The sequence below is a fragment of the Eschscholzia californica genome, unplaced genomic scaffold (assembly GCF_041429995.1).
Source record: "Eschscholzia californica isolate CP2 unplaced genomic scaffold, dmEscCali1.0.p SCAF_1, whole genome shotgun sequence".
NCBI classification, from domain to species: Eukaryota; Viridiplantae; Streptophyta; class Magnoliopsida; order Ranunculales; family Papaveraceae; genus Eschscholzia; species Eschscholzia californica.
Genome location: NW_028238198.1, coordinates 15815847 through 15955204, shown reverse-complemented (window position 1 = coordinate 15955204; position 139358 = coordinate 15815847). Strand labels below are relative to the sequence as shown.

The 139358-nt window shown below is 36.5% G+C and overlaps 15 protein-coding genes, 3 non-coding genes and 2 pseudogenes across 45 annotated transcripts; 12 read left to right on the top strand and 8 right to left on the bottom strand.

Annotated features, from left to right (window-relative positions):
- Nucleotides 1-267: 267 nt before the first annotated feature.
- On the top strand, nt 268-5767 carry LOC147564525 (Regulator of chromosome condensation (RCC1) family protein). Of its 3 annotated transcripts, none has more exons than XR_015227570.1 (12): nt 277-668; nt 1056-1129; nt 1580-1664; nt 1767-1898; nt 1989-2213; nt 2330-2569; nt 2763-2806; nt 3754-3936; nt 4085-4175; nt 4650-4693; nt 4792-4964; nt 5323-5767. XR_015227570.1 is itself a non-coding variant. In XM_086647570.1 (11 exons), the coding sequence occupies exons 1-11, from the start codon at nt 455-457 to the stop codon at nt 4912-4914; spliced, it is 1455 nt and encodes a 484-aa protein (XP_086503696.1). In that variant the 5' UTR covers nt 268-454; the 3' UTR covers nt 4915-5313. The 3 variants fall into 3 exon arrangements, 1 of the variants encoding a protein (XP_086503696.1); XR_015227566.1 differs by lacking the exon at nt 5323-5767 and adding an exon at nt 5064-5313; XM_086647570.1 differs by lacking the exon at nt 5323-5767 and having other exon boundaries at nt 268-668; nt 4792-5313.
- Nucleotides 5768-17927: 12160 nt separating this feature from the next.
- Nucleotides 17928-20384, top strand: LOC147564524 (putative mannose-1-phosphate guanylyltransferase 1). 3 transcript variants are annotated; one of them, XM_086647649.1, is made up of 5 exons: nt 17928-18107; nt 18681-18800; nt 18912-18974; nt 19074-19313; nt 19413-20384. In XM_086647649.1, the coding sequence occupies exons 1-5, from the start codon at nt 18075-18077 to the stop codon at nt 20082-20084; spliced, it is 1128 nt and encodes a 375-aa protein (XP_086503775.1). In that variant the 5' UTR covers nt 17928-18074; the 3' UTR covers nt 20085-20384. The 3 variants fall into 3 exon arrangements, with proteins under 3 accessions (XP_086503775.1, XP_086503785.1, XP_086503793.1); XM_086647659.1 differs by having other exon boundaries at nt 17928-18319; XM_086647667.1 differs by lacking the exon at nt 17928-18107 and adding an exon at nt 18365-18524.
- A 3293-nt stretch (nt 20385-23677) lies between these two features.
- On the top strand, nt 23678-30880 carry LOC147564523 (DEAD-box ATP-dependent RNA helicase 45-like). Of its 15 annotated transcripts, none has more exons than XR_015227576.1 (6): nt 23678-24932; nt 25894-26934; nt 27102-29734; nt 29855-29915; nt 30024-30083; nt 30186-30880. XR_015227576.1 is itself a non-coding variant. In XM_086647598.1 (3 exons), the coding sequence occupies exons 2-3, from the start codon at nt 25919-25921 to the stop codon at nt 29653-29655; spliced, it is 3570 nt and encodes a 1189-aa protein (XP_086503724.1). In that variant the 5' UTR covers nt 23678-24932; nt 25894-25918; the 3' UTR covers nt 29656-29936. The 15 variants fall into 15 exon arrangements, 2 of the variants coding, with proteins under 2 accessions (XP_086503724.1, XP_086503744.1); XR_015227577.1 differs by having other exon boundaries at nt 30024-30086; XR_015227582.1 differs by having other exon boundaries at nt 29855-29924.
- A 1075-nt stretch (nt 30881-31955) lies between these two features.
- TRNAK-UUU (transfer RNA lysine (anticodon UUU)) lies at nt 31956-32026 on the bottom strand. The gene has a single exon. It is a non-coding gene; the product is annotated as a tRNA-Lys (tRNA).
- Nucleotides 32027-37246: 5220 nt separating this feature from the next.
- On the bottom strand, nt 37247-40910 carry LOC147564521 (rop guanine nucleotide exchange factor 7-like). Its single transcript, XM_086647559.1, has 7 exons — nt 40064-40910; nt 39852-39968; nt 39608-39762; nt 38868-38942; nt 38483-38773; nt 38032-38391; nt 37247-37945 (listed from the first exon to the last, which is right to left on the bottom strand). The coding sequence occupies exons 1-7, from the start codon at nt 40362-40364 to the stop codon at nt 37583-37585; spliced, it is 1662 nt and encodes a 553-aa protein (XP_086503685.1). The 5' UTR covers nt 40365-40910; the 3' UTR covers nt 37247-37582.
- Nucleotides 40911-42247: 1337 nt separating this feature from the next.
- On the top strand, nt 42248-51124 carry ENOC (cytosolic enolase). The gene is made up of 13 exons (XM_086647545.1): nt 42248-42715; nt 42803-42957; nt 43060-43234; nt 44422-44493; nt 44600-44716; nt 45500-45580; nt 46822-46898; nt 47153-47256; nt 47532-47630; nt 47743-47828; nt 49391-49477; nt 50241-50438; nt 50842-51124. The coding sequence occupies exons 1-13, from the start codon at nt 42611-42613 to the stop codon at nt 50908-50910; spliced, it is 1425 nt and encodes a 474-aa protein (XP_086503671.1). The 5' UTR covers nt 42248-42610; the 3' UTR covers nt 50911-51124.
- Nucleotides 51125-58981: 7857 nt separating this feature from the next.
- Nucleotides 58982-66154, bottom strand: LOC147564519 (histidinol dehydrogenase, chloroplastic-like). 4 transcript variants are annotated; one of them, XM_086647510.1, is made up of 16 exons: nt 66007-66154; nt 65705-65850; nt 65295-65416; nt 65150-65202; nt 64951-65023; nt 63604-63705; nt 63316-63417; nt 63121-63192; nt 62973-63035; nt 62830-62871; nt 61783-61842; nt 61513-61623; nt 60732-60902; nt 60041-60131; nt 59670-59954; nt 58982-59300 (listed from the first exon to the last, which is right to left on the bottom strand). In XM_086647510.1, the coding sequence occupies exons 2-15, from the start codon at nt 65841-65843 to the stop codon at nt 59680-59682; spliced, it is 1476 nt and encodes a 491-aa protein (XP_086503636.1). In that variant the 5' UTR covers nt 65844-65850; nt 66007-66154; the 3' UTR covers nt 58982-59300; nt 59670-59679. The 4 variants fall into 4 exon arrangements, with proteins under 4 accessions (XP_086503636.1, XP_086503644.1, XP_086503653.1 ...); XM_086647518.1 differs by having other exon boundaries at nt 59680-59954; nt 66007-66140; XM_086647527.1 differs by having other exon boundaries at nt 65705-65846; nt 66007-66101.
- Nucleotides 65966-67263, top strand: LOC147564518 (RHOMBOID-like protein 13 pseudogene; annotated as a pseudogene).
- Nucleotides 67264-68685: 1422 nt separating this feature from the next.
- On the top strand, nt 68686-70539 carry LOC147564517 (RHOMBOID-like protein 13 pseudogene; annotated as a pseudogene).
- On the top strand, nt 69205-79451 carry LOC147564516 (nuclear transcription factor Y subunit A-7-like). Of its 6 annotated transcripts, XM_086647491.1 has the most exons (7): nt 73036-73238; nt 74410-74445; nt 74566-74697; nt 75884-76026; nt 77301-77366; nt 77461-77676; nt 78810-79451. In XM_086647491.1, the coding sequence occupies exons 3-7, from the start codon at nt 74661-74663 to the stop codon at nt 78987-78989; spliced, it is 642 nt and encodes a 213-aa protein (XP_086503617.1). In that variant the 5' UTR covers nt 73036-73238; nt 74410-74445; nt 74566-74660; the 3' UTR covers nt 78990-79451. The 6 variants fall into 6 exon arrangements, with proteins under 6 accessions (XP_086503624.1, XP_086503602.1, XP_086503617.1 ...); XM_086647498.1 differs by lacking the exons at nt 73036-73238; nt 74410-74445 and adding an exon at nt 69205-69362; XM_086647476.1 differs by lacking the exons at nt 73036-73238; nt 74410-74445 and adding an exon at nt 69228-69362 and having other exon boundaries at nt 74502-74697.
- Nucleotides 79452-79971: 520 nt separating this feature from the next.
- On the bottom strand, nt 79972-81082 carry LOC147564515 (NDR1/HIN1-like protein 13). Its single transcript, XM_086647449.1, has one exon. The coding sequence runs from the start codon at nt 81044-81046 to the stop codon at nt 80264-80266; it is 783 nt and encodes a 260-aa protein (XP_086503575.1). The 5' UTR covers nt 81047-81082; the 3' UTR covers nt 79972-80263.
- A 2346-nt stretch (nt 81083-83428) lies between these two features.
- On the top strand, nt 83429-88451 carry LOC147564514 (NAD(P)-linked oxidoreductase superfamily protein). Its single transcript, XM_086647436.1, has 10 exons — nt 83429-84266; nt 85283-85374; nt 85466-85506; nt 85946-86110; nt 86206-86228; nt 86339-86410; nt 86919-87086; nt 87268-87350; nt 87452-87514; nt 88115-88451. The coding sequence occupies exons 1-10, from the start codon at nt 84050-84052 to the stop codon at nt 88298-88300; spliced, it is 1110 nt and encodes a 369-aa protein (XP_086503562.1). The 5' UTR covers nt 83429-84049; the 3' UTR covers nt 88301-88451.
- Nucleotides 88452-89690: 1239 nt separating this feature from the next.
- On the top strand, nt 89691-93506 carry LOC147564513 (S-adenosyl-L-methionine-dependent methyltransferases superfamily protein). The gene is made up of 6 exons (XM_086647425.1): nt 89691-89915; nt 90135-90198; nt 91135-91327; nt 92044-92117; nt 92555-92710; nt 93149-93506. The coding sequence occupies exons 1-6, from the start codon at nt 89744-89746 to the stop codon at nt 93270-93272; spliced, it is 783 nt and encodes a 260-aa protein (XP_086503551.1). The 5' UTR covers nt 89691-89743; the 3' UTR covers nt 93273-93506.
- Nucleotides 93507-97292: 3786 nt separating this feature from the next.
- On the top strand, nt 97293-102388 carry GHR1 (Leucine-rich receptor-like protein kinase family protein). Its single transcript, XM_086647413.1, has 3 exons — nt 97293-98476; nt 98908-100452; nt 101657-102388. Exons 1-3 carry the CDS (start codon nt 97360-97362, stop codon nt 102235-102237), a joined length of 3243 nt encoding a protein of 1080 aa, XP_086503539.1. The 5' UTR covers nt 97293-97359; the 3' UTR covers nt 102238-102388.
- Nucleotides 102389-106972: 4584 nt separating this feature from the next.
- Nucleotides 106973-109570, top strand: LOC147564511 (protein kinase PINOID-like). Its single transcript, XM_086647360.1, has 2 exons — nt 106973-108185; nt 108592-109570. Exons 1-2 carry the CDS (start codon nt 107587-107589, stop codon nt 109364-109366), a joined length of 1374 nt encoding a protein of 457 aa, XP_086503486.1. The 5' UTR covers nt 106973-107586; the 3' UTR covers nt 109367-109570.
- A 2802-nt stretch (nt 109571-112372) lies between these two features.
- TRNAL-CAA (transfer RNA leucine (anticodon CAA)) lies at nt 112373-112456 on the bottom strand. Its single transcript has one exon. It is a non-coding gene; the product is annotated as a tRNA-Leu (tRNA).
- A 584-nt stretch (nt 112457-113040) lies between these two features.
- On the bottom strand, nt 113041-113114 carry TRNAE-UUC (transfer RNA glutamic acid (anticodon UUC)). The gene has a single exon. It is a non-coding gene; the product is annotated as a tRNA-Glu (tRNA).
- Nucleotides 113115-113640: 526 nt separating this feature from the next.
- On the bottom strand, nt 113641-119284 carry LOC147564508 (F-box protein SKIP19-like). Of its 2 annotated transcripts, none has more exons than XM_086647374.1 (3): nt 118913-119284; nt 117187-117610; nt 113641-114440 (listed from the first exon to the last, which is right to left on the bottom strand). In XM_086647374.1, exons 2-3 carry the CDS (start codon nt 117561-117563, stop codon nt 113834-113836), a joined length of 984 nt encoding a protein of 327 aa, XP_086503500.1. In that variant the 5' UTR covers nt 117564-117610; nt 118913-119284; the 3' UTR covers nt 113641-113833. The 2 variants fall into 2 exon arrangements, with proteins under 2 accessions (XP_086503500.1, XP_086503508.1); XM_086647382.1 differs by lacking the exon at nt 118913-119284 and adding an exon at nt 117902-118273.
- A 1202-nt stretch (nt 119285-120486) lies between these two features.
- Nucleotides 120487-122877, top strand: LOC147564507 (F-box protein SKIP19-like). Its single transcript, XM_086647394.1, has 3 exons — nt 120487-120693; nt 120817-121183; nt 121960-122877. The coding sequence occupies exons 1-3, from the start codon at nt 120651-120653 to the stop codon at nt 122477-122479; spliced, it is 930 nt and encodes a 309-aa protein (XP_086503520.1). The 5' UTR covers nt 120487-120650; the 3' UTR covers nt 122480-122877.
- Nucleotides 122878-122918: 41 nt separating this feature from the next.
- Nucleotides 122919-125365, bottom strand: LOC147564506 (BAG family molecular chaperone regulator 3-like). The gene is made up of 4 exons (XM_086647404.1): nt 124872-125365; nt 124228-124484; nt 123613-123762; nt 122919-123213 (listed from the first exon to the last, which is right to left on the bottom strand). Exons 1-4 carry the CDS (start codon nt 125110-125112, stop codon nt 123073-123075), a joined length of 789 nt encoding a protein of 262 aa, XP_086503530.1. The 5' UTR covers nt 125113-125365; the 3' UTR covers nt 122919-123072.
- Between the last annotated feature and the right edge of the window lie 13993 nt (nt 125366-139358).

Sequence of the window (139358 nt, the reverse complement as noted above, 5' to 3'; positions counted from 1 at the left end):
GGTCGATTTAGGAAGTCCCGTCTCATGACCCAGGTTTCATTCTCACACGTGTTCATAAGTAATCATTAGAATTTAATTACTTCCTTACGTGGCACTCAACGAACGGTGACACGCCGACTCCTCACCCATAAACATCAGAGTTTCCAGAAGGTTCTGGGAAACTCCTGGCTAGTATTGGTTCATGAATCTTCCGGCCAAGAATAAACCACGTGTCCTGAGGCATCCCGTTGGCATCCTACGTGGCGAATGCTATACGCTTGAATTGATACGCTCCTTTTGTGACGAAACAGAATTAGGGCACTCTTTCTCTCTCTCTCTTTCTCTCTCTCTAAACCAATCCACCCCAAACACCAGTTTTACTAAGAAAGTAAAAGAGTCAACTTCTTCTTAATTCTTCTCTTTATTCAGTTAATTAATTTCTCTCTCTCTCTCTCTCTCTCTCTAAAAAACCTCCATGAATGGCGATGAAGTAAATGCTGAAGCTGTGAAAATGGAGGAATCAAAAGAACCTTTGGTTTTCATGTGGGGTTACTTACCTGGAGCTTTGCCTCATAGTTCACCACTCCTTTCTCCTGCTCCCGTTCGTCTTCCGAACTCTTCTGGTGCCGGAGGAGATTCATGGAATGATGTTTGTGGTGGTGGATGTGGATTCGCTTTAGCCATTTCTGGTAATCCTTCGATCTTATCACATGGATACTTGTTTTCACATTTTTGTTTTCCATTTTCCCCTAATATAAGATTGATTGCTAGCCCTGTCACTAATCGATTAAAAAAAAATCTTTTTTTTTTTTTTTACTTAAAATTGCTCTTTATATTTTCTGATGATTGGGTTCAGTTTGGGCATCTTTAAAAGATGAATTTCAACTTCAAAAACATGTTATTCCGGAATCCGGATCATAACAACTTATGATAAATTGGGTTGTTATTAATCTTGATAGATTCAGTTGATTCAAGTTCTTCTTGAAGGCTAATGGGGTTTATGTTGAATTTGTTTACAGTCAGCCATTTAGGGCATTTATCTTTGTTTTACTTATCTATTGTTCTTGTAACATCAGAGTCAGGAAAGTTAATTACATGGGGTTCAACAGATGATATGGGTCAAAGCTATGTCACTTCAGGGAAGCATGGGGTACTTACTTTTATTCCTCTGTTTTCATATAATTCATGTTTTATTTCATGTTCTTGTTCTTAAATTTGTGATCATCCCAACTCAAAACCAATTGGTAGCTAATGGAGAGGGTCTTGAAATTAGATTATTTGTTACTAGATCGGTCTTTTCTCATGTGAGACTATTCAAACACGCCTTCAAACGTGTGGTATTCTTGGAGCCCAATGTGTCCTATTCTTTTCTTTCTCGGTGATGTGGATTACGGATGGCTTTTATACCTATCAGGTGTGAGCCTACCTCTGATACCGTGTTATATTTGTGGTCATCCAACTCAACACCAATTGATATTGAGCGGAGAGGACCTAAACATTATATTATTGGTTACTAGATCAACCTTATCTCAATTCTCATGTTAGACTATTCTCACACTTCTTACCCTTTAATCACCCTCTCCCTATTGTGTTCATTTAGGAAATTCCAGAGCCGTTCCCTCTTCCAACTGAAGCTTCCATAGTGAAGGCAGCAGCTGGCTGGGCACATTGTGTTTCCGTGACAGGTATAATGTTGATTTTAATTCGTTCTTTACATCTCTTACCTCTATCTGTGCAGACTGTACTGAGGTTTTAGTTCAATCTCAATCTTTTTTCCCTAAACACAGAGAACGGGGAAGTATACACTTGGGGTTGGAAAGAGTGTGTTCCCACTGGGAAAGTCATTGGCGATAAATCCACTGTCGGGAGCCAGGAAAAGGATGTAACTGAAAGGCAAACCTCACTGATGACTGAACAAGGTGAAATTCAGTTACGTGCCAATTCGTAAGGTCGTACACATTAGCTATGCCTTAATCTTTTGTGGACTAATGTGATTAACTCCTCTATAGTGAGCCCTAGGTCGCAGGTTTCAAGATCATCATCTGCTTGTGACAGTAGGGCAGGTGGAATAGAGAGCACAAAGCGAAGAAGAATATCATCGGCCAAGCAATCAAATGAAGGCTCAGCATCTGGAGATGAAACTCTCTCTGCATTACCATGTCTCGTAACACTGAGTCCAGGAGTAAGGATTGCCTCAGTTGCGGCTGGTGGGCGCCATTCTTTAGCACTGTCAGGTCAATATTTTGAATAGAGACTACTCTATAACGTAGTTCTATTAATTGTTGACTAAGAGTTGAAGATCAATCATGATGGGCATCACTGATGCAACGTATGTTTTGCGAAGTTTCAGATATTGGACAAGTGTGGGGTTGGGGCTATGGAGGTGAAGGGCAACTAGGTTTGGGGTCTCGGATCCGTATGGTCTCTTCTCCTCATCCTATACCTTGCATTGAGTCCCATGCTTTTGACAAAGGGGGTTCTTCAGTAATTCCTCTCGGAAGCATGACCGCAGATGGGCAGGTTTATAGAGCTCCTGGAACTTACGTCACAAGTATTGCTTGTGGAGGTCGGCATAGTGCAGCAATAACAGGTAAGAATTCAAATATTCAATTATATCAGTTGTATTTCATGTTTTGTACTGGTTAATATACTCTGCAAGTTCCCATTTATTTGATAAGGTTTTTTTCTAGATTTTATTTCCAAACTCTGCCGCTCCTTTGAGTTTATACAAACTCTAAGTCATATTACCATTATAATCGTTGCCTCCTTTTACAATCCCACAGACGCTGGAGCGCTACTTACGTTCGGCTGGGGCCTATATGGACAAGTGAGTTTCTTTGACGTAGTACCCCTGTATCCATTGCATTTTTGCCGTTCAATTGATGGGTGAGCCAGTTTGGTATGAGTCGTTCTCTCTGCACAGGATTTTATTGGGGTTGTCTAGTTGGGTATCACTTGGTCTTATGTCTTTTAGACAAACAAACATACTCCAAACTAGAGATCTCGAATAGATGTCCTATGTGGAGATAAGTGCAAAAAATTACATAGAGCAATAGATGACAGCAAATTTAACTGGGAAAGATGTACATACAACAGAAGTAGATAGCTGATAGACGTGCTCTCTGGGAACGCCAGTACTCCGTAACAACATAAGCCACAAAAGATATTTTTAGAGAAAATAAGTTATATCATGTAATTGATTGGTCATTTTTACCACCGTAATGGTGAGAAATGATCAGATAGTCATTTACAGTATCTCATAATGTTAAACTAATTTGAGGTTTAACCAATAGTGGCGCAAAGACCTGATGAGGCACTGTGTTTGGCATCACATATCTGTTAAGTGAAGAAAGGAGATAGCAGGAACATATGCCTATAAACATGTCGACTATCTACGTTCTGGGACTCCAGCTTTTGTTTATTTTATTTTCAATTATTTGAATCAAGGTACCTTAAGCACGGTTTTGCTGTTAAAATGGTCATTGCATTCTACATTCTAAATTTCTGTATCCATCAAGTGTATCCGTTGAATTGTCTCATGTTCTTTTCGAACCATTAACTATATCTAGAATCAATATGTAGGACTCTAGGAAAAAATGGTGGAGACTAAAGCACAATGAATTCAAGATGAGGTTAACTGTGTCAGGGACTGCTCACCTTATGTTCCTCACTCCGCCTTAGTTCTCTCTCTCTCTTTATTTTGATTGTACCAGTTCACTATTCTTTCTCAAGGTGCATACAGTTGTTTGTCTTACTGAGGCTCTTTGGATCCAGTGTGGACAAGGAAGCACGGATGATGAGCTGAGCCCAAGTTGTGTCTCATCTCTACTGGGTATCCAAATACAAGGAGTGGCTGCTGGACTATGGCACACAGTGTGTGTTTCCGTGGGAGGCGATGTCTATGCATTTGGAGGGAATCAATTTGGGCAGTTGGGAACTGGTACTGATACAGCTGAGGTATGTTCCTGGACAATCCCACGTCACATGTAAGATACATAGTTTCCAAAGGGTACGCTTGCGAGCATCAGTACATTCAAGATTGCTAATGTACCTAGGCATCTCTTATATGAACGATAAGCTAGCTTTCCCAAACTACTTGCTGCAGACGCTACCAAGGCTTCTGGATGCCCCAAGTATTGAAAATGAGCGTGCAAAACTCGTTTCTTGTGGTGCTCGTCACAGTGCGGTAATCACAGGTAATTTTGAATTCTTTGATTGATATAGTGGGTCCTTCGGCTGAAGAGTAATTATCCGATTCTAGCCATGTATGTCGTCATACTTGAATATACGTATGTTCGCGTAATTCTGAGTATGGCTTAAGAACACTGAGGTAGCTGTCCTAGAGATGTCAAAAGATTAAAACATTTTCTTTTTAAGAAAAAACAGAAATATATTAATGAGCCAACGATCAAAGAATGCTCTAAGTAAAAGACCCCACTCTTCGAAAGTGAAGCTCTAAATAAGTTCAGGGTGTAGGGTACTATTCTTTATTAAACGACATGCCTCGACTGAAACTAACACGGTAGCTGCGGGAGTGTGGCAGACAGTACATGTTTCTTGTAACTCAAACCATTTTCTAGAATGGGATTTCAGTAGAATATGGGAACATCTGGGAGTCTTTTTTTAAAACTTGTAGTGGTCTGACAGCTTTTTGTTTGTGTTTCTTGAAGAAGAGGGGAAGGTCTTCTGCTGGGGATGGAACAAGTATGGTCAGGTATCGCTTCTCAACTATTTCTTTGATAAATCAAATTATTCGCTAGTTACTAACCCGAAAGTAGTGAGATGAGAAAACCTCTGGGGTTGAATGAACAGCTTGGCTTGGGCGACGTGATAGATCGCAATATTCCATCTCAAGTTCCATTTGATGGTTGTACCCCAAAAAATGTTGCTTGCGGTTGGTGGCACACATTAGCACTGGCGGAATCACCTATTTGAGTGGCCGCCGGCCTGGAAGAAGTTGTGTATTGGTTATGCAGTTTTGTTAGGTTAGTTTGCTAACTCAATTTATTGGTTAAGCATGTGTTATATATGTACAAGTTCTACCGATTCACATTTATGATAGATGGAGTCGTACATGCTTTCAGGTGGACCATGACTAGTCATTAGTCCATATCTGTTGTCATTGTTTCAGGGTGGGGGTGTGGGGATGGATTAATTGTTTGAGGTTGTTGTATAAACAAACACAATAATGGGTGTCTATATCTTTTTAATCGGTGGAAACCAAAACGGTCTCGTGTTTTCCTCTGTAATTGGATTATTAAAGTAGGTATATGTACATATAATGCGCGTGTGCCATGATTTAGTAAGATAAAGAAAGTTGAATCCTTCTCCAAATATGTGCAGAGAGTCAGTAAAATCTACTTAGAGAGAAGGTCACTAGAATTTCTAGGAATCACTGCCCTCCACGAACCAACCTGGAGGTTATCGAAGCCAAGGATGATGATATCATGCCACCATCCATTCAACAGGGCGAGAGTAATCCGACATGGGAAAAAGATATCTTAATAACCAGGAATGTATTCTTTAGGTTTCAGCTACTTATTGTCCCCAAACTTAACACTATCTAGACCCTTGGAAGAACTGTTTGTTTCATGGGGCATGCTTCTAATTTCATGCTTCTTCGTGCAGCTAATTATTCAAAATGTTATTCTTTACCATACATGAGCAAAATTATGTTTTATTATAGGTTTATATGTCATTTTGACCGGTTTTTAACTAGATGTCGTAAGCAGTTGTCAATCTGATGGTTATTTTAACGAAATGCTATTCGTATTCCTTTCTTAGAAAATACAATCGAGTGACGTAGTTTGTGAATGTTGATTGTGGACCTACTCATACTTGCTCCAGAATCTTGAGTGTGGATTTATTATTAAATTCGAGTAGTTGGGGGAGTTGGAGCAGCCTCTTATTTAATATTTATTAGAAAGATACCAAAATGAAAAAAAAGGCATGAAAATTAGCATATAATCACGTTGATAATTATTGGAGCAGCCTCTTATTAGAAAAAAAAAATATTTATTAGAAAAAGATGCAAAACCAAAAATATGAAAAACACCAGAATTAGTATACAATCATGTAGATAATTATTGGAGCAACCCAATATAAGGAGCATTTTATAACTTATTGGTGTTAAGTGCTTTTATAATCTAGTACAAGAGCTGTTTTAATGCTATTATAATGTGGCCCTAATTGCTCCCAACTTGCTTATCTTTTATCTCTTGGTTGGGACATTGCCATCTAATTCCTTACATAGTTTAATTCTTATTTATGATATTTATTTTTGGATATAACAAAGTTTTCGAAAATAATAATTGAAGAAAGAGCAGACACGTGAAATTCGGTTTGGTTGAGTATCCACTCTATGGAGACTGGAGAGAGCAGTGTGTTTGAATCTTAAAGATGTTAACAGAAAACAATACCCGAGCAAGTACCAGAAAGAAATAACGTGCCACTAAGTATAATAGAGTTTTCCTGCACTTATGGAGCCGTAAGCCCATGTCCTAATTTAGTCCAGGTCGGACGAAATACAGAAATAATAACCAGTCATCGTGTCGATCCTTTTTGGCCTAACATGACCAATCCATGTGAGACAATAACTCTGAATTGGCTAAGTATAGGTTCTAGAACTTTTGTTTTTCTTGGTTTGAAACATCAAAAATCAGAAAAGTTCTTTGAGTTAATTCCTATTTGGCCTCCTATTTCGTGACCAGCTTCAAATATGGCCTTCAAATTTCTGTAAATTCAAATATGACTCCCTATTTTTAAGTCAATGCCCTAACTACCCTTCTTTTAAATCCTTTTTCAAAATTAAAAATAAAAATAAAATCTTAATTCCACATTAGTTCCCTCTCCACCACACATCTCTCTCCATGTCAACTCTCTCTCTCTCTCTCTCCACATCACCTCTCTTTCCAGCTCACCTCTCTCTCTCTCTCCAACTCACCTTCATCTTCTCCGATTAAAGTCGTCGGCGGGCGACCTCCAAAAAAAAAAAAAAATTTCTCTCATCTCTTTCTAAAAACTCCGGCGATGGGAGTTTTTTGGAGGTCACCGGCGGGAAATTTTTCGACCGGCGACTTTAATCGGAGAAGATGAAGGTGAGTTGGAGAGAGAGAGGTGAGTTGGAAAGAGAGGTGATGTGGAGAGAGAGAGAGAGAGTTGACATGGAGAGAGATGTGTGGTGGAGAGGAAATGAGGTGGAATTAAGATTTTATTTTTATTTTTAATTTTGAAAAAGGATTTAAAGGAAGGGTAGTTAGGACAATTACATCAAAAAAGGGGGCCATATTTGAAGTTGATCACAAAGTAGGGAGCCAAATAGGAATTAACTCAAATTCTTTTGACTCGGTTATCTCGGTTAAAACGTTGGTGCCCTACCTTACTACCTTCATCTAACAGTCGGTATTTTACTTTTCCTCAGTAAAATAACGATATGCAAGCTGAAAAGCTAACATGGAAATTAGTCCCAAAAGGACTCCTCTTTTTTTGAGAAGTCGACAAAGATCTACCGTCTACGTTAGTCGTTACAAGAAATTGATACATCATAAAGATGTGATGAGCACGATAACCGCTTAAGTTAAACAATAATGTCTAACAAGACATTGATACATCATGAAGATGTGATGAGCACGATAACCGCTTAAGTTAAACAATAATGTCTAACAAGACATTGATACATCATGAAGATGTGATGAGCACGATAACCGCTTAAGTTAAACAATAATGAAAGAGGCTCAAAGTTCGACAACATGAAAGAGGTTTAAAGTCCAACTAGTTTATTACAGTATATTATTTATTTTATATATTGCTTAAATTACATCAGATAAATCTTGATGACAAACTGCTTTCACTGAGACTCAATCCCGCGACCTTATGGGCTCAAGAGGAGTGTTCAACTGCTGCACCGAATGGTAGTAGATCCGAAAAGGATACTTTAACAGCATGGATATGGCTGAGGATTTGTGGATTTAGGAAGATTCAAGACATTATAATGGTAGATAAAAAATAGTTGTAGATGAATCCAAGTGGATTCAAAAAAAGTGGTTGTGGGAGAAAATTTACTTCAAGATTTCTTCCGTATGGAAAATCCAATGTAAGATATGTGAAGGGTCATTCATGGACAACAATATAAATATTTATCCTAACTTAGACTATAGGTATCTATTATATAAAATAGACTGGTGAGTGCTCTGGGACAAACAAGGGACAAACGTAGAGATAAACATAGGGATAAATCTAGTCGTCTGTCTCAAATCAGTGCAAATGTCAACCTTTAGATCCTATCAATTACGATTAATGTTAAAAGATCATTAGTCTTTAAATCTCAGTCTATGATCAAAGCTTTAAATTACAAATTTTCATTTTTGCAAAAGGATTCAGTTTGGAGTGAGTTAGGGTTCTCATAATAAATGAGAATAATTAGTCATTTGTTTCTATTTCCATGTTTGACCATTTAACTGAACACTTAAAATGACATTCTACAGTGAAAGTATCAGTTGTTGCCCTAACATCATGAATTCTACATGACCAACAATTATAACCCTATCCCCTTCATAACCTCTGCCTAATATCTCCCATTACTTTGTGATTTGATCAAAATTGATTATAACCGTTTTTTTATTTAATAAAGTATTGATTAGTTTATTGGTCTATTGTTTGGGTAATAGGATTTGAGGGATTCAAGGGACTCCAGGTTGGTGCTGAATTTGCTTATAATCTCTCATTTCATTAAGTTAGTAAACAAATCATATTTTCTGTAAAAAGAATGTATCGCATTTAAATTGGTGAATTGCAACTATTGGCAGCCAAACATGGATACATTTAGGACCTTATACTTCATTTTTATCATGTTTGATATTATTTGCACGATTTGTTTTCTCATTAGGTTGGAAAGAATCACTTTCTGCTATCATCAGAGGAGGCGAGTGGGGAACCGTTCTACAGAAATATGAGACACGATAACAAGTTGTTTATTTGTTTTAGTGCTTAATATGTTATTCCTGCAATAATGGGAATCTGTTCATAGTATTTAACTTTAGCGGGTTTATAGCACTCTCTGATTCGGGTCATGATATTCATGTTACATTTTAATTGATCACTTTATATGTCATTTGGTTTTAAATAACTTCATTTTCTGTTTGCGATTTTTTTGTATATTTCAGAAACTTCATGTAGTGTCTGCCTCAATTGTTGGATGAAAATCTTCAAGTAATGCAGACGTTGAATTTTTCAGGTACATCAATTATTTTGCTTTGTTCTGAGTCAAAATAGATTAAGACGTGTAAAGTTAGTTCTATTGTGGTATTCATTTTCCTTCTTTAATCCTGATATCTGAGATTTATTTTGCGTAGAGAATTACCAGATCTATGTCTTTTTCTGGCTCATTCTCTACTATTATTTGTTTATGGTGTATCTTAAATTTTACAGAACTAAGTTGTGAGTTTAATTTTTATTTTGTGTTTTTTTACATCATGGAGTATTTGGAAGACATGATATACTTAAATCCAAACAACCAATAAGATTTTAAATTTTCATTCATGACTAACTATTACGATGCTAGGTTGTGGACTTGTGGCTGTCTAGCCACTGGTGTCACTCTGTTTGGGTTCTTTTGTACCATTTTCACTGGTTTATGTTAAAGTTTGATGTATACTCTTAGTCTAACTTATGTACTCTAATTTGGTTGATTAGGGAGTATTCTGTGACAAGGGAAAGATTATCTTTACTGCAACAGCTAGAACTCTAATTTGGTTGAGACGAAGAAGCACTCTATGTGAGAGAGAAATAACTTGGGTTCTATCAATTAAGTGATCATCAACGCGCATCAGTTCTTGAATTTCATCTCAGATATTTTATAGGGAAGTCATTAGAACAAGAAGCAGTATCTGGCGTGACGAAGGTTGGGTCCCCACTATTAAGACGACGGTGAAGCGAACATCGATTCCTAACCCGCCATGCCACGCCAACCCGACATTTGACGTTAGGAACGAAACACGACCCCCCGTGGCCTGTGGCATTCCTAACCCGACACGTCACGCCAACCCGTTAGAAACAGGTACTTAATTTACAAAATATTGTTGTCATTTTGTTGAAAGTAGTTATTAATTAATAAAATAACAATAAATTATAAAGTTTAAACAAAGATTACAACGTATGACTTCAAAAATATTTAGTGTTTTCATTTGTTACTGTTTTTATTTACAAATAAATAAATCATAAATGGGCCGACAACAACTGGCACATTAACCACGACTCGACACAACAACGACTGAAACCGCCACGGAAACGACACGGCAACAGCTGGGTCGTTGCCATGGAGCATTTTTGTATCAAACCTTGTGCTTTGAGCACGACACGACTCAAAGTCGTGCCTGGCGTGGCTGTGGCGTGTTAGGCATGCCACGACTCCCAAACGGATTGTGCCGCCACGACACGACTCGTTGACCACCACTAGGTGGACGTGGATGTGACGGTTGTATGGTGACGGTGACCTACCGAAAAGACGTATAAAATACATAAAATGTGCTTTAATATTTTTAAGATGTTTTACGTGTATATATATATATATATATATATATGTAAATAAAATTATCTATATTGGTAAATAAGATCGAAATATTTCGAAATTTAGGTACAAATCTGATACTTGACTGCCCAATACCCGAGAAACCCAAAAAACTTGATGGACTTGGACGAATTTTGGACACTAAGATTTTTAAAATAAGACGTATGATTAAGCTCGATAACCCGATTGTACAGAAAGTTTCAAATCCCGATCACCCTGACCCGATGAATTGTGTAAGCCCGACCGACCTGACCCAGATCAATTCCCACTCCTACCCCAAGATTGTTGCGTCTCTAACAAAATGTAAGTAATGTTGATCTTTTGTAACAAAAAAAAAGTAAGGTTGTCGCGTCTGCTGCGTAGTAAGACTATTACCCCCACCACCACCAAATCAAGAGTCAACTCATCTTTACTTACATTTCGTCAATTCCAGACTCAACTCATCTTTACTTTCATTTTACCAATTCCAGACTCAACTGATCTTTACGTTCATTTCACCAATTTCAGACTCAACTTCTCTTTACATTCATTTCATATTCACCAAACTTTTCAATATGAGCAATGCACCAGATGGAGGTGTTCATCAAGTAATTTTTTATTTTAGTTTTTTTATATGTTTATGAGCACCAAATGGGGACCCTAACCCACTATTTATAGACTTTTAATTCCAATTTGGCTCCTCATCAAATTAGAAATCACTAATGGTCTCAACACGTTTATTCCATGATACTTTGATACCTTCTCGTCAAAACAATCCATATTAGACCACATTACGACTTGATTATTTACTTAGATAACATTACACATGTCTTTACTTATGTGAACCCACATCACGTTAGGAATGAAAACACGACTCGTCGCGGCCCGTGGCATTCCTAACCCGACAAGCCACGCTAACTCATTGGAAACGGGTACTTAATTTACAAAATATTACTGTCTTTTTTGTTGAAAGTAGTTATTAATTAATAAAATTAATAGTTAATAAAATTATTAATTAATAAAATAACCGTAGATACTTAAGTTTAAACAAAGATCACAACGTTTGACTTGAAAAATATTTACTGCTTCTTTTTGTTACTGTTTTTGTTTACAAATAAATAAATAAATCGCAAATGGGCTGGCAACAACTGACACATTAGCCACGACTCGATACAACAACAGTCGAAACCGTCACGGCAACGGCTCCTAAACAGGTCGTGCCGCCACGACACGACCCGTTGACCACCACTAGGTGGACGTGGATGTGACGGTTGTATGGTGATGGTGACCTAGCTAAAAAAGATATAAAATAGATAAAATCTGCTTTAATATTTTTAAGATGTTTTACGTGTTCCCTTTGACAAGACACTCTTGAGAGAACTCAATTAAATTTTGGTTTTGAAGGAAATTTTGGTAGGAATGGAATAAAATTATCTATATCGGTAAATAAGATTGAAATATTTCGAAATTTTGATAAAAATCCGATACTCGATTGCCTGATTCCCGAGAAACCCGAAAAGTTTGACGGACTTGGACGAATTTTGGACACTACGAGTTTTAAAATAACACACGTGATGAAGCTCGAGAACCCGAATAGAGTTTCAAATCCCGACCGCCCGACCCGATGAATTGTGTAAGCCCGGCCAGCCCGACCAACCCGACCCTGATCAATTCCTATTCCTACCCCAAGATTGTCGCGTCTCTAACAAAATGTAAGCAATGTTTATCCTTTGCAACAAAAAAAGTAAGGTTCTCGCGTTTGCATGGGTAGTAAGCTGACGTGTTTGCATGCATAGCACACTGCCAAGTATGCATGTATAGTACACCGACAAGTATGCATGCTAAACAATAAGTAAGATTCTCACTTTCAATTGTGCATATTTCATAACGCGCGTGCATCAATTGTCATTTCTTTTTAAATTTAGTTACACTATTAACCCCCCCCCCCCCCTCCACCCCTCCTCACAAATTTTAGACTCAACTCATCTTTACGTTTATTTCACCAATTCCAGACTCAACTTCTCTTTACGTTCATTTCATATTCATGAATCATTTCAATATGAGCAACGCACCAGATGGAGGTGTTCATTAGGTAATTTTTTGTTTTAGTTTTTTATATGTTTATGAATAGCAAAACTAATTGAGTTTATGTACGTATATTTTTACCATGCAATCATTGAGCAATTAGGTCGATTTACTGGAACTGGAGGTAGCATGAACATGTGGAACCCGAAGGTATACTCTTTGGATTTTTTTCGTTAAGTTAGGTGTCGGTTAGTAGTGAAAGAGGCCAAGACAAGAATGTAATTGAAATCGGATGGCACATAAGTTATTTTATCTTAAATAATTACCTTTTGAAATGTGAGTAGTAATAGGGACACCATTCTTTCTAATCCATAGTTTTTTAAAGGGGAACCCAGGTGTGAAACCAATTTCCTTCTCCACTTCTATCTCATAGCTTAAGTTCAACTTTCTAACAATTACTATTTTCTAATATCTCAATATAAGAAAGATATTTTAACACCTAAAATGAGGCTCTAATATCACTTCTTAGTAAATTTATCCGTAAATCATAATCTAATCATACTTCTGAGAGGATTATGATTACAAATAACATAAATGAACATATATACGTAAATTCAATTATAATTCAAAGAGATTATAGAACATAAGTGGAAGCGTACCTTTTGATCCATAGTCTTCATTATGTAATTGAGTTGATTAGGTTGATATGATCTTCCATTTGGTTTTTCTTTCATTGGAATTTCTCTTTGTGATGAAGGGATATTACACAAATTAGAGAGACTGAGAAGCAATCCAATGGGGACCAAAACCCCCTATTTATAGACTTTTAGTTTTAATTTGGCTCCTCATCAAATTAGAAATCCCTAATGGCCTCTACACGTTTATTCCATGACACTTTGATACCTTCTCGTCAAGTGAATCCATATTAGACCACATTTCGACTTGATTATTTATTTAGATAACATATGTGAACCCACATATGTTACAACCTGCCAGGGACGAAACTACAGCTAGGCCGTAGTGACCTCCACTATAATCTACAATAACCATGGTTCACAAAAAATAACTTATTAATACATATAATACTGAATAAATAACATCAATTGTTTGCAGCTTCTTTGTAAGACTTTGTTGTTATAACCCAAGTGACCTGTGTTCGACCCCACGTGATAGCATGTTTTCATATTTTATATGTTTCAAACTTCTCTAGGTGTGTTTGGAAAGGACATACAATTTATTTTCTCTAACATTTTAATCAAGGTTATCGATTAGTCTACATTGGCCCCTTATCGATTAGTCTACATTGGCCCCCCTTGATCTTTGATCCTGATTCCGTCCCTGGAACCTGCAACAGTATATATGGTTATCGTACCACGACTTTGTACATATATTGAGATGTTTGAATATCGTGAAACGACATGTAACATTTTAGGCTCATAAGGCTTCATTGTAATTCTTTTTTACTGAATAAAATTCAATAAAAGTTTCAGAAAAGATGGCTTCACACCAAGAACAGGTTCTTGGAATCACTCCAAGTGGCTTCACACCAAAGTTAAGGAATCACTCTAAACTCTAAAGTGAATTCCTAATCCAATCAGTAAGTGAGACCCTTGAAGATGTCCTCATCACTTGAACCTTTTGTTATTTCTTTAATAGAGTTAAAATATCATATAAAAGTCTTATTTATAGATTTAATTGATTGCTACATATTTTTTTTTCTACAATTGAATATTTGTATGTATATCTTCATCTATATAGGGGAAATCACACGCGATTATTTGTCGCATCCACGATAAGTGAGATGCTTAAAAGAATTACTAATTAATTTGATCATTATTCATAGTATACTAATGAATGATAAATTGTATATTAACAACTATAAAATCAAATGATTGTAGTTCTTCTCACTGTAGTTTTTCCATCTTCCTCTCAGAAATTAAATACAGTTTGATTAGTGTAAGTTACAAAGTCTTGTTGTCTTCATCGACTTTTCTCTCTCGCCCACTTGACGCTCTCTCGATGCTTCCTCCTTTACTCTCCCTCTTCCAACCATTACTTCTCCATACATGCATCCCCACTACCTCTCCTTGATTACTCCATCATTAATGAGATAACTTCAGTTACTCTGTCTCTTCAAATTCTTTCCAACACCTGCCCAATTTAAAACCTCACGTAATTGAGCATACCGTTACAACAAAACTCACTTATTATCTCTTTTCAATACAATAACCAATTTAGTGGTAGATAGTGATTCATCCGTAGCAAAGTTAACTTTCAAGAGTTGTTCTTGTTACTAGACATGTTATCTTATCTTCTACCGGTTCACAATTTGTTGGTTTTTTGTATCCATGTTCAAATGTTAATTAGAAATTGTTGCTTTTACATTCATGTAGTTTGGTTAGTATTGTAGTTTTTAGTGGTTATGTAGATTATTAGAAAGTTTAATATTATGTATTTTTACCATTACAACATCTACAAGTTCACCATTTTATACTCTTTTGGTATTCAATTCAAATTTTTATGGTTTAAAGTTTAATTATGGTTCTTATGATTTAGATACAGTAGTTTTGTAGATCTGATCATCGTAATATGAGCTCCAGGTGTTTGATCAAAATCTTGAACCAATTGATACATTGTATCTCCAAGGCTACTTTCTATTTCTTCAGTACGTTTAATATTTTTGTCATTAAAGCTTTTTGGGTATTATCTCAATTTGAAAATTTTCGGTCAAAATTACATATTCGGGTTATTTGATTTAGACGTGTGCTGTTGTGACCTTAATTCACTTTTGTTTTCAGTTGTTGATGGAAGAGATGGAATCATCCGAAATAGAATTTTAGATGTTAATAGAGTCAATCTAATTGTTTTTTGTTTATTTGGCAGCTAGAGCTTATGTTGTTTATCATTATCGAGCTTAGCTTGATGAGCAATGAAATGCTCAAGTACCGGCTATCTTTATTAACTTCAACATAAATCTACACAGTTACATGTATTCCCTATAAATTTATATTTTGGAGTCTGACTATCTAATGTTACTATAAATACTCTGAAAATCAACTACGACGAGTTTCTACCTTTTTATTCTTTCATTCATCGGATTGTATTTCTAGTTCAATTATTTGGTATGTTTATGAAGGCACTGGTCCAGACTTATGGTTAATATGCATAAAGAGACAAGAATAGAGAAAACATTTACAATGTGTAGGAAACCCATTATATGAAGTTTTTCTTTAGCGAATGACAAACCAACTTTATTTCTTTCGGGTAAATATTCATAAATCATTTCTTGTCACTAAATTTCGGAAGTTTTTAATGTCAACCTTTTTAGGGATTTATCTGTTTGGATTTATTTAATTTTTTTTGAATTAGAAGGGATTTTTATTTTTGTCTTCCGATGTAGAAAAGCTAAAGAAATTGTAATGAATTAGAAAAATATGACGCACAACTTATTTCCTCCAACATCCGACGGTTTATTGTTTAAACATCCCATGATTAGCAGGTTGAGGTCTCACTCTAAATTTAATCTACTCTTTTTTACCAAATTTCAGGGTCGGCCCTAATCCAAAGCCACCAAAGCGGTGGCTTTGGGCCTCCAATCGTATAGGGCCTCCGGTTGAATTGTTTAAGGCTATTTTATTACTTATATTCAATGTTTAGCACTAAAGTTAAATTAGTAGATTTGTTATACACTTGTTCGCAACCCAATAGACCAAGGTTCGAGCTCCCACAAGTCTATTTTTTTTATAATTTTTATAAAACATAAAAGAACTTGAGGGCCCCAGAATTGTAAGTGGCTTTGGGCCTGGTAGGGCCGGCCCTGCCAACTTTTTCAAATTATAATTTCTTTGTACGTTAAATTTTGGGAATTTAAAAACAGTTAAAGAATTAAATTCGGAGAAGTTGATGAAGAACATCCAATAATGATTTTGTTGCAAACTTGGCAGATTCATGTTTTTCATCTTTGCATTAAAATAACTCAGTCGGTTATCCAGGGGATAAGTCTGACCGTCCATTTTATTTTGGGTTATTTCCCAAATGGCCCCCAACTTTGTGATCGGCTTCCTGCCTGGCCCCCTAGATTAGCAAAAATACTCATATGGCCCCCTTTTTCCGTTATCTTTAACTGTCCGTTACTCTCACTCCTCCGCCTCATTTCCTCTCTCTGCCAAGTCACCTAAAACGCCACATCATCATCTTCTCCGGCAGGGGTCGTCGGCTGGTCAAATTTTCGGTCGGCGACCTTCAAACATTAAAAAAAAAAAAAAAAAAGTTTTTTTCTCTCTCTTCTCTCTCTCTCAATTTTTTTTTTCTTTCCCCTCTAGATCTAGAGAGAGAGAGGGGAAAGAAAAAAAAGTTAGAGAGAGAGAGGAGAGAGAAAAAAAACTTTAATTTTTTTTTTTTTTAATGTTTGAAGGCCGCCGGCCGAAAATTCGGCCAGCCGGCGACCCCTGCCGGAGAAGATGATGATGTGGCGTTTTAAGTGACTTGGCAGAGAGAGGAAATGAGGTGGAGGAGTGAGAGTAACGGACAATTAAAGATAACGGATAAAGGGGGTCATATGGATATTTTTACTAATTTAGGGGGTCAGGCAGGAAGCTGGTCACAAAGTTGGGGGGCCATTTGGGAAATAACCTCTTTTATTTTAGAGATTTGGTTGGGAACACATCCGACGGGTGAGATATAAAATCTTTTTATGTAAATAAACTAAAAAAAAAAGGAGTGAATTCCTATTTGGCCCCCCTACTTTGTGACCAGTTTCTTTTATGACCCCTTTTTTTTTGTAGATTCAAATATGACCCCCTTTTTTGATGTAAATGTCCTAACTACCCTTCCTTTGAATATTTTTTCAAAATAAAATTAAAAATAAAACATTAATTACACCTCATTTCCCTCTCTACCACACATGTTCTCTCTACGTCACCTTTCTCTCTCTCTCTCTCTACCTCACCTCTTTTCCCAACTCACCCCTCTCTCTCTCCAACTCACCATTACCTTCTCCAACGAAAGTCGCCGGTCAAAAAATTTTCCGACCGGCGACCTTCAAAAAAAAAAAATCTTTCATCTCTCTCTCTCTCTAAACATTCCGGCGAAGGGGGTTTCCCTTCGCCGGAGTCGGTCTGTTCTTGAACAACTCAGCTTACGAGTTGGATGATTGTGTCAGCACCTCACTTTTGAAAGTTCAAGATTGACGTCGTTGATTACATTTTCATCGATTTCCGTCAATCATTACTTGGGTTGAATCGAATCTTGTTGGGTCATTTTTGCTCACATTATTACAGGTACAAGGTAGCAATTTTTTTTTGTTGTTGAAACTAGTAAAAAAATAATAATAATAATTTTGGAAGTAGTAAAGATAAATCCATATCTTCCTATGGATGGTGAGATAGATAGAAAGTCAACGACCCACTTTCTTGAAGTTAGAATCCCCAACTCGATTCCAAGGTAAAGCCTTGCTCCACGGGGATGTGAATGAAAAATTGATACCTTAAACAAAAATCCATCCCCCACTTGGAATTTAGAATTCCAAATGGAATCTGGATCGGAATCGAATCAAAGCAAGGTAATACTACTAATAATAGGCCCACCCAGACCCCAGACCCCAGACCCCAGACCCCAGACCCAGAGGGATGGTAATAGCGAATAGGGGTATATATATAGTATATACACACTAGATAGTAGCTCAACCGATCTTAATTCCCGGTATAAACTCCGAGCGGAAACCGGCACCTTCCTCTCTCTCTCTCTATTTTACTTATCCCGTCTATATTTCCGGTAAGATTCTTCATTTTTATGATTTTGATTCAATTCCTATAATTTGATATTTAGTTTTAATAGATCTGCGGCTTTCTCATCCGGTCTTGAACATGAATACATATTCTGTTCTAGTTTTAGATCTTCAATTTTCACCAAAAATGCCCAAACCCAATTTAGCTGACGTTGGGTTTTCTTTCTTTGACTCAATTTTGCCCTTTTTTTGGTAGATCCCCACCCTTTGTTTTTTGATCTTTTATCTAGTTCTTCCTCTAAATCTCGTTACTATAACTGAACAGGACAAATGAATAATTTGATATGATAGATTTGATTTTATCTTTTCTGTGTTTGATTTAGTAAATTTTGATTTTTGAATGTACAGAATAGAAAGATGAAGGCACTCATTCTTGTTGGTGGGTTTGGAACACGTTTGAGACCATTGACACTTACTGTCCCTAAGCCTCTTGTTGATTTTGCTAACAAACCCATGATTCTTCATCAGGTTTTTACTTTTTATTTTCTTTTGTTGTTTGGATTCTGTTTCATTATTGTTGTTCAAATTTGGGTTCTGTTTATCTATTCTTAAGGATTCATTATTTCAAGCTTGTAACAGATCGAAGCTCTTAGAGATATTGGTGTGACTGAAGTGGTTTTAGCCATTAACTATCAACCAGAGGTAAAATGAAGAGCCCTCTTACACCCCCAATTTGTCGTCATTGAAGCTAATTCGATTTCGTTCGTCTTGTTGAAAAATCATGTATGTATGCTGTTGCAGGTTATGTTGAACTTCTTGAAGGGTTTTGAGTCCAAGCTCGGGATTAAGATCGTTTGCTCGCAAGAAACTGAACCTCTCGGGACAGCAGGGCCTCTAGCTCTAGCAAGGGATAAGTTGATTGACGGTTCCGGTGAGCCATTTTTTGTCCTCAATAGCGATGTTATCAGCGACTACCCACTCAAAGAAATGATCGAGTTTCACAAGTCTCATGGCGGTGAAGCTTCCCTCATGGTTACCAAGGTAATGTTCCTACCAATTTTATATACTTAAATTCTTCTGTACGAGGGAAAAAAAGATGCCGGGAGTTTTCCATCTCAATTTTTGGTTATTATTGTATAGGTGGATGAGCCTTCAAAGTATGGTGTGGTGGTTATGGAAGAATCAACAGGAAAGGTTGAAAAATTCGTAGAAAAACCTCAAATCTTTGTGGGTAACAAGATTAATGCTGGGATTTACTTGTTGAACCCATCAGTTCTTGATAGGATAGAGTTGAGGCCAACCTCGATCGAGAAAGAAGTCTTCCCTAAGATTGCAGCAGAGCAGAAGCTGTTTGCGATGGTATTGCCAGGATTTTGGATGGATGTTGGACAACCAAAGGATTACATCTCAGGGCTTAGACTATATTTGGGTTCCCAACGGAAGAGAGCACCGTCTAAACTGGCCTCGGGAGCTCACATAGTTGGAAACGTTCTGGTAGACGAGAGTGCTGTGATTGGAGATGGGTGTTTGATTGGGCCAGACGTGGCGATAGGCCCTGGCTGTGTAGTTGAATCAGGGGTTAGACTCTCGAGGTGTACAGTGATGCAAGGTGCTCGGATTAAGAAACATTCTTGCATATCCAACAGTATCATCGGGTGGCACTCCACAGTAGGGCAATGGGCTCGTATTGAGAACATGACGATCTTGGGAGAAGACGTTCATGTTTGTGATGAGATATACACAAATGGTGGAGTAGTCTTACCCCACAAAGAAATCAAGACTAGCATTCTGAAACCAGAGATAGTAATGTGACAATAGATTCACTGAAGGAAGTAGAAAAATAAGTCTCAGTGTTTCGAGTTATGTTTGTAGAGCAATAACATTGCTTTACCTTTTCATCTCTCTTCTATCACGATTGCTCTTATTTCGTTTTCTTTGTATTATTTGAGGCTCGGATATGCGTCTAGGGCAAGCTCCACAGAAGTGCGATAAGTTCTATTTCAAAATTTTAAATTGTTGTCTATTTTTACTTGGTGGCAGTGTGAAGTTATGATCTTTCAATGTATATCATTCAGTATATGTAATAAAATATTCAAGTACATTGAAAAAAAAGGTTTCTCTTCTTATTTTAATCTGACTCGTCTGAATCTGAAGTCACTCACTGCAATGAAAACTTGGGGCAGATATAATTGATTTGTACGACAAGAACCCCTCTCACTCTCTTCTTCATAATGGGGTGGGTGGATAATGTAGGTTTTCAATGAGAATTGGATGATCCAGAGAAGAACAACCAAGCAGAAATGGGCCACCCATGTGTGTATTGATAAAGAAAAACAGGAAGAAATGGATAAGTAAGAAGTACTTTTCATGAAGTACTGACCAGCTAGCCAACCAGCTCTGTCCAAAATCCAACTCAGATTCTGAAATAACATGTGAAAATGAAAGGAAACCCCACTGAGATATTAAAGGTTGATAAAGAAGCATGACGAATGACGAAGAACAAGCAATCCAAGATAAGTAATAAAGAAAGTAAACAATCATATTGAACCCAAGAGATTTACGTAGTTCGGTTGGTGAGACCTACTCCGTGGTGAACAATGGCGAGATGATTTCCACTATGATTGAAGAACAAGTTACAAAAAGATGTAAAGATATCTCCAAGATTTCAGTTTATATAGCCCATTGGAAACCCTAATGTCACCACTTCACCGCCTCTCTCTTTCAAATTCCAGTATATACATAGATACTAACGTTCTAACATAAGCCCTGCCTCGGAGATCAGTCTTGCTTCTAAGATAAGTATTGGTAGACGGATTGGTCCAAAAATTCATGCCACAAACCCCAGTTTAGCGGGTCGCAAACCGAATTAGATACATTTTCACGAATAACATGTCTAGCCTCATACAATCTCATTATTATACTAATGACATAATATAGGAAGGACTGTCTTCAATTTGCTTTTCTTTGATCAGCAACCTGTATTCTTTCTTTCTTGTTGTACTAGATTGCCAATTTTAGCTTCCACCATGGAATCTACTAATCAATTACATAAACATGTTAAAAAGGTCATGTAGGTCGTTCCTTTCATAGCATAATTTTCTTTTCTTTTTTAGGCCAAAAAGAAAGAAAAAAAAAATGTGTCTAACTTGTAGTAGGCAACAAGGCCAATGAAGGATGATTGAGATTGATAAAACAAGTTTCTTATCAGTTTTGAAGCTTTGTCCCTGAAATTTTACTGGCCATGTGAGAAACGTGCATACTGCATATCAGGGAACAGGGGCGGAGCCAGGATCCGAACCTAGGCCTGGCTAGCCTAAAAACCACGGGTTATATCAGATATACCAAAATGACCTATTTAGTTATTCGGAACTCCGTTACAAACATCGATACGTCTCAAAAAAAATTGATATGTGATAGTAGATCTTAAAAAATTTCAACACATTAAAAAGCTTCATCAATTCTAAATTCAAGTAGATGACGAAGTGGTCGTTATTCGATATAGCCACAATGCATTGCTTCACAACCTCACTTCATAATCTAGAATATAGAGAAAAGAGGTCAAGATCTCTATTTGGTAAACCACATTTGATTATTAGGTCTAGAATCTAAGAGGTGAAAGTTGTAGAGAGAGATGGATGTCTAAGAAGTGAAGTTGTAGAGAGATGATTCAAGAGGTGAGATTGTAGAGAGAGATGATGAAATTGTACAGAGAGGGAGATAATTAAAGAGGTGAAGTGACAGAGATCAATTTGCAGAGATGATAGAGAAAATGAGAAATAGATGGAAGGATTCAAGCAGAAAATGTATTGAAAAAAGCAGAAAAAAACACCTCTCACAGACTCGAACTAGTAACCACAGAGGTGGACTAATAAGGGTTGAACCAACTGAGCTACTTAATTTCTCTGTCATAACCTCCTCCTATAAATACAAATCCCAAATTCTAACCCTGACTACAGCCAGGTTTAGCCCCCACATAGCTCCGCCCTTGTCAGGGAAATCACATTCTATTACTTTTTGGTTGTTAATTATACACGTTTCTTTCTTTCTTTCTTGTTATTCTTTTTTATCATATCATGTGGGTTGGGGCTGGCCGGATTGACCCACTTTGTTTGTGTGTTTGCTTTGTCTTTCTCTTAAATATAAATTAGGTGATAGGCATCTTTCTCCAATCAACCATGTTATTAATTTTTGTTTATATATGAACTCCATCAAACTACACATTTAAAATAATGTTTAAGTTATTCATAATTTAATAGGCCCCTTAATTAAGATATAAAAATGAAGTACCAAACTACAATATTCATTTTCATCAAAAAAAAAAACTACAATATTCAGAGCCACAAAAATTTGAAACCTCCTGCCTTGGTGGTGAGGTAGTCTGTCCTTGCAGAATTCCATGTCTCCATACAAAATTGTCACCCCGGCCGAAGAACATGCAGCTTGACAATGCGACTCAGACCTGCATTTCATATTCTTATTAATATACTTCTATACCATGAATCTATTTCTTGAATCTCCTCGTATTTTGAGGGCTCCACATACATGAATGTCATGTTTTGGACTTCTATTAAATATTCACGATTAAGGAGTTCTAAACTCATCGACCAGGGATTGCTATCTCAAACAGTCCTTGATTATAATTTAGACCTAAAATTATTTATTAATGTATAAAAATGTTCAATTTAACCATTTACTCCGTAAATAGGATTTGACCTAGTAGAATTTAGACGTGATTAATTTCTTACGGACACGACAAGTCTTTGTTGGCAAACGCCGGTAAATTACATTTTATTGTGATATACACCAAAGGAAGAAGTTGAAGACAATCAAGGTTAACTTTTTTTTTATCAGGAAGAAGAAGAAACAAATAACAAAGAATTGTTACAAGAAAATTTGAAAGGGAGCAAACAAAAATTATAGGTTGTATAGAAATACGGGAAGTAATTATTTTAGAGAGAGGGTAACCTATTATTGTTTTGAGTCGATTTACATGAAAATTAATTTATATCACTCATTGGATGTAATTTTTATCAAGATCCCACTAAAAAGCGGATGAGACTCGTCTCTCCCGTAACCGACTGACCTATTTGATTACAAAAGACTAGGTTTCTGAGCTACTTTACAAGGTCGAGTCACTGAGAGACTATTTCTGAGGACCCTGACTGCAGCGGAGATAGATTTTGGGGAAAATTACTGAAACCCCCACTTTTTCATAATGCACATTACTGAAACCCCACCTTTTATTTATAATTACTGAAACCCCCACCTTTTTGGAATTTCTGTTAGATTTAACTTTTAATTTTTCAATACTACTTTCTTGCCCTCTTACTAAAACCCCCGCCTTTTAGTAATACACTTACTGAAACCCGCCACCTTTTCAAATTCATCCATCTCCAATTTTAATTAGAGTACTCTTACCAACTCCATTAATGATGAATTTCCCATTTTCTAAGGTTAGTTCTCTTCTGGGTGGGTGGTTTTGTTTTCTTATTATATTGAATTGGGTACTTGAAAGATAGAAAAATTATTAAGATTTTTGGAATTGTGGGTTTTCTTTGATCTGGTTAAAGATTAAGCTATGTCGGAAATTCACATAGACAAACAACATAATGGCACCTATGAAGTAAAATTGAGATTGGGTGAACTTGAGATTTAACTGCTAGATGAAGTAAAATTGAGATTGGGTTAAAGAATGGAACCTATGATTACTATGATGAAGATGATAGTTGGACTCAATTTACTACTACTACTATTACTAGATGATGATATTTGGTGAAGAAGAAGAAGAACTCAAGTGGGAAAACAGAGGATACTGAAAATTGCAGAGTACCAACCTTAGTGAGAAGAAGAATCCACCATTAGAGCTTGACAAGTCTGAAAATTGAACTACTTAAGTACTTAACTAGGGTTTCACATCCTCATATATGAATTAATACCACATGTTCATGTTTTAAACTAGGGTTTCACGTCCTTATTCTGAATTAAAACCAATTAATATTCTAACTGTTCGATTTAGGGTTTCAGTTTATTTGGGATTTGGGAAGATTACCAAAAAAATTCTCAGGAGTGAACTTACCAAGGTGATAGTTGAAGAGGAGATTTACCGTCGGTTGTCGTCGGTGATTGAAGAGGAGAGTTGTCGTCGGTGATAGTCTTACCTCTGAAACTCCCACCTTTCAAACTCGTTTTTTGCTGGGTGAGATGGAGAAGAAAGAGTGGGTTATTTGCGCCCCCCGTTTTTGTTCGAAGACACCCAATTTTTTAATTTCAGAAAGGTGGGGGCTTGTTTAACCGACGGCCATTTTAGTCACTCAACATTACTAACCGCGTGGTGCCGTTAAATCTAACGGAAAATTCCAAAAAGGTGGGGTTTGAGTAATTATAAATAAAAGGTGGGGGTTTCAGTAATTGTCCCTCGATTTTGTAATTCATTGAAGTAATGCTGGTAGTCCAGTAATTTCGTATGTGTTTGTTTGAGGTCTCTCTAGGGAAAGTAGCAGATGAAGTGAGAGAAGCTGTGGGGAAGAAATTAGAAGGAATTTTTAGGGTTCCATTGAAGAAAAGGGTTGTAGAAAATTTCTCTCTATCGCATTCTCGTCGATTCTCCGTCCTGTATCGTTTCTCCTGTCCGGCCACGACTATACCTAAATCGGGAGTAATGTATTAACATTTCTTTCTAGTTCCTTCTTCTTCTCGGTTCTTCTTATAGATTAAGACATCGATTAAATTAGGGTAAAAAGAATCATTTAAATCGTTGTCATTGTGGATGTTTAGCGTTATTAGTCTCTCCATTTGTATTGTTATTGTTCTTTGCGAACTGTATTCATTGTTTACCATGTAAACCTGTTAAGATTTATGCTCGCAAAAACTGTTCGATGAAATTACTGAACGAAAGATTCAAAGATTAGGGAAGGTATTTGGGAGATCACTCTGTGTACTTTTTCACTAAGAATTTGAATACTTGCATAAAATTTGCCCTATTCTTTGCATTCTAAGCTGTACCTTTGATCCACACCTATGACATGAATGATCCATCGTGTGTACGAGACCATGGAATTGAAATGCACAACTTCCGCATTCTTATCTAATATGTTCTTATCTTTTTAAGTTTTTGGAATCATCCATCATGAAATTTTAATATAGTAGTGTAACAAAAATTTACAATAATTACTAAAAAGTTGTGTCTAGCGAGTACATACATGTGGAAGTACAAGTTTGCTGATAAAAACTTTAGTCTAGTCATATATGATTCGAAATCCTGGCTTCACCCCTGTATAGAACTAATAGGTCACTTTGCCAAATTATGTACCTCTTTGCACTGATGCTTTCTGCTAGTCGTTAGGCGAAGTTATATCATTAGGAGCAGATAAACTAACATGACGCTGGCAAAACTATATATCTATTATGCAGCCACCCTGCCCTGCTACACACCCAGTTCATGCTTTATTCCCAATTTGAGGCTATTTTCCGTACCTAACATAGCTCACTAGATATTCATTTCGAGATAGGTCGGCTATCCTTTGGAGATATATTATTGTTCTGTACTTCTGTCTGTAGATTGCTTCAGATTCTTCAAGATTGCTTTGCATCTAACTTCAATCTCTTTTTATTTTGCTTGCAGTTTTATTGTGTGAAGTAAGAGTGCAATGACTGAAGAGAATAAAAATAAATCCAAGGTTCGATCAGATAGGAAGGAAGAGACGAGGAGGGGAGGACGAGAAAGAGAGAAAGATAGAGATAAGGATAGAAGCGGAGAGCGACGCACGGACAAGGATAAGGCTCGGGATCCTGGTGATTCTCAAAAGAAAGACAGGGAAAGAGAGTCTCGACGCTCAGAAAGAGAGAGAAGTGTCGAAGAAAAACAAAGGGAGAAACATAGAGATAGAGATTCTAAACACAAGGATAGAGAGAAGGACCACACACGAAGTCGGGATGAGGATAGGAACAGGTTGAAAGAGAAGCCTAAAGACCGTGATACGGAGAGAGATCGTGAAGATAGAGAAAGTGAAAAAGAAAAAGAAAAAGAAAGGATGGATAAGGAGAGAGAAAGGGAAAGAGAGAGGGAAAGGGAAAGAGAAAAAGAGAAGGAACGAGCACGAGAGAGAGAAGAAAGAGAAAGGGAGAGAATCAGGGAAAAGGAAAGAGAAAAAGAGAAAGAACGAGCACGAGAGAGAGAAGAAAGAGAAAGGGAGAGAATCAGGGAAAAAGAGAAGCGTAGAGAACCGGAAAGAGATGACGATAGAGATGCTGAAGGTTTGAAGGACCATGACAGAAAGCGGCGACGGAGAGAAGATACTTACAGGGAGAGAGAACGGGATCGAGAGAGGGGCAGGTCTGATAGGCACAGGGACGACAATGATGACTCAAGAAGGACAAAGACTGAGGAAGTTCTTGAAACCAAAGAAAATCGATCAAGAGAAGAAGACTTGGAGGAAGAGCAAAGGAAACTTGACGAAGAAATGGATAAGAGGAGGAGGAGAGTTCAGGAGTGGCAGGAATTAAAAAGAAAGAAAGAAGAATCCGAAAGAGAAAAGCAGGGGGAAGAAACACATGATGAACTCAAGTCTGGTAAGAATTGGACTTTAGAAGGAGAGTCTGATGATGAAGAAGGTGGAGATATAATGCTGGAAGACTCTAAGGATGTTCCTGCGGCAGCCATCAGGTACTATACTTTTCCTTTTGGATATCTTGATTTTTCTTACCTCTTAGGTTTTTGGCAGTGTTTCAACTCTTTTTGTGATGTTTTCATTTCTTTAGTTCTTTTAGCGCTTGCACTTGTAACGCTTTGTTAATTATTTTTCTTCTGCTTTCTGTGATCTGATCTTATAGGTCAGTGGATGTTAAACATGGCGAGGAAAAAGAAGGTTTGGGGAGTGCGATCGAAGGAGGAGATGAAATGATGATAGATTCTAAGGATGAGACTGCTGCACCTGTTACAGATGGTGTGCAAGATGCAAACGAAGAGGAAATTGACCCGCTGGATGCTTTCATGAATTCCATGGTATTACCAGAAGTTGAGAAACTAAACAATGGGGATAGTTCTCTGAAGTCTATTGATAAAAAATCTGATTTGAAGAATCTGAACCAGAAAGATAGTCTAGTTAATCGTGATCAGATAAGGAAGGTTGGGAACAAATCTATGGGAAGAATCATTCAGGGCGAGGATTCTGATTCTGATTATAGTGATCTCGGAGATGATGATAATGCTACAGTAGAAGATGAGGACGATGATGAGTTTATAAAAAGGGTGAAGAAGACGAAAGTGGAGAAACTTTCGTTGGTTGACCACTCAAAGATACATTATCCTCCTTTTAGGAAGAATTTCTATATTGAAGTAAAAGAGATATTAAGGATGACAACTGAAGAGGTTATAACTTACAGAAAAGAACTTGAATTGAAGTTGCACGGGAAGGACGTGCCGAAACCGATCAAGACATGGATCCAAACTGGTTTGACAAGTAAAATCCTGGATACCATTAAAAAACTTGGTTATGAAAAGCCTATGCCAATTCAAGCTCAGGCACTACCTATAATCATGAGCGGTCGAGATTGCATAGGTGTAGCCAAAACAGGGTCAGGTAAAACTCTTGCTTTTGTTTTGCCAATGTTGAGGCATATTAAAGATCAGCCACCAGTGGTTCCTGGAGACGGACCGATTGGGCTTATAATGGCTCCTACTAGAGAACTTGTCCAGCAGATCCACAGTGATATCAGGAGGTTTGCGAGGGTGATGGGTGTTAACTCTGTTCCTGTTTACGGAGGCTCTGGGGTTGCACAACAAATCAGTGAACTGAAACGTGGTGCCGAGATAGTGGTGTGTACTCCAGGTAGGATGATAGATATACTTTGTACAAGTAGTGGAAAAATTACAAATCTCCGCAGAGTTACTTATCTAGTTATGGATGAAGCTGATAGAATGTTTGACATGGGTTTCGAACCCCAGATTACTCGCATTGTTCAAAATACAAGACCTGATCGACAAACGGTGCTTTTCTCTGCAACTTTTCCCCGTCAGGTTGAAATACTGGCGCGTAAAGTACTGACGAAGCCTGTCGAGATACAAATTGGAGGGAGAAGTGTTGTTAACAAGGATATAAGCCAGTTGGTTGAGATGAGACCAGAGAACGAAAGGTTCTTAAGGTTGTTAGAGCTGCTCGGAGAATGGTACGAGAAAGGAAAGATTTTGATTTTTGTTCACTCTCAGGAGAAGTGTGATTCTTTGTTTAAGGACTTGCTGAAGGCTGGTTACCCTTGCCTCTCACTTCATGGAGCAAAGGATCAGACAGACCGTGAGTCCACCATTTCCGATTTCAAGAGCAATGTCTGTAATCTATTGGTAGCGACAAGTATCGCTGCTAGGGGCTTAGATGTGAAGGAGCTTGAATTAGTGATCAACTATGATGTCCCCAATCACTATGAAGACTATGTCCACCGTGTTGGTAGGACAGGTCGAGCAGGTCGAAAAGGCTGTGCAATCACATTCATCTCAGAGGAAGATGATAGATATGCTCCAGATCTTGTGAAGGCCTTGGAATTATCTGAGCAAGCTGTTCCGGAAGATCTAAAGGCTCTTGCTGATGGATTCGCGGCAAAAGTGAATCAGGGAGTCGAACGTGCCCATGGGACTGGTTATGGTGGAAGTGGTTTTAAGTTCAACGAAGAGGAAGATGAAATGAGAAATGCTGCAAAGAAAGCTCAAGCAAGAGAATATGGGTTTGAGGAAGACAAATCAGATTCAGAGGATGAGGATGAAGGGATACGCAAGGCAGGGGGAACTGATCTCTCACAGCAGGCCGCCCTTGCACATGTTGCTGCCCTAGCGGCGGTATCCAAGGCTTCAGTGACTGCCCCTGTTGTATCAGCACCAGGCCAGTTTCTACCCAATGGGGGGATGCCATCTGTAGCTCTCCCAAGTGTTTTGGGTGGTATGCCCTTAATACCAGGTACATCTACAGTACTGCCAGGGGCTACCCTCTCAGTCGCTCCCAACGACGGGGCAGCTCGGGCTGCAGCACTGGCAGCTGCCATGAACTTGCAGCACAACCTAGCAAAGATACAAGCTGATGCCATGCCTGAACACTACGAAGCAGAGTTCGAGATTAACGATTTCCCTCAGAATGCTCGCTGGAAGGTGACCCACAAAGAAACATTAGGTCCGATCTCTGAATGGACTGGGGCTGCAATTACTACAAGGGGGCAATATTATCCACCAGGAAAGATTGCAGGGCCTGGAGAGAGGAAGCTGTACCTGTTCATTGAGGGACCAACAGAAACATCAGTGAAGAAAGCAAAAACAGAGGTGAAACGTGTTTTGGAGGACATCACGAAGCAGGCGTTGTCACTCCCTGGTGCGTCCCAACCAGGGAAGTACTCTGTTCTTTGAATTGGGAGGAGAAAATGGTTGAAAGAGATGAACAATCTAAACATTTGTCTCGAGCAGCAATTTTATTCCTTTGCTATAGGTAGGTTTCGTTCTAGAGAACATTGGATATATATAGTGTTATATCTTTCATAATTTCCAAATTGTAGCTTATTTGATATGCCTTCATGTGTCAAGTTTTCTTTTTCTTCCTTCTGGACAGCTTGGGAAGTTCATATTACAGGCAGGAGTGACATCTTAGTCGACCTTACAGTAACTTCGTTGTTAGTGAAGTATAGTTTTTTTTTTGTTTGGGCTCTCTTTCTTATTGTTGTTCTAATTTGGGTTCTTTTTATCTATTCTTGAGAATTCATTATTACGACTTGTGACAGATTGAAGCTCTCAGAGATATTGGTGTGACTGAATTGGTTTTGGCCATTAACTATCAAATGGTGGTAAAATGGAGGGCCCTCCTCTTACATCCCCAATTTAGATGTCGTTGAAGCTAATCTGATTTTGTTCATCTTGTTGAACATTCATGTATGATGTTGCAGGTTATGTTGAACTTCTTAAAGGATTTTGAGTCAAAGCTCGGGATTAAGATCGTTTGCTCGCAAGAAACTGAGCCTCTCGCGACAGCAGGGCCTCTAGCTCCAGCAAGGGACAAGTTGATTGAGGGTTCTAGGTGAGCCATTTTTTGTCCACAACAGCGATGTCATTAGCGACTACGCACTTAGAGGAATGATCTACTACGTACTTTTCCATCTCAATTTTTGGTTATTCGCCTCATTCCTCATCATGTCTGGAGCCGGTGCATCTTACCTATTTGGAATCTACTCAAAAGGCATCAAAATATCACTTGGGTATGATCAAGAAACTCTGAAGTCTCAACTTAGTTTCTTCAAATACTCTGATGCTGTTGGAATTCTCTGTAGTCTTGCTGAAATAACTCCGTCTTGGTTTATCTTCTCGCCGGAGCCACCATGGATTTCCTCGGGTCCTTCATGGTTTCGCTATCAGTTTCAGGCCATATTCAAAAACCCAAGCTCTTCCAAATGTTTATGTACTACGTACATTGCCATTGGTGCTAATTCTCAAAATTTTGCTATTACTGGTCCATTAGTCACCGGTGTTAAAAATACGAGTGGTCTTATAAAAGGATTTACAGGATTAACTATGAAGTGGAGCTATAATGACTCAACTTTACTTCACTGTTTTTGGTAATGATTCTAAATCTTTTATTCTTCTTGTTGGTTGGCTTCTTGCTGTTATTTCAACCTCTTCGTTTATAATCGTTAAATAACTGAACGAGCGAATGATCTTCTTGAAGTATTTGGTCATATCAACGTTTTAGCTCTATTTGTAATGGTCATAACCATAACTCAAAAACAAAAAACTTCTCTCATGTAGGTTGTGTTATTACTGCAAGTCTTCTTGATCTTTCTTCTATTAGTTGTTGCCATTAATGAAGGGCTTCATCTTTGGAATCAAAAGAAAATACTCATAATTCTTCGACGATTACCCAAGTTTGAGATCAAGTGATAAATTCTCAATTGCCCACTACCCAAGTTGTAAAAGAAGATCAAGAAATCAAATTTCTACCTAATGTTTCTTGCTTTACGGGTATTTTAAAAGCATTGATATGTTAATGATTTTCATTGCTACTTTTAATGGACTTGGTACTGGGATCGATAATTTAGTGGGGTTAAACATCAGGCAGATCTCTCTCTCTTCAGTGTTGATTGTGCTGGTGTAGACAATGGTTCGGGGCTAACAGTGTCAGATCGGAACGACCTTTCTGGTTGCCACGTTTGCCTGTCATGAGCAAGGAGGATGAAAGCTTTGTCGTAGACAATGGTTCGGGACTAACAATGTCAGATCGAAACCTTTCCAGTGGCCACTTTTACCTGTCAAGCAAGCAGGACGAAAGCTTCGCCGTACGTGGCCTGAATGGCCATGTTGAAGGGATTGGGTCTTTCCAAAAAAAAACCCAGACCTTTCCACAAATATAACATCGACCGTTTCGGGGCAGGCCATTCGTCACGGAGATGGGCGTTCCCGCATGCCAAGCCTTGCCCTTCCTTGCCTATCCTTCTTGCTGCCTTGCCTTACATTACAATGAATCCCTTCTGAACCTCAAGTCTAGAGATCAATAAAAAATAGAAATGCTGGTTTTTGTGGTGGCTCGTTTGCTTCTTTCTCCATCTCCCTGTAGTTCCATTGTCAATGTGATGTTGTTTGCCGTTTCCACCTTCTCTCTCTTTCTCTGATTGAGCAAGAAAAAGATCAAAACAAAGAAAAAGTAAGAAAAAACATATAGACCTCGCCGTCTGTGGGAATCGAACCCACGACCACACGGTTAAAAGCCGTGCGCTCTACCAGCTGAGCTAACGGCTGGTTGTTTTCATTAGGCAATTCACTTTAAATATCATTAAATATTCCTAACACTAAAGGGCATCAGCATATAGAATGAGAAAAAGAAAAAGGTAAATGAGAGAAGAATTTTTACAAAAATAGCAAAGAATATAACCCTAGTATAGGAATTTTTAGAGCCCTCTTCTAGTGTTGTTTGCACCTCTCTTAAAATAGACTCTTCCCACTTTTTTTTGTTCTGAAAATCCTCACATCGGGATCGGGGGCTCCGTAGAAACAATCAATCATCCGAAACCTCATTTTCTTGTGGTGCACTTGCACAACGCAGATTACTAACTGGTGGGTTCTAGTCCTAGTCTGGCGCACAAATTGATGCATGGATTGCTAAGCCTCAAAGGTTCAATTTTCATGTATATACTATTTTAGGATTACTGAGATAAATAGTAGTCTCTACCCTTTAACTTTATAGGCTGAGTACGGCTGTTTGGGTTTCATAAACAAATACTCGTCCACAAATGCAATAATATGGATACCAAGACAATGTCTCTGTACCTTTTCTGAACTACGCATACAAACGCTGAAGCCTACATTGTAACACGCGCATCTTTGTGTGATGATTCCATTTTAAGTATCACCGACTTGGCGATATGAAACCTAATTGTTACTACTAAGAGCATCTCCAATGCAATACTCAATCTTAGAAACTCTCAGTGCCACATATGATTTTTAGAGTTTTTTCTTAAAAAGTCTCTCCAATGCAACACACTATTTGGATCTCTAAGATGATGTGTCGAGGGTGGAATAGAGATATCTCAAGAGGACACTCTAGAAATAGAGTGTCCTCTTGAGATATCTTTAATTGTCCAACTCATCAATATTTGATTTTCAACCAATAGAAATCGAGTCTTCTATATTTTCTAAATAACTAATTATTGATTTACAAAAATAACTATGTCACATAAGTAAATAAGACTAGTTTAGAGTTTTGCATTGGAGACACGAAAAAATTGAGGATCTCTATTGTCGCCACCTATGAGTGAGAATCTCAATTGAAACTTGACACATAGGATGAATAGAGATTTTTTTAAGTTTTGCATTGGAGATGCTCTAAAGAAAGGAAATGGATGAAATTATCCCTTACTCAATAGATATGTCTTTAGGAAAGGATAGATGTGTGTTGGCCAAACATAACCTGTTGTTTTAGAGTTTAAAATTGGGGAGATTAGGAGAACCTAAACAAGTAACAGACAAGAGAGGTATCTAAGCATGTGATGCTCTTAATTGCTAGTTTGATGGTCTAATACTTGATTAAAAATAACTCAAATCCATCATCCAAAGTAAAGACATAATTTCAATTATCGATGTCATTTATTTTTTTTGTTAATGAATCGATGTCATTTAAGGAATGGAAACTACTTGTCCTCCGTCCGCAATGAATATAATTAAACATTTGATTGTAAAATTTTTCACGTACTTATTTATATTATTAATAAAAAAAACACATAAGACGACAAAAACTAAATTGGAGTAAGGTGATGTAACAGGTGTATATCGTACTTGATTTAATAATTTATGTGTAGAAAGTCTTCTTAAGCAATGCGGGACTAAGTGTCTTTCTGATGAAACTTTCGTTTCTATCGTGTATGGTTAGAGGGTACTAGTCTATGATATGAAGTAGTAGCGGTGCTATCTGGCGAGAGGTCCTGGCCGAGCTTGGCACAACCAAGTCAAAACCGCCCATGGAACACCAACATGGACGTCACCTCCGCGATCGGGCCAAACTCAGGGCCAAAAAATTGGGCCAAGTAGCATATTGCATAAAGTAAAGAATGACAGTAGATGATCAGCTAGGGCCCTAGGGAGTAGGGGCTGTGGACAGCTAAACAGATTGACTTCCAAACTAGTATTATAAATTCACAAACACTCAGATCATGTCCCCTACAAAGTTGTAACTCCTTCTGCAACTTTCTTTATTCTAATGTTTTTCACGTGTGCCTACTCTCTTCCCTCCCCCAGTCAATACAAATCTACCTTCCAACAATGGGGAACCTTCCATTGAACTCCCCCATCCCTTCCCAAGACAACTCCTATATCTATATATATATATATAGACCAACCTTCATATCCCAATCTCTAAACTTCACAAACATTTTATTTTGATAACTTATCAGAGTCTGAGATGGCCAAGTTCTTTCTAGTTTCTTCGATTTTGACTCAACTTCTTGTTGTTCTAGCTATGACTAAGTACCAAAATGCTGAGACTTTGTCAAGTTCTTGTGGTTTATCTTGTAAGGGTAATTCTGTTTCAGGACCAGTCTTGAGTTTATCTACCCCGCCACCATCAACGGCATTGAGTTCTTCTAGTACTGACAAAATGATAAGAGGTTCTAAAGTAGACATAACTCCTCTCATCAATGTGGATCATGGAAATGAGGGTGGAGCTACTACTGGTGCAGAAGTTGCAGTGAAGAGTAATGATTTAATTGCAGAAGCTCCAAAAATGGTTTTGGATGGAAGAAAGATGGGTCTTCACCACCATAATCATAAAAACGATAAGTCGGTGGCGGCAGGTGGAGTCATACTGGGGGGACTTGCTACCACATTCCTCATTTCCGTGGGTTGTTACATCCGGGCTACCAGAAAGAAAACTAATAGTCCTGAAACAACAAAAACGACAACGGCAGAGGAGATTCAAAAATAAAACTAAAAACACGTCACGTTTTAAAATAGACTAGCTTGTAATTAAACATATATTGTAACAAAGAACCTTCTTCTCAATGTTAAGGACCTTCTTCTTTACTCAGGCACATAGTTTGGAAACGTTAATATGCACTGCCAGAATTATGAGAGCATAACTTACTCTTGCTAAGCAAATCGTATGGGCTTTAGGAATACGCCTTCGTCCGTGACAAATTTAGGTAGGGGCCAAATGAGAAGCTTCCAATCTTTGAAATGGAGGGGAGGGTAAGGATTAAGGAACGCGTATTGTATATCGAGCACCTAATATAGACCATCACTTCCAAAACATAAAAATAAGATGTAATACCTCATTGAAATGGAGCTTACATTATAAGTGAGCTACCTTTTTCAAGTGATACACATCTCTCCTCATTATTTTCGACGTCCTATAAGGGAAGCAACAAACTTGATAAAACCCAACAAATTCATTAAGATACAAAACTCTGTTTCTTCATAAGATTAGAAGAAAGTACAAAGGACCATGCTTAATTATGCGAGATGCCTCATTCCAACTAGTAAAATAAAAACGATATTAGGGGGATTAGCACTTATTGCTTGCAAAAGTAACTTTTCATTTGAAATGAACTTCGTTCCTCGTTTCCCATTACTATAAGAATGATTTATCAATCATCTTGTGCTCCATGTTTCAGTTTCCATTTTTCTCTTTCGTGGTAACAGTTAACTACTGACTTGTGAGATGCTGAAATCATGGTTGCTGTTGAAACCAACATAACTGATCCAGATAATCTGTCAAGACCTTCTTGACTCTAAAGCATAGACATATTTCAATTATCAATGTCATTTAAGGAGTGGAAACTACTTGTCGTGCGTCCGCAATGGATTTAATCAAACATTTGATTGTTAAATATTATACGTACTAATTTATATTATTAATTAAAAAACACACAAGACGACAAAAGCGAAAAGGGAAATATAGAGTAAGGTGATGTAACAGGTGTATATTGTACTTGATTTAATAAGCTATACGTACTAATTTTTTTGAAACTTTCGTTTCTATCATAAGGTTAGAGGGATACTCTATGATATGAAGTAGCAACAATGCTGTTTCGCAAGAGATCTCGGCCAGAGCTTGGCACGACCAAGTCAAAACCGCACATGGAACACCAACATAGACATGTCACCTCATCGATTGGGCCAAACGAATTGGGCCAAGTAGCATTTTCCATAAAGATATAAAGTAAAGAATGACAGTAGATGAGCTAGGGTTGTGGACAGCTAAACAGATTGACTTCCAGAATCCAGACTAGTATTATAAATTCACAAACACTCAGATCATGTCCCCTACAATGTTGTTAACTCCTGCAACTTTCTTTAGTCTAATGTTTTCACGTGTGCCTACTCTCTTCCCTCCCCTAGTCAATACAAATCTACTCTCTTACATCACAAAACAATGCATAAACTATCACCTACCTTCCAACAATGGGGAACCTTCCATTGAACTCCCCCCACCCCTTCCCAAGACAACTCCTATATATATATATATATATATATATAGACCAACCTTCATATCCCAATCTCTAAACTTCACAAACATTTTATTTTGATAACTTTCAGAGTCTGAGATGGCCAAGTTCTTTCTAGTTTCTTCGATTTTGACTCAACTTCTTGTTGTTCTAGCTATGGCTAAGTACCAAAATGCTGAGACTTTGCCAAGTTCTTGTGGTTTATCTTGTAAGCATTATTCTGTTCCGGAACCTTCGGCATTGAGTTCTTCTAGTACTGACGAAACGATAAGAGGTTCTAAAGCAGATATAACTCCTCTCACCAATGGAGATCATGGAAATGAGGGTGGAGCTACTACTGGTGCAGAAGTTGCAGTGAAGAGTAATGGTTTAATTGCAGACGCTCCAAAAATGGTTTTGGATGGAAGGAAGATGGGTCGTCACCACCATAATCATAAAAACAATAAGTCCGTGGCGGCAGGTGGAGTCATACTGGGGGGACTTGCTACCACATTCCTTGTTTCCGTTGGTTGTTACATCCGGGCTACCAGAAAGAAAAGTAATAGTCCTGAAACACCAAAAACGACAACGACGGAGGAGGTTCAAAAATAAAACTAAAAACACCCCACGTTTTTCAAATAGACTAGCTTGTAATTAAACAAATATTGTAACAAAGGACCTTCTTCTTAATGTTAAGGACCTTCTTTACTCAGACAGATCGTTTAAAAACTTTTATATGCACTGCCATAATAAGGAGAGCATAACTTACTCTTGCTAAGCAAATCGTATGGGCTTCAGGAATACGCGACAAATTTAGGTAGAGCCCAAGTGAGAAGCTTCCAATCTTTGAAATGGGGGGAGGGGTAAGGAACGCGTATTTTATATATCAAGCACTGTCACATAGACGATCACTTCCAAAACATAAAAATAAGATGTAATACCTCATCGGAATGGAGCTTACATTATAAGTGAGCTACCTTTTTCAAGTTAAACACACATGTCCTCATTATTTTGACTTCCTACAAGGAAAGCTCACAAACTTGATAAAACCCAACAAATTCATTAAGATACAACATCTGTTTCTTCACAAGATAAGAAGAAAGTACAAAGACCGTGCTTAATTATGCGAGACGCCTCATTGCAACTAGTAAAATAAAACAATATTAGGGGGGATTAGCACTTATCGCTTGCAAAGTAACTTCTCAATTGAAATGGACTTCGTTCCTCGTTTCCCTCTACTATAAGAATGACTAGTCAGTCATCTTGTGCTCCAAGTTTTTGTTTTTATGTTCTCTTTCGTGGTAACAGTTAACTACTGACTTGTGAGATGCTGAATTTGTGGTTGCTGTTGTAACCAACATAATTGATCCAGTGTATTATTTGGTTTTAGTTTCAACACCAAGATAATCTGTCAAGACCTTCTTCACTCCAAACCCACGAACATGGTGTGTCTTGTTCCCATTCGAGACTCCTCTTTTTGCAGGACTAGCTGTCGGGGCTGGTGAGAAGTTTGGAGTTGTAAAAGCGGTAGCATAAGGAGTGCCTGAGACAGGCACAGATGAGTATGAAAGTGAAACCCTCTTGTGAGCAATCACACTTATTGCCGGAACTATTGGCAGCTGATCCGAATGCTTGGTACAATCATCTACATACAACAAATCATCAATTCGTGCAACAATATTGAACGACAGGCTTTCTAGAACTCTTGAGTAGCTCTCTAGAATGGATTTCCCAACATCCTGCAAGAGACCAATTTCATATATTCAATGAAGAAAAAGCTTGTGGATTTGAACTTCAACTACAAAAGAGGGTTTTGGGATGGAACCTTATTAAATTGGATCTTGCTCATATCCAGGGTTGTTTGTGATAGACCGGGGAACCGCTGCTTCAAGCAGAGCAAGAGGCTTTCAGCTCTATCTCCAAGCATTTCCCTCCTATCTGCATCAACCATCATGTCCTTGATAATCATCCCCCATGATGATTTTGGAGTGAAGTGGTTTGTGTTGGTTGCAAGTTTGATATTCGTTCTCCGTCGCCACACATAAATCGAGGATTCAACGCGGTTAGCAATCTCTAAGGCCTCGTGTTCAGAGGATAGATCAAGGCAATCGAGAAGGCATTCGGGAGAGAACTTATCTGACGTGATATAACGGTATATAACATCCCCTAAGCTGGTCCTTCCATTCTAATACAAATCAAATCAAACACGTCGATATTGAGGTTTTGATATTCTTCAAGATATATAGTGGAGTATTTATTTTATGAGATTCTTATACCTTTGGCAAAGCTTCCAAGTATGATTCAGGCACTTCCATTTCGGCTAAAGCAGTGTCGTTAATAGCCATGGCAGCTTTAAGGATTTGGTTGGTGCACTCGCGTTTGTGCTCTAATTGCTTCCTTGAATTTTCCTGGAGACCACCAGCTGGGACACAAGGTGCAGGCAGCCACCACTTCTCTTCTTGACGCTGCATAAGTCTACGGGAAGAAATTGAACCATCAGCATGTGGAGTTGAGATTCCTTTGTCGACATACCAAAACTCCGTATTGCTAAAACTATCTAGTATCTCCTGTTTGCGTGAAAAGAATTTGTAACCACTCAGATACATAGCTTGCTAAAGAAAAAAATTATAGCAAATAACTATACTAGAAGGTGAATCTTACAAGAAGCATGTTGTCCAGTTTACGTAGAGCTGGTAGATTGGTATAAATGTCGGACCTCGGTCTACAAGTCATGACCTGATACAATTCGAGGTGTAAGTACTAACCCGTAATGACGAAGAACAAGCAAACCAAGAAAGGCTATAATGGAAGTAAACAATCACACAAACACAAAAGATTACGTGGTTCGGTTTATGAGACCTACTTTACAGCGAACAATGGCACGATAATTTTCACTATGAATGAATAACACGATTAAAGAGATTACTTAAAGGTTTTAGTATGTGTAACCCACTAAAACTCTAGCACTCAACCGCCTATAACTCTCTCCCTAAAACCGACTTCAGCATACCACTTTACATTGATAGCAACCCCTTAAAAATTAGACAAACATAAGTAAATGGATCGGGCTAAAATTGAAACGCTTTTTTGGGTTGCAAACCGGGTTGGTCATCGACTAATAATCAAGACACTTTCGACATAACCAGTGGTTGTTTAGTACTCCAATATAAAGGAGATATGGTGCTTATAATTGTTTGGGTCTAATTGTTTGAATGGGGCTTATATACGTGAGACAATTAGTTGAGAACAGGCTTAGGAAGTATAAAATCCCGAATCAGACCGCATTTTGGTATAACTCGAATTCTTCAAAACATCGAGAAAAATGTAAAGAAATTGAAAACGATTAAAAAAATTGAAAATGGTATCTAGCTAATTAGATAACTAGAAGAAGAGTTAGATACCTCGAGTTTGGTTCCATCAGGAAATGTTTGCCAAGAGGGTATAAATTCGACAATGTGGTCACTAACACAAAGCAGCAATTCCATTTCTCTTCGCCACATTGATTTTTTCGCTTGTGGTACGGGCTCTAATCTCCAAAGCTGCCCAAAGAGGGTGGCTGATTTTGGATAAAAAAATAAAAAATTAGAAACAGAAAAACAAGTGTTGGAAGCAAATAAAAATTTAACCTACATTATTAAAGCATACCGCATAAATTTGTAATGGCATTGGAAATAGCTAAGGCAGGACAAACCCCTTTCCCACAACCAGACATATCTTCCCCAAGCAACAATTTGGAGAATCTCTCCTTCATCATCTCATACTCTACACCAAAAGAAGATAGAAGAAAAAAAATTCACATAAGAGATTGTTTTTCAGCGGAAAGTAAAAGAAACAACAGAAAGAAGAGCACAACATACCAGAAATCTTAGACCTTTGTTTCTCAAGTTTTATGTCAATGTTAGAGTTGGGTTTATCTTCTTCATCTCCTCTTCCATTTCGAATAGATACAATTGAGTGATTTGGGGTATCAGACTTGGAAAAATGTGAAACAATCGTCTTTGGAGGAGAAGATGACTCTTCAGAACTTGTACTACTACTACTACTAGTAGTGCTGTTAGTGTGACAATTCTCTTCATTCACAGTGGAAGTGGAAGTTCTGGATAAGCTCGAAGAACTACTCGTCCGACAACACTCCCCTTCTTTAACCAAATTCCCCATCCCCAAACAGAGGAAAATACAAATCAGAACAAGCTTCCAAGATTTTTTTTTTTACCAAAAACAGCTTCCACTAGATTTGAGAACCAAAAAGAGAAAATGGGGGTGAAAGGTAGTAGTAGTAATGTTGTTTTTCAGTGAATTGAACTCTAAAGTGATGAATTAGTAATGGAAGAAAGGGCCTAAGATCCTGTTTTGTTGGGGAGGGAACTCCATTTCCAAAGGAGGGTAGATTTCATTTTTGTGGGTTTTTTGGAGGTTAAAAGATGATGAGGGGTTTGGAATTGATTAATTGATGGGTCTTGATGATGAATACTACTACTGGTAGGAGGAGCTTCCTCTAAGCAAACACGATATCTCTCTGATGACATAAATGATCTATCTCTTAGAGAGAGAGAGAGAGCCTATTTCCGTTGAGTTGTTCTTTCTGATTTGAAAGTTTAAGATTTCTAACGGACAACTCTCTTTCTGTCTGTGTCAGTCTTTTTTCGTTTGAATTTTCAATACAGAAACAGTGACTGTCTGTTTGTGTAACAAACAATATTCGGCAGGTCCGTTTGAATTAATAATACTAAAGGGGAGTCGTATTTGGGACGGATGACCTTACTTTCACAAGTATCTTTGCAAACTAATGTCTCACTTCACAAAGTAAGGTCATTTTCTAATGGGTCTACAGGTATATAAGGCCCAAAATAATGTTCAAAAAGAGTTTAGAGTCCAATCTTTCAATAAAATAGGTTTTTAATCCTTTTACTACTTCGGACATAATAACCCTTATTAAATACAAAAGATTTTCGTCCATATCCCCTTTAGATTTTCCGCTACTTTTTTAATTGTTGTCGGATCGAGTTTGATACGCCTTATTTTTAGCATGATTTTGGACATTTATTGGGAATAACGGATTTTTTCTTGTTTTAATTTACTCTCATCTTTTTAGATTTGGAAACCAAATCGATCCTCCCTCTTTCCGAACCGATTCAAATTTTTCTGGGATCAATTTGGCGTGATTTGGGGGTTAATATACATAACGTATATATCACTTTCTCTCACTTAACTTTCAGGTTTAGAAAGAGTATATTTTCTCTCTCATCAAAATGATCCTAACGAAAAACTATCGAAACCCTAGTAATCGAAGCGCCATAACCCCTGTAATTTTTCATACACTTATGTTATATACAAATACATCATTTTGTGTTATAAATTATGTATAATTTTGGTTGTATCACTATTATTTCACTGTACTGAATTATACGTTGTTCTTACCCAACATATATTTGCATGTTTATTTTCATTCTTCCAATCCCTAGACCCTGCATCTATTATACATAACCAAACATCCCTTACAAATTATGAAACATGTTCACAAATTATGTATTATTTAGGAACATTTCAGCAACATTTATTTTCGTTTTTACTCATACATAACCACACATCTAATACAAATTATGAAACAAATTCATAAATTATATGTTATTTATGAAACAAGTTCATAAATTATGTGTTATTATGACGAGGAAACCATCATTTGTCATGTATACAACGTAATTTATCCAATGGTTCACATTATTTATACCAGCACTTAATGTTTTTTTTACACAGGTACACTACTATATCTTCTCAACTATCTGAGTCATTCAATAAACAACAGTTACACGCTTTAAATCATTCTTGACAAATTTGAAGTCATGTTCAGTGTTTATACTATACTGTTGAGGACGAATCGAAATGCTTTAGCACAAATAGGAAACAACTGACCAACTTTAGAAAAGATTTTATCTCAACCATCAGATTTTAGTTTTATCTTCTTCCCTACGTTAGATGATTCTGTAGGAAATTCCATCAGTAACAGCTAAACTACAAAAAGAAAAACACATACATTTGTCAACAACACGTATAATTATTTAGGGACCCAAACTGAATTTGAATATCTTTCCTCTTTTTATCTTACCCGTCCCTTCAAACAACCACGCAAGACGTCTTGTCGACGTGGTATGCCAGATCATCATACGGACAGGTAGCCTGAAATTTTATACTCCGTATTTTATTTTCAGGCGTGTTGTGTTTTCAGTTTTCACAGACCTTCTGGTTTCTTTCTCTTCTTCTTAAAAGTTAAAACTTCTGAATAGGACGGAAAATCATCTAATTAGAAGATCTGAAGCTTCATACTCCTATGCGGCAACAATAAAGAGATAACTAGGGCAAAATTTGAGACTTGTGGAAAGGTTTTGATATCTGAATACCAAAGAGAAATGTCTGTGCAAGAATATCTTGATAAGCACTTGCTTTCTCGTAAAATCGAAGATGCTGTCAATGCTGCTGTTAGGGCAAAAGTTCCAGATCCCGTTCTCTTCATTGTAAGATGATTTCTCATTTCTAGGTTTTGGTTTTACTTTTCTCTTCCTCTCTACGATGATCTTATTTTTTTTCCTCTTGAAAAAAAGGCCAATCATATGAAGAAAGGTGTTCGTTGTGTAATCACCAAGGTTAAAGCTAGACAGATCCTCGATAGTCGAGGTATTCCAACTGTTGAAGTCGATCTCTATACCAATAAAGGAATGTTCAGAGCTGCTTCTCCTAGCGGAGCTTCTTCTGGAATGTATGTATATATAGATATATTTAGGGTTTCTATTCTTTTATTTGTTTTTGAGATATCAAATGACTTTCTAGGGTTTTTATTAGTTCACTTGTAATCGTTTAGGTTTGAGGCTGTTGAATTACGAGATGGTGACAATGGGAAATATCTTGGGAAAGGTGTTTCAAGAGCTGTTAAGATTATTAATGAGAAAATTTCTGAAGCCCTAGTTGGTATGGATCCAACATTGCAGTCACAAATTGATCAGGCTATGATAGACTTGGACAAAACTGAAAATAAGGTAAGAGGTATCTCTATTTATTAACTAGCAAAATGTAATTGGTAATTTTTCAAATGAATGTTGAATTTGACGTTTAGAGTAGTGGGGCGTTGTAACTGGAAAGCGATGCCTTAACACTTAATTACTTGAAACAGGCTTTCGTTTTACCAGTTCATAGAACAAATAGAGGGATGATTTGTAGTGACATATTCTCTCCCTCATCAATGCCATCTTGTGAAAATATCAGCTCAGTAATTTATTGGCTAATTTGACCGAGCTGAGCAATTGAGGTTCCCTCAAAATTTATATTCTCTCTAGATTTTCTTCCATACATTGAGATTGTGAGGTCAGCCAGGGATACTCGGGACTCGCAAGCCGCCTTGTTGAGCCTGTCTGTTAAGTCGAGTTGGGTCTTGGCCTTTGCAAAAGTACAACTGCTCAAGCACAATAGGCTGACATGGTCACACCTTGGCATCAACCTTGGTGGTTGTCATAGGAATCATATGGGGGTATACCCAGCCTATCCCCTCATACACTTTTCTTCAATTCACAACCAAGATTCACAGGAAGTCGAATGCATAAGCCGTTAGGATAAGTGTCAGTTTCGACCAAGCGGAATTCCTGGTCTTTGGTAGATCTTTTCGGAATCAACAGATTATTATTTGACATTTCCTATAATAGGCCAATAGAATAGGGTATAATTGATATCACTGCATTGTCAACACCTGCTTGCCCAAGTGGTTCAAAGTGTTGACAGAAACTCCAAAACCCTGGAGGTCCCAGGTGCGATTCCTACGGAGAGTGGAATCCATGGTTTATTGAACTTGGGTTATTCAGGGTGTAAATAATGTAATAATTTGTCGGGCTTTAGGCCTTTTCACTAATGTTGAACTTAGGCAGTTATCGTGCTTATCACATCTTCCTGATGTATCAATGCCTTGTGACGATCAACGTAGATCGTAGTCGATTTCTCAAAAAAAAAAAAAAAAAATTATATCACTGCATTACTTTACCTTTGAAGCTAGCAAAAGGGTTTTGGCCTTTTCCTATAGTTAGTAAGTCAAGCCGCTTCAGTGCGTGATTAGTCTGCGGCCGTCTAGCTTTTTCTTTAGTAGAGAAAATATTGATTTGTAATCTATTAAAATTTGTGGTCAACTGTGACAGTTACGTATGAAGCATTGTAAGTCACTTTTACTAATTCTTTGCAGAGCGAACTTGGAGCCAATGCCATACTGGCTGTTTCAATCGCTGCTTGCAAAGCTGGTGCTGCTGAAAAAGAGGTATGATTTATCTATTGTGTTTCTAATTCATTTATCATCTCTATTCTTATGAAAAGAAAATGTTCTTTCATATTCTAAAGACTAGCTCCCATCTGGTTTAGTGCAGGTTCCTCTTTACAAGCACATTGCTGATCTATCTGGTAAAACCAGCATGGTGCTTCCTGTCCCTGCATTCACCCTCATAAGTGGCGGAAAACACGCCAGCAATAAGTTGTCCATCCAAGTACGCCCTATTTAAATTCAGGTTACTAAACTTTGTTCTCGGTTATTATTCTATAAAATGAATCACACTTTAATGTAAACCTGTAGGCAGAAGTAGAGGTTTCCCATTGTTCAAGATAAGAAAATAAGATTGAACGACGCAATAGTTCTTCACTGTACGATCAACTCTGTAGTAAAAACAAAAACTAACTCTAACTTGAACCTAAAGCATAAACTAATAATAAACTAATAATAGAAGTAAAGTAATCTAAGACAAGTACGCCGACCACTATGTATAGGTGAATAGGGCTCACCAAATAGGTTTTCTTATTTGAGTGAAGTTCCAACTTTTAGTCCTAATGAACTTTATAAGCAATTGTTTTAATTAGGTGAACAGAGAATACCTTTTTTATTTATCTTCAATTGTATTTATTCTCTTTATTATTTACTTTATTGGTTTTATTAGTTTTTAATTGCTTGTTGATTTAGGATAAGTTTTATGTACTGATTAAATTGGGATTCTTTTTAGTAGAAGTTCCTCTTTTGTTATAAATCCCGTAGTTGTTGTAAATGCTTTAAGAGGAATTTAGAACTTAAAAGGGCAATAACTTGTTATTTGGCTGGGTTAAAGGTAGTAGGTTTAGGGTGATGGAGTTACCTACATAAGGAGCTCCAAAGACCAATTAGATTCATTGAACATATATTTTGGTTAAGTTTGTTGTGAGATTTACGAGTTTGACTTTGACTTTTTTATTTATCATTCGATGTTCTAAAACCAATTAATTGGCCACTGAATTCAAACCAGGAAATTATGATTCTCCCTATCGGGGCCAACTCCTTTGAAGAGGCACTACAGATAGGCTCTGAGACTTATCATCACTTAAAGGTATTTTCCTTCCAGATATTACACTTTTATTATATATTCTGTCATATCATTTTCATAGTTAATTGTGATAGAGAACCTAGTGCTCGTTTCATAGATTTCATGGTAGGCACAACCTAAGCAGAAGTAATCTATATGTTTCGTCCATGAGTTGGAAGTAATGCGGACACAACTAAGAATTTTAGTGTTGCTATCAAAATGACCAATTTCATCTTCTAATTTTATGCATCAACCAAATAACACAAATTAGGGTTTCATCTTCTAAAACAAAGATATAATTTTTGGTTTGGTTCCCATTTGACCCCCTACTTTATGACAAACTTCATTAGGAACACACTCCCTGTTTGGCCCACTATTTGGGCTGATTCCCGTTTGACTCCCTACTTTATGACAAACTTTCTGTTTGGCCCACTATATTCTGTCAATTGAGTTTGGCCCCTTTAGTATCGGTTCCATTCCTAAACCGTTAAAGAGTCAATTTGACTCTTCCGAAATTGTCCATGTACTTTATTATTATTATTATTTTTCTGCCTCTTTTATCTCTCTCTCTCTCCTATCTATCTCTCTATTGTTGAGAGAGAGAGAGAGAGAGAGAGAGAGAATAATGTACTATATGTTTGTTTATGGATGGAACTGTTATTGAAGAGGGCCAAACTAGAATTTGTAAAAACATGGGCCAAACAGGAAGCTGGCAAAAGTTTAGGGGCCAAATAGGAATAACCCATCCTTTTTTATTTCGTTTTCTTGTGCTTCTTTTGCATATTATGGATAACACCCTATTATGAGTGACACTTCGTTTGGTTGTTTTCGTTTTGACATCTTTTTCACAAAATCAAACTATTTCGTTCTTTCTTAAGAATGAAAATACAGAAACCATATCATATCTTAACAACAATATGTATCAAATCCAGTTGATAGTCCAATTAGAACAAGCAAAGATTGGTCAAAACTCCCCAGTCCAAAATTTCTTGTGTCATAAAGGATCCAATAACTTTTTTAGGCTTTAGCTCCCGAGTAAGGTTTACACAAGCATATTTTCCACTCAGTTGTCACGGGTTCGTATACGTTTCTGCATAGGTTTGCACCGGTTTGCGCCTGCAGCCGAAGTGTATAAACTGACATACTGGCATGTTGTTTTGATCAAGACCAACAAAAATTTTGGTCTTCGGCCTAATTTCCTACTAGAACAATTAATATGCTGCACTTCATGCGGGGCGATTCTAAGTTAATAACAACTGGAGCAGGCTATTATTTCTGAAAGATTTGGAGCAAACGGATGCAATATCGGTGTAGATGGTGGTTTTGCTCCAAATATCTCCAGGCAAGTTTTCTTCTGGTACTGTTTTTCTAGGAAGTGTTAATCCTGGATCCATGGTTCCAATTTTACTAAGAACTATTACTTGCATTATTGCACAACAAAGATTGAGAAACCAATTTTGCATCCATAGTGGTTTATGCATACTCCAATGCCCGAACTCTTTGTGCTTAGAGTAAGCTCTGGTCATAAGTCTGTTTTCCTTGACTGTTGTATGGCCTTCTCTGTTTCTTTAGTTGATAACAACGTTCTGGTTACAGTGTTACTGAAGGCTTGGATCTTGTTAAAGAGGCAATCGACAGAACAGGATACAGGGAGAGAGTGAAGATAGCAATGGATGTTGCTGCTACTGATTTCTGCATAGGTGACAACCAAAAACTTTCCGTTGAATAAATAATGCAGCTGTAGATAGAGGCATTTATTAACATATTGTCTTCGAACTCAACTAACGGACATTTGCTGAATTTATAAGTTGAATCAGCACTGCTGGTTGTAACTTGTAACCAAGATAACTATGTATCCAAATGACACATTTGTCATTATTTATTATTTCATAATAATTGCATGTTTCAGCTAGGGATGTTTTGTGTATTTACCAGCTTACTGATAGTTGACGCTTGTCTGACCTTCCTGATTTAGGAACAAAGTATGATTTGGACTACAAATCACCAAACAAGTCAGGGCAGAATTTCAAGACTGCAGAAGATATGATTGAGATGTACACACAACTCTGTAAAGGTACTGCTTGTCAGTTCTTACTCACGTTGAATGTTTTTTTCTGTTCATTTATTTGTCAAGTAGATCGTGTCCTCATATTTTTTTAGTCTTTCTTTTGGTTGTCATTTGCCAGATTACCCAATTGTGTCTATTGGGGATCCGTTCGACAAAGATGATTGGGAACATACAAAGCTATTTACCAGCGCTGGGGTTTGCCAGGTCAGTTCTCCTTCTGCCGATGAGAATTAATACGAATTAGTGTGGCACAAACACCTTGCGAGGGGCCCGGCGCCCGTTTAAAGTGGTTCATTTAGTTAGTCTCCCTAGGTGAAGCATAATTGATCCACTTTCGTATACGATATTGAATATTATAATTTAATATAAACAATCAAAATAACTCGCATGTGCTTTGCGTAGTGGTAAAAGAATATTGTTTTTGACCGATGTCTGGTGCTCGACCGTACCTCTTAAAGGGGTCTTTTCTATGCTCTTCTCTAAAGGAGATGGTTACAATTGGGATTCGGGGTGCTACTCCTTGGGATAGACAGATACCTTGACTTGAGGCATGAACTTGAGAACGAACTTGATAGGTTGGGATGTATAAGGTATATGTTGTTTGATTGGGATTTTGGATGGCTTTTCTCCTCCAGAGGACTCTTCGATAGATAGTCTGCAAAAAGGGAATGTAGTGGTAAGGAATACTTATATTCTACTGAGAAACAACCTTAAAAACGTGATAAATGTCTTGGAAAGGCACAAAAAAAGGAAAAGGTATGCAGCAACTTAGGTCGTTACTGACTTAAAGTAATTAAAATACACGAGAATAAGCCCACATATAGGCTGTTATGATTAGCCATGATGGGCGTGTCGATATTCCAATTCGAGAGTCGTAATCGTATTAAAACTCTATCATAAGACTCCTAACTTATCTGCTATCTTGTATAGCAACTTTACCCCCAATCCAAGTGGGTGAATAATATTATAATAAGGTCAGTAATAATAAGATGACTCTGAACCATTGTATTCTTTGTAAATGTGAGGAGTTGGCAGAACATCTTTTGCTTCATTACCGTTTACTTGGATGATTTTGAGCTTCTTTTTGTTCTCATGTGGTGCTCCTTGGGTGACCCCCTAGAGATTTCGTGGGTCTTCTTTTGGTGAAAAGGTATATTCACTAGATCGTAGGAAGCTTCAGAATAATCCCTCTTGGTATGCGTTGGGAAGTGTGGACAGATAGCAAGGAAGTATTTTCGAAGGGGGGTGGGGGAGCCAGAGAGGTTAAACTGAGTGCTCTCAGCATCGCTTAGGGACTTCACTGTAAACTGCGGGCTCTGATATCAGCTTTCTGGTGTTGTGGTTCTCTCAATTTAGTGCAGTTGTAACGTATGGGGCCTTTTTCTGGTTTCTTTCGGCCTTTGACCCATTGTATCTTTTTGGTCTTCATTTTCTTTACAGTATGCTCATTATTTCTATCCGAAAGAAAACGTTTTACCTTATTTGTAAGTGTTCCTCTGTATGCGACTATGGTAAATTATTAGATTCCTGTTAACAAGATAAGCAATCAGGTTGAGGTTTCCTCAAAAGAATTTTATTTTGTTTCTATAACCGTCTGTGTAAACTACAAACCCTTGTAAACAGAACACACACGGAAAAGTTATATTTTCCTACCGAAGACCGACATTTACCAAACCTAGGCATCAACTTGTCACTTTTTTAATGCATTTTTGTATAACGAAATTATGTGTGGAGTTAAAGATATCTTAAGAGAATTTATCTTCCAGGTTGTTGGAGATGACTTGCTGATGTCAAATCCAAAACGCATTGAGAAAGCAGTAGATGACTTCACTTGCAACGCGTTCCTTCTGAAGGTATTGCATTCGGAATTATCCTCAAATTAACGTATAAATAAAGGAGTCAAATGGGGCAGGTGATCTTGGCCTGTTACCATTTGGATCCTCAGTTTCTCCTATTCCAAGGCCATATTAAATACATTGACTTTTTTGTCAAATATTATATTACCCAAACGGGCCAAACCTTAGTTACTTTTTAACATTGAAAATGGTCAGCAAACAGCGGACAACATTAGTTATCTTTTTATTTTTCAGTTATACCTTCTCTAAATAATAAGGGAGAAAGAAATAGGGAAGAAAATAAGGGATAATTTATTTATTAATTAATTGGGGGAGAAAAATGTAAAGAAAACTTTAAATAATTAAGATGCTAATTAGCGTCTAGCGAGTAGAAAGAATTTAGAGACAGTAACAAATTTAGAGAGAAAACAGTTGTTGTCTTTGTTGAGGGTATTATGGAAAAAGAATGAAAAAAAGGAAGTTTGATATGGAACTTAGTGTACAAACTCATGACATAGGTTCCATGTGCAAAGACTGGACCGTGGTTTAACCATGAATTTTCTCACGAGTGTATCTATTTGCAGAAAATATCTTTCATTCCCTTCTAGAATTCCAACAGCTAATTTCAACCTCAAATTGTAGGTTCTAAAATTATATTATCCATGTCATGAAATGGGAAATTTAATATGTATTTCTCTTCTTGTAAAAGTGAAGCTCTTAATCAAGAATTATATTACCATTGTCTTGTTTAACTTATCAAGTTAATGGTGGGTGGGCACAGGTGAATCAGATCGGAACTGTCACAGAGGCCATTGAAGCTGTGAAGTTGGCGAAGGATGCAAACTGGGGGGTTGTAACTTCTCATAGATGTGGGGAGACTGAAGATTCCTTCATAGCCGACTTAGCCGTTGGTTTATCCACTGGACAGATAAAAGCAGGTCCACCTTGCCAAGGAGAGCGGCTTGCAAAATATAACCAGGTTCACCTTCTTCTTTTATTATTTTGTCATTCATTCCACATGCACCTGGTACACCATTCATTATCTGTTCTTTTTCCGTGCACGCCATTTTATTTTTATCGCCCCCTTATATTTTTTCGTGCACGCCATTTTATTTATTGTGGAAAATTTGTTTACACTATCATGTTGGACTGTAAGTATGTCTGGAAGGATCTTCCTAGCCACTTCCATCCACATAAGAAAAGGATCATCCGTACAAGAAACTTCCTGAAAGATGATCACGTCTTTCTGTAACTTATTACCCAAGGGGAACTTCCTGAAAGATGATCTTTTGCTACGAAATCACTTGAAATAATCATGTTGAATTCCTTTTCCCCTTCTTTTGTTGTTGTAATTCATCCTATACATGATGTGTATTTGGCAGTTGCTTCGAATTGAGGAAGAGCTGGCTGATCATGCCGTTTATGCTGGTGAAAATTGGAGATTGCAGTAATGCATATTTTCTCGAATATATTGGTTTGATTTATTGTTTCTTCTGAGTTCGGGTTTTGTATGATTGTTCTGTTAAATAGAATATTAGTTTTTTTGTTGAAAAAATAGAAAATTAGTTGAGGATCATTTCTTGTGAAAAATTACTGGTCCCTCCACTGAGCTTGGTCAGTTCATGCGTTTCCAAAAGTCTATATTTCAAAATTTTCATCTCAAAATATCTTATTCTTTTTTAACTTCAAAATTCAAAGGAGCAAAGTCTAAACAATTCTTTTTTGGACATTCGCCTAATAATGAACATCTTAGGGAACATGCATCTCCATTTTTTTATTTTTACTTTGAAGGCTATATAACAAGCATATTTTTAGGAGATGTTGAACCTAATCACAACAAAATAACCATTTCTTTTTGTAGAACTTTAGTGTATAGTAGAAGAATTCCCCAAAACTAAACCAACATAACCCATTCCTTTTTGAGTTTCATAGCTTATACTGTAATAAAAACCTTTTTGACAAGGAACCCATGGTGGCCACGCGTGCAAATCGAGCTTCTTTAATTGGACAACTAGTAGAGGAGGTGCTTCCAAGAGTTGAGATAACAGAAATGTTTGTGTCCATCAGACAATGGTTATACTCCCAGTTTCAAATAAAACACAAACCAAAATGGTGTATGTATAACAAATTCTTTGTCACAGTTGGCCATGTCAATTCCTATGCTTTTTTTTTTTTGATGAAGGAAAATGTCAATTCCTATGTTGGTCTTAATTATGAAAACACACTGATATCTTCGTGGCTTCGACTTTCTGTCAAATATTTTTGGAGACTTCTAAGCAAACTACAAGCACAAGATTCGTGCACACTCCGATTTAGTTGGACCCTACTAACCTTAGATAGTACTGAATGAGTGATTTACTTATATTTATTTCCACTAATAATTCCCTATCCATTACATTTCCAAGTCATTTTCTCATCTTATCCTTCATTTCTATATATTTGTAACTATTTCCACTCACAGGAACATTTACAAGAAATATTTCTATTTCCAATGCCAACCAAAACACTGAGTGAAACCAAAATTATTACCTCTCATTTCATAATTGAAAGCAAAACTGATTTTATTATGAAGTTAATCCCTTATTTATACATTACTGGTTTAAGAGAGAGAGAGAGAGAATGGTTAGTTGCTAACCAACTGTCTAAACAACTTATTTGGCCAAGTAACTAACTAATCACACATGTGTGAGTCTCACGTACCAGAGGTGCCTATAAGGAAGGATGTCCATTCTGCTCGAGCCAATATATGACAGTTAATTCAGTTACCGTTCTTCTATCTTACAGCCCCCCTCAAACACATGTTGGGAAGTTGCTGAAAACATGAGTTTGTCTCGTATATACTCCAGGTTTGAGAGAAGAAGGCCCTTGGTGAGAACATCAGCTAAGTTCTCTTCTGACTTAACAAACTTGACCACCAATGTCTTCTTAAGGATCAAATCCCTGAGGAAATGAAAATCAATTTCAACATGCTTTGTCCTAGCATGGAGAACAGGATTAGATGCTAGATAGGTAGCTCCCATGTTATCACAGAACAATGTAATAGGTAGCCGAAGTTGAATGTGCAGTTCCTTCAAAATATAAGAGGTCCAAAGTAATTCAGAAGTAGCCAATGACAGTGCCCTGTACTCTGCTTCAGTGGAGGTCCTGGAAACTATATTTTGCTTCTTTGAGGACCAGCACACAAGTGTTTTGCCAAGAAAAACACAATACCCACTTGTAGATCTTCTGGAGTCAGGACAACTCCCCCAATCAGAATCTGAAAAAGCATAAAGAGAGGATAAATCTCCTGAATTTATGGTGACTCCTGCTCCAAGTGTGCCTTTCAAATACCTAAGAACCTTCTTCAATAGGACTAGATGAGTTGTTCTTGGAGAGTGCATGAACTGTGCTAGATAATTGACAGCATAGGTAATATCTGGTCTGGTCATAGTGGCATATTGAAGTCCTCCCACCATACTTCTATAAAACAATGGATTTTCAATCAGATCTCCATCCAATTTAGAGACTCTTTTCCCATGTGAGACAGGAATGAGACTTGGTTTACAATCTAGGAGTTCAGCTTTATGAAGCAACTCAGTGATGTACTTTGTCTGAGTAAGTTGGAGTGAGGTGTGGCATTGCTGAACTTCAATACCTAAGAAGTAGTGCAGAGAACCGAGTTGTTTCATGGCAAATTCCCTACCCAAATCTGAAACCAATGTACTCATCAAGGCAGTACTAGAACCAATGAGGATAATGTCATCCACATATAGAAGAAAGACAAGAGTTTGATCTGCTGCATGATATACAAACATGGATGTATCTGAGGAACTCTTGATGAAGCCCCAATTGAGAAGATAAGTAGTGATCTTGGTGAACCAGGCCCTTGGGGCCTGCTTAAGGCCATAAAGGGACTTGTGCAAGTGGCATACCCAATCAGGATGGGTGGAATCTTCAAAACCAGGGGGTTGTCTCTTATAGACAGTCTCAGTAAGCTCTCCATGGAGAAAGGCATTTGACACATCAAGTTGTTGAATAGACCACTGATGTGTAATTGCCATTGTCAATGCTATTCTCACTGTTTGAATCTTGACAACAGGGCTGAAAGTCTCTTGGTAATCAATGCCCTCTTGCTGTGTATATCCCAAAGCAACCAATCTAGCCTTGTACCTTTCTAGGGAGCCATCTGATTTGTATTTGACTTTAAAAACCCATTTGCTGCCCAAAACATGCATAGAAGGTAGTCTTGGAGTGAGAGACCAAGTGTTATTGTGAATCAAGGCTTGATGTTCTGATTTCATGGCCTGATGCCAATGAGGACATGTAATAGCATCTTTATAGGACCTTGGTTCAAGTACAGGAGGCATGGCAGCTATATAAGATACAGGAAGAGCATGTGGGACAGTATAATGAGCTACATGGTCTGGGATACCCTTGGGTTTGGTAATTCCACTCTTAAGTCTGGTTTGCATTGGATGTGTGTTGTGGCTAATGTGTGAATCAGAAGGGTGTGATGTGGAAGAAGATGGTAATGGATCTGGAGATGATTCAAGAATAGATGGAGAATCATGAGAGTCTAAAGGAATGGTTATCTCTTGATCACTCTGGGAATAGTCAGTGTGAAAATTGGGTGTAGATGGGTTAGAGAAGTATTCAAGACTAGGCAGAGGGTGAATTTTATAAGGTACAGGAAGGTTTGAGGAGAAGTGGAAAGGTTGAGCATAGGTGTCTCAGCAAATGGAAAACAATTCTCATAAAAAATCACATGTCTAGAGACATGTTCCTTGTTAGAATTGAAATCAAGGCATTTATAACCCTTGTGAATGGGACTGTAGCCTATGAATACACACTTGACAGACTTGGGACTTAGCTTATCAATTCTTATATCTCCCAAATAAGGATAGCATGCTGACCCAAACACCTTAAGCATAGAGTAATTAGGAGTTGTGTTAAATAAAACTTCATAAGGAGTTTGAAAAAAGTACCTTACTAGGTGTCCTATTGATAAGGTAGGCAGCAGTATCAAAAGCATGGAACCAGAAATCCTTAGGCATTGAGGCCTGAAATAGTAGTGTGTTACCCACTTAGGTGATTTGTCTATTTTTTCTTTCAGCCTTCCCATTTTGTTGAGGAGTATAGGGACAGGTGATGGGCCTAAAAGGTTGCCCTAAAAGGTCTCCACCCGCAAGTATACGGGCGTCAAGTAATAAGTCCGGTAAGACCGGTTCGTTCCTCAGAGACTAAGTTAAACTAATTCTAACCTTAAAACTATTGAGATTCAAAATTGGTTTTGATGGTGATAAAATAGAATTATAATATAAAACTCAAGAAAAATAAATAAATAAATAAATATTTCGATATTCAGAGAAAGGGAACCTAGGGTTTTCGAATCCGTTTTCCTAACAATTCTAAGGACAAATTTATTTTGGTCTAATTTGATAGTTCTTTGTATAACTCAGGTTTTTAGTCCATGAACGGTCTAAATAAACCCGGAAAATATTATCGTTAAAACAAAAATAACTGTAATAAATTTATTATTAGAATAGTCATTTAAACTTCGTCTAAAACCCTAGATATAAAGGATTTAGCTACTCATGCTAGAAACGATAAATATTTGAAGTAATGGAAGAAAAATAAGAAAGAAACTTACTTTTCTGCGCTTCGAAAACCAAACAGACCCTTAAGGAATGGATTTCCTTCTGTTTTTCCTGGAAATCTGCCAAACGCACCCTCTGGGAAAACGATTTTCTCGTCTTCCCGGAAATATTTTCCTCTCTGGAAAATTATTTTCTCATCTTCTTCAACTCTGTTTTCTCACTCCAACCTCCTGTTTCTCTCACTTTAATCTCTCTATCTTTGTTATTTCTTGCTTTCTCACTAAACAGGAAACACGAAAATAAAGAGAATCCAAAATCAAATTAATTTGAAAAAAAAAACTGAATTTCTGTTCTTTTCTCTCTCTACAATAATTCTCCTCTTAATCTCTCTGTATCTCTCTCTATCTCTCACTAATAGAAAGAGTATAAACAGGAAAGAAAAACAGAAAAACCTCTCTCTCTCTTCTGTTCTATCTCTCTCTTAAACCCGAGCTTAATCTCTCTGTTTCTCTCTCTCTCTAACTTTTCTCCTTTTCTCTTCTGTTCTCTGAAAACCCGATCATCCTTCTCTGTTTTTCTCCTCTATAAAACTGATGATCTTCAATGGCCGAACTCTTCTGTTTTTATAGGAAAACCAACCGAAAAATCCTCTCACTCTGTTTTGATTCGAATTCAAGCCAATATCTCGGTTCTCTCTCTAGTATCCTCCATTTTATCTGCTTCCATATCTCTCGGTTATCTCTCTCTATCTCTTAAGAGATTTTATCTCATTCCCACAATCTCTCTTTCTTTCCTTTATTTCATGTTTTTAGAGAGAGAAGAGAAAGTCTCTCTGTTTGTTACCAAAAATAAACGAGTAGAGAGAGAGAGAAAGATGAAATACGTGTGCTGTTAGGCCCAATCGATTTTCACGTGCTGGCGCTGACATGGCAGTTAAGATGGGCCTCTACAGTGTCTTGCGGCACTTTCAAAATGCTGCAACCTCCTTTAGGATGAAAACATGTGTCACCTGACTGGTAATAACTGTTAGATCCTCTCGGGCTACGGTAATATCCTGCTCCGCATTACCCCGAGTAAACGCTGAAATCAAATCCCGAGCACAGTCCCGCACAGCCCAACTGTGTACCGAAATTTTCATCTTACGTCAGATTGCACGCCACGCGTACTTAAGTGATTTGGTCAACCACATTTGACTCCATCTTTGACTTTGGCTAATTTGTTGATCCGGGCTCCGATTTGACTTCCGTTTTCGCCTACGGGCTCGTCTTGGACTCTACTTTCCATCCGAACACTAATCTTGACCAAGAAGTCAGAATCAACAAATGACCAAAATGCCCCTAGTCTGTATTCTTTCCAACTTTATCCGTTTTGCACGCGTAACTCTGTAAAAAGGTACCTGAACATAAAAGAGAGTAATTCGTGAGAGTAACTGCTCTAGAGAGACTAACTCGTCTAAATTAAGAGACTCAGATGGGACATTTCTATGTCTCATCAACAGGAGCATCTAAAAACTATGCCACACTTGTTTAAATGTGTCTAAAAGTCACCCTTAGATAATTCAAGTGCTCCATCACTTTGAAAAGACTTAATGGGCACAGAGAATATCCTTTCATAATGTCTCTGAAAATGTTGAAAGCATCTCAAGCAATCTGATCTTTGCTTCATGGGATAGATCCAAAAGAATCTGCTGTAGTCATCCATGAACAAAATGTAGTACCTCACTCCTGTTTTTGTGGTGACAGGAGAAGGTCCCCAAACATCACTATGAATCAATTCAAGAGGACCATGAGTAGTGCTTTCAGACTGAGGAAATGGTAGCCTTTTACTTTTACTCAATTGACAAGATGTACATAGAGAATTGAATTCTTTTGAAGTTAACTTGATCAACTTTTTCTTATCTAGTTCCAAGATAACTTCTCTTGAAGGGTGTCCCAACCTGTTGTGCCATATCTTAGCTGGTGCACTCACACTATAAGCTTCTTCAGACCCATCTTGAGTGTTGTCATATGGACTAATTGTGAAATCAATGCTGTAGAGGTTGTTAACCATTGGTCCATCAGCAAGGACCTCTTTGGACCACAAGTCTTTGATGAGAAAACCCCATGGTAAGAATTCCACACTACAGAAATTCTCTTTTGTAAACTTGGAAATTGACAATAGGTTCTTTTGAATCTTTGGTACATGGAGGACTTTCTTAAGTAAAAATGAGGATGTACCTGCAACAACATTGGCCTGACCTATGTTGTCAATATGTAAGGATTTCCCATCTCCTATCATAACACCATTGTCACCTAGATAGGATGTGTTGTTTCTTAGGTTTCCTTTTGTATGGGTCATGTGGCTTGTTGCTCCTGTGTCAGCAATCCACTTTTTTTCTTTATTTTGACAAGAGATGTTTGCTTCTTCAAAGCATTGGGTAGTCTCAACAGCACTGTAATGAGCTTGCTCATCTTCTTCAATGAGTTGATCTCCATAATTGTCTTCTTCTTGTTCTTCTTCTTCTTCAAGTTCTTGTAGATGCAGATTTGCATAGTTTCTTTGAGGAGTTTTGCTAGAAGAGGATTCAGGAAAGTCCTTGAATCTCATTTTGCATTGTCCAGCTGTATGTCCCCATTTATAGCAAATCTCACAAGGAATTGTAGTATAGTCAAAGAAATTGTTTCTTGATTGGGTGGGACTTGGCTTTGCAAGTTGTCTATTCTGTGTGTTTGATTGAGACCCTTCATAGGGCTGATTTTGTCTTGTCACTCTTTGGTTCTGAAATGGTGATCTCATGGTACCTTTGTTTTGAAATTTCTTGACCCAATAAGTTTCATTGTCCTCATTGGTTTCTTGTTCCTTCAACCAGTGTTCATGGTGGATTAATCTACTTCTAAGTTCAGCAAAACTCAAAAGTCCATCTCTATTCTGAATGGTAATCACAAATTGAGAGTATTCCTTCCCTAGGCCTTGTAGTGCTATCCTAGCTAACTCAGAATCACCCACTCTATCATTTACTGTTATCAAAGAGTCTGCAAGATTCTTTATCTTGCTTAGGTATTCAGAAACTTGGGAGGTACCCTTTTTAATGTTTTGAAGCTTATTTCTTAAAGAAGATTTCTTAGCTTCAAGTTCTTGAGTATAGATCAATTCAAGATAATTCCAAATGTCTCTAGCAGTTTTCAATCCTAGTATATCTGAAGCAATTGACTGATTTATAGTAGCTTTAATGAAGGATTTCACAAAAACTATCATTCTTTCTCCATTGGAGATAAGCAAGATTAACAGTGTCTCTACCCTCAAGAACAATGAGTTGGGGTGGTTCTTCATAAGTACCATCTATATAGCATATTAAGTCATTCCCTATAAGGGCATTTTCGATTTGGTCTTTCCAGACCAGAAAATTAGATTCATCTAACCTAGCAGAAATAAGGCTAGTGATGTTTGCATTATGGGAGTACTGACCTTGATTTTGATTCATGTTGTGAGGGATTAAACCTGAATTCGCCATGAGAAGAGCTTGTAACTCTGATTCTTTGATGACAGAAGTTTCAGCTCTTTCAAAACTTATTGGAAGATTGTTTCTCTGGTTCTTTGATGACAGAAGAAATCAATCTCGAATTCAATCGCTTCTCTGATTCGTTGATGACAGAAGAACAGATTGAATTCTCTTCTTTGCTCTTTTAGTATTCTGTCTCAATTAGGTTTTCTTGATCCTTTCGATTTCAAGATAAAAAATTTCTAGGGTTTGATGGCTCTGATACCATGAAAGCAAAACTGATTTTATTATGAAGTTAATCCCTTATTTATACATCACTGGTTTAAGAGAGAGAGAGAGAGAATGGTTAGTTGCTAACCAACTGTCTAAACAACTTATTTGGCTAAGTAACTAACTAATCACACATGTGTGTCTCACGTATCAGAGGCGCCTACAAGGAAGGATGTCCATTCTGCTCGAGCCAATATATGACAGTTAATTCAGCTACTGTTCTTCTATCTTACAATAATAATTATCCACTTCAACAAATACAACAATAATTTGAAGTTAAGAATTTTCAAGATGTAGAGATAAAGATACTAAACAAAATGGTGTTCTTTCAACATAAAAAAAACAAAATGGTGTTGGGTACAAAGGAGTACAAATAAGGACGGTTTTCGCCTCTTGTTTAAAAGGAAACGTTCAATTTTCTTAACACCGTGAGTTTAAGTTCTAAGATATGCAAAGGTTGGTTATTGGGTCTGCGTAGAATGAAATGAATCTACCTATCATCAAGCATCGGAATACCCTGCAATATAGATATATCTCTCGTCAGGCATCAGGATAAAGTTCATATTTTGTAAAGCAAAATTTAGAAGGTAACATCTGTCTTGAATCGAAACCATTGAGTTTGTTTGTTTGGATATACGAATGATGGTACATGACCCTATGTAGACGCTCAACCCGAGTCGTTGAATCTTAGATGCACAAACAAATCTATCACCTTACTAGAATAGCAAACAGTGACCTTCCTAATTCCATTGATCATGTGTATAGGTTGTCTTAGATTTTACTAATTAATCTTATCGATATTTCTAATAAAGCTCTTTTGGTTTTTTGTCGCTCCCCATGAAGTATACAAACATGAAACGCCAAAAACGGGTGGTAACATACATACCTTGTTATACTTATACGGGGACCCTTGCTTCAATATCTTGGAGCCTAAGTGTTACAGCTCTCTTGTGGGCTTCCAGTCCTTCCACTTCAGCCATCTTTACCACATGTGGTCCAAGCAATCTTAGCCCTTCCTCAGTCAAAGACTGAATAGTTATAAACTTGAGGAAGGAGTCTAGAGACACACCACTATACATCCTTGAATATCCATATGTTGGGAGCACATGATTAGTACCACTTGCATAATCTCCCATGCTCTCTGGGGTCCAATGCCCTAAAAACACAGAACCTGTCCCAAAAGATCAAAAAACTTCTTCAAAGGTCACGCCAACATATAGTTAACTGAACAAAGAAGCAATTATGTATGAAATTTACCTGCATTCTCAACATATTCCTCCCAGTTCTCCGCATCTTTGACATTCAATATTAGATGCTCTGGAGCATACAAGTTTGAAAAGGAGATTGCCTGAAGATATTTGGAAAAAGTAACCTTTAGTCCTACACTTAAAAATATAACAAGTGTACGGGGTTTGAGATGTATAACGTAATCATGTAAATTACATATTTTCTTCGATACAAAACCCAGAATTTACGTATGGGGAATAATGACTAGGGTTTCAGACTTTCAGTCTGCTAAGAAAATGCAAGGAAAATAAACTCGCCACTGAGTTAAATTACCATCTTATCTCTTTAAACACCTTATCTAGTTGTAGTTGATCAAAATACAAATTCTTTTACCAACCATCAAACACCACCCAATACAAAATGGGTCAAATTCTACCTCCGAGAGATGTTTTTTTATCATCCAAAAGAGTATCACCATTTCCACCAGTTCACCACTACCAGATGCCTAGCTGTTACCAAATGACAATAAAAAATACTCTGACATTTAAGGAAAATAATTTCTTGCTTCTTGCTTATCACTTTCCATATTCTCCCCAAGGAAAAATTGTATTGAGAAATGCTTCTACCCCTTCAAATTTTATTTGTATGCAAAGACATAATTCTTTCTTTTTCTCTATTGGAGAGTTGATATATCTAAGAAGAAGAAGCAATAAAAACTGACCTCAATCATATCACGGGCAAACACGGTGAAACTGTGGTTAAGTGCTTTTGAAGCAAAATCTCCCCTTGGAAGGCTCTGGCACTGCTCGCTTAGTTCCTTCTCAATGGCTTCTACATCTACACCATCGCCAGCTATTACAAGAACAACCTGACTATCAGGACCATGCTCTGCCTGATAATCAGATCCCGGTAATAAAGCATCAAATATTAATAACTTGGTTCTAGAAATATTTATTAAGTTGTATTATAAAGCAAATCGCGAACGTATTTTCTCCACAGTACAACATCTATAATAGGACCCGGCAAGGATTTAGAAACTCAAAACCTAATTACTGACAGATGAGTACAAAAACTAGCGAACTACAGCTGATATTATTGCTCAGTGCTCAGTGCTCAGTGCTCAGTGCTCAGTGAAGTACACTACTACCAACTTGGACAGATGTATCATGATTTGAATATATTAATAAGTACAATATTATATTAAGTTTGATCAGCGCCAAATATATGAGAAATCCACTAGTGGGATCTAACTTCTACAATAGAATATTTATTCGAGACCTGTTATCATGAAGCAAATAGTTTCATCTACCAACGTTCAACTGGTTCCTTTATTGGTGTACAATCTTTAGGAAATCATCTCATACCCAATTTGTCAATCAGTAATGGTGGATGCCTAAACTTTTACAGTGTTCGGTTAAAGAACAAAAATTGAGAGGTTAGTCAGTCTCTGGAAACAACTTGACCAATGAGAATTAGAAGAATTTAATAAAATTGATAAACACCTGAGAGAGAAGATCAGCTGCTACATGGACCGGACTGGCATGTTTATCAGCAATAACAAGAACTTCAGATGGCCCTGCAGGCATGTCAATAGAAACCATGGCTTCGCTGTTCTGCATTGGACATAAAGTGAGGAGCATCTAAGCTTCAAACAAGAGAAGAACAACTTATTGTAGAGACTTAGACCAAGTCAAATAGAAATCTGAGTAATTAATACATGCAAATGGGGAATTTAGTTCACAACATTACGAAAGCAGAAAAAATAATCATACTTGGAGAATCATTTTCGCAGCTGTGACATATTGATTACCAGGTCCAAAAATTTTCTCCACCTGCAAAATTTGATTGTTAACTAAAAAAACCAAAGTAGAACCAATAATGTACTCCAATAGTCCAATTAATATATGCTAGCTGAGTCGCTGACCCGTATCTCAAACAATCTAAATAGAACATTACTTGGGAACTATCTATTATCTAACATTACTATGTTTGGTTGTTCTTGCACCTCCAATGATACAATTTTGAGAAAGACCTCCAGCCATACTATCAATGCAAGGTAATGAAGGACGACAGCTTGGTATTAAAAGTTGCATTATTTCCATGAAAATGTTGCTAGTGTGCGACTGTGCGCCTCCCTCAGAAAATCATAACAACTAATCATATTTAATTTAATGCCTACAAGGAGTAACTTAACAACTTCGCCAGTGGAATACTACAGCTTTTATCATGTACTAAAACTTTTCAACAAGAAATTCGAAAAATAAAATGACACAAATTTCAAACCGCAGAGTATTTGACGAAAAATATCCTCTTCAAGAAATTCGAAAAATAAAATGGATTTATGACACAAATTTCAAACCACAGAGGCACAGAGTATTTGACCAAAAATATCCTCTTTAGTGCTTTTTGAAGTGTGGCAAGGCTCCCCTTGGCTTTTTCCCTAACCATTCACATTTTTCTAGGCCTACAACTTTTACGATCCCGGCACTGTGGACCCTGACTCAGGCTGAGGAATTCCCCATCAATAGTGATAACATTTCACAGCGTACAGAAATTAAAACAACATTGTAGCGATGAAATAGAACTGGAGAGAACGTGGTTGCAAACTTCAAGGAGTAATCCTCTTTGGGCTTAAAAGAATTGATAGATTATCAGTTTAGAGCTAATTTCCTAACACTAAAGGCGGACTCGTTATGGTACTTGCTTTCACAATTTTTTTATAGTAGAAATGATCTCATCCTTAAATGGACAAGCAAAAAACCAATACATCCCATAAAGAGGTAACTACACTGCGCGGTGAAGGTATATCATAAAAGCACCTTGGGGCAAGATGATGTTCCCCATGCCATGGCTGAAATTGCCTGCATATACGAAAATAAAAAGAGGATATCAACTCTAGCAGCCAATGTATAATCAAAAACTAAATCTATTTTTACTGGCTATATTCGTAATGTCTTCATACCTGGGCTCCCCCAGCTTTAAGAATATGAGTCACACCGGCCTTTTTAGCACAATAAAGCACCTCCTGCAGAAAAAAAGATTAATCTCGTTACTTATGGTAACTGATGTAGAATAAGATTTAGCACAAGAATATATATGTAAATAATCACCTTGCAGATGCTACCATCTTGACCTGGAGGAGTAGCAAGCACAACAGTTTTGCATTTTGCAATCTGCGCAGGCTGGTGTTCAGAACAAACCAAATGTCAACCATATCTGCTCATTTTTTAACAAGAAAATCGCAATATAAATACTATAGTAACTGAGCCAGTAGATTTATCATTAACACAACTTAGATCAGTTACCACTGCAAGCATAAGAGCAGTTGAAGGTAAAACTGCGGTGCCACCAGGGACGTAAAGACCCACGGAACCAATGCACCTTGCAACCCGTTTGCATCTAACTCCCTGGTAAAAAGTTAGACCCAACATATGATACAAAGTTAAGAAAAGAGAAATGGAAGACAAATCTGTGAACTACGAACCAAATATCGATCTCGATTGTAAGTCCTCATGTAGTTGGGGACTGTTTACTCATTTGCATAATTAAAAGTATACCACTTAAACCATGACAAAAGATTACTCGTTACTTACTTTCATGTTCTCAACTGTCACCTCAACAGACTTTTGAGCAGCATGAAATGCATAAATGTTGTTGTATGCCACATCAAATGCCTCCTTGACAGCTGGATCAAGCTGCATCAAGTATCAGAGAGTAATATTAAGACATTCGCTATTAGAATCAAATACAGCAGTTGTTTCACATTTCATGACAACGTTACGAATCATTCATGAATTACGAGCTAAGAAATATGAGTCCAAAGCAATTGCTTAATACAGAGAGGTGCCACTTGTCTCCCTATGGAAGTCAAGATGGTGATGGATATATATATTACAGAGAGAGAGAGAGACGGACCACATAGGATGAATATATTGTTTTTCTAACTCTGCTATATCTTTTGTGGACTTCACTCTATTTTTCTTATCTCCAATTTAGTGTCAAAATGTGCTAATGTGCTCAAAGTGGTATGTATAGCTGGTTATAGAACATGCTCATTTTGTCTAACATATCTTACAAAAGAAGCGTGAACCATTTTTCTCGCAACTTCACATTTCGCAGTCAGTTCAAGTATTTTTATAGAAAATTTTGTGCCTTGACGTGGCGCCAGATAGGTAGGTACGTCACCTATAGGAAGAGTGAAATTTTAGCACGAAACTAAAGCCTCTGCTAGGAATTTTAACAGTTGGAGCAAAATTCATCCGACGGTTATCAGTGGTATCCATTTTCTTCATTAACCCACTCAATCAACCATTTCTCTATTTGTCCCATTTCCGCACCCACCTCCTCTCCTCCATCAACTTCTTCTGCAACATTTCCAGCTAGCTTTTCTAATCTAAATCTTACCTTAACCACCACACAAGACCCCATTTCCTTAAAATTCGATACAATTTGTAATTCTCTGTTCATTCTCATCATCTTCATTGTCCCTTTCATTTACAAATGCCAAGGCAAACAATCCTCAACATTCAACTTTCGAGTTCAATGAATCAGTCCTCTCGAGTGTCGTGTGGCAAGTTTCATATCAGGAATACAAAGTCACCTTGAAATTCCAACTTCCAAACTGAAATGAGTTAAACAACAATTGATGGCACACCACCACCAAATAGGTTTGTACACATAGAATTCTCAAACTGGAATTGTTATACCACATTTTCGCCTGTCTGAACATATAATACGGCACTGTAAACCTTATTGGCAAAAAGCACAAAAGAGTGAACTCTCAAAGAATAACAACTTCTTAGAAATTGTCAATCAGATAACCTATAATATTTGTTTCTACCGAAATATATATATATATGTAATCTAAAATCCAGTAAGAGGTGAAAGGTTATTTCTATTAGCATAAACCACATTCATTCAACGAAAAGTATCACACAAACCTTCGGATCAGGAATATCAGCAACCCGTTCGGTTATTTTGTGCAATGTGACTTTGTCAAATCTTGCAGTATAACTACAAAAATAGAACAAAGACAGTTTAGCTTCCGAATTATAGAACTATCAAACTTCAGAATGGAATCACAAAAACCCTATAAAAATGAATGAGAAAGAAATAAAAGAGAAGCAATGAAGAACCAACTCAGAAACAGCAGCATCGCCTCTATCACGGACATCATCGACAATTGGCTGGACCTGGTAGTAAATCAAGAATGTGATTGATTTGTACGTATTATTTAGTTGCTGATCAAACTTTTTCAATAGTGAAAAAACATCAAAAATATTACCGTACTGAAAATTGAAGAGAAATCAATACGAGGACGAGCCTTGAGGCTATCAATCTCATCCTTATTCAGATTTGACAGTTTATAAGACTTCATTGAACACCTAATGATATTACTCTTCGATCCTGTCATCCGCCAAATCAAAAAGTGACTCAAAATATAAAGAAATTGAAATTAACATATGAAATTAACATAATAAGATCTTATTAACAACAAATTGTGGCAATGATATTGGGAATTTTGAAATTCTAAGGATGTGTTAAGTTTGTGGTCATCCAATTCAAAACCAATTGGCAGTGAATGGAGATGACCTAGACATTATATTTTTAGTTACTAGATCACATTTCTCCTATGTGGGACTATTTTTTACATAATGAAGATTGAAACAAGGAACATAAGGGAAGAATAATTACTTGGAGGAAAACGGAGAGAGGGAAAAAATGAATTGTTTGGAAAAGCAGCACCACTGTGTATTTGAGAATCTTGAATCAAGGTTGATGAAATGATCGAGCAATTGCTGCTCCGGTTAACTGATATAAGTCGAATATCCATACACTACCTTTCCCATCAAAACATATTTGAATGTAGAGAAAGAAAGTTGAAGAGAGAGAGAGAGAGAGAGAGAGATTAAACAGAAGGTCAGTGAAAATCTGAATTGAAAATAGTAGTGAGAAATGCGATTAGAAGAAGAAGAAGAAGAAAAATGTTTTCTTACTGTTCTGGAGATGACGGCTTACTCTGGGTTTCTCTCTCCTCAACCCGTGTACCCGTCGTCTGTGTTTCTTTACCGTCTCTCACTGGAAGAGAATCAGAAGGTTAGCCAGATCCTACTAGGGTCTAGGGATCGATGAACAGTTGGTCCCGGGCCAGCTCGCCTCATTACGGTTGTTTTTTTAATTTCGTCAGACTTTAGGTAATTTAATTTGGTGTTTATCACGCCGTATCGACGTATCAATGCGTTTGTAATGGCCATCCAAGTCTATATTAAAAAAAAAAATGTCTGACGAAATTAAATGACCTAAAGTTTACATAAACATCTTTATCTATAGGGTTAATTTTGTTTTGATTCCCAAGTTGTGACCAACTCACCGTTTTGGTCCCCATAAGTGTCCAGCAATTCGTTTTCGCCCCCAATATCACTTTTCGGACAACGCTGATGTCATCAAGTCAAAATGAATACTTTTCTATACCCGAATTACCCCTCTGACAAAATCTTATCTTTCCCACACCAAATTCCGAACTGTCACATCCATCCGATTATTTAATACCATATTCTTTACCTTCCCAAGACATTTACTTTCTCTCCATTAACATCACCAGCAAACACAAAACTCAACTCCCTCCCTTAGCTTCTTCATCTTTCTCATCCTGGTTTTACATACAGTAGAAAAACATTGGATATTCTCATGTTGGTTTGAATTATGAAACATCCATTGAAGGGCATCATCGGAAAATTATAAGTTCAGCTTTCTCTCGTGTAAGTGTTATTCATTTAGTTTTCAATATGAGTGCTATTTGGAGTCTTGGGGATGTTGAGAAATTAGGTCATATCGGTCTTGGAATCGAATTTTATCTTCATTATACGCTTGTATTGATAGTGTTGTCTTGGGGCTGTTAAACAACCTTCTTCGAAGCTTAATCTTTTCGGGTTTCTCTCACTACCTATAAGTTTCGCTCCATTTGAATCCCTCATATTTACTTAAAAAATTGTGCCACAACAAGCTTTCTTGGTCATTTATCTAGGATTATTGTCGGGTACTCAATTGCGTGGGGTTTGATACATGGAATGAACAATTACTGGGCTTTCTCAATGCTTGGATGGATTGTATCTGTGTTCATCTTTAGTTTGAAGAAATCAGGTGTTTTTCATTTCACCTTTATTGAAATTGAATCTGTTACAGACCTTACGTTTCCTTCTGGGTTTGCTGGTGATGGAGCTCTTATTGTTGGTGAAGAAGGTAAAGAAAAATGAAGAAGCTAAGGGAGGGAGTTGAGTTTTGTGTTTGTTGGTGATGTTAATGGAGAGAAAGTAAATGTCTTGGGAAGGTAAAAAAAAAGAGTATCAAAATAACCAGATGGATGTGACTAGGGGTGGGAATTTTGCCCATGAGCCCGAACCCGCCCACGGGCACCCGAGCCCAACGAGGACCGTGGACGCCCGCGCCCGTCTCGAGCACAACCCACCCAGCCCGCCAAGTTTTAGTGGGCGAGCATGGGTTAAAACCTCTACCCGCGCACCCGCCCATGCCCGCAACCACTTAACCTCACCCAATGATAACCAACCAAATTACATCAACTTTATGAGTTGATGAAGCATAACAGTCCATGTTGCTAGGCTTAGTTGAGATGGTAAACAATATGTTTAAGGGCAATCACATGAACCCAATGCATTGTTTTGCAATGGCCAAGAGAATTCCTAGTAAAACACTGAAGTAGTCTTTAGCTTCGAGGGAACAAAGAGTGAGATAAGTTTATATTATATCTTATGAGAATTCTTCATTAGTTTTCAATGTGAGATTAAATTCCTAAAAGGAACAACACAAATAACGTCTAATTTTAATCCCACATTGTCTATTTAGAATCAGGAAAGGCGTTTGGAGATTTTATAAAAGGAGAGGAAAAAGTGATTTTTTTTCAAGTCATTAAATTACCCGCTACCCGCCCGCCCATACCCGAATTACCCGAGCTTCTTAATGGCCTTGGGCGGGTAATGGACAAGGCGAATTTCAAAATTGCCCGCCCGATTAACCCGCTTACCCTAATAGCCATTGAAGTTTTGCACCCGACCCGCCCGACCCGATGCTTCAAGTGCCCATGGACGCCCATACCCGCCCAATTCCCACCCCTAGATGTGACAACTCGAGATTTGGTGTGGGAAAGATAAGATTTGGTCCGAGGGGTATTTCCGGCATACAAAAGTATTGAATTTGACTTGATGACGTCATCGTTACCCGAAAACTGGTCTTGGGGGACAAAACGAACTGTCTGACACTCATGAGGGCCAAAACGGTGAGTTGCACCCGTTTCGCTCATATTCATAAATAGTTAGAAAAACTTTATGGCCTATATCTACTGAAATTATCAATGACACATTTTGTATGGAAATGCAAAAGAAAATCTTAGATATTCCCTATATCTAAAGTAAATAGGGTAGTCCAATTACTAATTCTCTATGGATCACAAATTAGGGGCCGAAACGGAATTAAACCTTATGTATACCCAAGTTCAATATTCTTGAATTTGCACTTCTATAGGATCGAACTTGGGACCTCTGTATTGCAGAGTATATACACTTACCAACTGGACTACTAGTTGTTGGGCATTACGATCGGCCTTGAGAGTTAGTCTCGAGACGAACACTCTCTTTATTACACCACTATGGTATACCGTATACATGTCTCTAAGGGGTCACTGGTACATTGGTGTACATGGCACCAATTGAGGACATTTAAAATATTTTCAAACGTCAGTTTTATTCGTTTGAGACATTTCAAATGTTTTGAAATGTATGCACTATTCACTTAAGACATTTCAAATGTGTCGAAGCATCTTTGTTATCCGTTTGAAATACAAAATCACATTTTTTAAGACATTTTTGATTTTATGGACATTGGTTGATATTTTAGTGTAAATTTGAAGAGCTTTTAGAGAGAGGATGCCTTCGAAAATATGGAAGACACTTGAGATCATTTTAATAATAAATTTAATACAAGTGATTATTACTAAAGCCCAACAACATACTAAAGATCTTAAAATCCGACAAACTTAATAACCATAGATTTCACCTCCTTTGACATCGAACCCTGGACTTCCATAGCCTCCATAGTTTTTAGAGTTTATGTCAATAATATGGACCGCCCCTAAATGTAACAGCCATTTATCCAACATACTTGTATTCGCACGTGCTATTAATAGGAAGTAGGGGCGCGGATGAGTGGCCGACGCTTTACATAAAACGAAGGTTCTTGTATAACATCACTCTTCTCTCTCTCTATCTCTCTCTCTATATATCTCTCTCCATTACAGCTGCTCCACTTCGAGAAAGTTATTTGCAGTTCTAACCCTATCCAGGTATAACGATAAACAACCCCAAATTTACTCTTTTCTTTCCTTTGTTTATTGATCCTCTTCCATGAAATTTAACCCTTCCTTTTTCAAACTAATTTGTCAAACTAAATTGACCAAATTTTGACCAAGTCTTCATACCCCGGAAACTATTTAGCTTTCCCAAAGCGTTGGTTTTTTTTTATATTGACTTCAATGGTCATTACAAAGACACTGATACGTCGATACAGCGTGATAAACACGAAACTAAATGACCTAAAGTCAGACGAAATTAAAGGGCCTAAAGTTCACATGGACATCTTTATTTATAGGGTTAATTCTGTTTTGGCCCCCAATTTGTGACAAACTCACCGTTTTGGTCTCCATAAGTGTCTGGCAGTTTGTTTTGACCCCAAATACCACTTTTCGGGCAGCGCTGATGTCATCAAGTCAAATTCGATATTTTTCTATACCCGAATTATCCCTCTGACAAAATTTTATCTTTCCCACACCAAATTTCGAGTTGTCGCATCCATCCGGTTATTTAATACCCTATTCTTTACCTTCCCAAGACATTTACTTTCTCTCCATTAACATCACCAGCAAACACAAAACTCAACTCCCTCCCTTAGCTTCTTTATCTTTCTCATCCTGGTTTTACATACAGAAGAAAAACATTGGATATTCTCATGTCGGTTTGAATTATGAAACAACCGTTGAAGGGCATCATCGGAAAATTATAACTTCAGCCTTCTCTCGTGCAAGTGTTATTCATTTAGTTTTCAATATGAGTGTTATTTGGAGTGTTGGGGTTGTTGAGAAATTAGGTCATATCGTGGAATCGAATTTTATCTTCATTATAGGCTTGTATTGATAGTGTTGTCTTGGGGTTGTTAAACAACCTTCTTCGAAGCTTAATCTTTTCGGGTTTCTCTCACTATCTATAAGTTTCACTCCATTTGAATCCCTCATATTTACTTCAATAATTGTGCCACAAGCAAGCTTTCTTGGTCATTTATCTGGGATTATTGTCGGGTACTCAATTGCGTGGGGTTTGATACATGGAATGAACAATTACTGGACTTTCTCAATGCTTGGATGGATTGTATATGTGTTCATCTTTAGTTTGAAGAAATCGGGTGCTTTTGATTTCACATTTATCGAAATTGAATCTGTTAACGTTTCCTTCTGGGTTTGCTGGTGATGGAGCTCTTATTGTTGTGAAGAAGGTAAAGAAAGATGAAGAAGCTAAAGGAGGGAGTTGAGTTTTGTGTTTGCTGGTGATGTTAACGGAGAGAAAGTAAATGTCTTGGGAAGGTAAAGAATAAAGTATTAAATAACCGGATGGATGTGACTAGGGGTGGGAATCGGACGGGCGCGGACGGGCTCGGGCAACAATGAGCCGGACTCGGGCGGATCGGACTCAGATAAGCCGAGCCCGCAGTAGGGAGTCGGGCGGATCGGGCCGGACCAAATACGCAATATAGGAGCCCGTAGCCCGTCCGAGCCCGGCTGCCCGAACGGGTTCCAACGGACTCGGGCCGGACAGGCTCGGGTAATTTTAATTAAAAAAGTATAAAAAAAACCTTCCCATGATCGCTTGAAACAAAATAACATAAATAAAAAATTTACAAAACTAAATATTGTTACCTTATCAGAGATTAACAAAATATCATAAAAAGGAAGATTTACAAAAAAAAAAAAAGGAAAATTAACAAACTAACATAAAAAAGAAGATTTACAAAAAATAACATCACCCAATACAACTTTTTTTTTGTTGAAGGAATCACCAAATATAACTTAAAAACAAAAAACAAAAAATTAACATAAATACAATTGCATCTTCCAAATCTTCAAATCCCAACTTTCCCAATTTTCATCTGCAAAAAAAATGAAATTGTGTAAGAAAAAAAAACTTCATAACAATATATATATTATATAGTTTACATCATCACCATTCACCACCATGAAAAATATTATAGATTCACAACAGAATATAGATCTGATAAGATGAACCCAAATCAAATATATTATCTATTTTAGGTCACCATTCACCATTCTGAGTAACAACCATTACTATTTGATAACATTAACCAGATTACATAACTAACAAGCAAGAATCCAATAAACCCTAGAAAACAAACAAAACCCTAGAAGACTAGAAGTAGATCGAAGAAATAACTTTACTAATCGTTGTTGTAGACTTGTAGCATTTACTGTTGGATGAGGGAAAGAGTCGAGAAATCAGAGACCGAGAGACAGTAGTATAAACTGGTATAGGTTTAGGTTTCTGGTATAGGTTTAGCTTTTACTTTTGGATGATGGAGAGCCATAAGGGAATCATTGATAATGGTGGAGGCTACTCGTTAGAGAGAGAGGCGGAGATAGAGTGTAAGAGGCGGAGAGAGAGAGGCAGGGAAAGAGAGAGTTGGATTCGTGGAGAGAGAGAGGCGGAGACAGATAGAGTTTTAGGTTTAGGGTTTGTGTGAGGGGATGAGGGATTTTATAAGAGTTGAAGGGTATGATCCAACGGCTGAGAACGAATTTGAATAGATGCCCTATATCAGCCGTTGGATCTAAAGGAATTCACACGGATCGTGGGTACTCGGGCTCGGGTAGCGGGCGGACTTCGTCGGGCTCGGGTAACGGACGGGTATAACGGGCCGGGACTCGGATTTGAGGTTATGTCCGAGTCCCGGCCCATTAAGCCCGATTCATCGGGCCGGGTTAGCCCGGCTCGGGTTGGCTACGGGCAGCGGGCTCTAACGGTCCGGGCCGGACCCCGGGGTCCCGGACCGTTTTCCCAGCCCTAGATGTGACAGCTCTAGATTTGGTGTGGGAAAGATAGGATTTGGTCAGAGGGGTAATTTGGGCATAGAAATGTATTGAATTTGACTTGATGATGTCATTGATGCCCGAAAACTGGTCTTGGGGGGGGACGAACTGTCCGACATTTATGGGGGCCAAAACGGTGAGTTGGTCACAAATTGGAGGTTGAAACTGAATTAACCCTTATTTATATCCAAGTTCAATATTCTTGAATTTGCACTTCTATGGGATCGAACTTGGGACCTCTGTATTGCAGAGTATATACACTTACCAACTGGGCTACTAGTTGTTGGGCATTACGGTCAGGCTTGAGAGTTAGTCTCGAGACGAGCACTCTCTTTATTAACACCACTATGGTATACCCTATACATGTCTCTAAGGGGGCACTGGTGCATTGGTGAACATGGCACCGATTGGGGACATTTAAAATATCTTCAAACGTCAGTTTTATTCGTTCGAGACATTTCAAATGTTTCGAAATGTATGTATTATTCACTTAAGACATTTTAAATGTGTCGAAGTATCTTCGTTATTCGTTTGAAATACAAAATCACACTTTTTAAGACATTTTAATTTTATGGACAATAGTTGACATTTTAGTTTAAATTTGAAGAGCTTTTGGGGAGAGGATGTCTTCGAAAATATGGAAGACACTTGAGATCATTTTAATAATAAATTTAATACAAGTGATTATTACTAAAGCCCAACAACATACTAAAGATCTTAAAATCCGACAAACTTAATAACCATAGATTTCACCTCCTTTGACATCGAACCCTGGACTGGACTTCCATAGCCTCCATAGTTTTTAGAGTTTATGTCAATAATATGGACCGCCCCTAAATGTAACAGCCATTTATCCACCATACTTGTATTCGCACGTGCTATTAATAGGAAACAAGGGCGCGGATGAGTGGCCGACGCCTCACATAAAACGAAGGTTCTTGTATAACATCACTCTTCTCTCTCTCTCTCTATCTCTCTCTCTCTCTCTATCTCTCTCTTCTGTTCTCTCTCTCTCCATTACAGCTGCTCCACTTGGAGAAAGTTATTTGCAGTTCTAACCCTATCCAGGTATAACGATAAACAACCCCAAATTTACTCTTTTCTTTCCTTTGTTTATTGATCCTCTTCCACGAAATTTAACCCTTTCTTTTTTTTTTCACCACCACAAGAACAATCACAAAATTTATCAATATTAAGTTTAATTTCAATCTTAAGAATTTTCCTCTTTTATTTGTATTTCCTTCTTTAATTATATATGTATATTGCTGTTTCTTTGATTCTACAAATTGGTATGTTGTATTTGGATTGAATTGAAACCCTAATTCTCGAATAAAGTTGAAGATATTCAAGTTCCATGATTTGAAAATATTCAGTTTGAATTAGCTGAGTTGATAATTTGGTTATTTTCAATATGAAAATCTAGGAAAGAAAAGCAAATCAAATTTGTATATTATATGTAGGTTTGGATAGTTTCCATGTCAAATCTAAGTATGTATATTGAGTTTATGACTCTGAGTGACAGAATTCAAAAAAATGACTTTGCTTTATCATTTCAATACTCTTGTTTGGGGGTGGCAGCTCCACCCAGTGCCAATTTTACCCTACTTACCGACTTATCCGATGTTAGACAAGTCACTGTATGCTGAATTCTGGTCTCCATCGTAGATAATATACTGAATTTCGGCCTCCATCACAGATAATATGCTGACTATAGCATCACCATAGCACACAAATTAGGCATAATTGCTGCAAAACCTCAATGTAATCCACATCTTGAGGGAAATTTGAGACTTTCACCTATTCTCGTTTGTAATTCTAGAAGATTTGGATGCTTTTATCTTTAAGCGCACTATGGTATTCAACTAGGATTTAGTATGTTATTAAAAAAAACCTAGAAAATTATACTGAATTTGGACCTGATTTCGAGACCTGACACCTTTAAGAGATTAAACCACTGAAAGAACTCCAATTACAACTATGTGTTCAAAGATGGCCCAATCCTCTCATCAATTAAGTCATTGACCTGTGTTTTTTTTGCTGTTATAAGACAGTATCTGAAATCTACCTCATGACAGTTGACATGATCTTTCTTTTTTTATTGGAATTGTTTCCAAGAAAAAATCAAACTCACGGTGTACATGTTCTATATACAGTGTACCATGTATTGCAGTGTTTTTCAATCGATTACCTGATATCATTGTTTCTAGACTACTTGTGTTAAATCTTGATTTTTGTTCAGGTGGTGTCTGCTTGGGATAGCAAGGAAAGAGCATTTGTAAATTACTTTTTTAGCTACAAGAGTAATATATCTGGTTTTTTGCGGTCTTGCAGCACTTGTAGCTGTTGGATCTCTATGAATAATTCGATCTGAGCTCTCATTATTTCATTGAAGCAGATCCTGCCACTTCTATTTTTTATATCAGAAATAAAGTCGGTTATCAACAAATAAAAGAGATCTCAACGATAAAGTCTTGCTGGGGTTTCAAAACCATGACATCTTCTGCATGTGACCCGTCATCTCAATCTGGTATGACGCAAATATTATTCTTTATTGAATATGTACGTTGTGTGAAGTTGGAGACAGTCGTGCTAGGATTGTAATTTGACCCATGTTTTAAATTTGGTACATTTGTATGCGTTGAGGCTTGTTTCGGTCTGTTTTAGCATCGAGGTGTCCACATCCACAAAAAAAAACATACTACCATTTATATTCTTGTTTGTTAAACACTCGAGTCATTATATTATTGTAGCAAAGTGAAAAGGACAATTTTGTATTATCTTTTTATACAAATCTGGTATTTCTCTTCTAAAAGAATTAATGTATGTCTTCTACTAATCAAGGCGTAAGCCTCAAGGCGGCGCTTCGCTATTGCGGAGCAAACCGCCTTGACGCAAAACGTTTTTCTGAACATTAAGTTGTAGAACATCCCTTTAAGTTAGGACCTGTTGTACATGTAATAATTGGTGAGTCAAACTCTAAAATGACTTTAAGTAGAAAATAGATAATCTAATAACTGAGATAAGAAATATATGCACATCCATTTCCTTGCACTAACATATCCGACACCTCCTACATGTCTGATGTGTCTTTGAACACTACTTACAACAGATATATCTGAAGTAGTGAAACTACAAGTAATGTATATGACTAAAATCGTGTCGTACATAAGTGATAAGATATCATGTCTTTAAAGGTCATATACATTTTCATTATTTTATTTTATTTTATTCTACTATCATTACTATAGAGTAGTAATCATATATCTAGATTATGAGGTTTAACTTTTTCTTATTAGTGGATGTAACAATAAAGCTTTGTTTTCTCTTTTCATTTTTTTGCAAATGATTTGGATTTCATATCAACATAGGTTATTATTATCTCCAATTATTTTGTATCTTGTTAGTTCTCTAGTTGCCGATGCAACATTGCATACAAATATAGGTAATAAACCTACTACAGTCTAGATATTTTTAATCTCAAATTAAATTTACATTTGTTTTAGGATCATATTTTTGCTTTAGTTTTTTTATTGTTTTTGTGAGAGGCTTTATTTGTCCTACTTGGATTGGTCCGTCAAGTTGTTCACATGACGAATTCACGATTTATTTTCCATATTGTGGTGATTGATATCATAAGATTAGTATGAAAACTTTGTTTTGTAATTTGGATTCTAATTCCGAATTTTGTTCTTTTCTTTGTTATGTCTATGTAGATGATAGTGGAGCTGACGAGCGGCAAAAGCAGTCAGAAGTTCATTTCCAACACCAGTCCCCTGCAACTGGAATCTTGCATCCTGGGATAGCATCATCATCGATGGAGTACATGATGCCTCACTTTGATGTGGGGCATGCAGTGGTAATGTTCCCAAAGGAGACAATTATTGTGAAAAATTGTTTATCCCACAATCCAAGAAATATTTTTCATCATATTCTCTAATTAACTCTTCTCTAAATGGTGCATGATGACAATTATATGCATGTTATCTTTTTTTTTCTGCTTTGAGTTTATCTTACTGCTTTAGATCCCAAAACAAGTGGGACATACAATGTACATTACATGACTCATTTTATGCATATGTTTGAGGCTGTCCTTATTCGTCATTTTTCATTTTATTATTTTGTGTTTGTTCCACATAGCAAAAATGGACTATCCTAGAACAGGGAATAGAGAAGAATTTTGACTAGGTCGGCACACTCACACGCTGTAGGTGAACACAAAATCAGCAGTTTTTCTGAACCCTTTCTTTTTGGAGGGATACATAAAGGAAGAGGAAAGGGACAGACTTAGCAACTGCAAACATGTAGGATCATATTCATATGTTTATTTACCTTTCCGTGAGTCATATGGAAATATATATAATAACAGCTGACTCTTAAAAGAGAAAGAAGAACCCAAGCACTTAAGGCAGTCAATTCTGAAAAAGAGGCAAGAGTACTTTTGTCATTGATATAGATGAGTAAGGTCTTTAATACTATATACTCTTAAAGGACAATTAATGTCTGCTCTGATGTGAGTACATGTCTACGTGCATATAAGGACTGGAATATACGAGTGAAGTGGATAATAAAGTAACCTTAAGGTCATATTCAAATACCAGAATTAGAACGATAGGTTTTGGCATTTTGCTATTCAAGACTGCTACTGGCAAGACCTAATGGGTCGCAGGAAATTGGATAAGAAGAATGATACTTTAGTGCAGGAAGTGTCTCGGTAATGGCACTAAACTACGTGAGAGGAGCATCAAATGCAGTAAAAAATAAATCATGTAGAGTTGCAATAGGGTATTAGAAAATATAGTTTTGAAATCTTTCAATTTTTCTTTAATGTAGATGATATATGTGGTAGACTTGGATGGCAGTTGGGATGACATTCTCTTTAGGAACCGATAGAGATCATGTTATGTGAAGTTAATAAACTTCACCTGGTTGCATTTTTCTCCCAATGTTGGCATCTTATTGGCAAATACATTCTAATATACTGTCAAAAGTTATAACATAAGGGTAATTCACGTTTGAAACTTGTCTTTCTAATTCATGACGAAATAATTTCAGATTCTAAGATCATTCTTCTGATTGTATGCTACAAAAAGTTTTGGAGTCGTGTTGATTTTGGTTCGGTATCTCTTGCAGGGACAAGCTTTTCCTTACCCAGATCCCTACTATAGAAGTATATTTGCATATGGTGCACAACCTATGGTATGTTGAGCCTTAGTTCAGAACATCAGAATAGCTTACTGAAGGAATATTTCCAACTTTACTGGTTTATAGTATTGAAATATGCGACTTTCAGATTCACCCTCAAATGATGGGTACTCAACAAGCTGGAATTCCATTTGGTGGGACTCACCAAGCAGCTGTTCCATTGCCATCAGATCCAGTAGCATTGCCATCTGATGCAGTTGAAGAGCCTGTTTATGTGAACGCAAAGCAATATCATGCCATCTTACGACGCCGCCAATCCCGTGCCAAAGCTGAATCAGCAAATAAAGCGCTTAAGTCCCGAAAGGTATCTTGTGATGAAAAGCTTTCTTCAAGAATTTCTGGAAGTTATTCACTTTGACAAATAGTCAAATTATTCTCTGCAGTCTGCACAGTGCTTCTTAAATGCTTCTAGAAACATTTCTTTTCCTGATGATAGCTAGAAATTGGTGGATAGCTAATATCAAATAAAACATACTCGGACTCGGTGACAATATTTTTGCTAGGGTATAAACCAACTTTACCACATCTTTGCTTCGAAATTCATCAAAAATTTGGAAGATATCTATCAATATATAATAATAATAGTAATAATGATAATAACAATGATGATGATGATGATGATGATGATAATAATAATCTTGGGTGCTTTGGATCAGTTAATTTCAAGAGATGCCCCACAATCCGTTTATTCTTGATAGTTGATATTAATACTACCCTGATGCAAACTTGTAGAAGCAGTATGCCATCAAGATTTATCCCATGTAATTTAGGCAATATATAGTAAATAATGTAATAAACCTGTCGGGCTTTAGGCCTCTTTCATGTTGTCGGGATTTAGGCCTCTTTCATTATGGTTTAAATTAGGCAGTTATCGTGCTCATCACATCTTCATTATGTATCAATGCCTTGTAACGACTAACGTTGATCGTGGTCGATTTCTCAAAATTACTACCCTGTTGCAAACTTGTAGAAGATATTTTTAGACAAGTTTATGTGGAGAATATCATAAGTCATAACTACTAGCTCCTAAAACATATTAGAATATCATGGTATCACTTATAATATAATTAGTTTATCAATAAATCCTCTCCTTAAGGGTTTAATTATTTAGCAGAATATCAACTTCTAGTTCTAAAGACAATCGAGGCAATGGTTGATTCTTCCAAGTAAAATGAAAGGATCTAATAACTAAAACGCGGTATCCTTTCTGGTTCTACCTTTCTGTATATATTTCTTATTCTTGTCTCGAATACTGCCACATACAGACGGTCATTTCATTTTTATTCAGACTCTGCAAGCTGACAGATAATTGCAACAAAGGTTGTAATTTTTTGTAAACCCGGATTTATTACTAATGTTATTCCTACTTGTCTTATCTTGTTTTCAGAGTATTAATCTTTTAATAACTTAAAGTTCTGAGTTATGTCTCTGTTGCAGCCTTATCTGCACGAATCTCGACACTTGCACGCATTGAGAAGAGTTAGGGGTTGCAGCGGTCAGTTTCTTAATGCCAAGGCTGATGATAACCAACAGAATGATGTTTCTGCAAATGACAAAGCGCAGTCTCGTAATTCATCGGATAAAAATAAGAATGCTTCCTCAGAAAATCATTCTTAATATCTCCCTTATAAATCTGGGTTTTTACTATTAGGAACATTTAGACTCTGCAAGATGATTTTCTATAATGGATGTCCAGAAAACTCTGATCTTTAACAAACCCGTAATTCTTTCTGGTGTTGCCTATCTGGAAGAAGTTCAGTTTCATACTTTCATCTCAGGAGCTTACAAATTTCTCGCACTCGATGATTTGCAGGAGAATGTAGAATTTAAAGTAGGTAGGGAAGTTTAGAAGCTATTGTTCGTATGGTATTTGAATAATTTGACAGGACAAAAATAACAAAAATAGAGTGGATTGGATTGATCTTCTTTTTCTTTTTTAGAATTTCCTAGAGAATTATTGAGCTATATTGGCTAGTTGCAGTGAGATTTGAACTGAAAAACATAGCTTATTGAGTCGAAGTGATGATTGTTTCTAAGATTCAAACTAGACAATAATATGTAAATATTATCCTTCATTTATATGTGAATCTTATTTTAGGCCAAAATCTGAAATTCCAGATTTAGGGTTGGCACTGAAGTACTACACCATTCCCATCTAGTTCTCATGAAATGGTGTGGCGATGGCCGTATTAGAAGTTCTAAGATGACAATCAACTTAAAGCCGTGAGTTACGAAATGCGCATATTACTCCAGGTTAACCGCATGTGTTTTTTCTGCTCTTGATTTCACTCCAGCTTTCGTGATGAAGGAAGCAAAATACTCCAGGTTAGCTAGAAATTTTGACTGAGTCCTTGTTTAATAATAGGTCCTTTGATGCTAATAAGTTCTGAGGTCCAAAAATTAGAAAAAGAAAATTTGTTGCTAATTTGCCATGTCCAAAGTCGGATTAAGGGGGAGATTAAAAGTTAATGTTGTTAATGTACTCTTGTGTGAGTGTAAATTTTCCTGCTTCCCTACAAATTGCAAATGCACATTTCTGCTGAAGAGTAAATTCAATTACCAATTAAAAAAATAATCTTACCGAATGGCCGAGGAGAAGTTCAAAAAAATGTTTAATAGTTACCATTGACTTACATGACAAATAAGAAAATCATCCAATAACATATACAACCAGTCTACTCTATATTCATTTCAAAGAAAAGAAGTATTTCAACAAAAAAAAAAAGTAGAACCAATTACATTTACTCTCTCATATCAGCTAGACTTGACAAGGCAAAGATAATCAAATAATTAATACATATAAACAAATCCTAATGAAAAAAAAAAACTGCTAAAGAGAAGAAAAGAGAAATGAAACTCTGCAATGGTGGCGCGCCCACCCACCTACATTGTTAGATCTTCGTATGACAATTTTGAGATAATACTCGTATATGTTTCAATAATGAACTCGCCCTAAAATTACAAGTGATAACCATATTCATGTCCCATGTTCTTGCAATCCCCATTTTAATTTTCACTGGTACGTTCACTAACAACGATAAAGATACGATAACTTTTGAACCCTTGTTATATTTCATACTCCTTATGATTTCATGTGGCAAAACAATGCCAGATTCCGCTTTGAGATCAAACCGAATATTTTTCGTTTCTTTGTAATCTTGGTACAAAGATGGAGTTCCTCCTTTGGCTATTTCTTGTTGTTTGTATGAAAGTTTTGTATTTCCTTTGTCTTGATAAATAATACCCATTCTTTCATTAGGGTTTTCACTTCTTAAGGTAATGAAGAATTGTGGATGAGAGTGTCTAGGATGATGATTGGAATTAGAAGTTTGGTTTTCAACAATTACTTTGTGGACAGAAAATGTAGGAACTTTTGGATGAGTAGAAAAGTATAGGATGACAAAAGAAATACCTAGTGCAATGGCAACAATGACTATGGTGATAATGAACCAAAACAAGAATGAACATGAATGAGGCTTCTGTTGGTTAGCTGGATTAAGGTGATGCTCGACGATGGACGCATTTTCGGGTGGTGGAACGCGATAGATTTGATCTTTGGGTACCTTAACAATGTAAGTACCAGTGCATTGAGATGCAGCAACATGAGATGAGTATTGAGGTATAGGAAGATGTTGGTGTTGTTTTGGTGAACTAGGGAACCTCTCCTCCTCCATGGGAAGATGGGGAGAGGAAGGTGGAAAATAAAGAGAAAGAAGAGAGAAAGCTTATGTGTCTAATTGCATGGAACGTAATGAATGACATGACACCTTAGAGAAAGGAAAATTAGGACATACAACTCATCATGCAAACTAAAATTCAATTTTTAACAAACACCTTACAAAAATTTGTGGCAACCATTACAATGTTGTACTGGCTAAAATTTGTACATTTGTCACTTTAGTAGAGATTTTATGACATTTTAGAGTAAGTTTGGAGAGAAACGTCTTTCAATTCAAAATTTTTTTAAGAAACTCCATCGGTAATTTTTTTTCTTTAACAGTGAAATGATGTCGTTGTCATTTTTTTCTTTTTTGACATAGACTCTTGCAGTCGTTACAAGACATTGCTATATTGTGAAGATATAATACAAATAGCATTGAGATTCTTGAATTGAATAAGTACTATATTAACCTGATTTTCAAGCATCTTGAGCCCTTAAAGGTCATTTATCAAATCTTAAAGGTCTTTCTAAGAGGGTTTAAAACTCATCTAATCTACTTTTACTTTATTCATACTCAAGTATAATAAATCTTAGATTTTCACTTCTAAGAGATTGAACCTTAGACCTCTGAATTGCAGAGTGGGTTCCAATCAATACTTCAAGAGGTGGTGGACACATCGTTGCGAAATAGCATGGCAAAATCTACAATAAGATCAACTCCAACGACTTGCTGCCAAAGCCGCAAAAATCTCATGTTGTCAAGATGAGATAAGATCTCTATCAGATAACATATTTCTAATAGAGCTTTCAAAATTCTGGCTGGTTTGACAAAAAGAAAGTGCCAATTTTTTATTTTTTTTTTGGAAATTGACTACGATCAACGATAGTCATTACATTTGGCATTGATACGTTAAAGATATGATAAGCTCGATAACCGCCCATTCAAACTCTTACAAAATCGGGCCTATAGCCCAACTACATTATTTATACCCTAATAATCTCAATTCAAAAAACCAAAGATTCCACATTGTCTGGGATTCGAACCTGGGACCTCCAGGACTTTCTGGAGTTTATATCAACACCTTGGACGACTTGGGCTACCAACTGTTGACAGAAAGTGTTAAAATTGATTTCCCGTGAGAGAATGAAAATAACAGTACATTACCATTAAACTTCTAAAGGCACTCACCTAATTTTTCTCCCATTTCTACCTAGTATTGAAATTTTGATTTCACATTTGAAAAAGATGATTTTCTTTTCCACGAAAAAATATTTGATTTACACATCTAAACGTTTTCCCTTCAACTCAAATCACATGATGCTCAACCTCTTGTAAGAATGTTCAGCAAAAAAAAGCCTCTTGTAAGAATGGGACAATGATTCTTTAACTTTTTTTTTGGGAGTCTCATACACTTTCAACTAGTCCCATACAAGAAGTACATTGATATCCCCCATAAATCAATCCAAAAGATTAAGAATAATTTTAAGGGTTATTTCCCAAATGGTCCCTAACTTTGTGACCAGTTTCTTGCCTGGCCCCCTACTTTAGTAAATATTCCCATATGACTCCCTTTTTCCGTTAACTTTAACTGTCCGTTACTCTCTCTCTCTCCTCCATCTCATTTTCTCTCTCTGCCACATCATTTGAGCACGCCACATCATCATCTTCTCCAGCAGAGTCGCCGCCCGGCCAAATTTCCGGCCGGCGACCTTCAAATATTAAAAAAAATAAAATAATTTTCTCTCTCCTCTCTCTTTCTCTAGAATTTTTTTTCCCTCACCTCTCTCTCTCTCTCTCTCTAAACTCCGGCGAAGGGAAACCCCTTCGCCGGAGTTTAGAGAGAGAGGAGAGAATAAAAAATAAAAAATAAAAAATAAAAAATAAAAAAGAGAAAAAAAAAAATTTTGAAGGTTGGCCGGCCGGCGACCCTTGCCGGTGAAGACAATGATGTGGCGTGTGAAATGATGTGGCAGAGAGAGAAAATGAGATGGAGGAGAGAGAGTAACGGAAAGTTAAAGATAACGGAAAAAGGGGGCCATATGGAAATTATTGCTAAAGTAGGAGGTCAGGCAGGAAGCTGGTCACAAAGTTGGGGGTCATTTGGAAAATAACCCTAATTTTAACTTTGCATAATTCTACAACCAATAGTGAATCAAATTTTACTTTCGAATAATCAATTCAAACATCTTTCTTTTCGTTCTATAGATACATTAGTACAAAAGAGTGATAGCCAACAACTGATAGTCTAGTTGGCAAGTGCATCTACTTCGCCATGCATAGATCTCATACTCAATATTCTACACTTCCATAGGATCGAAATCGGGACCTCGGAGTAAATGAACTTAGTTGGCCTATCTCACTTTATATCCTCACTATAATATCCATATCTAACTCATATTTGTGAATTGAATTTGTCTTTCCCTCAAAAGAAATCTTCTTTATCTCAACTATTATAGCATGTTTCTCTCTTTCCTTTATCATGTCTCCTCAAAAACAAACCTATGATACTCTGTGATGTTTGTAGAAACCTACTTTAGTGCTGAAAATGTCCATAAGGAAAATACTGGTATCCCTAAAAATTGATTCTCAGAGTAGTATATATAGTTATTCCAGCAACTCATGTGCATTACTTTTTTTGTCTCCATAATAAATTGAAACATGTGACCACAATTAATCAACCTCAACTATTTTGGGGGAATTTTAGGGAAAATGGCTCTTTCATTACCAACCAAATAACCAATTATTTTTTCCTTTTTCAAAATATAGTACTAGTATTTCATTTCCTTTTCTATGATAGCTTCCCCACTTCCACTGGCTACCATACAAAATTTGCTCAAATTTGTAAACCAAAAACGTATAGACCATTAGAGCCGCATACTTCATCTACTTCCAAAGCTTCAAATTCAACAAGCTGAATCGAACTAATCTTATTCAGACAATTACAATTTGGGTTTTTTCAAGAAACCCAAGTTACATTTTATTGAATTTTGGATTAAATTCAGAAGACCCATTTTCATGGCTTTACAAGTTAGTGGTGCAAGTTTCTCTTTATTTAGAAATTGTAAAACCCATAAGAAAATAAGAGCAGTTGCTTCTGAAAATGTTGTTGCTACAGTTGAAACAGGAGAGAAGAAGGTGAAATTGGGTGGTTCTGATTTGAAAGTTACAAAGCTTGGGATTGGAGCTTGGTCATGGGGTGATACTAGTTACTGGAACAACTTTGAATGGGATGGTATTTGATTTACCTTTTTCTTTTTCTTATTTAGGGCACAAATTTCCATTTCCTTAATCATTATTATGTGTTACTTTTGTCAAAACTTGGGATTCTTAAGACTTCTTTTGAGTATTTGTGAAAAGTTTATAGCAATTCTGAATGTCTTTTGTTTATACAACACAACCATAAAAAATTCCTCTCACATCTGACTAGTGACTCTGCTTGATGTGCTTTTTTTTTTGGGACATTACATTGACTATGCATTACATCAAATAGCTTGGATACATCGTAAGGATGGAATATGCTCATAACTGTCGATCGACATGAAATATTGATATACTTCCGTGAAGGCTATTTTATGCCATACAACTTTATTTAGTGTCTATAAATTACATGGGATAAATTTGGAGAATAAACTACTTTCAATAGGACTCGAACCCATGACCTCAAGGACTTAAGAGGAGAATTCAAAGCATTGGACCGAATGGCCATTTGTGTGCATGATGTCGTTATTAACTCCTATTTTGGAGGATTGTTTAGAAATTATTTGTTGACGTAGTCCGAAACAATTTTCAGGAAACGGTATTGTCAGGGTCCATGGTCGTGGTGGTTATAATGAAAAGTGGCCGTTATTTTGTATTTCAAGTGAATCAGTAGCACTGTTGAAAGACTGTCGAAGACATAAATAATGGTAAAACAGTAAATGACAGAAACGATTGTTGTAATGCTATTTCTTTTCCTTTTAAAAACTAAAATAGTTACGTTATAGTTAAACATGGTTATAGTGGGGATAAACTGCCATCATGACACCATCACGGAAAAAAACAGGAATTTAAACCGAAAAAAGGGTGGTGTTCCTTTCCCAATGCTGAAAACGGCTATTAGTTCCTTAAACCGGCAGTTTTTAAACACAACTTACTGATCTCGGAGCTGGTTTCTTTAATATGTTAAGGAATTATCAGAATATTGGATCTGCTTAGGACTTTAGATGATAGTCTACTTTTATTTGATATTTTGTTTTTTGATGACTGCAGATAGGAAACTAAAGGCAGCTAAGACCGCATTTGATGCCAGTGTGGACTCTGGTATAACTTTCTTTGATACGGCTGAGGTTTATGGCTCAAGGGTGAGATGAGAAATCGCTTTTGTCTTTTGTTTTTTCTACATCTTTGATATGATCCTTCTCATTAAGACATGCTCTTGCTCCTTTCTTTCAGTTCTCCTTCGGTGCAATAAACTCTGAAACTCTACTTGGAAGGTCTCACTCTTGCAGAAAAGCTAAATCTTTGTAGATGTTTACCATTATAAACTACCCAAATTAAAGTTTGATGAAATTATTTCATTTAAGGACTACAAATTAACTCCGAAACAGGGTTAAGTTTTGTCTCCCTTGGGTAATCGCTGAAAGTTTTGAATCTTTGTAGTCCAACTCATGCTTTGGAATTATCTTTTCAAGTACAGATGTACAAAACAATTTTTATTTTCAAATGTTAGTTTACGAAATGCATGTGGGATAAATATGATTTTCCTCGTATGATGGCACCTAAAAAGAAAACTCCGAAGCATAACTCAGAAGCAAAAAATCATAGAGTACCAAGCAAAGCCTTAGCATCGTGCAATAAAGTTTGGACTTGTAGATTTGGATTTTCTTCTTATGCTACGAGTACTAATTTGAACCATTTTATTTATCAATTTAGATTTATCAAGGAAAGGAAGGACAAAGATCCGGAAGTGGAGGTAGCTGTTGCAACCAAGTTTGCAGCTTTACCATGGAGATTTGGTCGTGAGAGTGTCATCTCAGCCCTTAAGGATTCACTCAGTCGTCTCAACCTTTCCTCTGTCGAACTTTACCAACTTCACTGGTCTCTTCTTAGCAAGCATATAGCTACTTTACACCATAAAGTCTTTATCAAATCACTTAGTTAACTAAATATAGTTTCTTTTGTCTAACTTTCAGGCCAGGAATATGGGGAAATGAAGGTTGTTAAATTTGCTTACCATCTCTAGTTGTTATAAGTAAGGTTAATGTTGGTATTAGGACTAGACCTTAACTATCCTCGGGAATATCGTATTTTTGGAATCACTTTCAGGTTACATTGATGGGCTTGCTGATGCTGTTGAACAAGGACTTGTGAAGGCTGTAGGGGTATCAAATTACAGCGGTAATATGTTCTTACTTTCGATCTGTATATACAAGTTCACTTCTTCAGCTATTGGAAGAATGGATAATAAAAACTGCTAAGTCTTCGTTTTTTTTCTAGGGATATTTGAAATGTCTAAGGTGGTTTTTGGTGCTTTTTTCAAATTTAGATCTGAAATCTGATTCAAGATTTGAATTAACTTGAGTCAAATTTGAGAAAGTCTTCTGTCTGACTTGTGAGTCTAACTCGTCCAAGTGGTTAGTACTTAAGTCGCACTAATTTTGGGTCCATTTGAATCAGACATAAAATAAGTCTAATTTAAGAGCGCATTGTGCGTAATTTCCTGAAATAACTATTGTTCCTCGGACAAGATAATGTCAGACTTAGACAATCCGGATTGAGACAAGTCAGACTCAGGGGAGTCAAATTTGCGAAAATAAAGAAACAAACAGCAACCCAAGATTATATTGCTCCTTCTTATTGCCCAAGTTATAGTACATAATAATGAACACAGTATTCGTGATTTCAGAAAAACGTCTCCGGGATGCCTACAAGCAGCTTAAAAGCAGGGGAATTCCGTTAGCTTCTAACCAAGTGAATTACAGCCTCATATACAGGCTTCCTGAGGAGAATGGTGTGAAAGCTGCTTGTGATGAACTTGGTGTCACATTAATCGCTTATTCGCCTATCGCTCAAGGTATTATTTACTTTATTATATTGGTTACTAAAACCAGGAGAGTTGATGCTTATTCAAATTTGAAAATGAATGTGCCATTCAGAGTGCAGTTCATTATTGACGTGTTTGGATAATATTATAATCATATAAAATCGAGTAGGTGAATTCATCCAATGTATTTCTAACTTATTCACTTGAATAGGTGCTTTAACCGGAAAATATACACCAGAAAATCCACCAAGTGGCCCACGAGGGCGCATATACACTCCAGAATTCCTCACAAAGGTAAGAATGATAAAATATCGAAAGCACCCTATTCTTTCTCCGAATATGATATTCTTGATTTTAGCATAAACATGTTACTGACTGGTCTTTCTCCTCTGCAGCTCCAACCTCTTGTGAATAGAATAAAGGAAATAGGACAGAACTACAGTAAAACTCCCACACAGGTTCTCCCGCAATCTTATTATGTTTCATAACCCATGTTTTTCTAAAACCTCCAGAAGTGGTTCTTTTTTTATGTGGTCAAGTTCTTCGGCTATAAATGGGATTATTAAACTAGGACAGCCCAAGAATCTGATCTGCATTTTTGGTGTTCCGAAAGCGATTTTGACATTAGTAATTGAGACTGTACATGGATTTATGTGTAGTTAGTGGAACTAAATCTTAATCTGTCGTAAGTTATCAGCTTAAAGATAAGCCTAAAATTGAGGAGACCAGATTTGATTTTACTAAATGAATGAAAGAGCTCATGCAAGTAATTGGACGTACATAAAATTCAGATGCAGACTCAGGTCCATTTGAAAAACCTTAGTACGAAAAATCGTTTGAAATTTAACTGAAAATGGATATAGCGTATTAGTGGTCACTTGAAACAGAATTGTTTTCGGTTTCTCGGACCAATTTCGGCGAGTACTGGAAGATCCAAACCCATTATTCTTAGGATGATTTCAACGTACGCATAAAAGTCTGTCAAGTCGAAATGCAAAATCAGTACTACAAATAAACACTATATAGGAAATATAAGAAAGAAGGTTTCTCTTTTACAGGTTGTTCTAAACTGGCTAGTTTCCCAAGATAATGTTGTGCCCATACCAGGAGCTAAAAATGCAGAACAGGCAAAAGAATTTGCAGGTGCACTTGGATGGAGACTCACCGACGACGAGATCGCCGAGCTACGAACTTTGGCATCAGAAACAAAACCTGTTATGGGATTCCCAGTTGAGAAGTTGTAAATCTACAAAAAAAAAAATTACATAGAAAATTACACTTTATTCATAATGATCTTATAATGTAGAGGTTTATAAACACAATATATCTTGAATGCATAATGTATATCACACAAGTCTAAATTTAATAATATAGTGAGTGTCTGTTTATCTGGAAGATATTCGGTTTCTACTCTTTGTTCTGTTTTTGTTTACAAACTAAAGCAAAAGTTAGGTTGGGTATTGAAAGGTAAGAAATAAAGTTTCTTGCTAAAGAACTTTCACAAGTTAATTGGTATAGACTTTTATGAAAAATTTAGTCCATTGTGAAATCAGCAGCCATCAAAACTGATCTTGTTCTCTCAAAGATCTGAGTTATGGAGCAAATGGATATTTCAAATGCTTAAGAGAGGTGTAAGAGGAGTGTCAATTTTTGTTTTTGGTTTGTTATAGGTTCAAATGAGCGAGGTTCAGTTGACGACAATGGTTACTTAGAAAGTTTGTTAATCGTGCGTAACATTTGCAGACTTTTGCAGAGCTTACTATATACAAACATGAGTTTACATTTGAGGAATTGAAGCTTAAAAATGATAATTTTATAAAAATAAGATCGAAAAATTGGGGCCAAGAGCCCAAAGCATAATGCATGTTGGTCTTAGTTAAAACGACATGCCACACCATGATGCCAATATATTTTTCTTAGGTTTAGACTCCTTGTACAAACCATATAGACTGTGCAAACCTATGAAAATCATGTAAACGTTTGTAAACTCATTTAAATTAATTATGAATAACATATGTGCGGTTTTGTGCAAACTTTACTCGATATATAGGCGTGCAAATCCATGTAAATCTTATACAGACAGTTGATGCCTCAAAAACTTATGGGACCTTTATTGGAAGCAATTTGCTTGATTGTCTTGCAACAAAACTGCTTGATTGTCCCAAATAAAATAAAAATGAGATTTTGGCTTAGACCCTATATTAATGGCGTACTTGGAGTACATCCATGTGTTTCTTGAAACAATTGATATAGACACTTTCCTTGTGGCAACCGTCAAAAATTCCGTGAAGTGACTTCTATTTCAGAAGCATCTCTTTCATCCTTACCGATTCCACATTTCAAATTACTCTTGATGCACCTCCATCTCCAACCATGATGAAATTAATTTTGAGCTCAAGAATAATTTGAGTGAACTACTAAGACTTGATGTTGCTAGACTCTGATCCATTCTTTAGTAGGATTAATGTACCGGAGGGTATTTTCGTCAAGTGGTGCATGTTCCGTTGGTGCACTTGCCACTTAACTGAATTTTTTGACGGCAATCCGTCAAAGAGGGGTCTATATTAGTTGTTTCAAAGAAAACAGGAGTTTAGTCCAAATACCAAAATCCCCCATATGGGCTTTTTCCCGGAGAAATTCAAATGTTGAGATAAGTGAAGGCCGACGAAAGGCTTTCGTTTTCCAAGATGTATCTGTCTCTGCGTTTTTCTTCACAGTTATGCACTCTTCACAGACAAACCCTAATTTCCAACCCCTTTCAAAGAGGTTGCTCCATCCTCTCACAAAGAAGCCCTAAAATCCATTCCTACTCTACGAAATCTGTAGAACAAACTCACAACGATAACTTCCCTCTTTCAGGTACATATTCTTTCCTTCATTTCCTATCATGAATGTTTTGATTAAATTTTACTTAGTTGAGAAGAACTAAATTCTAATATAATGAAATTAGCATGTTTTTTGGTAAATTAACTATGATTTGATCATCTTTCATCAGTAATTAGCACTATGAAATACATAATAATTAAAATTTCTGAGTAAAATGTGGGAACTTATTACTGTCAATTAATGATCTAGTAGGGTTGGAAGATGCTTTGCTAGGTTATATATCTGGCAAGAAGAAGGCAACAGAGCTGGCTCATTTGTAGGTACTCCAATAGTTCATTTCTTTAATTCTTCGGTTTTCGACTATTATTATGAAGAAAAAAATTCACAACATTTGGCTTGATTTTTATAGTTTTTCATTCTAGATTGGACCATAAATAGGTAATGTACAACAAAAATTGCAACTTGGAAAAAATGCGTCGATAAACTATAATGGCTGCTTTCACGGGTTCACCTACCTCTTAGAGACTTAGACTATTGTTGAGCTCCCACCGAGTCACCTGACCTATTCCATCAATTCGCTAATCTATATAAGGACGGGCCCAACTCTTTTCCCAGCTACAATTGCTTGATCTAGAAAAAGTTTTGGGAATGATTACTTAAGGGTGGCTGAAAGAACATCATTCTACTGTAAAGTTTTTGAGTCAGTAAGAAAGTATACATGACAAAGACAATAAGGAGAACACAAATTTTCCTAGACACAATTGGTCAATCGGTATAACCCTCCCTTCATCAACACTAGAAAAAGAAGTTTTATTCTATAACAATTGTACGATTTCAGGAACTTGGTGTTGGGTTTCCTGAAATCATAACCAAGGAATTAAATTTCGAAATATTTAGGTGGAAATGACTGAAATATTTCCATTTCCATGCCCACCGAAATTCCCACCTAAACCAAAATTTCATTCCTTCGTCATAACAAAAGAACTGCTTTTAAAGTTAATGAGTTACAGAGAAAAAGGCGTAATAAGTAAACATTACTGCTTTTGCTCTGAGGACATGGCACATGGGGCTCTGAATCTATACGAGACAGTGGGAGTGTCCTACCCTATCTGCAGAATTTTCTTACATAAAACCTATTATTGTTATGTTTTATACAATCATAACCCGACATACAATTTTTCCCTATGTCATTGACTACTAAAACTGTATGAAGCTGAGTAACTTTTTTTTTTCTATTTTTGCGGCTTATTAGGATATGGAAAAAGATCCTTCGAAAAGGGGACAAGGTAGTTGATGCTACCTGCGGCAATGGTCACGATACCCTAGCATTGGTAAAAATGGTTGCAGATGAGTTAGGCCACGCCCGTGTTTACGGGATGGACATTCAAAGTTGTGCTTTAGAGAGTACTTCATCTTTGCTAGATCAGTCACTTGATCCAAATGAGGTACTACCGTTCTGTCAAATTGTTTGATAACATGTTTTGCTGTAGTAAAAAAGCCACATGTTTCCCATAAAATGTTGGAAGAGAAGTATAAATAAAAAAAAGGCAGCCTTTTGCTACCCACAAGGCCACAAGGCCTCAACTTATGTTCATTAACTTTTGTATGACGCATAAGTATGGGATTTGTGGGTCACGGTGACATTTCACCATTCTAACTCTATTTTAACTGAACTTGTGAATGCTCAATATGTTCAACGATGCTCGTCACTTATTAAATTGAAAGAACCTGAAGCCCTGAACTGCACACAAGAAAAACCCTAAAAGAAAATAAAATTGATGATCACACTCTCAGGTTTTAGTTACACTAAAAGAACACTACCCAAATAAAATGCAAGGATGGTTCCTCAAAAGATAGACAAGCACATTGATTCGACAAGCAAGCAGGAACTTCTTAAGAGAACCAAATTTGGCGATCTTATATTTGGCCATTTCAAGCATGCTTCATAGGTAACGCTCTTTAGAATGTTACCTTGCAATCATGTGGTCCATTTAATCTGCTCTTCAATTGAAAAAGAAATGGTCTTTTTCTTAAACTCAGAACTCTTTTAGTTTCAAAAAAAAAACTCAGAACTCTTTTGTTGTCACATGGTAAAGGCATGTTTGTACATTGATTTTTCAAATTCTCACTAGCGTTATGATTCATTGATGTTTTCATGCAGAGAAAACTTGTAGAACTGTTCCATCTCTGTCATAGTAGAATGGAGGATATTGTTCCTACAGGTACTTTAATGAGGTAATGCCTCTTCAGCACGAGTTAACTTATTTTTTTGTATCGTTCTCTTGCATTATAATGGTGACAGATTTATTACCTAAGGGAGAATATTAACTTAGTAATTTCACAATTTAGTTAAATATGTGTCTCCTTATCATCTACTAAGAGTTCCACCAATTCAACCATTTTCATTGAGAGTGTAATTCTTGAGTGATTCAGTATCTCAAATAACTTAGCACTAGACCGATCATTCCTATCCAAATGAGCAACAACCTTGAAAAGCATTACGATTCTAGTTGATTAGTTATGGTGGCCAACTTATTGCTCACTTTGCTGCCTTGGCGTAGACATTATACGGCTACTGTTATCCATTAAATGATATCAGACTATTTATTGGAACTCATCTCGGTTTAGAAACACATATATGCATACATAATCATCAAGAATGTGGATTTCAGGCTTGTCGTTTTTAACTTGGGTTATCTCCCGGGAGGTGACAAGACAATAATTACTATGCCAGAGAAGACATCACAAGCATTGCTGTCTGCTTGCAAACTTCTAGAACCAGGGGGGCTTATTAGCATAATGATTTATGTCGGGCATCCTGGTGGAAGGTACTACCATTGTCGTGATAATAAACACGCTAAGAACTTTTATACTTTACCGAGTAATTTATTCACACGGTCACACTCTGTTGCAGTGACACCTGAAGGTGCAGCTTGTAGTCACCAGGTTTTGGTCAAACCTTTCTTGCATGAACTATTTATTGAACATGTGTCTTAGCATCTCATGAATTTTGTCTCCTAACTCCTAAGGATTTTGGCATCTCGTGAATTTTGTCTCGTGGACCATGGATACTTCTTTTTCATAGTTTTTCTTGTATCCGATACTCGGGTACTCATCTTAGACACTTGAATAGTAATCTTATATTCAAGTGTTCTTGCATTGCTTACTGCAGGATTTAAATATTATGCTGAAATGTCAGTAAACATTTGTTCTTGCATTGCTTACTGCAGGATTTAACTTCTTTTGGTTTTGCTTGTTTGCATCAGGGAGGAGTATGAAACAATACAAGCCTTTTCTTCTGGGCTACCAGTTGACAGTTGGGTTTGCTGTAAGTTTGAAATGGTAAACCGACCAATGGCTCCAGTTCTTGTTCTATTATTCAAGAAGTGAAACTCCCTTTCCTCTAACTCAACTATATACAACTGAGGCTAATAGAAAAGCTTCCCTAATCATGTAAGTTGTGAGGTATTATATTCAATAGACTCCCCATTTAGTTAAAAAAAAAAAAAAAATTGTTGAAACCCATTTAGTAATTCAGATAGCCAATACCACATAGTTTTATTTTTTATTAAAAGTAAGCAACCTGCCAATATTTAATGACAAATAGAAATGGTTGTATCATGGTACCTAAGTTATATCCTTCTCTGAACTCTGTGGAGTATTTTGGAGGCGGGAACTATAGAGAGAACAATGAATTATTCAACGAAACAACGGAAGAGCCTAGAAGTTTGAAGAAGCAGAGAATTAGGAAGTCTGTAGAGAATTCTATAGAATGTTCTAGAATTCTCACACTTGAATAGTCTCAGAAAGAGTGCCTCTATAGTAACAACTAAGGGTGGAGAAACGAAGCAAGTGAGAGCAAAGCCTCGTTATAACCCTGCCTGAGTGACGTATATTTAAAAGTTCTATAAGTTTCAGTTTCGCCAAGTATGCGAGTGTGTGTTGTCTTGAGCATTTTAGCGTGTTTTTTTCTTGTAATTCTGTTGCCAAGAGACGTAACGGTTTGCGTTAGTCAAGGTTACTTCGCAAATTTGGAGATAAATAATGGCTTGTGTGTTGGTTTGAGTATAAGTATGCCTCACAAGTCACAAGCATTCCCAAACCTGAGTTTAGAAGATGAATCTCATACCATAATTAGGGCGAACCTGTGATGCCTATATAGGTTCAATTGACCGACTATGATGATAGGTTGAGATGATGCGGTGGTAAGGCAATAACTTAGATGGATTCACAGGTTGATGGTCATCAGGATAATGATATTACATGATTGTGTGTCTTTATACACTGGCAAATCGTCTTGCAATTTGTGGATAGTGTATAGGAAGTGGATTTTGACGTGTTTTTGCCTTCCACATATCACTTAGCTCTGTTCAGACTTATTTCGAAGTTCCGGCAAACTGTACTTGTTTAGTTGATTCCTCCGCCTCAAACTTCGGTCAAAGCTTAGGTTGGGTAAACCCTAACTCAAATTCACCTTTCCCGTGTTGTTCGGCAAGACATGCTTAAGCGACGAGCCGATTTCAACAGACCTCGCTTACTGCTCCACGAGGCCTAGATAATTTTAGAGTTAGAGCATGACTCAACTCGCTCAGAAAACTCGTACTGACCTCCCAATTTCCGACTCAGGTGACAAAGCTATTTTAGAATGGCCTCCTTGATGATTTAGATTCGGGGCCTTGCTCAAAATTGACAATTATTTGGCTCTGCGAAAACCTCATTTATGAATTGAAATAGGAAGAGAAAGTTTGTGGGAGACAGATTAATTCCATGTTGAGAATTAAGGATTGGAGCATGGAGGCAGGAAACCCTAACCCTTGCCATTGCAGTCCTTCAAACTAAGATTCAAAAAACCCTTTGTGGTTAACATCCTTAACGATTAAATACACCGAGAACTACACATACAAGATAATAGGGTTTCATAACGAATATCTCCGCAAGAGAATGAAACTAGTATATCTGTTTAGTTGTGCACTTTGTGATTCACGAAGATGAAACCCCTTCGACTATAGGATTCGAATATAAATAATGTGACGGTATTGCCTAATGGTAAATAGGACTAGTAGATTGGTTTCAAAACTTTTAGGTATTTGCTTTGTTTGTTTTTTGAAGAGACCTGTGGTTAAAAATCCAATATTTTTTGTAAAGGTGTTGCAAGGCATTGCGAAACACTCCAAAGTTGTCGTAAGACGTCGCAAAGCGTTGCAATGTGATGCAAATTAAAAAAGTGTTTTGGGGAGCTGAAGATTAAAAAAAATTGAGTGATCCTTCTTTACCAAAGTTCAATTTTTAGGAAGTTTTGGCCAAATTTCTCAAACCCTATTAGGTATAAAATCAATTCACTAGATATCAATGCGGGATGTTAATTAAACAAAAGGGTTATTTCTCAAATACCCCCAATTTTGTGACCAGCTTCTTGCCTAGCCCCCAACTTTATCAAGAATACCCATATGACTCCATTTTTGAGTTACTGTTATAACTCCGTTAACCAGTCATCATCTCTCTCTCCTTCATCTCATCACCTCTCTCTCTGCCACCTCATATTTTCGCTACCTCATCGTCTTCACCGGTAAGGTCGCCGCCCGAGAGAGGTGATGAGATGGAGGAGAAAGATGATGACTGGTTAACGGCGTTATAACGGTAACTCAAAAAGGGGTCATATGAATATTTTTGATAAAGTCGGGGTTAGACAGGAAGCTGGTCACAAACTTGGAGGCTATTTGAGAAATAACCCTAAAAGAAATAGATATTCAAAAACTAAAAATATTCTTTAGGGCCTCAATTAATAGATGTATTTCAGAGATTTGAAAATTACGATGACGAAGATGAAAAGTGAAGAGAGAAAAATAAGGGATTGGAACATAAATACATAAAGAAAAGACAAAAAACTATCAGTGAAACATATTTATTTCACTAACGAGTCAATGCGTGAGAAATAAAGAAGAAACATTTCGTCATTTTCTCGAACTCAGGAGGGTAGCAAATGAAGGGACTGCTCATACTTTAGGGGGGCCTACGACCTATCCGCAAACAATCCAAGAATAAATATGTATGATAAAAGGTATGGTGAATGTGAAGACAAAACTGACAGAGATGAAGAGAGAATGACCGAACGAGAAGCTTTTAAGAATGAACAAATTAAAGTAAAATTATCTCCCAAACTTATCTCTGAAGATTACATCTAAAGAACTTACATCTAAAGATTGAGATTAAACGGTTGAAATTATAAATTAGTGATTATACCCTCGTTGAAATAAGTTTGTACTACAATTTGGGTTTGGTCAAGCAGGGGTTGGTAATTTGGGAACCCATTTAACCTAGATCAACCTTCATCAAAAAAAAAAAAACCTAGATCAACCAGTAAAGGAATCTCTTAAGGGTGGACCTACTAGACGTGGCAGTTTGCATAATGCTTCGTAAATGCCTCACAAGCAAGGCGCTACTTCCTAAAAGTTTTTTTTTTTTTTTTTTTTTTTTTTTTTTTTTTTGAATTGATAAGCGTGTGCCTCGAACCCTTGACCTCTAAGTTGGAAGACTTACCTCTTACCACTTGAGCCAAGGGGTGTTGGCTCTTCCTAAAAGTTTACTTTAACTAGATTTAATAAAGTTTTTGACGTCCACTATGGAGATGCTTTTGTTTTTTGGCGGGTAAACCCTTAATTTTTTACTAATATTAATATTCTATTTTCCCGCTCTAACATTTTCAGAACCCAAAGGTATCCAATCCAAAAAGCATAATAGAAAAATTAGGGTTTTATTCGAGACTCTGTGTACTGTACTGTAGTAAACAAGAGAGAGAGAGAAAGTGACAGTCTTCTTTTTCTTTTCCTTTCCATTTCTCTCCCTTTTCTATCTAAATCTTTACCAGAAAAGGTTTTGTCTTTTCATTTTTCAAGTATTATTTTGCTGTTAAAGAAGGATTAGGGTTTTTGGCCTTTATTATTAAGAGCTACGGATGATGGTTTGTAGTTCATTTTTATGAAATTAGGTCTTTCCATTGTCGGGCCCTCTTTCATTTATTACAGTAAGGTCGAGTAAATGAAGTCCCTTCTTTCTTTCTTCTCCTTTGTTATTGTTGTTGTTTCTTGTTCTTAGATTTTGTCAAAATCTGTATAATTTTACTTATTGTTAGATCTGAAACCCATATCAAATTCTTGAAGAACTGTAAAAAAAAAGATTGTTGGAAGTTGAGATTTGCAATTTCGTTGAGAAATAGAAGTGGAATGGTTGATGAAGGAAGTTGATTTTTGATTAGTTAGCTAGGTTTTGAGCTCAATGTAAGTTTTCTCGACCAGATTAGTACTTGAAAGTGACATTGTTTTCTGTTAGGGTTGGTGTAGAAGTTAATGTTATTAAAGGAGATAAAAAGTAATCTTCTTTATCAGTCGGTGAGCTTAACAGTAGCCGGAGCTCGAAGTCGCTGGTAAGAAGGATGATATTTTAGGGTTTTTGTACTTTGTCTAAAATTTGGTACTGGTGGATGAAAAAATCAGGACAGTGTATTGTTAATCTGTATATTTTGAGGTCAAATATGAAGTTTTTTAGGGTTTTGATGGTGTTATGTTTAGCTTTTGTCCCTACTATAGCTCAGCTTCCTTCACAAGATATATTGACACTTCTTGAGTTCAAGAAAGGGATAAAGAATGATCCAACAGGTTATGTTCTCAACTCATGGAATGAAGAAACTATTGATTTTAATGGTTGCCCGTCCTCTTGGAACGGCATTGTTTGTAATGGTGGTAGTGTTGCAGGTGTTTTTCTTGATAATCTTAGTCTATCAGCTGATGTAGATTTCGGTGTCTTTGCTAAACTTACTAAACTTGTTAGACTCTCCATGTCAAACAATTCTATTACTGGTAATTTCCCTAGCAACATTGCTGATTTTAAAACCCTAGAGTATCTTGATATTTCTGACAATCTGTTCGCTTCAACGTTACCCCCTGGGATTGGAAAATTGGAGAATTTAAGGAACATTTCATTAGCAGGAAACAATTTTTCTGGTTCTATTCCGGATTCAGTAGGTGACCTTGCCTCTATTCAGTCTCTTGATCTGAGCAGAAACTCATTCTCTGGGTCTGTGCCTTCCTCTTTGACGAATATCAATAGCTTGGTGTATTTGAATCTGTCGAACAATGGGTTTACAAAGCGGATCCCATCTGGGTTTGAGCTGAATCCAAATCTTCAGGTGCTAGATTTGCATTGTAACAAACTTGAAGGTCATCTAGATGCTAAGTTTTTGCTTATGTCTAGTGCAGTTTATGTCGATCTTAGTGGAAACTTGCTTACTAGTTCTAGTTCTCAGGGGCAAAAGTTTCTTCCTGGAATTTCAGAGACTATTAAATATTTGAATCTGAGCAATAATCAGCTTACAGGGTCATTGGTTAATGGAGGTGCACTTCCAATGTTTGGGAGTTTGAGGGTTTTGGATCTCAGCTATAATCAACTTTCAGGGGACCTACCAGAATTTAATTTTGTTTATGATCTTGAGATTCTAAGGCTCAGTAACAATAAGTTTTCAGGTTTCTTACCTAATGGGCTTCTTACGGGGGATTCTTTAGTCCTAACTGAACTAGATTTGAGTTCCAACATTCTCTCAGGTAAACTTCAACATTGCTTTCTATTTTGCATATGTTTATCTGTCAGGTTTTGCTTTACTTTTATGGTTTATAGATGTGTATTTGTCAACCGCTCGTTCGTTTCTTTGAAATTATGTTGAAAATGGAACAACCAGTTAAAGGAATGAACAAGTTTAATGTATCACTCAATTTGTCAAATTTCTTCGTTTTTATGAGACAATATCCCTTCTTTAAAATCTGTGTTAGCTTTTGAACAAATAAAAAAAATTTCGAAAGGAAGGAAAGAAAACAGAGATGTACTATGTTTGCTTCAACTTTTCTTGTTATGCCCGTGTGCACTTTGCCTGACTAAAGTCATTTTCTTGCGCTAGAAAGCTGTTTGCATTCAACTATTCGTATTATGTATAACTTTTTTATATTCAACTTTTCTTCTTTTGTTATTTATGTTTCAGGGCCGATGAGTATTATCACGTCAACGTCTTTACGTGTCCTTAATCTCTCCTCAAATGGAATTTCTGGTGACATTCCCTTGCTTACAGGAAGCTGCCTAGTACTAGATCTGTCAAAAAATCAGTTCACAGGCAACTTATCTCGTTTGGTTAAGTGGGGGAACAATATAGAATTCCTTGATCTCAGCAAGAATCTGTTATCTGGGTCCATACCCGAGGTAACTTCAGAGTTCTTGCGTCTGAAATACCTCAACATGTCGCATAATTCTCTGAATAATTCTCTCCCAACAATTCTTACCAAGTACCCCAAACTCGAAATCCTTGATCTCAGTTTCAACAAGCTAAATGGTCCCATTTTAAGTGATTTGCTAACCTTGCCCACATTGCGGGAAATTCATCTTGAAAACAATCTCTTTGTAGGAGAGATTGGGGTTTCTCCTCTTCCCAGCAAATCCAACCTTCAGGTTGTTGATATTTCTTATAACCAGTTGAATGGCTATTTTCCTGACGAAATTGAATCCTTGTCTGGTCTTCAACAACTTGACCTTGCTGGGAATAATTTCTCAGGTTCTCTACCGTCTTCTTTAGCGAACTTGAAATCCCTAATTTCGCTAGATATATCTCAAAATCGCTTCACAGGTGTTTTACCAGATAATTTACCAACTCTTGTTAGTTTCAACGCGTCATACAATGATCTTTCAGGACTTGTCCCAGAGAATTTGAGAAAGTTCCCAGACTCTTCTTTCCACCCTGGAAATTCCCGCTTAGAACTTCCTAACGCCCCTCCTGGTTCTAGAAATCCTTCGGACGGAAACTCAAAAAGGAAACGACTCAGAAATACCATCAAAGTGGTAGTGATAGTAACATGTATTGTTGCTGCTGTGATTTTGATTCTGCTAGCTATTTTCATTCACTACATTAGGATTTCAAGGAGATCTACTTCGAAAAATGTCACTAGCAAAGATGTCCATAGACGAAATCCACCGAATCCAAGTGGTTTTAGTGGAAGAGATGGTGGTGGTGTTCTGGCTGTTTCTTCTGATGATTTTGTTCCTACGCGGAAGGGTTCTTCATCTGAGATAGTTAACCCTGGGGAAAAAATAGCGGCAATTACTACTTTATCCCCATCAAAGAACAGTCCGGTGTCATGGTCTCCGGATTCTGGAGAGTCGTTCACCCAAGAAAACCTTGCGAGGCTGGACGTTAGGTCACCAGATCGATTGGCCGGAGATCTGCATTTCTTGGATGATACCATCAAATTGACACCAGAAGAACTATCAAGAGCACCTGCAGAAGTGTTAGGGAGGAGCAGCCATGGGACTTCTTATAGAGCAACACTAGATAATGGGTTGTTCCTGACTGTGAAGTGGTTAAGAGAAGGCGTGGCAAAGCCGAAGAAGGAATTTTCCAAAGAGGCTAAGAAATTTTCCAACATCAGACATCCCAACGTGGTGGGATTGCGAGGATACTATTGGGGGCCCACTCAGCATGAAAAGCTCATTCTCTCAGATTATATCTCACCTGGAAGCCTTGCGAGCTTTCTCTATGGTACAGTCTCTTTACATCTCCTTTGCCTTGTTTAATGATACTGTTTCTTGCTCGTTTGATGAGAAAAATTATCATTTGAATTTCTATCCTAAAAAAATCTAACCAGTTTTCTGCTTACAGCTATTTTAGTTATCCATTCACTGTCTTAGTTATTCGGGTAGATCCTATATCTGGTTCTCGGAATGACTCCTAAGCATAGTAAAAGGATTGTTAGTGAACATAGGTTCAGAGAAAGATTAGCATAAAACAGTGGTCCTAATTAAAACTCAGATGCATTGGATGGTAAAGGTTACTGCAATAGTATAAATCTTGGCACCAGCATAACTGTTGTTGGGCTTTTGCTAACTGCCCAGGCCTAATTATTGTGGTCCTAGCATTATCAGTTGTTCATTAACCAAAGTTCCCTTATAAATATCCGCATTTTATTTGTTTTGTCTATCCATCAAGCTCGCTTTTATGCCAGGATTCTTTTATCATTGTAAATGCATTCTAGTTTTACAGCCACCAAGTTGTTTATAGTGCTTCTACAAGTAGTTTCAGTCTCTTGAGGCAGAGTAAAAATGACTGATTCTGAACTTCAGTTCTAGCTAAATAATTGTAGCCTGATACGAAGTGTGTTTTCAACCTGAGAATCTATGTAGTGTAACAAAAACGAAACAGCAAGCCTCAATTAGGAACATGGGTTTATGATCTCGGTTATTCACCAGAGTACAGATCATCATTGATCACTTTCTTTTGCAGTAGAGGTTAGTAATTAGTCTGACTGATCAGGAGATGGTTCACTTTCCCTTAACCTTCATATGTAGATCTTTGCTTCTTCTGTTATGCTCATAGCTGATTTTCTGTTGCCAATGTGCAGTACTTAGTTGATTTCTGTGAACTGTTCTTGAGGAGACTTAGAAGTCATCTTAATGTTTCATCTCCTTTATACTATGTCTACCCTATAAATTGACAGTTCCCAAGGCTCATCTTTCTTACCATGTCCTGTGAATTCTTGGTTTGGTTGGCGGATTTAAAAGGGGAAAAGACTATCTTTATTTTCAGATATAGCTAGATATATGTTGAATTACAGTCTGAACTGATTTTTTTGTTATTATATGTTAAGATATTAATCTTAGTTCAGAAAGCTAAGCAGGAAAACAAGTCTTATTTTTATATAATCGGATCATTTTGGTTTCTTTTTCTCATTTATTGAACATTTCAGATCGTCCGGGCAGGAAAGGTCCGTTATCGTGGACACAACGGCTCAAAATAGCAGCCGATGTTGCTCGTGGCTTAAACTACCTTCATTTCGACCGTGAAGTACCACATGGCAATCTCAAAGCAACAAACATACTCCTAGAAGGGACAGATCTTAATGCCCGGATTGCCGATTATTGTCTACATCGTCTAATGACACAGGCAGGAACCATTGAACAAATACATGATTCTGGGGTCTTAGGTTATCGTGCACCAGAATTAGCTGCAGCTAAAAAGCCATCACCTTCCTTCAAGTCAGATGTGTATGCATTTGGAGTAATATTATTGGAACTTTTGACAGGAAAGTGTGCCGGAGATGTAGTTTCCGGCGAGGAAGGTGGGGTTGATCTGACAGATTGGATCAGATTGAGAGTGGCAGAAGGGCGTGGGTCGGATTGTTTTGATCCAACATTGACAGCGGAGATGGGAGTTGAGACGACAGAGAAGGGGATGAAGGAGGTTTTAGGGATAGCTCTCAGGTGTATTCGATCTGTCTCCGAAAGACCTGGGATAAAATCTGTTTACGAAGATCTTTCTTCTGTATAACAAAAATGTGTTTTTGTTGTTTTTGTTTTAAAATGTAGGGCATTTACTCTTGTGTTTATTTTTAACCTTAAAGTGAATGTCTCATTTGCTTCTTTTGTTTGCAAGGGTTTTTGTCTTGGGTTTTGGAGTACAAGGTTTAGATTTCGATAAATATTGTTCTAACAGGTGCCTTCTTTCCTTCTCAGTGGTGCTTAAACCATTTTTTTCGTTAAAGGATGTCATTTGTTATATAGATAGGACTTGTAATAGAGGATCTTATAATTTGGGAGCTTCTACAGAGGCAGCCTTTCTTCTCCCGGCTCACCGTTGGACTCTAGTTAATCTCTTTTGACTACAGGCCTCTAGAGGCGCTCCATTACTTGTGCAGAGCATAAATATGTTTTTGTGGGTTTTGTTAACCAATATTAGCAGATAGCCAACAGTCAAGTGTGATTGTTGGGAAGCATCTATTCGTCTATAGACACCCATTCGAAGTGTTGACAAATACTCCTATAAATACCAATAAGAATCTAGCAAACAATGTATATCATTCATAGTTACAAAAGCAGTTAGAATCTTAAGAAGTCATTTCGTTAATCTTTCTTACTACTTGTTCAAAATTCGCACACTTTCATAGATTCGAAGTATTCGTAGTCGTCAAACTGAAAGTTACAACTGTTGTGTCCTAGGAGACAAACAGTAGAGTTGGTCTCGGTACTAATACGAAGGTGTTCACTGTCTTAAGTAAAGAGACAACTCGACTCGGCTATCTTTCTCTCATCTTTCTCTCATCTTTTTTCATTTTACGGTTATTATTATTATTATTATTATTATTATTATTATTATTAATTGTTGTTGAAAAATTAGACTTAGAAGTTTGTATTTCAAACGTAAACATATTCTAGAGAGAAACAATCAAACTTAAAAGTCCGCATTTCAAATAGAAATAACTTTAAATTGAAAGATCGGACTTGAAATTCTGAATTTAGCACATAAATTTGTATCGTCCTTCTTTGAATCTCCAGAAAGAATTTTGATTATCATCGAGTTATCTAGTGTCCATATATTAGAGAAACAACATGTTCATTTAACAAATGAGGGATTTAAAAAGAGGTCTAAACCAGATATTAGGAGGAAAAAATGGAGTGTAGTTCATATATTAACATTGTCCGAGCTAAATTTTGCTTATAATATAGTATTTAGTAAAGTATATTTAATTTGTTGAAAAACATTTTCAACAAAAAAAAAACATAATATATTGAGTTGACATGAAATAATCATATAAATGTATGATTAATCTTATTTGATTAATGTATTAGTTTGTAGGTGAATGTCCTGTTTATTGGGTGTCAAAATGCCATATGCTCTTGTCTTTTTATAATTATTTTTAAGAGAGAGACATGATTTGTGTCTTTAGTATGTCTCCCTGTGTAAAGAGAAAGAATAATGGTGGACTGTCTTCCCTTGCCCTTCTTCTTTCTCTTTATTTCATTACCACTTTACCTAATTAATATATATTCAATGTCCTCATCAAGTTAGCTACAAAAATGGTCTCCTTATCAAACATATCCCTTTTACAAGAAAACTTCAATCACAACTACTTTTTCATTTATATTGAACTAACAACTACATATTGTCTCTCATCAAAAAAAAAAACAACTACATATTGTTTTTTTGTATGTATGTATAATCAACTATAAAAAGTTATATCAATATAGAGACCCCAAAAGTAAAATTGGTAGGAAATCAAGCTTAAAGAATTATAGTCGAAGGAATTACATTGTCATCCTAAAAAGCTATATGATTAAACCGGAGAGTTTATTTTGAATGTTGTATACCTGTATGTACTTTAAATTTTCTTTACATTTGTTTTCTTTTTTTTTTGTTAAAAGTTCTTTACATGTATATGTTTGAAAGTTTGTAAACATGGATTGTTTATATGATCAAAATAGTTAGGTTACTTCCAAAATAAACTTATTTCCCGACAAGTTTGGAGCAAAAAATGATTCTTTGGCCTAATTTAGACTTTAGCTTCCAATTGATCCACTAACATTTTATATGGATTAAATGGTTCGTTTCAATCAATTTACTAGGCAAAGCATTAAATAGAAAAGGTTTGTTTCTATTTATACATTTCAAAATTCATTTCTAGATGGGTTGTCAAGTAATCACTTTCAAGTTTACACTTGAGGCAGAAATTTAAAATATTTGGTAGTTAATACATACACTCAAATGAATGTCTGATTTGTTATAAATTTGTGCACTAAGCCTTCTATACTCCTGCTAGTACTATTTGTTTGGAAGGTTTTAGAGCGTCTAAAAGCGTCAAATGATTATGAGTATCATTTTAATTGAACGATGAAATGTACGTATACATTAGAGACACACAAAAATTAAGAAAATATATAAGATAGAAAGAGAGTTTGTTGTATATTTAAGTCTTCCATTGTCATTGATGAACAAAACAAGTCTTTTTTTTAGATGTAGGACTTTGGGTATACCTTTTGTATATAATTCTAGTTTTAAGATGATATCCCATTGGATGTACTTTTGGTTGCCACTTTAGGAAGCAGCATGGGGCCTCTAATTGGGTTTCTCTAACTTTTAGTAATTTAGAATCGGAATAAGGCCATAAATTTAGTGAGAGGGGTCCAAGACCAATCAAAAAGTGATGTGGAGCCCCTCATCAAAACCTAATAATTTGGACGCACTTATTGATTCTACTGTTCTTTGATGTGTCATGCATGTAACATGTTCTTCTCTGCTTCCTATAAACTTTTAAGTCGAAACAATTAGGGTCATTTATACAAAATGTGTAGATGATCTTTTTCTTCTTTTCTTTTTGATGTATACACTGTTAAACTCGATTTCGACTTTGTCTCTTCTTCAATCTCTTCATACTTATCTTCATTGTCATTTAAAAAAAAAAATTTAGAAAATATATTTCTAATTTTCTTTCTCCAAATATCTCCCCCACCTTCATGTTCATAATCTTCCACCTTTACCTTCAATTGGTTTAAATGAAAATTTTAGTAAGAAATTTTCTCACCTAATTTGGTTCCATCTCTTAGACTTCAAAATGGTTGATTCGAAACCCTTTGTGCTTGTTCTCATTTTTGTTTCGATACACTAACAAGTAAAGGAAATATTAGTACAGATTGTTGTCATTGTAGGGTCATATTAATTTGACATCTTGCACACTATATTAGCCTCCAAATAATTTTTTGATTGGTAATAAAGGATAAATTAGGTTTAAATTGAAAACATTGGACCGAAAGACGGTTTTTAAATGGGGAGTCTGTTTTAAATTGTACGATTTGATCGTTCTTTTTTTACATATAAAACCAGACCATTGTAATAGGTAATCATTCAGATACAACAAAAAATCGTTCCATCCGAACTAGTTTCACCCCTGCCTGTCGCTCCCCTTACTATCATGTCTAAAATGGAGAACGTTTGTAGGCGCCCCAATTCCCAAAATTTACTATTGGCCGGTTCTCTCTTCGTACTTCCTGTACGGCGTCAGTCGGAATGCACTCGGACATGGCTTAGTCTTAGTTGGACTTGAACAACACAGACTTAAGTTAGTGTTAGGTTGTTAAACTGTCATAAGTGCACAAATATATCATTAATGTTGATTGTTTAGTAAATGTGTAAATATGTTCAGGAAAAAAATTGTTTTGAACGCAATACAAACCAAATTGCGTGAAGTTCAACAGTAGAATGTATGAGGTTATTTACATTTTGTTTAGATGTCATGAGAAAATACAAAAAAATTCCAAAAAATGGCATGCACGAAAATAATTTATTTTGTAAATTTCAAAAATCCTATTCGTTATTAATAGTAGATTTATTATGCTCTTAAGCAAGTCCAATGTGGGGGCTTGGGCTCCCAATTTTGGGAGCCTCTGGATTTTTCAACTCTAATGGCGGGCTCTTAACAGAGGCTCCAAAATCTAAATTATGTACGTGTGTGATGCACGTGTGTGGAATTTTGATTTCTATTTTTAACTATAAATTATTAGTTCTAAAGATAAAATTTAAATTTAATATTATTCGAGAGAGATAATTTCAAAAAGATAGACAGAAAAAAAGAGAATTTAAAAAAAAAAAAGATAAATCAAAACAATTAAACAATACTAAAAAATCAATTAAATTTTAAAAAAAATTAAAAAAACAAGTAAGTGGGGTGGATCCCCTTTTTGGTGGGATCCACCCCATTTGTTACCATTGGGAGCCCAAGAGAAAGAGAGAGAGAGGAGAGAATTATTATTATTTTATGTTTCAAAGTCGCCGACCGGAAAATTTTCCGACTGACGACCTTATCGGAGAAGATGATGAGTTGGCAGAGAAAGGCGATGAGTTGGGGAGAGTCAGTTAACGGAACAGTAACACAAAAAAAAGACCATCGAAATATTTTTGATAAAATAACGGGCTACGCGGGAAGCTGGTCACAAAGTAGGGGTCGTTTGAAAAATAACCCAAACCCTCTGGATATCCAAAGAGAAAAGTGACACGTGAAAAAAAGTTGTATAATTAGAACAAGTGGCACGTGCAGAATCCACATCTTGAAAAAAAAGCCTGTTATTTCATGCTTGAAAATGTTACACGAGTGAACGACTGTTACCTCACGTGTCAAGTCAAGTCAACTGAAAACGTAACGTAACTTAAAAAGATCACTTAACTATAGTTAATTACATCAAGTTAACTCCGTACAACTTTAGGGTTAAATACCAAACCAAACAACAAAACAATTGCCATTCCAAAGCATCTCTCTTTCCCAACTGTCCTCCTTACCCAGACAAAACCAAGATAGCTACTTCTCTTTCTCTCTATACTTCCCTCTTCAAATCTCCTCCTCCTCCTCCTACTAAAGAGAAAAACAAACAAACAGTTTTTAGAGAGAGAGAGAATAACACAAACAAAGGATGTCCTTTTAATGGCGAAGATATTCTTTCAGTAAATCAAGAAAAACAAAATCAAACAAAAAACGCAGTTTGATTTTGAAATTCGAATCTTGATTTTTGTTACATTGTGTTTGGATAAACGAATTTCAACAACTTTGAATTCTTCTCTCTCTCATCAGGTTGCTTTTAAAGATCCTCTTCTGTTTTTAGAGTCTTTTCTCTTTCTCATTTCACTGTTTTATAGTCTTCTTCGTATCTGATTCGAAGAAAATCCAAAAACACAAGATCCTCTGTTTTTAGTCTTGATCAATCATCATCATCATCGTCACTGTGACCTGATTCTTGCATCTTCAAGAAAGATTTATAATTTTATATTCTTTATGTTCCTGCTACTGGTACCTAAAGGAGTTTCAGAAATGTCTCTATAAAACTTCAATCAATCAATCAAAAAGTTTAACCTAAAATGTTCGATTATTCAGACGGAGATAACAAATCCGAAACCCTAACTTCAAGTCAAAGTTCAATGAGCTATGAAAGTTTTAGTAGTTTAAGTAATTTATCATTAGATACACTTGAAATCCAAACAAAAACAACACCATCTTCATCACCAGATAATCTTAAACCTCATCGATCATCTGATTCAGCTTGGGAAGCTATTCGTTCTACTATTTCACGTAACAAAAACAACTCCTTAAATTTTAGGGATTTCAAATTAATTCGTAAGATCGGAAGCGGTGATATTGGTAATGTTTATTTATGTCGTCTTAGAGATGGTGGTGGTGGTGGTGGTGGTTTCAATAATGTTGATGAAAATGATGAGTGTTTGTATTATGCCATGAAAGTAGTTGATAAAGAAGCATTAGTGTTAAAGAAGAAACTTGAAAGAGCAGAAACTGAAAAAAGGATATTGAAAATGTTAGATCATCCTTTCTTACCAACTCTCTTTGCTGAATTTGAAGCTTCACAATTTGCTTGTGTCGTCATGGAGTTTTGTTCTGGTGGAGATTTACATTCTCTCAGACACAAACAACCTGGAAAACGTTTCTCTTTCAACTCAGCAAGGTTTGTTTTCTCATGGAGTTTTTCTTCTCTCCCAGATTTTTGCGCCAAAATCCAATTTTTTTTCCCATTTGAGTAAAAAGTGAATCTGAGATACTATTTAAAATTGATTGCAAAATTTTAGATTTTAATCTATTTTTTATTGATTATTTGTTTGTTTGTTTGTCTTTTCATTTTGTTCTTTTCTTGAAATGCTTTTAATTGTAATTAGTAAATAATAAATCTTCATCTCTGGAAATAATTGATTCCATTAATGGAAATTTCACTTTTTCTTCTTTGGGTTTCTTTCAAACCCGCCATTAATGGAGGTTTTTAGTTTACTCTTTTAGAAACTCGGTCTGACTCGGTTTAACTCGGTTTGAACTCGGACTGAGTCATGAGCTAAGTAGTGTTTGATTCTGTGTTTCAGGTTTTATGCGGCAGAAGTACTAGTGGCTTTAGAATACCTACATATGTTGGGGATTATTTATAGAGATTTGAAACCAGAAAATATTTTGGTGAGATCGGACGGTCATATCATGCTATCAGATTTTGATCTTTCTCTTTGTTCAAATGCAATCCCAGCCGTTGAATGGCCTGACTCATCACCTTTTCCCACACAAACCATTTCATCTTCTTCATCTCCATCATTTTCTTGCTTTGGTAACCGGTCATTCCGGTCAAGAAAAGTACGGACTATAACAATGAACCGGCAATTTGTAGCTGAACCGGTAACAGCTAGATCTTGTTCATTTGTTGGGACCCACGAATATGTTACACCGGAAGTAGCCAGTGGGAAATCACACGGTAACGCTGTTGATTGGTGGGCCATGGGTATTTTCATTTACGAGTTGATTTACGGGTTCACCCCGTTTGCCGGTGACACGAACGAGATGACGTTGAGAAATATAGTTAAGAAAAAATTGAATTTTCCGACAGAATCTCCGGCGAATGTGTCGGAATTTTATGCTAGGGATTTGATATCAAGGTTATTGGTTAAAGATCCAGAGAGAAGACTAGGGTCAAAGAGAGGAGCAGCTGAGGTCAAAACACATCCTTTCTTTAAAGGACTTAACTTTGCACTTATCCGTTCTTACCCACCACCGGCGATTCCATCTGTCCGGCAAGACGGGAGAATGTCGTCAGCGTCAGCTACTGAATATGGAAAGAAGATCTATTCATCAACGGCTTTTGATTTCTTTTGAATTCTTTTTTTGGTAGTGAGATTGAGAGCCCCTTGTTATTTGACACGTAGTGAATATAATAACCGTCGGATGAACTTTATCTCTCTTCCTCTAGACTTCAGTGTATGTGGTAAGGAGTTTTTTTTTTTGTTGAACCTGTATGTGGTAAAGAGTTGGACTACAAAACCTAGTTTAGGGTTTAAGATGCAAAATTAAATTTGCATATGGGGGAGCCTGTTCTCTTTTTGCTATACCTAAAAAAGTGGTAACGGGATTAAGAGTCAAATCAGGATTTGTGAGAGTGAATATTTGGAGTACTCAAATTTGGACAGCAAAGAGTTTGTAAACGTCAGGGACATTTAATCCAGACATATATGAAAGTTCTTCTACTCAAAGTTTCATTTCACGTACTTGGTGAATGTGTAGCAAATGAGATTAAATCAGGGTAAGGTACACTGGATTGAAACGGAGAACACTATCACAACTTGTGATGTCTCAAGGGTTAAGTCATGATATAACTCATTATAGGTTATTGAAATAGACAACAATGATTTATGAAGACTAGTTGTGACATTAATTGATAACGTAGTTTCATGGATTATCTATGAATATTGAATACTCAAATCAACTACAAGGATGTACATTCAGAATGTCCATTGGATACCTTAACATGGGAGTTTTCTAAGAAGTGAAAACATATAAATTCTCATTGAATATTATATGTTAGTCATACATCGCTCGCGAGAGTGTCCGTATCTGACGTATAGGTGTACTCTCAAACTTAGTAAGTACGGAGACATTGTGGGTGGGCTCGTGGTGCCTTCATTGAGAACAAAACCCTAAACCTAAAGAAGCGAAAACGAAGATCATATCGACAACTGCTAAGGTTTGGAGCATAACAAGTGATATTTGACTTGAAGATGACTCTTCGCTGAGGGTGGGCGATTGTGAGCGTCCACATCGCTCGCGAGAGCGTCCGAATCTTGGATTATAAGAGCAACTCCAATGTGGGGGGGCTGGGGCTCCCAAATTCAAAATTTGGGAGCCCCAGCCCACATGCTCCAACCCGGGAGCCCCGGGGCTGGGCTCCCGGTGGGGCTGGGAGCCCCATGCTCCCTGGCTCCCAAATGGGAGCCCGGGCTGGGGGGCTCCCAGCCCCAAATATGGCCGTTGGGGGGATCCACCCCACTTCTTTTTAATTTTTTTTAAATTTTTTTTTAAACTAATTTTTTTTTCAAAAACTATAAATTGTTTTTCCAATCATTTTTTTAATTTTTTTTTATATTTTCAAAATTTCTTCTCTCTCTCTAACATAATATTAAATTTCAATTTTATATTTAAAATTAATAATTTATAGTTTGATTTGGGAGCCCCTGTTAGGAGCCCGACGTTGGAATTGAAAAAAGCCCCGGGGCTCCTAAAAATCAAGGGCTCCCAAAATTGGGAGCCCGAGCCCCACATTGGACTTGCCTAAGTGTACGCTCAAAATTAGTAAGTACCGAAGTCGGGTGGTCACAATCGAGTTTGGCCAGCTTTTTCCATCGAGTCGGTCGGGTTCTGACTGATACATCCATCGGACGCCCACGGGCTCTAATTGTCTAAGATGAGCAGGTAGGGCTGCGGTTTTTCGGGTTTTCCTCTCACTGCTAGAAAATAGTGGGTGTAAACAAAGTAAATGGAGGAGTGCCTATAGAAATACCCTCCCAAAAGGTACAATCGTAGGAGAGTAGGTGTAGGACTGAGTCACGCAGGAGGAACAGTCTAGTGCTGTAAGCTATAGAAATAAGTAGTTTTTGGGAAGGGAAAAGGGCAAACTACCAAAAACAAGTAGGAGTAAATACAATAATCACAAGTTACAATGGAATCATTTTCACTGTTTCAAGTCAAACCCCCCCTTCCTTCTTTCCTTTTTGACTCTCTGATAAATAAAACCCTAATCTCGAAACTTCATTCTGCTACAACGAGTTTTTACCACATTTGGGGCCTTTTGCGCCGTTTAAAATCTGAATTCCTCTGACCCTCTCTCTATACCTTCCCATCCCTCTCCCTCTTAACGAGACTGTTCTCTGATGCTGTCGTCATCGTACACGACCTCTCAAAACCCTCTGAGTTTCTTTTTTCTCAAAATTTAAATTTCATATTCCACACACCACAACAACAAAAACAATACTACTCATTTTAAAAAATTTCACACTCCACATTGTTTCTTTTTCATTTTGGGTTTTTTTTTTTTTTTTTTTTTTTTTTTTTTGTTGAGGGTTTTTTTTTTTTTTTGTTGAGGGATTTTCATTTTGGGTTCTTACTTTACAATGGGACGTTTCGGGCGCAAGTTCGTTACCGACGAATTGAGAACTCAGTACCAAATTTTATTCGAAATAATTTTCTTTTTCTTGTTTTACTTATGTGAAATAATAAGTGAAAATTGATGTAACTTAATTATTATTTCATCACAAAAAAAAAACTGAAGTATTCCACGCTTAATATATGGCATTACTATGTTACCATCTTAATATTTTTCCAAGTAAAGCTCTCCGCAAAAAAAAAAAAAAAAAGAAAAAAGTAAAGCTCTCCGATTTATAGAAACTTTTAATCCACAATATTATATCGAAATGAGAGAGTGAACCCATGCAAAATAAAGATTAGATTTGTGAGAGATAACGAGAGAAAAAAGTGAAGAAATAGAGGTTTGGGTACAACCGTACAAATGTACAATACATATGTGTGTATAAGTTTAGGTGCCAAGGACACAATCTATTGACAGAAGACCTATTTTCTCTCCCAAAATGGACTTTCCTCCTGTGACCTCGTTTAAATTTGCTAAGAGAAAATCAAAATTTGTTTAAGTTCAACTAAATTGAAAGGAAACGATAAACGAAGGGAAAGATATTCCCTTCTATGTTCACATTCGATTTTGTGAAAATGTAAATTCGACAACAATACCACTCAAGCGAGAATAATTAGTGATCTAAAGTTAAAGAAGTCTCGAAAGAAAAGTAAATAAAGAGATAAAGTGCAAAATAAAATATTTGTCAGAAGTGGGATTTGAACCCACGCCCTCTCACGAAGACCAGAACTTGAGTCTGGCGCCTTAGACCACTCGGCCATCCTGACTCTGGTGTACAAATTCGGAGTTCCATGATAAAGATGCTTATGTTTGGGAAGATTTGGACCCCTTTCTCCTTCCCTGAAATTTCTTAAACAAATAGTAACACAATTTTGGCTTAGTCCTCTAGTACCATAATTGAAACTCTAGGTAAGTTCTTGAGTCAGTCAACAGTTGGTAGCCCAAGTGGTTCCAAGGTGTTGACATAAACTCCAGAAATCCCTGGAGGTCCCAGGTTCGAATCCCAGAGAAGGTGGAATCTTTGGTTATTTGAATTGGGGTTCTTAGGGTGTAAATAATGTTGTTGGGCTTTAGGCCATGTCTTGTGGGACTATAGGCCCGGTTCTGTTAGTGTTTGAGTGGGTGGTTATCGAGCTTATCACATCTATGATGTATCAAGTGCCAAAAGTAACGACATACGTAGATCGTAGTCGACTTCCAAAAAAAAAAGTTCTTGAGTTGATCACAAGAAGGTAACACAAAACCAATATCACCCACCACCTCTAACATCACCTCTAATATTACTCCACATTGAAGGATTTGGGTTGGAAACAAAAGGAATAAGAAAACAAAGGAGGAAAAAGATTGGATATTCCATTGCCGGGATTTGAACCCGGGTCGCCTGGGTGAAAGCCAGGTATCCTAACCGGGCTGGACTACAATGGAATTGTGAACAAACATTGGGAACACCCAAAATATAAAACCTAGCTGAGATTTTTTTTTTCGGTTTAGGTTCCTTTAGACAGAATTCATCTACCATGACAAAAAATCATCTCGAAATTCATCAGGTAGAAGGGAAATAGAGTTCGGTTTTTGACAGCAATTATTTGTTCTTGGATGGGCATGCTGCTTCGAAGCTTCCATTTGGATCCGGTTAAAAGTCACTATATCCCGTAGTACGTGAGAACATTACTTGATCTTATCAAAAGTTTAATTAATTTTGTCCTAGTTATGTGGAAGAACATATGACTTTGTGGAAATCATCAGAAAACTATATGGTTCGGTAATTTAATATAATGTTGAGATACGTGATACATGAGACAGATCAAGAAGACAAATATCCGACGATCAAGACTAATCCAAGATATTTCCAATCCTCGAGTAATTCTAGTCCTGAATTCATCTCCCGCTGCAAACGGGACTCGTCTAAATGTTTCAAATAAGCTAAAAGTTATCATCATTTGCTAGCATGGAACAGAACACTGTCAATACTACATTAAAATGAGCTCAAACATCACTAAAATTCAAATGCAAAGAAACATTAATCGGCAAACAGAAAAGCTGACCGAGAGAAAGGGAACGATGCAACTTACAGAAAACAGTTCAGACACAATTTACTTTGGACTAGAAAAGTTGGGGTCCTATCAATCCTTGTCATCAGATAATCATCCAAAGAATTCATAACCATCAAAGTCATAATCAGAGAAGTAGCTGCCTTCGGAGAATTCATAATAGCCATCATCCGATAGAAAGTCAATTTCAGAAAATCCAGATGGGTAATCTTCATCAAATGATCCATCACCATCAATAACAGCATCAAATTCGTAGTCATCAGTGGGGTCATTTGGCAATCTTAATTTTACAAGTTTCTCTCTACATCTCTTCAGCATATCCCCTTTTAGATCGATATTGAAGCATTGCCGAAGATCAAGAGATTCCAAATGAGGACAGCCATTTAGAATGGCATTCAGGCCATCATTTGTGAGTTTATTCCCGAAAAGGTGGAGGTGGCGTAGTTCTGGCATGTTGTTTGCTATGGTTAAAGCCTCCTCATCACATTCTATGAGTGGACGCCTGAAGCCTCGACAGTTCAGTCGAAACGATTTCAGCTGGGGACAGGCTTGACCAACAGCTTTGAGCATGTCTTCTGAGAATGAACAATGACATATTTCAAGCGTCTCCAATGCGGGGAATGTCTGAGCCAAGTTGATCAATTCTTGATCGCTAACATGATAGCAGGACACGAGCCGAAGACATTTCAAGGGACAAGGTCTGAAATAAAGAACATAATACTAATAAGTTAGAACGAGATTGTACTGACGGAAGGAAAAAAATATTTTAGATGATTAAAGATAAATTTGTAGTTATCTAAAACAGAGTAAAAGACAGCACAGAGAGGTGATAAATCCACTAAATGAAGTTCTTCACTTCATCTTCAACGCTCTAATCTGAATGAACCTTTTTGTGTCCAACAGAAGAAATCATATGTCCTAATGTATAAGATGGGTGTCCCAAAAGACACTACTAGTCTGGGTTTATGCCTTCTGATACAAACACCAGACTTAACCAAAACCACCCATGCAAGATATACACAAAAATCATAATTTAATTTGTGCACTAATTCACAAAAGATGCATTGAAATTTTGAAAACAACAGAGGCTAGAATTTAAAAGCTTAACTACTAGAAAGTATTGAGGTTCAGATGGGGACATTTTCACAACTGCGTCAGATTATCCATTTTTTGCTTTCCAACCACCCACTAAATTTACATTTTTATAAAAAGAAATATATGATATCAGGGGAGTTATTTCCATTGTACACACAGTTACAAGGTTATACAATGTCCTAGATGCATAAGGTATACAATAGTACAAATAAGATATCGAGGACCCAACTCAAGCAACAAATAGTTCAGAGTAGCTAATGAAAGTAAAAAATTTCAATGAGGAATATATGTGAAATATGCCAGAATGTTCTTCCCTCTACTTAAAGGCTGCTACTAATGAGTGATTATGTATAATAAAGTAGAGTGCACCGAAAGGAGCTCTTACAGTTGATATCACGAACTGTTGAACTGCAAGCATCACTTGGAGATCAACTAGTTCAAAAGACCAATTTGTTGGAATCATCCGCGACCATATCATTCTTTTCCATTTCGAAGTTAGATTTAAATACTTAATCGTCTAGACTTATTTGTAACTTGTAAGTAATGAATATGTGGTAATTGTATTCAACACAAACTAATAAGATGTAAAACTACCATGAGGAAGATGTTTTGGTTTTGGTCCCCACCTAATTTTAACAATCATAAACGAAATGTTTCATGGAAGCACTAAAACAGCAACATGCAGACAAGGGCCAATGAGAATCTTTCACAAGTCTATCTCAAGTTCTGGAACATGGTAAGACACATTACACACCAAAGTTGTCAAGAAAGAAAAAAAAATAGATGGGCAGAAGAGTCCAAAACTAGAGGGGCTAGGAGGGACCCAGATTATATAAATGTATATGGAGTGGTTTTATTACATTTAATGACTAGCATTTAACACACATTATCCTCATAATATTAATCAAAAAATTCACTGATAAATGACATATAAGTATAAGATACAATATAATTATTTAAATAATCAAATACCAAAGCTTTGGATACTCAAAAATGCACTAAACCAGAAAAGCGGAGCTGCCCAAAATATAAGAAGAGTCATCGAGGAGCCACCTAACCTTGTCGCCTTTGACAAGTAGACATGCAGTAGCAGATTAATGATAATATAGACATACATATAAAACACGGAAAGTATGTAGAAGGGACACGTTTCTGACTGATCTTCCCCAACGTGGAGAGAGTGGTGGCAATCTAAAAAGAATTATGTTATTAACTTCAAACATAGATTACTACGTAATCATTTCAATAATAGCTTAAAATGGTCTTTTTATGAGTTTATTCTCGTTCAGAATTGCGTGAAAAAGGTAAGATCCTGTTTCCTTTTACACGTGATAATCTTCGAATGTGTTAATGACTTTTTAGAAGAGTAAACTGCACCATGATGCCTCTTTTTAGTTCTTAAAATTAATAATTTCAGCTTTCCTACTCGTTTAGGAATTTATTAAGAATGATTTCAAGGCTTAAGACGATTTGCTTTGTTAAAACGAACTGCAGCTTTGTAGACACAAGGCGTTAGCCTCATTTAAAGCTCAAAACCTATTTAACAGGTCCACACCTTACAAACTTTTAGTTCAATTACTTTCACTTACTATATTGGTGTTTAAACTTTAAACATGATCAAAAGAACCAATAACTACTGAACTACATAAAAAAAAAAAAATAACAGTTCACTAAGGCAATAATTGAGGCACTAACATATTTGTATAAATGAAGCCTAACCAATGTCAAACTATAAAATTTATAAATGGAAAAGAAAAAGTCAAGCTTTTGACCTAAGGATGTTATGTAAAAAGAACACTGTGTCAGACAAAGGAAATATTGTTGTTCTTTACTAATGGAAATACGTTGAACTATGCACAACAACGTTATGTTAAGTTCATCATAAAGAAATTCCATAGCTTCTAAAATAAATGAAAACAGAAGTGATATATAATATTATGGTTGTATGAAAACAAATATTTCACCATTGTGCGCAATAAATGTTTCAATCCAAAGTAGCAGTATTAGGAGTAAAGGAATAAGGATGCTGATGAACTTAGAAAGACTGAAGTGGATTACACTAAAGAATGAAGGCGAAAACAACAGAGAAATGCGCGTGAATCACCAATAGAAATTTATCTAGTTGCACCGCCGATTTTTGTTGAAGTCGTATTTTTCAGTAAGAAGTATGGAACAATCAATTAATTACTATGGCTTCAAATGATCAAATGGGTTTACCTGGTTCAAAATATGCCAGAAGTTTAACTAGGGGAGTCTAGAATATAAACTTTAACAAGATAAACCCATTTGATTATCTTGGATTTAAAACCATATAAGACTACAAGAAAGAAATGAGAGGAAAAGTGACTTACATATTAGTGACGTACTGAATAAGCACATCGGTAGCAAAATGTTCTACAGATAATTCAACTAATTGCCCACAGCTCCTATCTACGGCTTCCATTGCTAATTTTTCCACATTATCTTCATTTTCCTCGAAGATATCCCATCGATTCCTCATGTCAATTGAACGAAAAAGATGAGGCTCTTTGGAGAGCTTTAGCCATGAAGAACAGACAGATTGAGCTCTCAATATTATATCAATTGGTCCAAGTTTTATAAATATCAAAGACATAACATCAGGAGGCAATTCAAGCCAGTTCCTCACATCTTCTGATGACCCTGGTTCTTCTCGTAAACCTAGTTTTTCAGATGAACCTTGTTCTACCGATGAATTTTGAGTCTCCATGATAACTCAACTAATACGTTAATGTATTCAAGCGATTGCTACCATAACTGTTTCACGATGAATTCAGAATGAAAACGAAAAAAAAAAAAGTCAGGATAATTAACAAAGGTTCTAGGGTTTCATGTGGTGCAAAGAACAAAATTTCTATTACAAGAGTAATTTCACAAAACAATAAGCAATTTCAAGGGTTTAACCAGATTAGGGTTCACTAAAAAAGAAATGTAAATTCGAGATTACTCAAAAGCGAGTGAGAGATAAAAAGAAACAAACTATACGTATTACGGTAGTAGCATGAAATAGGTATCTAGGGTTTCAAGATATATAAATTTCGTCCTTACCGAGCTATATGATGTTGGGGAAGAATTGTTGGCTCTGGTAGAGTTGCTGATTCTAATACTGGAAATGAAAAAAACCTCACCGTTCGTCGTCTAATCCACGAGGAGAATGGAAATGAGTTGTCATTTTTGGAGAGTCGACAAGTGTGGGCACATTTAAAAGGGTTTCTTTGACAAGAGAGACTCAAAAGTTTATAGGCATCTCCTCGTGAGGGTTATATCCAAATTAACTATGATGTATCTTTTGCATAGAATACTCTTCACTCCTCGATGGCTTTTGTTGTTCATAATGGTGCACCAAATTAACTCGGACGCAACACTCTACCCACTCTAGGCTCCAGATGGGTGGAAAAAAATGTTTTAAATTCGTCCAACTAGAATGATTTTCGGTGAATGTTAGTAACTTTTTGAATAGCAAGAAAAACTCAGTTCACTAGATGAAAAAAAAATGTTTTGTGTAATATCAAGCAAACTACCACATCTTTTTTTAAAGTTTCTTTTTTGTATGTAAATGGAAAATTTAATAGCAAAACTCATAAGCTTGCAACTAGTTTTAGGAACATTTAACAAAAAAACTAGTTTTAGGAAAAATGGCATTAGCATCCCTTTTGGACCTCCTTTTAGCCCCTCTCCCAATCATAACATCAATGGAACTCACTGTTATATCAATAAATGGTACATTTTGTTTAAAGAAAGTTTATGGTGACATGAATTCGTGTGAAACTCCACAGCACCATTGTATATTAATAGTTCATTTTCTTCGCTTCACCACCAGGTCCACCACTAGTACTTTCTCCATCTCTTTTTGTATCTCTTTCCCAGTTTTTAAGTGGAACCCTAAAGAGAGTAGCGCCTGAAGCGCTTGACTATTGATGGTTCTGAAACCCTTGACGTCGAGGATCTCACACCTTCTTCAAAGATTTTAGAACCTTCGGACGTCAAGGGTTTCACGTATTACGGTAGTAGCATGAAATAGGTATCTAGGGTTTCAAGATATATAAATTTCGTCCTTACCGGGCTATATGATGTTGGGGAAGAATTGTTGGCTCTGGTAGAGTTGCTGATTCTAATACTGGAAATGAAAAAAACCTCACCGTTCGTCGTCTAATCCACGAGGAGAATGGAAATGAGTTGTCATTTTTGGAGAGTCGACAAGTGTGGGCACATTTAAAAGGGTTTCTTTGAGAAGAGAGACTCAAAAGTTTATAGGCATCTCCTCGTGAGGGTTATATCCAAATTAACTATGATGTATCTTTTGCATAGAATACTCTTCACTCCTCGATGGCTTTTGTTGTTCATAATGATGCACCAAATTAACTCGGACGCAACACTCTACCCACTCTAGGCTCTAGATGGGTGGAAAAAAAATGTTTTAAATTCGTCCAGATAGAATGATTTTCGCTGAATGTTAGTAACTTTTTGAATAGCAAGAAAAACTCAGTTCACTGGATGAAAAAAAATGTTTTGTGTAATATCAAGTAAACTACCACATCTTTTTTTAAAGTTTCTTTTTTTTTTTGTACGTAAATGGAAAATTTAATAGCAAAACTCATAAGCTTGCAACTAGTTTTAGGAACATTTAACAAAAAAACTAGTTTTAGGAAAAATGGCATTAGCATCCCTTTTGGACCTCCTTTTAGCCCCTCTCCCAATCATAACATCAATGGAACTCACTGTTATATCAATAAATGGTACATTTTGTTTTAAAAAAGTTTATGGTGACATGAATTCGTGTGAAACTCCACAACACCATTGTATATTAATAGTTCATTTTCTTCGCTTCACCACCAGGTCCACCACTAGTACTTTCTCCATCTCTGTTTGTATCTCTTTCTCAGTTTTTAAGTGGAACCCTAAAGAGAGTAGCGCCTGAAGCGCTTGACTATTGATGGTTCTGAAACCCTTGACGTCGAGGATCTCACACCTTCTTCAAAGATTTTAGAACCTTCGGACGTCAAGGGTTTCACAGTTTGAGGAGAAACATCCCTAACGAATAATTTTAATTTGTTTTTAAGTCCTTAAGGTTGTGAGTCTCTAACTTGTTTTTAATTGCATATTTCTAATTGAATTTTGAATTTTCTTATACCTTAGAATTTACAGAAGAAAAAGAATTTAGGTTGATAAAAGAAGGATGGAAAGGGGGGAGTCTATGTAAACTGTTTTAGAAAAACCAGACACTAGGGTGTGTTCCCAATATTACGTTTGAAGTAAAAAATTTTGGTGAAGTTGGGCCTTACCTTGAGTCTAATATTAACACAAAATTCACATAATGTGGAAGATTTTATAATTTTTAGGAACAAATTATCTTTTTTCCATGACACCATATTTTTGGATTCGTCAAACAAACCATTTTCCATGACAATCTCATCATACAACATTATATAAACTACGTTATTTACTGTTTTATTTTATTCAATTTAATTTTTGTTACGTAAAGAAAATAGACTTATTACTTATCTTTTTTACACTATTAAGTTTGTCCTTGGGATATTTGTTTATTTTGGGTCTATTGCCCAACCGCCCCATGAAGTGGGGTCAATCTCAAAATATTCCCACACAATTTGTTTGTTTTTAACAGTCTTCAGTCCAAGCTTCTTGCTTTGACTTCCTTACCTGAAAACCTAAAATATTCTTCAGGCGAAGTTTGGAGGAGAGTTTCAGTTCTTCATGAGAAGGTGAGGAAGAAGAGATTATGAGGTTTTCGCAAAATTGACGAGAAATCTCATCTTCAAAGAACAAAATTAACGCAGAAATGGAGAATATCTCCCAATCCCCATTACATCTCGAACTCGAAGGTTAGTAAGATAAACTCATTGGATCACTAGAAATTTAGGATTTTTTTCAAACCCTAGAAGTTATATTTATAGGAAATGATTGATTTTTGATTTGAGGAACACCCATGATTGATTTTCTCTCAGAAAAGTTAGATTCCTCCTCCGAACAAGCAAAAATGAAGAGAAAAAGAAATAGTTTTTCAAGAAGAGGAATGGGGAAGAGAAACTGGGTAGAATTGCCTAAGGATATAATTTCTCTTATATTTCGAAAGATTGGGGCGATTGAGATTTTATTACGAGCTCAATTTGTATGTTGTCAATGGAGAAAGCTATCAAGAGAGCCTCATATCTGGCATTCAATTGATATGAGAAATAAGTTGAACTTATTCATGGATGGCTATGATTTGGAAAAATGGGCAAGAGAAGCTATTGATAGGAGTTGTGGTCAATTGGTTGAGTTTTCTGCTGGAAATTTTGTTACTGATGACCTTTTAAAGTATATAACTGACAAGTAAGATACTCATAACCTATCGATTTTCGATCCTTTTTAGATGGTTATCTTTATTTTTTGCATCTCTTCTTGGATAAAATAGGATATTGTTAAGATTGTGGTCATTCAACTCAAAACCAATTGGCAGTGAGTGGAGAGGACCTAGACATTATATTCTCGGTTGTCGGAGTGCCCATTCCTAACGTGGGACTATTCTTTAGTTAGTGTATTTGATTAACTTATGTTTGCTATGAGCCTATGATCTATAGAAAGTTCATCAAATTGCGTAAGAAATGAGTCACTCACTCTTGATTTTTTTTTGCAATTGGTTTCGACAAATTTCAAGGTGAAATCGGAAGTATGAGCATACCATTCTCGCAGTAGTAAACCCTTGCGAGTTGGGAAAAACGTAGACTTTTGTATGCCATTCAAATATGCGGTAGTTTTTTAATCGTCATACTACTTTTGGGGGTGAACGTCGAGATTCTTGAAGATTATCTTCAATGTCTCCTCCAACATGTTGAAAAAAATCTTACCAAAACTTGTGATTATGTCAAAAAAATGGTTGAAATATTGAACTTCCACTTTGTCGTTAACTTTTAGTCCAAAATTCATTTGTTGAGAACACTTAATATCATCTAAACGTATGTGGAGTTTCAGACAATTGAGGTGAGTACTCTTTACAGCCACATGGAGATGACCAAAAGAGTCATTTTCTTTGAGACATGAAATAACGCCTATCTTGTAAGCTATAGTTTTATGACATTGTTTAACTTCATTTCCTCTTCCTCTTGCAGATCTAGTCGTCTGAGATGTCTTCGACTTGTATCTTGCCTTTATGTTACAGATACTGGGTTGATTGAAATGTCTAAGAATCTCCCCCTACTAGAGGAACTTGAACTATCTCCATGCTCGCGCACGGAAGTCATTGAAGCCATTGGTAATGCGTGCCCCAAGTTGAAATTTCTCTGGCTAAACAACCGACGTTTCAGGTCTGGAAGCTTACCAAACGATGAAAAAGCTCTAGCCGTTGCCAGAAGCATGTCTCAACTGCGGTACCTCAATCTTTTTGGGGATGTGCTTACAGATACTGGCTTACAGGCCATTCTCGATGGCTGTTCACATCTCGAATCTCTTGACTTGCGTCAATGCTTCAATCTCAATCTGGAAAAGGATTTGCTAAAGAGATGTGTGGATAATGTTAGAAAACTAAGGTTTCCAAAGGACTCCACTGATGACTATAGGTTTCTTTTTGAATCAGATGATCAATCATTTGACAATGATTATTACCAATTTTTTTGCTGGAATCACTTCTAATCTTATATGTACTAAGGGTATTCAGGCAGATTTTGAATAATTATTCGGTTCATTAATTGATGGTCCTGCCATTTCACACTCAAATTTGGTCGCATCCATAACAAAATGTGGTCAAAATGCTAGATCAAGATGATGCTTGAAGTTCTGAAGGAGGTTTCGACATCATATCTATTTTGATCTTATTATCTGTAAGTTGCCCTTCTATATATTTTATAGGATATTTGTTGTTGTTGTTGTTGTTATTGTTGTTGGTTTCTTCTCACGTTATTGCCGTGTTAGTTTGATGAAGTTCCCATTTTCATGTTTACTTTGCATTTGAACTAGTTTTTTGATTAATCACATATCTACCTGTGATTGGTTTCATGATTAATGATTATAAAGTTTTGATGGGAACTCTATAATTCGATCTTGTTTATGTATTAGTATAATTATTTTAATGTTTAGATAGTAAAAATCCAAATTGATAAATGATGATATATATAGTTCTACAATTAGGTAGCTAACTCGAACATATTGTTTAGGGTTCATAATTAACATATATCCTTAAATAAGAATTAAGACCATGAGAGTATGAAAAGGAAGAGATCTGTGCATCAATCAAAGAATTCCCAATGTGATTTAGTTTGAGGTTCAAAAGTCTCCCACTTTGATGTTGTGACTGTGGGTGGTTTTTCTCTTGCATTTAAGATCTTGAGTTCATCTAGGGTTTCGACGCACTTTTGCACTCTCTTTCCCTGCATATATTATCAATCACAATAAGAAATTAGCCTCATCAATCTAACAAGGCCATGTAAATGAAATGCGTATATAACTGAAATGCATTCCAAAATGGTGTTTGGTTTGCGAGAATACATTAAGGCTTGCATCCTAGTATGTTCCTCCAAGAAGGGGAAACTCAAACCCTAGGGGTGCACGGGTATATGCGATTCCTTTTCCTATAATTATATACTAAATAAACTACGAACAAAATCATCTCCACTAATCTTGTTTCTAATCAAGCCAAACAGTAAGTTAAGGTATTAGATTATGAGAAATAACATTAAGAGATTGCTAATCATGCTAATCCTTATTATTGAGACTGATTACCATTTTCTGCAACTGAAAGGACAAAAATTGAAAAGAGAGGGCAGTACCTGCAAACTTTTCTGTGAAGATGTATCTGCCCCTTCAGTAGAAATGCTATCCAGCTTAATGGCTTGTCTCATTAGCATCTCTATGAGAGTGGTTATTTGTACTTCTGCAACTCTGTTACCATTACCGATGGACTTTTCAATGGCTGAAACCTTCAAAGATGAATAGAATCACAAGAACCATTAGTTATTTCTTAAATTAATATACCATAATCAAGACAAATGCTTTTGGAGTCTTATACAGAGTTGGACTCCGAAGCTGAAATCACATATTTCTTGCGAGAATAATCCTAGACGAGGCTACAAGCCTACAGCTCAAAGCTTACTCTAGGTCTACACGAAATCAACAGTGTCCATTTTCAATTCAACTCTCTTTCTCTCTCTTGATGGATTTTTTCACTCTCGATTGCCAGTTGATGTCTATTTAGGTCTGGGGTATGTCTACTATTGTAGCCTCTTATCATTTTTCTTGTGGGAAAGATATGTACACCTGGAAGATGTCCTGGAGGAAGAATATAAGCAAATGTGACACAGAACGACGATAATCTCCCATTGGGTGTACAAACGTGACAGACAATACGCTCGCTTAAGGACTAACCCGAGAACAGGTTTACTCACCTCGGACACTAACTTGTCCACCTCCAAGGAGATATCAGAAATTGCTCTTTGAGCTGTCTGAATCTTTGCATTTTTACGCATCTCGATGAATCTCTTCTCCTTGCTCGATGGGTCTTCCATTAGAATGATCTTGGATTTGTCCTTAACACCTGAAACGTCTAAATACTCTCCATTCTCTCTTTGTTTTCCTCTAAACATAAGTAATTGTTCTCCTGGTTGTAACCCTGTCTCTGCTGCAATTAGTTTCTTTAATTCCCCTGCAAAAACAGAGAAGTATACATCAACTTGATCATAACATCTCCAACGTAAAACTCGTCGCCTTCTAAATGTGGCACTGATGGATAGAAAGATGTCTTCCTAGGACTCACTTTTAGTCAGACAGTGGAAGAAAAAAGAGAAGCAATGCTAGAAGACGCTATAAGTCAAAACCTACTCCAGATCTACACAGAATCAACAGTCTCCACTTTCGAGTTAACTCTCTCTTGTTTTCTCTTCCTTGATAGATTTTTTCACTCTAGATAGACGATAGATTCCTATTTAGGTCTCGGGTAGGTTTTTACTTTATTGCTATGGTAACTGAATTCCAAAACCTTGAACTACAAAATGTGAATAGAAGAAGTAGAGTTTGGATGATGATGTTTTACCAAAAGGAGACTGAGAATTAATGTAGATCTCATAACGTAGAGAACCATAAGCAATCCGGATTCTTGAATTTGGAATAGAAGGAAGATTAGAATTAGTAGTAGTAGTAATACTGGTATTGGTGCATCTCTTCTGAACCAGCATTCCTCCTGGTCTCATTTCCCATTCTATTTCTCCTTCATCCCCATCCTTCATTCTATTTCCATTCCCACCAACTCCTGACTTCCACTTGTTCTTCATCATTTCCTCTCTTTCTCTCTCTTGAATTTTACTTTCTTTCTGTATATTTCACTCCTCTAGAGCTCTATAATTAGTTCCTTCCCGCATAAAAGAGCAGCACTTCAACATTTTCTTCTTGCCGACACTTTCTCTCTCTTAAACTGGTTTTAACTTATTCCCAGCCAATGAAATGGAGTACTATTATTTTTTATATGGCTCTAGGGGGTTTGAACTTCAAGGCCAACCAGAATTCATCTTTCATACAAACAGCAGTAACTTATGAGAAATATTACATGTCACAATTTATACTTTTAATTTTGAATCATAAGATTTTTAAAAATGTTTGTATTAACATCTGTGTTGTACTCAAAAAAAAAAAAAACTTCCGAGTCCGAACTCTATGTAAAGAAATAAGCTTTTTTCATGTCTAGTGGAGTATTGAAATTATTTAGAGTAACATGGAAGAAGCATATTTCAAGTCCATTTTCGAGGAATTTTGCTTTTTTTTCATCCAAAAAAAAGAGAGGAAGTTTGCTTTTCAAAAAAGTTTGATTTTTGACTTCAAATTATGTGGACAAAAGCTGTTGGAAAATTTGCTACTTATTTGAAGTGGAAAGTATAGGGGGACTCCCTGAGGATACTCTCAGGTGTACTCCCCCTCACAGTGACAAGGTTATTTTGATATTTCACAATTTTTGTCAGATTAAAAAGACTAAAATAACCTTGTCTTGTGAGGGGAGTACACTCTGGAGTATGCCAGAGAGTCCGCAATTCATTTTCCTAATTTTCCTATACAATTCACTATTTTCTAATGGAAATGAAACCCTAAGCCCTATATCATTACAATATGGTGAAGTCCAAGAACAACTATCCTAATTGGATGTTTATGGCTTAATAAAGATTTTTGACAGTTTAATGATAATGGGATTCTTTTTTTTTTTTTTTGTTGAACTAATGATAATTGGATTAATACTCAAATTTCATTGATGATCTTTAAAAAATTATTTTGAGAAAAATTAAAGTGTGCAGTAGTTAATATGAAAAGATATTTTCTGAATTAACAGCTAAGCATTGACAGGTAAGAGGCTACAAGCACCATCAATCAAAAGCCAAAAGGTCTGCTGGGAAATACTTTTATTGGATTAGAGTACTTCTTAATTCGATAGACAAGCATAATGATACTGCCACGTGGGTACAAAATTGTTCATAAATTGAGGAAAGGTCACAAAATATATAGATGTCATTGTTGGGGGTAGCTAGGCTAGGGTGAAGAGTGTGAGGTTGTTGTTGTGAAGTGAAGTGATTGTGCAGGTGAGGAGTTTGTTGGTTGATAGTGAGACTTCAACAAAACACCTACCCTTTCTACCTTTGATTTATAAAGAAAGTTTAAATCATCTCCTTTGTAGTTGGCTAATTTCTAATTATATCGTAAATCATTTGTTTTAGGTCACCATTTTAGAAAAATTAGAAAATTTCTTCATAAATCATAGGATAGGACGAGCGGTTTGATCGAGAGCTAAGGGTTTGGTTTTGTTCAAAATTTTGGTCGCCAGTAACTATGACGATAGACAAAAGGGCCCATCATTGATAAATAGGATGCTAAAAGCAATTTAGTTAAAATCATGAGTCGCCAATAAAAGGACAGCCCTAAAGCAAAACAAAAGAAAAGAAAGGGTTATTTTTCAAATAGCCTCTTACTTTAAAAAATACTCAGATAATCCCCTTTTTTCAGTTACCATTAAAATCAGTTACACTCTCTGTTCCATCTCATCATCTCTCTCTGCCACCTCATCTATCGCGCCACATCACCGTCTTCACCGGCGAAGGTTGTCGGACGGCTAAATTTCCGGTCGGCGACCTTCAAACTTCGAAAAAAAAATTTCACTCTGATGTAGAGGAATTGGCCGAGAAATACATGGATGAAATAGAAGCGGCTAAATTCAAAGGTGACAGACTAAAACGGCCAAAACCGAAGCTACGGGTGTCGGAATTGGACGAAATTTTGAGGGATGGTGCGAAATAGCGTTCCGGTCATTCGTTGTCGCTTCGCCACAACGGACCCACTTTGAGGGGCAAATTCCATCGTTTAGGGCCTCAAAACGAACTTTTACTACTCCCTCCGTCTCACAATGATAGTCCATTATTCCTTTTTGGGTTGTCTCACAATGAAAGTCCCATACCACATATAACCTATAATATCCAATATTTTGGCAAATATACCCCTCTTTAATTCTATCAACATCAAGTGCATTTATTAGGAAAGATAGTGCATGCACTAGTTTTGTCCAATAAAATTCACTAGATTGTATTACAATAAATGCTAGCACTCTTATTTAATGAGGACAATATGGGAACACACAAAACGAAAATAAAACGGGTGAGTTTCGATAATGGACTTTCATTGTGAGACGGAGGGAGTAGTTTTTTTTTTCTATTTTTGGAATTGTTATCAGTTTAGGATTACTACTATTCTAGTATTTTATTTTATTAGGAGTTGCTATTGGAGTTTGACCAAGATTAGGAAACCCTAGGTCTATATAAAGAGGGCTTAGAAGTTGTTTCAGTCATTCAATTCAATCAATAAAATTCAGTATTCTTGTTATCAATTTCGGTTCTATAGTCTTTAGACGAAGATCTAAGACTCTTTTATTAGTTTTCCGCTGCGTCACACTCTCCTTTCTGTCTCTAAAAAAGAAATTTTTTTTGACTTCTCTCCTTTTTCTCTCTCTCTAAACACTCTGGCGAAGGGAAACGCGAAGGGTTTCCCTTGGCCGGAGTGTTTAGAGAGAGTGAGAGGGGAGAAGTGCAAAAAAAAAAAATTTAGAGAGAGAAAAAAATGGTTTGAAGGTCGCCGACCAGAAATTTAGCCGGCCGGTGAAGATGATGATGTGGCGTGATAGATGAGGTGGCAGAGAGAGGTGATGAGATGGAGGAGAGAGCGTAACGGACATTTAACGGTAATTGAAAAAAAGGGGCCATCTGAATATTTTTCATAACATAGGGGGCTAGGCAGGAAACTGGTCACAAAGTTGGGGGCTATTTGGAAATAACCCAAAAAGAAAAGAGCGTGGCGCCTATAAAACAATTAAACATCCATTCTAGAATAGAGAGCTAAAAGTTGTTTTGAGGTGTAAAAGCCTGATACCCGTTAAGTTGTAAAACATGAAATTGAAGATTCAATAATTTCACTTGATGAACCTCATCTTGTGCACATATTTTCGAAACTTGCGATAGCAGCAGAAAGACAGTTTCATCCTTCATTCAAACAAATAAAACAATAAAATATATTGAATAAAAACATATTTGTGACCATTGTATAATGATTGGGACAAAATCGAACAAACAGTAAACTACTAAAAGATATGTACATCACTAAGTTCAAACATAGATGCCCTACAAAAGTCAAGCAAGTTATTCCCAAAGAGAATCACAGTTCAGATGAAGTTAAATTGCATTAAGCAGAGAACGTAAAACTCTAAAGATAACGAGTGAAAAAACCACGTAAATAATGTTTCATAAAAGAACTACCTAGGAGCATTAAGCTGTACAGAAGAAAATAGTTAAAAATCGGCAATGTAACACGATTTCACTGCAATATATATGACAAGAAACATATAAAATATCGACGTAATGGAAGCACATGAAATGCAGAACATATAAAATATTAGAAGAGCTGAGTTTCTACTTTCTAGCATTGGGTGCCTTTAACGTGTGGCTTCAGAGAAGGGAAGTTTTAAAATCTCCTCCCATTCTTGTTAACACCCCACAGCCCCACCCCTCCATTAGTTAGAATGGTTCCAAATTCAATGGTAACAAAATTCGGCCCAAGTCCACCAAATTCAATAATATGTTAGAGTTGAAATTGGTGGATATGAGTGAATTTTGTAACAAATTCGGTCTGGATTTACTGAAATTGAGTTGTATCCAATAGTAAGCGCTGGTCTTCTTTAAAATCGGTGGACATGAGCCCCAAGTCCATCGATTTTGAGCCAAGAAAACCTGGACTGCCTCTCTCTCTCTCTCGAAAGAAGGTGCTTTTTAACAAGTTTTTAGAATTTGAATGATATTCTTAAAGAGTGGCAATCTGATAAAGCTTAGTAGATGGGTTCTTACTCCTCGACACAGAGGGCCCAAATTCGATCTCTTGAAAGTGCAAAATCAAGTTTTATTGAATTTGGATTTAAATAAAGTTGTTACTTGGGCTTTGGGCCCCTTATGTTGGTCTTTAAGGGTGTAATTTTGGCGATTATCGTGTTTATCACATCGAGATGATGTATCAATGCCTTGGAATGACTATCGTAGTCCATATACAAATTGCTTTGTTTCATGAATGTAGGCTAGAGCCCCAATTTTCGTGACAGACGAAGTCATTAATACCTGCCCACAATTCTTAAGCAGAAACTACCTTTCCAAACTATGTAAACCATGTACAAAATATGTGAGATTTTGTCGAAACCAATATAAATCATGTACAAATATGTGTCACTTTCTGCAAATTCTCGCAAGTTTAGTGCAACATATAAAGCTGGGGAACCTCATTTTCAACTTTGTTTTAAATCTCTTAAGACATGAAGAATATCATTTTCTTAAATTTTCTAATTTATGTGCAACTTATAATATTATGAATTTATATAATTAATTGAGGTTAAAATTACTTTTTAAAAGTACAATATTGTTATATTTTGAAATTTGAGACATGATCACATGAAGAACCTCATTTTCAACTCTGTTTTAAATCTCTTAAGACTTAGGTTTGGAGAACACATTGTTTAAGTGAAGAAAATTTGGTATCACTTTCCATAGCCTAGTATTTGAGAAAGGAAAATAAGTCAAGTTTCAACTTGATGAAGAAACTAGGGCAAAAAATGTCCACGGAGGTTGGGGGGTAGGTGAAGAGTAGTAGGACGCATCCGCGTATCCAATTGAGTGGAAAAGGTCCCTAGGTCAAATGACGAACGGCCTGTGAAGAAAGAAAATAGTGAATGACGTGGTGGTTTAGGTTAAAGCACCACCTACCACTAAATGAAATCATTTTCCATTTCACCAAACTTATCTTTTTTTGACACTTTTTTTCAAATGAATCAAATCTTTCTCATTTCTTTCTTTCAATTTAATGAGAGAATCGAAAACGTAGGCAATGACAAAAGTACTTTGGGACCTTGATTTCTCTACTTTTTTATTCACTTGTGATAAATGTGGGTGGGAAATCACTATACCACAATTTCTTATCTTGTCTCTATGTCATGATTTGAAGATTAGTCAATCTTAACCTAGACTAAATGCTTATTTTGTCCCTTCTTCAATTCACTTGCTAATGTTTTTTTTTTCTTATTCTTTTTACAATTTGAAGGTACTACTTTCAAACCTTATGAGCTTTGTAGTGGAAATTACTTTTTGGAGTTAGTTGAGATGCAACATCATTCAAAAATCAAAATGTACGAGTATATATGCATTAGACTACGAGAAGTAGTTCACTTCTCATGTCTAATCTTGTTGCTAGAGAATATAATTTTCGGCAAAGCCTTTCTTACAAAATATGGTATCGACCTATTGTCCATGGGCACGTTTCTACTGTAATTCGAGTCATGTCTTGGTCTTGTGAATAAGTTGGCCGAGAATTACATACCATCCATTAGAACACTTGAGCACTAAGAATTTATCTAAACTAAATTTCTGTTACGTCTTATGGGCGTTGCAGATCTTTCGTTTTGGCTAACGTCGTTGTGGTATATCACATTTAATTGTGGTTTGAGAAAAAAATTATAACTTGGAGAAGAATAAGAGAGAGGAAAAAGATTAGGGGTGTCTACGGGTCAGTTTCGGTTCGGGTATCTCACTATCCAGAACCGAAACCTATTAAAAATTATAGTTCCGGTTTTTAGCGGTTCCAGGTCCGGTTCCATAATTTAAAGATCCAGAACCGGAACCTATAAAAATGTGGGTACCCGTCGGGTATCGGATATTTATCGATTCTTTTAAGACTTCTTATTTAATCGTTTTTATCACTAATTTGGAAGGTTATACTTCACTCAAAACCTCCAATATTTTTGGTAAAATCTATTAAATAAAAGATACATGAATGAGTAATTAAAATTTATAACAAATCTGATTATCGTATATTTAAAGTTGCTATAAAATTTGTTATTAAATATAGTTTGATTATCGATTAAGAATGTTATGTTAAGTGAGAAACTCAACCCGATATGATTATAACATAATTAACATAAAATAAGTAATTAAGACCTTAAAATTTGTGATTGAGTCGACTAATTATGCACTAAATTCGGGTATCGGGTACCTGTCGTATATATCCAATAAGTATTGTATCGGTTCTAATTGGGTAATACCCGCCGGGTATTAAATTCTTATCAGGTATTAAAATGAGGATCTATAACCAACATAAGCAATTCCGGTTTCGTTTCGGTTCCGGGTAAATGGATACCCATTGTCACTCCTAAAAAAAGATATATAAACTTCAAACAATATACTGAAGAGGAGAAAATGAAATTGAAATTTCAACTTTCAGATTTGAAAAAAATTCTAGGGAGAGAGCAATAACTGTAAGAATCATGAGATATATGAGAATACATGAAGAGTAGTTATTTTAGGGATACTGTAACCAATATTTGACAGTAATACCCTTATGATTTGAGTCGATTTACACTCATTTTTTTTGGACAAATTTAGCTATCTCTTTACACTCCACTAACAGTCAAAGAAAGTCCAAATCCACTAAAGTCTACGGATTTGCGAATGCCACTAATACTTGCAGACTTTAAATATCTGTGATTGAATGTCTCGAACATTCATAAATTTTAACTATGATTGGATGTCCCAAACAATCGCAAATTTTGAAACATCCGTGATTGAGTGTTGCAAAAAAAATTGAAATGTCATCCAAAGTCACCATTGACTAACCCCTAAGTGAAATTCTACTTCCTCCGGTTTTATGGTGGAGCAAATTTGTTTGTTTTATTTGCTTTTTTGTTGTTGACTAGTTTATCTTATTAACCAGTTATTAACTTTTTTCTTTGCAACAAAAGAAACTTTTTTTTTTTTGTTGAACTGCAACAAAAGAAACTAGTTATTAATTTACACATGCCTGGGGTACTTCATGTCCCAACAATAAATTGATTTTTTTTTATTGAAGTATACAACCTAATTTTTTCAACAAGATAAGTCAACTGAGCTCAAATTACCATGAAATTAGAGTAAAACAACTGAGAAATAAAAGTAGAAAATAAATTGGAATGTTTCTCTGACATTCGGTACCAATAATGAATATGATAGTTGCTAAAGCTAGTGGGAGTTGATATCATTAATTAAGGCGATACCATGTATGTCATGACATATTTGTGTTAATTTAGTAATAGCTAGTAACAGGATGTAACCATAAGTTTTGGTTGACGGGGTCCGAAAAAGATTCGAGTTGTAGAAAAATCAGAAACAAAATTCTATCACCTCAATCAAAATTTAATGTTTGACGAAACTCGTCGTGGTATGTTTTATAGGAAGTTTAATTTCACAAAATTCACTAGAAGTCTTGGATTCCGATTGTGATGAGATTGCTGTTAGGTTTTGTACGTATCTATACATACTAATCATCTAACTAGTGTTTTAAGCGGAATCTCAAACATCATATGTTTAACACTAATTAACCAGGATCATATGCATGAACTAATAATGAACTAGAAACTGAAAGAAGAATACCTGGATTCGCTTTTCCACGAACTAGATTCCATTAACTTTATCCCGAAGAAGATGAGAGCTCCAATTTTCGCTCCTTTACTTGAGACACCCGAGTAAATAACTTGATCTCCCTTCTTTGTTGTCCGCTAGAACTCCATTGAAGGTTGAGAAGAAGAACTATTTTTCTTTTAACTCCATAAGTAGATTGGGAGTTTTTTTTCTCTAAAACCCTCTCTCTCCATAAACTGTATATTGTGAGAGAGATGAAGTTTTCTCCTGAGAAGAATCCACACATTTTCTGAACTTAAAACTGGTCCTTATATAGTCATTACCTTAGTAGAGTCCTACTCAAATAAAGAATCCTAAAAAATTCCTCAGAAAAGATAAGCACAAAAGGAGTTTAATTACTCTGGGATTCCCTAATTAGGGAAAAACCCTAATTAAGGTTTCCCCTTGGTGTGGCCGGCCATAACAACCCCTTATGGGCTTGTTTTGGCCGGCCCACTTATCTTATATGGCTGGCATTCCCTTCCCGGCTCATAAAGTGTGTTTTTCGTATTTTCGTATTTCTCTTTTGAGCCTGATCATTTTCTATCTTTTAAGCACTATCAGATTAGATCATATCCATCTATAGGCAAGTTCCCACGAGTTAACTCTCTCCGATCAAGCTACCACTCTTTGGTGTAACCCGTTGTAGGATCCGGTCTATGTTAGCCGCGGATTACCAAAGTGATCCGACGATCGTAAGCGACTTCTAGCTAAGCATTACGATCCCTAATTAGACCGGACTAGATGATCTTTAGGATAAAGCCATCGTCATCCTAACTGACAAATTGTACGCATTGCCACCTTGGTCGAAGGACACTCCTTCAGAAGGATATCTCCTTCAGACCGAAGGACTATATCCTTCAATTGCTCTATCACCTCTATGTTTGAACCGTACATTGATGATCAACGATCCAAATAAAAATAAATGAAGGGACGATATACAATTTTATCATAAACCCTGCCCAGAAGGGCGGTACGTGAAAAAATTTAAGAAGATCACACAATGTGAAAAGAAAGTCAATATATTTAATTTTTTTACTAGCAACAACAAATAACTAAACTGGTCTCTAACTAAAAATAGAAATGGTTTATATTTCAAAATATAGTTGAATGTTACAGAATTTTTTCTAATGATAACTATTGTTGGATGCTCCAGTCCACCCTCTAACCAATAAGACACATGTACCATGCTAACATTTAAACACCAACCTGCAATTCTTTAAACCCCTAAGAAAATTCTAATGGGGATTCCTAAATTAATGCCCTAGTCCTCACTCCCATAACATTTGTGTTTAAAAATTTAGCAATCTTTTTAACCAAAATAAAATAAACTATCTTTGCTGGAGTCATGCAAACTCACAAAATTTTGCAATAAAGCAGCCCCAGCCAAACATTGACTAGTAGACCTTGTCAGCTTAGGGAAATAGTTATTAAACTGCACATGCCTAATTAACTTTATGACAGGATAATAAATTATCATTAATTTTAACTTACACAACCTAATAACCTCAACTTGACTTAGATTAAAATTGTAAAATAATCGAGAAATAATATTAGAAAAATAAATAAGAATGTTCTTCAAATATTTGGTTCAAAATTGCCAATAGGAAATAGGATGGCTGCTAAATCAAGTTGATATTATTTAGGTGTTACAATGTCTATTGCCGCGTTTCTATTTGAATTGATTATTAATTTATTTCTTCTCATTTAACAAAAGAAATGAAAAAGAGAATCGCAAACATCATTGCAGATGTAAAGAGAAGAAGACCACAACAACTAAATATATTTAATCCCGGATTTTCGCAGTAGAATATACCACCATGCATAGTTGAAGTCAATTAAGTTCTAAGTGATTTCTAGTATTAAAACTATGCCTATGAATTTGCTCCATAAAACAAGTTAACCTATATTTGTTTTCTTAAGTTGCTTTGGCCTTTTGTGATATCACTTATTTACTTAAAAGATTTGTTCACGATCCAAAACTATTGGTCACAGGTAATTAGAGAATTTTCAAACTTTGCTTAAAAATATAATTTGACTTGCTTTCCAAAAGGTGGTAAGTTGTTCAAATTTTTTTCTACTTTTTTTTTTTTGAATCCAAAGGAAAACATATCCATTAATAAGTGATAAATTAATAAGTGATAAAATCACAATGATACAAGGATGATAATAGTTATTTCTCTCATCTGAAGACTTCATGAGAGTTACATACCTTTAAATGCAAAATGTCTCATGAAGGGAAAGAAATTGGACTAGGCACAGACACAAGGGATCCTAAAGATCCGAGAAAAGAGACCCTAAAGGTCTGGCAAAAGGATCATAAAGATCCGTAAAAGGAGACCCTAAAGGTCCGACAATAACGAAATTATTATACTATTAATACAAATAAACTCAAAGGACGACAAAATAACTGGAAGAACCACCGCCGCTGTCACCGGAAACCGCCGCCGTCACTGGGAACCGCCACCGGAAAACCGTCGCCATCACCAGAAAACCGTCACCGGTAAACCGCCGCCATCACCAGATTATTTATCTTCTCTCAATCTCTCGTCTCCCTCTGAACTCTCTCTCTCTCAATCTCTGATTTAAGTCATGAACTAATGTTCAATGTCCTTCTCATGAATTCCATCCCATAAGTTTGAATTTTTTGTTTTCTCTACATTCTAACATTCATTAATTACCATTGAAATAACCATGAAGGAAGAGAACAACTTTGAGAAATGGGATTAACCTTCTCTAATCACCATTGAAATAACAATTGAAATGTCCATTTTCTCAAAACAGACGAGATGATCCCCGATTCACCATTGTGTCACAAGAGGATTGAAAACCAGAAGAAAATCCTAAAGTCGGTCTTCTTGATTCACTTTCGACAAAGATAAATACCTCTACAAATACTATCCAATCGTCGTATCAGCAAGAACCTAAAATCCACAAGTTAATAAGGAGAGAAATTAATAGAAAACAGAAAAGAGGGAAGTATAAAAGAGGAAAATTCGGCGAAGGAAGACCTTCGCCGGAGAACTAAACTCCGATCTCTCTTTCTCTCTCTGGAAACGGTTATGCAGACCTTTATTTTTTAATTACCCTATAAATACATGGATAAACCTAAATTTTTTTCTACTAGCAACATGAATTAGTTCAATTAAAATTTAAGTCTTTCTAACTAAAAATAGAATAATTATGTTTTGGAGATGTAGTTTCATGTTAGAGAACTTTTTTTTGTTGTTTGATGTTTGTTAAATTCACCATTATCTGATAATCAAAAAAATAAGTTGTCATAGTCGACGCGATAATCTAACGCAGTTCAGTCAGACGATCGCAATCTACATCTATAGAGAAGTAATTGATTTATTAATATTCACCACAATCTGACTTCGATTCCTTACATTGGTCAAACATAACCTAATAAATTAAACCCAGAACCAAACTGATATTATAGGGTAAATTAAGGTTTACTAGTTTCCTATGTTTAAGTAATCTAGAAAAGTAAATAATATCTATCTAACAATGATAATACTAGATGATTAGTAGAGAAATTTTGTATACATGAAATGAAATTCTATATCTTCAATTATCTTGGAACATTTTTTTTGTTGACAATATCTTGGAACATCTTGAAGTATCTTCAATTTTTGTTGATTCGTCGAATCTCGACCTTCTCGATCCCTCACATATATCTTATTAATGATCTACCCTCTAAACAAAAAGACATTTGTACTATGCCAGCATTTAAACACACACTTAAAAATCTTTATAACCCTAAGAAAATTTTAATAGAGTTAGACTAATCGAAATACCTCCTACAATATGTGTACCCCTATGTGTGGATTAAATTTATCGTCTTAAGTAACCCAATAATGTGATTAATTAGTTTTTTTTTTTTTTGAGCTCGACTACGATCTCCGTCAGTCGTTACAAGGCATTGATACATCATGAAAATGTAATAAGCACGATAACCGCCTAATTTTAAATCATGAACGAAAGAAGTTTAAAGTCCAACTACAAAGAAGCCTAAAACCCGACAAAAATTTGTCGATTTAGTCATATATATATAGAGCAGGCAGACATTTTAAATATTTAACATGTTTTAAAGATAGGCTATAGTCTTTCCCAACAGTACCATGCTTTTTCAACAGAAAAAAGCTAGTACCCTGCTTGAGCTACCATCCAAAACTGTGAATCTCATATGCATATTATGGGCCACAGTACTATATTTTTCTATACCACTTATGGGCGGCTATCAATATTTACAATGCTTAAAATTTGTAAAACAAACGTTCTGTTCTAACTGCAGACTGCAGTTATTTGTGCATTGTATCATGTCTTTAAAATCATGCTTAATTAAGTATATAATTGATGCAACATAAAAGTGAAATAAATAGATAGATAAGAACGGTAATACAATCACAAATGGCATAACAAACAACGTTCCATAAACCATAAAGACTAAAGATCAATGATACTTTGTTGCAGACTCATATGTTAAAAGATTAAAAGGATTTGAAATTCATACGGTTTCTGATATGAAATCAAGAGTCATTACATCATTACATGAGAGAGATACAGCATGAACATATTACTTCGTGAACTGGATAAGCTCAATAGCTACTTCTTAAAGACATTTTGGATCTAAAGGTCATATAATTAGAAAACCTTCGACAACATTTCGCACACGAGAATCGCGTGGGAATGGAATGTGATTCCTGGAAATCACAATCCTCATTACTGTTTGGCTCGCGGGAATGAGAACATGATTCCTCCTAAGCGGAGTAATAGCAAACTCAGGGAGGGGTGGTTTGTGATTCTCATTCCCCATAATGCTTTGTTTTAATATTCATGGACCAAATTATCCTTAATAAAACATTAAATTACTAGTATTGAAATCCTCCTCCACATAACTTTTACGGACCTTGGTACGTAGTTATCATTCAACTGCAACAAACTACTTTGTTTCGGCTACGATTTAAGATCGTAACAAAAAGTTGTCCATTTTGTAGTGCTACATCTACACAAAAGTAATTGTTTTATTAAATATTAATATTCACTACAATCGCGACTTTGATTCATTACATTGGTCAGACCGAGTCATAACAGAATGAATTACACCCATAACTCAACTCATATTTATAGAGTAAATTAGAGTTTACTAGTTTCATAATTTTAAGTAATCTAAGAAAGTAACTAATATGTATCTAATAATAATAGTATTAGATAATCATTCGATATATTCTAAATACATAAAACTAAATTTTATATCTTCAGTTTTCTTCGAACGTTTTGAAGTATTTTTTATTATTGTTGATTCGTCGAATCTTCGGCTTCTCAATCCGTCGCATATATCACGTATCTTATTAATGCTCTACCCTCTAATCAAAAAGACATAAGTACTATATATGCTAACGTTTAAACACACTTACAAATCTTTATAACCTTAAGAAAATTTCAATAGAGTTAGACTAATCGAAAAACCTCTTAATATTTACGCTATGTTTACTTCAATGTGTGGATTAGGTTTATCATTTTAAGTAACCCCATGTTGTAATTAATTAGTTGAATATGTCGATTAGATCATATATAGAGCAGGCAAACTCCTCCATGTCTGATATACACATGCTTATTTTCCTGGTTTTGACTAAGACCCATTAACTTTGACGTGGAATCAGCCAAATTTGGAATTGGTTTAGGTCAAAGTGTTCACACTTATCCTATCAAGTCCAATGGTACCAGTGGCAATAAAGAAAACTTGTGCTTTTAGGGCAGTGAATATTTTACTAGTTGTGTAGTAAAAGTGAAAAGAAAAAAGAATTAGGCGACCCAGTTTTCATGTTATCAGTCCACTACTGAACTTTTGGGGTTGTGCTTTTGGTGGCATAGTTTCATTTATTAGAAAAGCCAGATGCGTCTCGAGAAGTCCGCTCCATGCGCGTCTCGGACTCCAAATCGAAAGAGACTAGCCCAACTCGAACCTCCACAAGTGGATCCTTGTTCATCACAACAACCCTCATCCATCTCAGAAACCTCACCAGCTCGATCCAACTTTCTCTCACTACCTTTCGACCATTCTGAGAGAATCTCCAACCCTTTCAGACTAGAGGCTCCCTCGCCAGATCAGGCGAGATAAACCTTCGCCTCACCAGAAGGGCGCGTCTACATGCAATTCTTTTAGGGAGGGGAAGTCCAAGCCGATTAAAATCACAATTGTATTTCAACTGGGACTCTCTTGTTCTATTATTCACTTTATAAATGCAATAACTAATAAGTCCAAACAAGACAAGGATGCCAAAAGAAATATTTCCCAATTGAGAATGCTATGTAACAAATTTTTATAATTTATTTGTGACTTGCTGACTTACTTTCACTAAAAAATAAAAAAGTTCCAAATTGAACTACAATCTAAACCTTACTTTCAGTGTAAATAAGTGAATTAGGAAATCAAGATTAAGTCAAAACATTTTGTATACTTCCCATTTTCCTTTCTCAATAGATGTTTTGCCTCTTTTATAACCCAATAGGCAATAGCCCCAAAGTTA

Bases quoted from the DNA above. Each gene is read 5' to 3' on its own strand.
- LOC147564507 (XM_086647394.1), top strand. From the start codon at position 120,651: ATGGAGAATATCTCCCAATCCCCATTACATCTCGAACTCGAAG. The intron at 120,694-120,816 runs GTTAGTAAGATA...ATTTTCTCTCAG, and splicing joins ATTACATCTCGAACTCGAAG to AAAAGTTAGATTCCTCCTCC. The intron at 121,184-121,959 runs GTAAGATACTCA...TTCCTCTTGCAG, and splicing joins TTAAAGTATATAACTGACAA to ATCTAGTCGTCTGAGATGTC.
- ENOC (XM_086647545.1), top strand. From the start codon at position 42,611: ATGTCTGTGCAAGAATATCTTGATAAGCACTTGCTTTCTCGTAAAATC. The intron at 42,958-43,059 runs GTATGTATATAT...GTAATCGTTTAG, and splicing joins AGCGGAGCTTCTTCTGGAAT to GTTTGAGGCTGTTGAATTAC. The intron at 46,899-47,152 runs GCAAGTTTTCTT...TTCTGGTTACAG, and splicing joins TTTGCTCCAAATATCTCCAG to TGTTACTGAAGGCTTGGATC.
- LOC147564519 (XM_086647510.1), bottom strand. From the start codon at position 65,843: ATGGATATTCGACTTATATCAGTTAACCGGAGCAGCAATTGCTCGATC. The intron at 63,193-63,315 runs GTAACTGATCTA...TCTGAACACCAG, and splicing joins CTGCTCTTATGCTTGCAGTG to CCTGCGCAGATTGCAAAATG. The intron at 59,955-60,040 runs GTAAATTTCATA...CTTTTGGGACAG, and splicing joins GGAATATGTTGAGAATGCAG to GTTCTGTGTTTTTAGGGCAT.
- LOC147564516 (XM_086647498.1), top strand. From the start codon at position 74,661: ATGACATCTTCTGCATGTGACCCGTCATCTCAATCTG. The intron at 74,698-75,883 runs GTATGACGCAAA...ATGTCTATGTAG, and splicing joins TGACCCGTCATCTCAATCTG to ATGATAGTGGAGCTGACGAG. The intron at 77,677-78,809 runs GTATCTTGTGAT...TCTCTGTTGCAG, and splicing joins AAGCGCTTAAGTCCCGAAAG to CCTTATCTGCACGAATCTCG.
- LOC147564523 (XM_086647598.1), top strand. From the start codon at position 25,919: ATGACTGAAGAGAATAAAAATAAATCCAAGGTTCGATCAGATAGGAAG. The intron at 26,935-27,101 runs GTACTATACTTT...CTGATCTTATAG, and splicing joins GTTCCTGCGGCAGCCATCAG to GTCAGTGGATGTTAAACATG.
- LOC147564521 (XM_086647559.1), bottom strand. From the start codon at position 40,364: ATGGGGAATTTGGTTAAAGAAGGGGAGTGTTGTCGGACGAGTAGTTCT. The intron at 38,943-39,607 runs GTATCTAACTCT...GAATTGTATCAG, and splicing joins CTGATGGAACCAAACTCGAG to GTCATGACTTGTAGACCGAG. The intron at 37,946-38,031 runs GTTCCATCCCAA...GGTCTCTTGCAG, and splicing joins GCAAGATCCAATTTAATAAG to GATGTTGGGAAATCCATTCT.
- GHR1 (XM_086647413.1), top strand. From the start codon at position 97,360: ATGAAAAAATCAGGACAGTGTATTGTTAATCTGTATATTTTGAGGTCA. The intron at 98,477-98,907 runs GTAAACTTCAAC...TTTATGTTTCAG, and splicing joins GAGTTCCAACATTCTCTCAG to GGCCGATGAGTATTATCACG. The intron at 100,453-101,656 runs GTACAGTCTCTT...TGAACATTTCAG, and splicing joins CCTTGCGAGCTTTCTCTATG to ATCGTCCGGGCAGGAAAGGT.
- LOC147564524 (XM_086647649.1), top strand. From the start codon at position 18,075: ATGGAATCTGGATCGGAATCGAATCAAAGCAAG. The intron at 18,108-18,680 runs GTAATACTACTA...TTGAATGTACAG, and splicing joins CGGAATCGAATCAAAGCAAG to AATAGAAAGATGAAGGCACT. The intron at 19,314-19,412 runs GTAATGTTCCTA...ATTATTGTATAG, and splicing joins CTTCCCTCATGGTTACCAAG to GTGGATGAGCCTTCAAAGTA.
- LOC147564514 (XM_086647436.1), top strand. From the start codon at position 84,050: ATGGCTTTACAAGTTAGTGGTGCAAGTTTCTCTTTATTTAGAAATTGT. The intron at 85,375-85,465 runs GTGAGATGAGAA...CCTTTCTTTCAG, and splicing joins CTGAGGTTTATGGCTCAAGG to TTCTCCTTCGGTGCAATAAA. The intron at 85,507-85,945 runs GTCTCACTCTTG...TTATCAATTTAG, and splicing joins TCTGAAACTCTACTTGGAAG to ATTTATCAAGGAAAGGAAGG.
- LOC147564525 (XM_086647570.1), top strand. From the start codon at position 455: ATGAATGGCGATGAAGTAAATGCTGAAGCTGTGAAAATGGAGGAATCA. The intron at 2,214-2,329 runs GTCAATATTTTG...GCGAAGTTTCAG, and splicing joins CCATTCTTTAGCACTGTCAG to ATATTGGACAAGTGTGGGGT. The intron at 3,937-4,084 runs GTATGTTCCTGG...TACTTGCTGCAG, and splicing joins CTGGTACTGATACAGCTGAG to ACGCTACCAAGGCTTCTGGA.
- LOC147564515 (XM_086647449.1), bottom strand. From the start codon at position 81,046: ATGGAGGAGGAGAGGTTCCCTAGTTCACCAAAACAACACCAACATCTT.
- LOC147564513 (XM_086647425.1), top strand. From the start codon at position 89,744: ATGTATCTGTCTCTGCGTTTTTCTTCACAGTTATGCACTCTTCACAGA. The intron at 90,199-91,134 runs GTAGGTACTCCA...GCGGCTTATTAG, and splicing joins GCAACAGAGCTGGCTCATTT to GATATGGAAAAAGATCCTTC. The intron at 92,118-92,554 runs GTAATGCCTCTT...TGTGGATTTCAG, and splicing joins CCTACAGGTACTTTAATGAG to GCTTGTCGTTTTTAACTTGG.
- LOC147564511 (XM_086647360.1), top strand. From the start codon at position 107,587: ATGTTCGATTATTCAGACGGAGATAACAAATCCGAAACCCTAACTTCA. The intron at 108,186-108,591 runs GTTTGTTTTCTC...TCTGTGTTTCAG, and splicing joins TTCTCTTTCAACTCAGCAAG to GTTTTATGCGGCAGAAGTAC.
- LOC147564506 (XM_086647404.1), bottom strand. From the start codon at position 125,112: ATGATGAAGAACAAGTGGAAGTCAGGAGTTGGTGGGAATGGAAATAGA. The intron at 124,485-124,871 runs GTAAAACATCAT...CTGTTTTTGCAG, and splicing joins TAATTCTCAGTCTCCTTTTG to GGGAATTAAAGAAACTAATT. The intron at 123,214-123,612 runs GTACTGCCCTCT...TAATATATGCAG, and splicing joins CTTCACAGAAAAGTTTGCAG to GGAAAGAGAGTGCAAAAGTG.
- LOC147564508 (XM_086647374.1), bottom strand. From the start codon at position 117,563: ATGGAGACTCAAAATTCATCGGTAGAACAAGGTTCATCTGAAAAACTA. The intron at 114,441-117,186 runs GTAAGTCACTTT...TCTTTATTTCAG, and splicing joins ATTCAGTACGTCACTAATAT to ACCTTGTCCCTTGAAATGTC.